Raw genomic sequence first — 144,179 nt, forward strand, 5'->3', positions numbered from 1 at the left:
ACGGTACAGCTTGTCCACCTATACTCCAATGTGGTCTGATGTCGCGAGCTCTCCCAACGGCTTCGTTGCTCTCCGCTGCTGTACAATCCTATAGTTCACAATCCACAAACGGCGCACGAGGACTGTGCAGCTTTTTGTTCACGTGTGCTCTTTATCCCACGGTCACTATATAATAAATCAGAATTGTGGTGTTCAGCATGCTGAAGTCGCACAGCGGCCTATGAAGCATGCCATGGCGGGAGTCTCCGTGGACCACAACCAACATCATAAAGATAGCAGATGCGTCATCTAAACACAGTTGCTAATCTAGCGCCGAGAACGAATATGCCAGTAGGTGCTCACCTTGACGCCTTCTTGTATGACAGACGTGACGTTTCGTATCACGCCATCCAGGAATTCATTGATCCAGTCTGCAATAAGCGAGTGGTCGCAGATTTAGGAAAGCGTGAGCATATTATGTGTTTCAGGGACAATCTGACGGAATAAACAGCGTCCTTTCTTCGACAAAACATTATTCGCGCTGAGATCATAATTATTTAGTGAAAGATCGCGCATGAATTCGTTAAGCAGTTATAACACTGAAGAATTAGCTTTCTAATTTATGGCTTTCGGACATACGGGATGTTATTTTTTTAAATCATAAAGAATTTTTTTTAATCGCCCGTGGCAGATATCGTAAATGTTGTCCCTGAGCTGGATTACTCGAAGCGGTGGACTTTCCTCGCAGGCGAAATGAAACTGCATAATTCACTAACTAACAAAAGAATGCTACCTAAACTTGAAAGACATTTCCTTACGACAGATATTGAAATTAATTACGGGTGTCAAGCCAATGAGTTTGCAAGAGACATCCACATGGAACGAATTTTAAGGATCGCACGCGTTTCGAGATATGCGCCGTAATACTTGGGGTAAAAATGCACTGTTGTTCCACTCTTCAAGCAAACCGTCGTTTTATGCATTGAAAAAAAACAACTAACGAATGCCTATATGTATTTCGTCGCACACGTTGGGAATCAATATTTGGAAGCCACTGCCATCCTCAGAATTACTTTCAAGTGGATACGCCTTGCGTACTCACCAGCTGCGCTTCGTAAATTGCAGGAGGTTGAGTAATATAATTAATTTTAAGTATTGTCCGCCTCTTTGATTTATCCAGCTCAACGAATAGAACTATTGTATCTATTGTATCTGAGACAAGCTATTTTTTTTTAAATTCTTTTTGGTCTTGAAGAAAGAAAGAGAAAACCTACCGATATATGTGTCTTATGTCAGTGGTGAAAACGGTTGTGCTTAGAAACGTATAACATAGTCGATTCGAGGGAGCTTCCAGCAGTCGTAGATTAGCCTTCCATTTGGCTTCAAAAATTAATTTCGCACACAAGTAATACCTAGACTAATAAGTACTCTTTCAAAACTCCAGTATTGTAAATTTCGAGGCAGCAGATTTATTAACAAAAGAGACATTTAAAGTCAAAGTTTAATTTTTGAACTTCACGCCGAAACATCAATGCCACACGTCAGTCTTACCCAACGTAGTCTAAAGTGCTTCTACGCATTCGAGAAGTTCTGACTCAGTAAACGCTTCTGAAGCTTATTATTAGGACCTTTAGCTCGAATAATACTCCTATGCCGTCTATTCAAGTACATGAAAAACGCACAGAAACGCTTTTATGAAACAGCTCCTGGACTAATTTGAATGAAACCTGTTCCATGTGAAAGAGAAAGTTAAATTCGAACGAGTTTCGAGGCATATTGTTCATTAGGGGCCCGAAGTTTACAGCGAAGCTGTGTACCTCTACCCACGAATGCATCTGTCGTGTCCCTGGGCAAAAATGTGGGCCACTTCCGGAGGTAATGACATACGGGGCAGATCGACCCGCGGCAGAGGGAAAGCAAGCTTCAAGCACTCCCCGCATAATAATAGTAATAATAATAATAATAATAATAATAATAATGATGATGACGATGATAATAGTAATAATAATAACAACCAAAAGAGAAGAAATAGAAAGATTGACAGTGGGACATCAACACCAATCCGTCGCGTCACCGTGGCGGTCACCCAACTGGGCTGGGTTGAAGCTGAGCCATACTCTGCCTTCTGCCAAGCACGTCTGGCCAGCGACAGCGCACTTCAATCTCGATCACTCATCAGGCCGAGGATCCACGCCATCATCCCACCGGCTAGCGGATTCAAATTCCGGCAACGGCTTTGTGGGTGCGCTACCATCACACACCCCCTACACCTAATCTAGCTTTAGAATTCAGACCCACCACCTGGCCAGAGCCGAGCAGATGTGCTTCGAATCACAAGGTCGCGGCTCTGGTTATTCTACAGCGAGTCAATAGGCTATAAGTTTATGCGGTAGCCGCGCGCTATACATGGGAATGGATGGATGGAAACAACTTTATTTTTAATCTCGTAAAGCTTAACGCGACGCTCTGCGAAAACCTGTCGCTCTCGTACAGGCGAATACCACGCATGACAACGATGGAAAGCATGACAAAGACGGACCGACGACGGAACGGTGATGACGGCATGGCAGCGAAAAGAGAGAGAAACGATGAAGGAAAGGCAAACAAGGCGGTGCGCAATTGATAATCCTACGCTCGGAGAAGGGGGAAAAGAAAGACGATGAAAGAAAAAATCACCCACGATTAGGATACCTCCTGATGCGAACTTTGAACGCAGCTCTATACATGAAGTAATTTCACGATACGTTGACTGGAGCAAACAATCTGTCTCGTGCGGCACGATCCAAACAGAGCGAAGTTGGGAGCGTATGCATGGCTAACCGAGCGATCGCGAGAGGCAGCGCGTGGCGGACGCGTGGATGCGATCCACAGGTGCCGCCGCATTTTGACTTCCGTTCATGCAGCGCTCTTTTTCCGTACAAACGGCACGCGCTACTCTGGCGCCATATCGTAGCCGCCGTTGCCGCACAGCCCGTCTTGCGCCGTCCTACGCTTCTCACGTTTTCGTTCCACCAACGACTAGAGAGGCGCTTCCGTCACGGATTAGTCGTACCACCTATGTTAGCATCGACAACGCCCAAGGGAGCGTCATGTTGAGCCCAACTCGAAGCCGCTCGCCATCGCCCCTTGTAGGAGCTGTGATATTCACCACACACGCTGGTACCCCAGAACACCTATCTCCTGACCTCAGCAGCAGACGCTGCGGACGAGCGTAGCCCTTCCAATCTCACGGCACCCTGGGTTCCCTTCGAAAGTGCAGGTGAGATCGCCCACGCGGCTGCGGATGCCGTGGCCGCCAGCAACTCTGCGCATACGCGGCCTGTCTCCCCTCCTTTCCTCCTCCGCTTGCAGTCTCATGCTTCCGTTGAACCCTCCTCTGGCACTTTCCTCATCCTCTCTTCGCTTCCGCGTTCGCGTTCATTCTTCGCGGCGCTCGTTCGCTCGATTGCGCCGACGCCGCCGACGCTCGCCACAGAAGCAGGCTATTAAGAGCTGCATCACGAATAGGAAAAGAGAAATAGTTAAGGGCCAGCCAATGCGAAAACATTCGTAAATCAATGTTCGCTGACAGTTAAAACCGGTCTTTTTAGGGACACTAGAAATACATCATCGGTTCTATAGCGGCAAAATATACAGACTTCTAAAAGACTTGCATTTATTCACAGAGGGGAAACGCTGAATATTAGCGTATAAAAAGTTTTTGGGTATTTCTTCATATTGCGCCGTAGGCCTTCTTTAGCGAGAAACAATTATCGGTTGGCGACACTGCCTCGAAATTGCGTCGCCTGATCGCTGCCACGTCACGGATATTGACAGGGTCCGCTCGAGCCTAGGTAATTTCTTTATCGGTAAGTATAAGGAAAGAACACAGCGGCAGTGAAATCCAAATAGCCCCATCGTAAGCAATAATCATACCTTATTACCCTTAGTATGCATATATAACATTGGGAGGTCTAATGCCATGAATGAATGAATATTAACCATCTTAAGTATATTTCCTTTTTGTTATCAGAATGAGTACACGGAACCCGTGTTCAGTCTGTATACACTGACTGTGCAGAATGTGAAACACACGCAATGTTGCACAAGCAGCAACATAGGTTATTTAGTGTCGGAATCGAAGCACCGGAGCCGAAACTGATCCATCGAATGTGCCGTGGAACTCGCGAATTGTAGCCGAAACAGGAACGCACAGAAGCATTGGTCAAAACTGCTCGAACAATATTCCTACACTGCTTATTGCACTACAATCCAAAACGCCCTTGAACAGCTGGCATGTAATGCGGAATGTCCAGACGGTTACAAGACCAGTGGTTTGCGATATGTATCGTTGACGCGTTTTACTGATGACGTCGCTGGTACGTAATTTCATTCTGCCGCCGTAGTACGGAGCCACTGCTGGACTCTTCACTGAAGTCGCAGCATCGGAGCACCACGAATGCCGTATTATTTCGTGAAGTTCGTAATCTTTTAGTGTTTGAAGTATTCGTGCGCAAATATGCGATGATTCACGGCTCGATATGCATGTGCATCATTTACTTCGTGATATACGTTATATTATTAACACAAGAAAATTTATGACAATCCACACCACTAGGCTTGTGGATAAACGCAGAAACCGACTGGAATCTAAGAAACAAAACAAAACGTGAACATGGAAGCGAAAGAAAAAAGTGAGGAGGCTGTGAAAACGCGATGTCTGGACTTTACAGGAAAGAAAAAGCCTTGATTTTGGTCCTGCACGCGTCACTACAGTCGACAAGAGGTGAGATGTACAATCTGGATATTTGCTACGCGGGTATATGTTACGGCTGCAGAAATAACTAGCTCCTGTCCAACCATGCAGTGGCATTCTCTGTTCCCTATGTTTCATGCCGTTGTCTTTTCGTCAAGCGCTCGTGCAGGTCGTTAGTCGTGGACGACCGGCGGGACGCACTGATCTTTGAAGGTATACTGTTTTTGGCATTCTGTAAGCATCCGTGCGCCTACACTGGACGTGTCAATTTCGTCCGCTATTGAAGTGCTGATTGGCTGATGTTGCATCTGGGTCGCAAGCCCCAAGGGTAGCGTTGGCCTGGCGGCCTGGGGCACAGCTGGAAGCATCCGAAGGTCCTGGCAAAGGATGAGTCGACTGCTAACAGAACAACTTGTTTATTATGGCATCGCAAAGGGCGGCCGGTCAGTTCGACAGAAGTGGAGAGACGGGAGAGCGCGTTATTCGACAGAAGAATTCGAAGCCTCTTTGGGCGTCCGGGTGCAGCTGCTTTTATACTCTCGGAGTCGAGGGCAAGAAGGAACGGCTCGGGAGGAGGCGCACGTGACGATGGCGCACGGACACGTTGAGACGAGAAGTGACGCATTCGCCGGGCCGGCGCCGGTGTGCTAGACCTCCTCGATTCACAGTTCGGGAGCTCCTCGCCCCTACTGCCGCGCTTTGACAAGCGTGGGCACCAACATGCACACACACACACGCACACACGAAGACACGTGGCATTGAAACATGCCTGGACGCGCTTGGCGGGAGGCGTTGCGGCAGCGCTGAACGGGCCAAAATGTAAGCCGCTTTGAACGAAGCCCCGGCGTCCATTGCATCCGCGCCGGCTATACCGCGCGTCGTAGGCGAAACGTAACAGAACGCCCAGCCGGGAGAAAGAGATAGCGATGGTCAGGGAACTGCATCCACCCTCTGGTGGGATGTCGCTGTCGCCCTTTTTTTTCTCGTTCCCAGCAAGCGTTACAACTACGCCGAAACTCAACCGCTCAGTCAGCAAGCACGGCACAACCCTCACTAAGCCATGATAGGCTCTTTCCCCTTTTATACTACTGCCTAGTTCCTTACAGTAGTCTAGTAGCACTCAGAACGCCTCCACAAATTGAAAAATTGCACTAGTAAGCACGTCATGACTTTGAAACACTAAACAAAAGCAATATGTTAAAAATCCTGCCTCAGGAAGAAAAACATCAGTAACAAATTACTTTGAGGCTGATTCCTACGTCAGGGGCCTCGACTTAAGCCATCGGCGTTACCATTGAGACTCCGCTTTTTGTAACGCACCTCAAAGGAATATTGTTGCAAAGCTAGGCTCCAGCGCAGGAGGCGGCCATTTTTGGAAGAGATGGTCTGCAGCCATTGGAGAGGGCAGTGATCCGTCTCGAAGCATGCGATGCGGAGACCGCAGCGAGCGACCGTACACCAGCTCAGCTGGCGAAAACCACGTAGCCGCATGCGGCGCGGTCCTTAATGCAAACATCACCCCAGGCAGACACAGCTCCCAGTCAGTTTGTTGTTCAAAACACAATGCTCTCAACACGCGCTTCATGACGGAGTGGAGCTTCTCAACTGAATTCGACTGTGGGTGATACACTCAGCTGTGTAACAGCTTTACCCCGCACCTATCGAGAAAAGCTGTCGTCAAAGCGCTAGTAAATATTGTGCCCTGATCTGACTGGATTTCTGCAGGAAAACCAACTCGCGCAAATATGGACAGTTGTGCATTGACTATCTTAACTGAGCTGAGTTCTCTAAGCGGCACTGCTTCAGGGAACTTTGTCGCTGGGCAGATCACAGTCAAAATGTGTCTGTACCCCGTGGTTGTTACCGGCAGAAGTCCCATTGTATCAATAACGAGCCGTCTAAAAGGCTCCGGAATGATAGGTACCAACTTCAACGGTGCCCTCGATTTGTCCCCTTGTTTGCCCACCCGCTGACAGGTGTCACATGTCCTCAAAAAGTGTTCGGCGTCACGAAAACACCCTGGCCAATAGTACTCTTGCAAGAGACGGTCCTTAGTCTTCTTAACTCCTAGGTGTCCGGACCACGAACCTCCATGCGACAAGCGCAACAGATCCTGACGGTAGCACGGAGGCACGATCAGCTGATCGAACTCCACTCCCCTGCGGTCTAGATACTTCCGGTACAGGACCCCACTTCTTTCCATAAAGCGAGGATTTTTCTTGGCGATACCTTCCTTGACAATGCAGCGCATGTTTTCTAGGCTGCCATCCTTTTTTTGCTCGGCTATCAAAGCCGACCGGCTGACTTTTAGCAACCTATTAAGTCCATCTGACGTAGGCGCGATGAGCAAATCTGCAGATAGCTCTTCTAACTTTCCCGTGTCGGGCATTTCCTCTCTAGTATCTGGCGCCTTCAACGCTACAGGCTCAATTTTATTCAGTCCGGACGTGCTCTGAATTTCAGCTTGCTGCGCCTCCGACCCTTTCTCATTGTTCGACAATGTCGGCCCCGCAACTACCGCCTTTGCAGCGAGCTCCCGAACTCTTGATCTGGTTAAGGCCTGAACGCTAGCCTCACCAAACAAAATCCTCTTCTCGCGCAGGAGGTGATCGGACCTGTTCGAAAATAGGTACGGGTACTGGGGGGGCAGCATAGATAACACTGCGGCCTCCGTCTCAAGTGCTCCGAAAGGTCCTTCAATAAGTAAGCACTTTTGCTACGGGCAGACACACGGTATGAGCTTGCACGGCTTGCTTGATGCATGCGCACTCGCCCGTGAACATATCGAGTCCTACGCAGGAGGGGTGAACTACATCCATTGTAGCTGCGGAATCACGAAGCACTCGGCACTCTTTCCCGTTCACGAGGTGGTCTCGCATGTAAGGCTCGAGAAGCTTCATGTTCACGTCAGTGCTGCATAATGACAAATACACGATTTTGTTTATGTTTCTGGACACTGCGCCGAAAAGTGACTCGGCTTCTCGCATGTATAACACACGCGCGCTTGCCTCGTCTCGAAACGCTTTCTGCGTTCGGCTTCGGCTGCCGCCATCTCCTTAAATTCAGTCGGACGGCTTTCACTCGCATCCGCACTACGTGTGTCCCCCCTTGCTCTCATAGGCGTGGACTTCGGCCTCTCAAACGTGGAGCCAAATTCACCCTTTTGACCGTCCTTAGCTCCGCGAGCCCGACGCGTCACAAACTCCTCGGCTTGCTCGGCGGCTTTAGCCACCGTACTAACGTCTGGACTCTCCAAGACCCAGTACCGCACGTTCTCGGGTAACCGACTATAAAACTGTTCCAGCCCGAAACACTGCAGAACTTTCTCGTGGTCACCAAAAGCTCTCTCTTCTTTGAGCCACTCTTGCATGTTTGACATAAGCCTGTAGCAAACTCTGTATATGACTCACTTCTGCCTTTCTCATTTTCCCGAAACTTCCGACGGAACGCCTCCGCTGACAGCCTGTACTTCTTTATCCGACTCGATTTCACTTGGTCGAAATCCTCTGCCTCCTCTCTCTTCAAGCGAGCGACTACGTCGGCCGCCTCGCCGGGTAACAAAGTGAGCAAGAGCTGTGGCCACGTTTCCCGAGAGAACCCCTGCTTCTCGCACGTTCGCTCAAAGTTAACCAGGAACAAACCAATTTACTCTCCAAGCTTAAACGGCCGCATCAGGTAAGTCAATTTGAACGATACTCGTTCTCCTGCACCGTGTGCCTGACTTCCATTACGAGCGCGTTCCATCTCTGCCTCGAGACGCTTTATTTCCAAAGCGTGTTGACGGTCACGCTCCTCTTTTTCTTTCTCTTTTTGCTCTTTACGTTCGCGCTCGTCTTTTTCTTTTCGCTCTTTACGTTCGCGCTCGTCTTTCTCTTTTTGCTCTTTACGTATGCGCTCCGTAGGTACTGGCATATCGCGTTCATCATTTTATTTTATTTACGTACTGGCATATTCGAGAACGAATATGCCAGTAGGTGCTCACTTTGACGCCTTCTTGTATGACATACGTGACGTTTCGTCTCACGCCATCCAGGAATTCATTGATCCAGTCTGCAATGAGCGAGTGGTGGCAGATTTAGGAAAGCGTGAGCATATCAGGTGTTTCAGGGACAATCTGACGGAATAAACAGCGTCCTCTCTTCGACAAAACATTATTCGCGCTGAGATCATAATTATTTAGTGAGAGATCGCGCATGAATTCGTTAAGCAGTTATAACACTGAAGAATTAGCTTTCCAATTTATGGCTTTCGGACATACGGGATGTTATTTTTTTAAATCATAAAGAATTTTTTTTAATCGCCCGTGGCAGATATCGTAAATGTTGTCCCTGAGCTGGATTACTCGAAGCGGTGGACTTCGCTCGCAGACGAAATAAAACTGCATAATTCACTAATTAACAAAAGAATGCGACCTAAATTTAAAAGACATTTCTTTACGACAGACATTGAAATTAATTACGAGTGCAAAGCCAATGAGTTTGCAAGAGACATCCACATGGAACGAATTTTAAGGAGCGCAGGCGTTGCGAGATATGCACCGTATTACTTGCGGTAAAAATGCACTGTTGTTCCACTCACTTCTCAAGCAAACTGTCGTTTTATGCATTGAAGAAAAAAAGTAACGAACGCCCATATGTATTTCGTAGCACACGATGGGAATCAATATTTCGAAGCCACTGTCATCCTCAGAATTACTTTCAAGTGCATACGCCTTGCGAACTCACCAGCTGCCCTTCGTAAATTGTACGTTTTCCTTATGAGCGTGTTGATCTTGTTCTTTTCCGCGATGTACCAGTCGTGGTAGGCGGCTACATAAGCGATGGGGCTGACAACGAATGGGTGGATCAGTCGAATGACGTTTTCTTCCTTCATGCCCGCGTCTCTATTGGTTATTCTCTTTATGAGTCTCGTGGCGCTGGTGACTTTGCCTTCGATCTTCCTCACGGTTTCCCCGTAAGCTCCGTCGGCCTCAATGATCATTCCGAGGATTTTGATCTTGCTTAATTTGGAGATTGCGTTTCCGTCTTAGGTGTACAGGCCGATTTCCTCGTACTCCCGGGGTCCTGTGTAGCTCTTTAGTTGCATGCGTCTGCGCGTGGGCAGGTAAAGGAGTAGTTCGGACTTGCTCGGGGAGCATTTGAGGCCCGTTCCTTGGAGGTACTCTTCCACTTTGTGAATGCCCGTTTGTAGTGCGTGTTCAATTTGCCCGTCACTGCCACGATCTGCCCATATCGTTATATCGTCTGCGTATATAGCGTGGTGGATTCCTTCGATTTCCCGTAGTTTGCTGGGGAAACCCAGCATGACTAAGTTGAAAAGGAGCGGAGAGATAACTGAGCCCTGGGGGGTACCTGCACTTCCCTGTGTTCGTTCTTCGGACTCGAGGTCGCCAACCGTGAGGGTGGCTTTGCGATCGTTCAGAGAGTCCCTCACGTTGTTGTAGGCCCTTTAACCCAGGTTCAGATTAGACACTTGTTTAAGGATTGACTCGTGAGCGACGTTGTCGAATGCTTTCTCCAGGTCTATTCCTAGGGTGGTTCTGGTGTTTCTTGTCTTGTCGTCAAGGATCTGGTTCTTTAGTTGTAACATGACGCCCTGCGTGGACAGGCGGGATCGGAAGCCTATCATGGTGTGGGGGTAGGCTTCCGTCTCTTCTAGATGGCAATTGATAAGATTCAGGAAGGCGTGTTCCAAGACCTTACCCCCGCACGACGTGAGAGAGATTGGGCGCAGCTTCTCCAAACTCAACGGCTTTCCGTGCTTGGGTATGAGGATAGGCTTGGACCTCTTCCACTGCTCCGGGACGCGGCCTTCTCTCCAGCACTTGTTCATATAGCCCGTGAGTTTGGTGACAGATTTGTCGTCCAGGTTTTTGAGCGTTTTGTTGTTAAACCTGTCCGGTCCTGGGGCTGACTTGCTGTTTAGTCCTTGGAGTGCCGTTCTGATTTCCGCCTGACTGAAGTCTTCCTCTAACTTGGGACTAGGACTGCCAGTGTACCGCCATTGCTCGACCGTCGGTCGTTGCGGGAGGTACTTGTCGCGAAGTGTCATGACGATTTGCTTCTCGCTCGCCGCCCATTTTTCTTTGTGCAGAAGTCTCTGCATGTCGGCGCTTTGCTTGGATTTGCATTGAGTTTCGCCCAGCAGGTGCCTCAGCAGTCGCCACGTACTTCCGTTGCGGAGTTGGCCATCCGCGGCATTGCAGACTTCGTCCCACTGTTGATTGCTCAAGGTTTTGCAGTGCTCTTCGATTTGTTTGTTTAAGTCGGCTATCGTTTTTTCTCAACTTTCGATTGAACCGCTGGCTTTGCCATCGGGTTTGCATGGATTTCTTGGCTTCCCAGAGGTGGGCGAGGCGACTGCCCATCTTCTCCGTCAGGAAATCGGGAGTGATGGTTTGCGTGGCCTCCCCGACATCCCTGGTCAAGTCCGCGATCCATCTGTCAATGTCACCGATTGGCTCGTCGTCTTGCCTCATATCCCGGTGCTTGCGGAACTTGTCCCAGTCTGTCCATTTGAAGCTTTTGACTGGCAGGGTGGTTCCCGCTCCGGGGATCGTGATTTCGAAGATCATGTGGTCGCTACGTAGGTCTTCTAGGGTGTTTCTCCAGGTAGCCCTCTCGATGTTTTTGATCATTGTTAAGTCCGGTGTGGTACCTCTTGCAACCGAATTGCCCATACGCGCTGGGGAGCTGGAATCCGTGATGAGCGTGTATTCCAAGTCTTGCGAGTCCTGCCATAACTGTTTGCCCTTGGTTGTGCTGTGGCCGTGTCCCCAGGCAGGGCACGGCGCGTTGAAGTCACCACCCACTATTAGCGGGTTCAGGCCGGCGAGCTCGGCTGCCTTTTTGAGCAGGGAGAGAAAATGCTGCCGTTTTTTGGATGGGCTACTGTATATGTTCAGTATAAAGATGCTATTCTTTTGCGTTCTGCTAGGAATAATTTCTATCATTATATGCTCGGCTTCCGGGCCTTTAATCACATGTTCTATGACTACTAGGCCCTTTCTAATTAGTGTGGCGATGCCCCTATTGCTTTGGAATTGAGAGACGAGGTCGTGGTAGCCCGGGATGTTGGCCAACGCGCCGACGGTTTCTTTTAGCATTATCACATCGGGTTTGGGTTGGATGTTTCTTACGTATTGTTGTAGGACAGGTCTTTTCCTGGCTATACCTCTGCAGTTCCACTGCCTGACCAATAGCTCTTTATCGTGTCTGGCCATCCTGGCGTCTTGAATAAGGAGCTGTTGAGAAACTGGAACGGTGCGCGGGGGGCGGTGCCACCATGGGAACGTCTGAGATTACGGGATTTATATTAGGAGTTCCCAGGTTTGGCTGTGGTGATTGCTACAGAGACGGTGCCCACATCGAACATTCTTCGAGCTTCACCACCCTGGTTGTGAGGCCGGATATGGCGGAAGACAGATTACCGATTGCACTTTGTAGTTCGGCAAGCATGGCTTTTATTTATGATCTCGCCTGTTCGGAGCGGCTGGTGTCTTGGCTTTGTACGGCTCGCTTTTTCGCGGGTGGGGTTGCTTTGTCCTGTTCCTCGCCATTGTTGCTCGGAGCAGGAGTACTGACGGGAGTGGGTCTAGGGATTTGCGCGGGAGGCGCGACCTTTCTCAGTTCGCGTACCTCTTGGGTTTGCTGTTGTACTAGGCTCCTGAGCATTGCGTTCTCACGTTTTATTTCTGCAATAATCTCATTGTCTATGTTCATTGTGACTTGCGGTTCTGAGGCAGTTACTCCGTAGACCCCGCGCCTTGGTGCACCCTTGACCACATCTGCCCAGCTCACCTTTTCTGGGAGGGCCTGGATGGATCTGGACCTGGCTCGGCTCGGTCGTGGGGTGCGACTGCGAGCTCTGCTCCTCGACCGGCTGTGCTGGCGGGAACGAGGGGTCCTGGTAGCCGACGACGATCTGGACCTGGCCCGGAATCTGGATCTAGATCTTGTCTCCGGATTCCTTAACCACCTCGAGTTCTGCTTCCGCTTCGGCTCTTTTCCTTTCCCATCTTCGTTTCTTGACTATATACGGGGTCGTGAACTTTGCTCGGCAGGATTTGTCTGGCGTAGGGTGTTTCCCACCGCATAAGCGGCAGTTTGGGGTGCACTGGTGATTGGGGTAAGGGTTCTTGGCACCGCAGCCCCTGCAGATCTTGTCCTGGGGATTTCGGCAGAAGTCCGTATGGTGCCCCAGTCTACCGCATTGGTGACAGATGTCGACCTGCTTCCTGTACAGCAAACAGCAAAGCAGAGTGCCTCCGTACCTGACGAGAGTGGGCACATTTAGGCCTTCGAAGGCGATGATGACTGTGGTCGTGTTGCTAAGACGCTTGGCTGCCAGGGCTGTCGGGTTACTGTCGTTCACGATCTTGGAGTTAATTGTCCTGGAGTCTTCTTCGAGAAGTATGCCTCGGATGACACCCTTGGTCGTATGATCGGGTGCCCTTTCATAAGCGTTGACCTCGTATTGGCGGTCGCCGATCCTGTTGACCTCGAGCTTCCTGTATTTTTCTGCGTTGGTGCTGCTGGGTGTGCTGATAACGACGATGTTTTGGTGGGTGTTGGGGCAGACGGTGTCTTCGCTGGCGTCTTGATCGGACAATCCTGCAACCCGGTATATAGCTGACGCAATCCTGACTGTGCCGATCGTTGCGGTGCTGAGGCCGCCCTTGGGTTTAACGACGACCTTGATGTCGTTCCTCGGGAGAGCCGACATTCTGCTGGCCTTGAGTATTTGTTGTTTTACGTTCCGCGGGCGTCGTGGCGGTTGTCGACCGTCTCCATCGCCGGTGCGGGAGTAGGCTTCGTTCTTAGCTCTATCCCGCGATGTGCTGGGGCCGGACCGGCTTTTGGAGCCGATCATGCACCAGCCGGCATCTTCACCGAATTCCTCGGGAGACATCTCCTCCCCTTCGACCTGGACATCCATGCTTGGCGAAAAATTGATTCGTAGGGCTTGGGTAGTGTTAGGCCTGGCGGGCGGTAGCTCCCCTAGGCTTACCTCCAGGCGTGCGCAACGTCTGAACGCGGCGTCGGCGTTGCTCGGGCGGAAGTGCTTTCTAAAGTAGCGAAAAATTGTTCCCCACCTTGAAACTTGACACCAGCACGCTCCTGGCAGCTTGCTGCATTCGAAAATTGCTGAGCTAGGAAAATAGCGTTCTGGCTCGCAGTCACATGGAACATTCCATGTGGAACGAGTCCACATGTAACCAATTTTAATGATCGCACGCGTTTCGAGATATGCGCCGTAATAATTGGGGTAAAAATGCACTGTTGTTCCACTCACTTTCCAAGCAAACCGTCGTTTTATGCATTGAAGAAAAAAAGTAACGAACATCCATATGTATTTCGTCGCACACGATGGGAATCAATATTACGAAGCAACTGTCATCCTCTGAATTACTTTCAAGTGCATATGCCTTGCGAACTCACCAGCTGCCCTTCGTAGATTGCAGGATGTTGAGTGAATTAATTAATTTTAAGTATTGTCCGCCTCTTTGATTTATCCAGATCAATGAATAGAACTATTCTATCTATTCTATCTGCGATAAGCTATATTTTTTAATTCTTTTTGTTTTTGAAGAAAGAAAGAGAAAACCAACCGATATATGTGTTTTATGTCTGTGGTGAAAACGGTTCTGCTTCGAAACGTATTCGATAATCGAGTCGAGGGAGCTTCCAGCAGCCATCGATTAGCCTTCCATTTGGCTTCAAAAATTATATTTCGCACACAGGTAATACCTAGACTATTAAGTACTCTTTCGAAACTCTAGTATTGTAAATTTCAAGGCAGCAGCTTTATTATCAAAAGGTAAATTTAAAGTCAAAGTTTCATTTTTGAACTTCACGCCGAAACATCAGTGCCACACGTCAGTGTTACGTCACGTAGTCTAAAGTGCTTCTACGCATTCGAGAAGTTCTTACTCAGTAAATGCTTCTGAACCTTATTATGAGAACCTTTAGCTCGAATAATACTCCAATGCCGTCTATTCAAATACATGTAAAACGCACAAAACGCTTTTATGAAACAGCTCCTGGACTTATTTGAATGAAATCTCTTCTGTTTGAAAGAGAAAGTTAAATTCGAACGAATTTGGAGGCAGATTGTTCATTAGGGGACCGAAGTTTACAGCGATGCTGTATACCTCTACCCACGAATGCATCTCTCGTGTCCCTGGGCAAAAATGTGGGCCAATTCCGGAGGTAGTGGAACACCGGGCAGATCGACCCGCGGCAGAGGTGAAGCAACCTTCAAGCACTCCGCGCATAATAATAATAATAATAATAATGATAACAACAACCAAGAAAGGAGAAATAGAAAGATTGACAGTGGGACATCAAAACCAATCCGTCGCGTCACCGTGGCGGTCACCCAACTGGGCTGGGTTGAAGCTGAGCCATACTCTGCATTCTGCCAAGCACGTCTGGCCAGCCACAGCGCACTTCAATCTCGGTCACTCATCAGGCCGAGGACGCACGCCATCATCCCACCGGCTAGCGCATTCAAATTCCGGACGGCTTTGTGGGTGCGCTACCATCACACACCCCCTACACCTAACCTAGCTCTGGAATTCAGACCCACCACCTGGCCAGAGCCGAGCAGATGTGCTTCGAATCACAAGGTCGCGGCTCTGGTCACTCTACAGTGAGTCATTAGGCTATAAGTTTATGCGACGGTACCCGCGCGCTATACATGGGAATGGATGGATGGAAACAACCTTATTTTAAATCTCGCAAAGCTTAACGCGACGCTCTGCGAAAACCTGTCGCTATAGGCGAATACCACGCATGACAACGATGGAAGCCATGACAAAGACGGACCGACGACGGAATGCTGACGACGGCATGGCAGCGAAAAGAGAGCGAAACTATGAAGGAAAGGCATACAAGGCGGTGCCCAATTGATTATCCTACGCTCGGAGAAGGGGGAAAAGAAAGACGATGAAAGAAAAAATAACCGACAATTAAGATACGATGAGATCGCCCACGCGGCTGCGGATGCCGTGGCTGCTGGCAACTCTGCGCATACACGGCCTGTCTCCCCTCCGTTCCTCCTCCGCTTGCAGTCTCATGCTTCCGTTGAACCCTCCTCTGGCACTTTCCTCATCCTCTCTTCGCTTCCGCGTTCGCGTTCATTCTTCGCGGCGCTCGTTCACTCGATTACGCCGACGCCGCCGACGCTCGCCGCAGAAACAGGCTATTAAGAGCTGCACCATGAAAAGGAAAAGAGATATAGTTAAGGGCCAGCCAACGCGAAGACATTCGTAAATCAATGTTCGCTGACATTTAAAACCGGTCGTTTTAGGGACACTAGAAATACTTCATCGGTTCTATAGCGGTAAAATATACAGACTTCTAAAAGACTTGCATGTATTCACAGAGGGGAAACGCTGAATATTAGTATAGAAAATGTCACCTCATTGTCCCATCACACATTCGGAAGTGCCTTCCCATGTTATATGTAATTGGGAGGGTGAGTTTCGGCATTTCGAAGTTCGCTAAGTTTTTGGGTATTTCTTCATATTTCGCCGTAGGCCTTCTTTAGCGAGAAACAATTACCGGGTGGCGACACTGCCTCGAAATTGCGTCGCCTGATCGCTGCCACGTCACGGATATTGACAGGGTCCGCTGGAGCCTAGTTAACTTCTTTATCGGTAAGCATAAGGAAGGAACATAGCGGCAGTAAAATCCAAATAGCCTCATCGCAAGCAATAATCATACCTTATTACCCTTTGTATGCATGTATAACATTGGGAGGTCTAATGCCATGAATGAATGAATCATTAACCATCTTAAACATATTTTCTTTTTATATCAGAATGAGTACACGGAACCCGTGTTCAGTCTGTATACGCTGACTGTGCAGAATGTGAAACACAGGAAATGGCGCACAGGCAGCAACATAGGTTATTTAGTGTCGGAATCGAAGCACCGGAGCCGAAACTGAAACATCGAATGTGGCGTGGAACTCGCGAATTGTAGCCGAAACAGGAACGCACAGAAGCATTGGTCAAAACTGCTCGAACAATATTCGTACACTGCTTATTGCACTACAATCCAAAACGCCCTTGAACAGCTGGCATGTTATGCGGAATGTCCAGACGGGTGCAAGACCAGTGGTGTGTGATATTTATCGTTGACGCGTTTTACTGATGACGTCGCTGGTACGTAATTTCATTCTGCCGCCGTAGTACGGGGCCACTGCTGGAGTCTTCACTGATGTCGAAGCATCGAAGCGCCACGAATGCCGTATTATTTCGTGAAGTTCGTAATCTTTTAGTGTTTGAAGTATTCGTGCGCAAATATGCGATGATACACGGCTCGATATGCATGTGCATCACTTACTTCGTAATATACGTTATTTTATTAACACAAGAAAAATTATGACAATCCACACTACTAGGCTTGTGGATAAACGCAGAAACCACCTGGAATCTAAGAAACAAAACAAAAGGTGAACATGGAAGCGAAAGAAAAAAGTGAGGAGTCTGTAAAAACACGATCTCAGGACATTACAGGAAAGAAAAAGCCTTGGTTTTGGTCCTGTACCCGTCACTACAGTCGACAAGAGGTGAGATGTACAATCTGGATATTTGCTACGCGGGTATATGTTACGGCTGCAGAAATAACTAGCTCCTGGCCAACCATGCAGTGGCATTCTCTGTTCCCTATGTTTCATGCCGTTGTCTTTTCGTCAAGCGCTCGTGCAGGTCGTTAGTCGTGGACGACCGACGCGACGCACTGATCTTTGAAGGTATACTGTTTTTGGCATTCTGTAAGCATCCGTGCGCCTACACTGGACGTGTCAATTTCGTCCGCTGTTGAAGTGCTGATTGGCTGATGTTGCATCTGGGTCGCAAGCCCCAAGGGTAGCGTTGGCCTGGCGGCCTGGGGCACAGCTGGAAGCATCCGAAGCTCCTGGCAAAGGATGAGTCGACTACTAAAAGAACAACTTGTTTATTATAACATCGCAAAAGAGCGGCCGGTCAGTCGAACGAAGTGGAGAGACGGGAGAGCGCGTTACTCGACGGAAGAATTGGAAGCATCTTTGGGCGTCCGGGGGCAGCTACTTTTATACTCTCGGAGTCGAGGGCAGGGAGGAACGGCTCGGGATGAGGCGCACGTGACGGCGCTGCACGGACACGTTGACACGAGAAGTGACGGATCCGCCGGGCCGGCTCCGGTCAGACCTCCTCGCTTCACAGTTGGGGAGCTCCTCTCCCCGGCTGCCGCGCTTTGACAAGCGTGGGCACCAACATGCACACATACACACACACACGCACACACGAACACAGGTGGCATTGAAACATGCCTGGAAGCGCTTGGCAGGACGCGTTGCGGCAGCGCTGAACGGGCCAAAATGTCCGCCGCTTTGAACGAAGCCCCGGCGTCCCTTGCATCCGCGTCGGCTATACCGCGCGTCGTAGGCGAAACGTAACAGACCGCCCAGCCGGGAGAAGGAGGTCCCGACGGTCAGGGAACTGCATCCACCGTCCGAAGGGATGTCGCTCGATTATGCTCATAAGCGAAGTCGGTCGTCCCTCGGCGTTTCTTGAGTGCAGCGCACAGAAAAGGCCTCGTTCTCACGTTCAGGTTGACACAGGACACTGCAAAGTGACTTCGGAAGAGTTGCCCTTTTTTCTCTCGTTCCCAGCAAGCGTTGGAACTACGACGAAACTCAACCGCTCAGTCAGCAAGCACGACACAACCCTCACTAAGCCATGCCAGGCTCTTTGCCCTTTTATACTACTGCCTAGTTCCTTACAGTAGTCTAGCAGCACTCAGAACGCGTCCACAAATTGGAAAATTGCACTAGAAAGCACGTCATCACTTTGAAACACTAAACAAAAGCAATATGTTAAAAATCCTGCCACAGGAAGAAAAAACATCAGTAACAAATTACTTTGATGCTGATTCCTACGTTAGGGGCCTCGACTTAAGCCATCGGCGTGACCGTTGAGGCTCCCCTTTTTGTAACGCACCTCAAAGGAATATTGTTGCAAAAGCGAGGCTCCAGCGCAGGAGGCGGCCATTTCTGCAGTCATTGGAGAGGGCAGTGATCCGTCTCGAAGCATGCGAAGCGGAGATCGCAGCGAGCGACCGTACACCAGCTCAGCTGGCGAAAACCCCGTAGGCGCATGCGGCGCGGTCCTTAATGCAAACATTGCATTATTCAAGAAAAGCAAATCTTGGCTGTACGGCGTGCCCGCGACCGGGCCGGTGCGCTAGACCTGCCTGTCCCGACGTGGGACAAGCCGGGTGCGCGACGAGTTCGCGTCCTCGCCGGGCCTGCAATAAAGTTTCTTCACTCACTCACATCACTGTGTCCGCATCTTGGCCAATGCCCCATAGTGGGTACGAGCCAATAACTGAGGGCAAACAAACGAACACGCTCCAGCCAGCTCTGACACGAGTACCACGACTTCGCAGTGTTCTGAATATATACGGTACAGCTTGTCCACCTATACTCCAATGTGGTCTGATGTCGCGAGCTCTCCCAACGGCTTCCTTGGTCTCCGCTGCTCTACAATCCTATAGTTCACAATCCACAAACGGCGCACGAGGACTGTGCAGCTTTTTGTTCACGTGTGCTCTTTATCCCACGTTCACTATATAATAAATCAAAATTGTGGTGTTCAGCATGCTGAAGTCGCACAGCGGCCTATGAAGCATGCCATGGCGGGAGTCTCCGGGGACCACAACCAACAATATAAATATAGCAGACGCGTCATCTAAACACAGTTGCTAATCTAGCGCCGAGAACGAATATGCCAGTAGGTGCTCACCTTGACGTCTTCTTGTATGACAGACGTGATGTTTCGTCTCACGCCATCCAGGAATTCATTGATCCAGTCTGCAATAAGCGAGTGGTGGCAGATTTAGGAAAGCGTGAGCATATCAGGTGTTTGAGGGACAATCTGACGGAATAAACAGCGTCCTTTCTTCGACAACACATTATTCGCGCTGAGACCATAATTATTTATTGAAAGATCGCGCATGAATTCGCTAAGCAGTTATAACACTGAAGAATTAGCTTTCTAATTTATGGCTTTCAAACTTACGGGATGTTTTCTTTTTTAGATGATAAAGAATTCTTTTTAATCGCCCGTGGCAGATAGCGTAAATGTTGTCCCTGAGCTGGATTACTCGATGCGGTGGACTTTCGTCGCAGGCGAAATGAAACTACATAATTCACTAATTAACAAAGGAATGCTACCTCAATTTGAAAGACATTTCATTACGACAGACATTGAAATGAATTACGAGTGTCAAGCCAATAACTTTGCAAGAGATATCCACATGGAACGAATTTTAAGGATCGCACGCGTTTCGATAGATGCGCCGTAATACTTGGGGTAAAAATGCACTGTTGTTCCACTCACTTTTCAAGCAAACCGTCGTTCTATGCATTGAAAAAAAAAGTAACGAATGCCCATATGTATTTCGTCGCACACGTTGGGAATCAATATTTCGAAGCCACTGTCATCCTCACAATTACTTTCAAGTGGATACGCTTTGCGTACTCACCAGCTGCCCTTCGTAAATTGCAGGAGGTTGAGTAAATTATTTATTTTAAGTATTGTCCGCCTCTTTGATTTATCCAGCTCAACGAATAGAACTATTCTATCTATTCTATCTGCGACAAGCTATTTCTTTAAATTCTTTTTGGTCTTGAAGAAAAAAAGAGAAAACCAACCGATATATGTGTCTTATGTCAGTGGTGAAAACGGTTGTGCTTAGAAACGTATTCCATAGTCGATTCGAGGGAGCTTCCAGCAGTCATAGATTAGCCTTCCATTTGGCTTCAAAAATTATTTTCGCACACAAGTAATACCTAGACTCATAAGTACTCTTTCAAAACCCCAGTATTGTAAAATTTGAAGCAGCAGATTTATTATCAAAAGAGAAAATTAAAGTCAGTTTCATTTTAGAACTACACGCCGAAACATCAGTGCCAGACGTCAGTGTTACGGCACGTAGTCTAAAGTGCTTCTACACATTCGAGAAGTTCTGACTCAGTAAATGCTTCTGCACCTTATTATTAGGACCTTTAGCTCGAATAATACTCCAATGCCGTCTATTCAAATACATGTAAAACGCACAGAAACGCTTTTATGAAACAGCTCCTGGACTAATTTAAATGAAATCTGTTCCATTTGAAAGAGAAAGTTAAATTCGAACGAATTTTGAAGGCAGATTGTTGATTAGGGGCCCGATGTTTACAGCGAAGCTGTGTACCTCTACTCACGAATGCATCTGTCGTGTCCCTTGGCAAAATTGTGGGCCACTTCCGGAGGTAATGACACACCGGGCAGATCGACCCGCGGCAGAGGGAAAGCAAGCTTCAAGCACTCCCCGCATAATAATAATAATAATAATAATAATAATAATAATTATTATTATTATTAATAATGATGATAATAGTAATAATAATAATAACAACCAAAAGAGAAGAAATAGAAAGATTGACAGTGGGACATCAACACCATTCCGTCGCGTCACCGTGGCGGTCACCCAACTGGGCCGGGTTGAAGCTGAGCCATACGCTGCATTCTGCCAAGCACGTCTGGCCAGCGACAGCGCTCTTCAATCTCGATCACTCATCAGGCCGAGGATCCACGCCATCATCCCACCGGCTAGCGGATTCAAATTCCGGCAACGGCTTTGTGGGTGCGCTACCATCACAAACCCCCTACACCTAATCTAGCTTTAGAATTCAGACCCACCACCTGGCCAGAGCCGAGCAGATGTGCTTCGAATCACAAGGTCGCGGCTCTGGTTATTCTGCAGCGAGTTATTATGCTATAAGTTTATGCGGTACCCGCGCGCTATACATGGGAATGGATGGATGGAAACAACTTTATTTTAAATCTCGCAAAGGTTAACGCGACGCTCTGCGAAAACCTGTCGCTCTCGTACAGGCAAATACCACGCATGACAACGATGAAAGGCATGACAAAGACGGACCGACGACGGAACGGTGACGACGGCATGGCAGCGAAAAGAGAGAGAAACGATGAAGTAAAGGCAAACAAGGCGGTGCCCAATTGATAATCCTACGCTCGGAGAAGGGGGAACAAAAAGACGATGAAAGAAAAAATCACAGATGATTAGGATACCCCTTGATGCGAAAGTTGAGCGGAGCTCTACACATGTTGTAATTTCACGACACGTTGACGGGAGCAAACAATCTGTCTCGTGCGGCACGATCCAAACGGAGCGAAGTTGGGAGCGTATGCATGGCTAATCGAGAGATCGTGAGAGGCAGCGCGTGGGTGATGCGTGGATGAGATCCACAGGTGCCGCCGCACATAGACTTCCGCTCATGCAGCGCTTTGTTTCCGTACAGACGGCGCGCGCTACTCTGGCGCCATATCGTCGCCGCCGTCGCCGCACAGCCCGTCTTGCGCCGTCCTACGCTTCTCACGTTTTCGTTTCACCAATGACGAGAGAGGCGCTTCCCTCACGGATTAGTCGTACCACCTATGTTAACATTGGCAACGCCCAAGGGAGCGTCATGTTGAGCCCAACTCGTAGCTGCTCGCCATCGCCCCTTGCAGGAGCTGTGATATTCACCACACACGCTGGTGTGACCTCCTGACCTGAGCAGCAGACGCTGCGGACGAGCGTAGCCCTCCCCATCTCACGGCACCGTGGCTTCCCCTCGGAATCGCAGATGAGATCGCCCACGCGGTTGCGGATGCCGTAGCCGCCGGCAACTCTGCGCATGCGCGTCCTCTCTCCTCTCCACTCCTCCTCCGCTTGCAGTCTCATGGTTCGGTTGAACCCTCCTCTGGCACTTTCCTAATCCTCTCTTCGCTTCCGCGTTCGCGTTCATTCTTCGCGGCGCTCGTTCGCTCGAGTGCGCCGACGCCGCCGACGCTCGCCACAGAAGCAGGCTATTAAGAGCTGCATCACGAATAGGAAAAGAGAAATAGTTAAGGGCCAGCCAATGCGAAGACATTCGTAAATCAATGTTCGCTGAGATCCAAGACCGGTCGTTTTAGGGACACTAGAAATACTTCATCGGTTCTATAGCGGTAAAATATACAGACTTCTAAAAGACATGCATTTACTCACAGAGGGGAAACGCTGATTATTAGTGTAGAAAATGTCACCTCATTGTCCCATCACACATTCCGAAGTGCCTTCCCATATTATATATAGGGGGGAGGGTGAGTTTCGTCCTTTCGAAGTTCGCTAAGTCTTTGGGTATTTCTTCATAATGCGCCGTAGGCCTTCTTTACCGAGAAACAATTACCGGGTGGCGACACTGCCTTGAAATTACGTCGCCTGATCGCTGCCACTTCACGGATATTGACAGGGTCCGCTCGAGCCTAGTTAATTTCTTTATCGGTAAGTATAAGGAAAGAACACAGTGGCAGTGAAATCCAAATAGCCCCATCGCAAGCATTAATCTTAATATGCATGTATAACATTGGGTGGTCTAATGCCATGAATGAATGAATCATTAAACATCTTCAACATTTTTTCTTTTTTTATCAGAATCATTACACGGAACCCGTGTTCAGTCTGTATACACTGACTGTGCAGAATGTGAAACACTCGCAATGGCGCACAAGCAGCAACATAGGTTATTTAGTTTCGAAATCGAAGCACCGGAGCCGAAACTAATCATCGAATGTGCCGTGGAACTCGCGAATTGTAGCCGAAAGAGGAACGCATAGAAGCATTGGTCAAAACTGCTTGAAGAATATTCGCACCCTGCTTATTGCACTACAATCCAAAACGCACTTGAACAGCTGGCATTTTATGCGGCATGTCCAGACGGGTGCAAGACCAGAGGTGTGTGATATTTATCGTTGACGCGTCTTACTGATGACGTCGCTGGTACGTAATTTCATTCTGCCGCCGTAGTACGGGGCCACTGCTGGAGTCTTCTGAAGTCGAAGCATCGGAGCACCACGAATGCCGTATAATTTCTTCAAGTTCGCAATCTTTTAGTGTGTGAAGTATTCGTGCGCAATTATGCGATGAGTACACGACTCGACATGCATGTGCAACATTTACTTAATAATATACGTCATTTTATTAACACAAGAAAATTTACGGCAATCCACACTACTAGGCTTGTGGATAAACGCTGTTGTGCCATTACCACCAGCCCGGATTCCGAATCTACAAGATGCAGAATTTATCCTGCGAACGCCGTTTGGACAAACCCGGGACAAAAGGCACAGCGCCCTAATTGTCCCTGTACAATTCAATATGGTGATCCGTCAAGCAGCGGTGTCCTGAGGAAAAGCATCGGAGAGCGACATGTACAAACGTGCAACAAAGTGCCAGACAGCCCGGCGCCGTATTCCCTTTTGCTTGGAAGTCACCGCGCGCGGCAACATTGAACCGGGTGGCCAGCGCGGTCGCTGGTTGACCCTCTCGGAAGACCGTCGAGTGCTGGCTCTGTATTGGGCCGTTTAAGTGACAATGGTTTCTCGGGGCATTATAAGCCCGACGCCGCCGCCTGGAAAACCGGATCCTCCGACCCACCGGGAGCTGAGTGCCGCTTTCGAGTGGAGTGAGATGTGTCACGCGTTGCAGTCTCGCCGGACATCGCCGTGCGGTAGCAGTCGTGTTTGCTGTGAACTCTCGGCCCCCGTGCCGATCCGATGTTGCACTGTATAATGACCTGTTTATAGTGTGTAAAGTCCCTTTCGTTATTCTCAGCGACGCCTGACTCGGAGTCTTCGCTACCAACGCTCTGTCACCAAACGGGTGACGAGCGCTACGGGACCACCTCAAAGTCGTAATAGTAGTGGCAGCGGTGGGATTGACCGGCATTGGCTACCTCGGCGTGGTGAGTGCCTGAAGTTTACCTCAAGCACCAGACAATCTCTGACACAGGTTATAGCAGCTTAGGGAAGGATTTCGTGCTGCCTTGTGTTAACCTTGTGTGTTTCAAGCCTAGTGAGAGTGTTTTGAAAACCAGGGGATACTGAGGGGGTAAACAGCGCATTGTGTGAAATACTTGCGGATGTCTTACTAGTAGGAATATAGTAGCGTACGGCAGGTATATTGAAAAAGGGTAAACAGCAGGAGGACAGTGTGAACGATGGAGAAGTACAAGGTCAAAGAACTTCTCCAAATTTGTGAGGAGTTGGGCATTGAGTTGGGCACAACCAAAAGAAAGAATGCGATCCTTGAGGTCAGGAGGACTGAGGACGTAACGGCTGAAGAAGCCGAAGAGGCATGGGCGGATATCAAGGAACGTCGCGAGGAGGAAAAGAGGGAGAAGGAACGTTGCGAGGGGGGAAGGAAAGAGAAGGACTGTCGTGAGCACGAGCTTAAAATGAAGGAGTTGTAGACCCGAAATAGCTCGCCGGCGCCTAGTCTCACTTCTAACGGTCCAAGAATACGCGATCAACTTCCACCCTTTGTCGTCGGAGAGGATATGGCCAAATATCTCGTGAAATTTGAGCACGTGTGCGAACGGAATAGCATTGAGCGATCCCTCTGGGCACAGAATCTGTTAGCCTTGCTTCCTGGGGAGGCATCAGACGTAATAACTTGCTTATCGGAAGAGGCGTTTGAGAGCTACAGTGATGTGAAGGAAGCGCTACTGCGGAAGTACAAATAGTCGCCCGAAGCTTTCCGGCAGAGGTTCTGGTATGCAAAAAAGGGCAGGGAGTCGAATGTTGACTTCGCGTTTCGTCTAAAAGCCGACCTGGGGTGCTATGCAGGATGCGCCGAGTTTGGCGAAACTCGGGATCTTCACGAGCTCTGGCGACACCCCAAGATCAAAGCACAAATGGTACCGAGACACAGTTTATCTTTCGACAAGCCTCCAGTTTCATTGGTTTATCTAGCTTCACTCTGGGTGGCTATCATTCCTTGGGCGTTGCCTTCTGGGCGGTCGACAAACTGGGGCTCACGTGATCATACCGTCGGTACATGGTCGCGCCTTCTTTCACTTGTTTGTCGTTCCACCGAGCGCATTACACGCACAAGCGAGTTATAAAACAAATGCATTTAATACAATATTATTAGTTAGTTTAACGTGGTTTAAAAGCATTTTACAGTTTACAAGATGTACACTGAATGTGTATTCGACTAATTTGTAATTTAGTACGCTTCGCATTATACCACGAGGGAACGCTGTGGTCGCGTCATCACATACATTCATCGGGCGAACATGGCGGCTAAACATCGAAGAGGCCCAGTGTAAACAAACTCGTACAACGAGCTTGCAGTGCGCGACGTAGTGATCATGCGCGACGATGACCACTATTTCTTGGATAGTTCTGTTCCTCTGTGAGCAATCTTTCCGTGCACCCCGAAAGACTGCGAATAGCTTAGGCGATTTTACAGATCGCAACGCGTACCTACTGTTCACGGCACAATCCTGAACAATCAACTTATCCGGTGCTGCTTCTGTGAGTGCGCTGAGTTTCTCCACTCTGCGTGACTGCGAGCGTCACGAATATTGCATAGTGTGTGCAAAAGTAAGACAGCCAATATAGCTACGATGCGACAAGGAGGTGGTGCCGACGATGGATCTCGCAACCAACACAGTGACGGAGGCATCGACAAACTGCAGATAAGTATGTTTCTACTGTTTCATATTTAGCATAATAATAGTGCACGGATTAAGTCACTTTCGTAGTAACGAACTGAATGTCCTGCAGTTTAAAAAAGGCATTGAGAGCCAATGAGTGTTCATGCTTTTACATGTACGTGGGCCCGCAAAAATATATAAAAGATAAAGATAACCTTCACTAACTTAGTGATATAACAGAAATTCATCAGTGACATTCAGCCCGCAGAATCTATGGAAGAATATCTTTATCCAGGTGAAATATCAATAGCAGGTACTGATATAAAGGAGGAAACTTATACAAAAATTTCATGGGTTGAACAGCACATGGGAGGCATTACCGAATCGTGATCGCCACGTTACCGATATCCTTGAAGAATGTTTAGAATCGTTGCATTCTACCGGTTATGCAATATGGGACATAAACCTGGAGGTTAACAAAGAAACTTGAGAAGTCGAGGACTGCGCAGAAAGTAAAGTAACAAAAATTGTTGGAGATAGCATTAGGGCAGGAAGACAGTGGCGTAGTAAACCGTGGCAACTTGTATACTAGTTGAGATTAAGAAAAAAAAATGGAGTCGGTGGGCAGGCCATGCACGTCTTCAATCACTTGTTGCCAAATCATAACAGGTGATTACATAAACGTTACAGAATGAATGTCAAGGAGAGAGAACTGCAGCCGAGGATGGTAGAAAATTACGTAATGGGACAAAAATATGATGTTTGTAGGCATAGGATGCAATGAGCTCGCATAAGACGGGATTGTAGGAAGCGGCATTGATTTTGCAGTGAACAAAAATAGGCTTGTGGTGCTGACAGTAGAGACTCGTAAAGGTTCGAGGACACCTCAGCTGTTGGCACACTAATAAACATTACAATTGGCTCTGAAAAAAACAACCCGTTATGAAAAATAAAGCAATGTCGTCACGACAAATTGTTTTATTATGCATACACTAAAGGCTTCCACAGTTAAGGGCAGTTAGTACCAATAGTGCAATGAGCATTTTTATTTGTACATAATGGTTTATATGCGGTTGATTCATTCAAACAATCCATTTTTTTTGCAGCAAAACATTCTGCTGCTGGAGGCACTCAACCGCCTGGTGGCAGTAGGCGAGCGCCAGGCACATGCTCTTGAGAGTGTTGCAAGGTCCAGAGGGCTGCTCTGCAACAGTAGGATCAGTGCACTCACTGCTTTCCAGTCGAGCCCCCAGAACACACCTTATAAAGGAGCTTTCAGTTTGTTATTTTGTTTGTTATTCAAGAGCATGAATAAAATTATTGCAGTAAACATTGTGCTGTGCATATTGGGACACTTGTAACATGCACTTGATGTCTCTTCAAAATGGGCAAACACGTAAGACAACCTGGTCCGTGTAAATGAAAAAGACACTAATGCAGCATATACGTCATTGTGCTGTTTGTTCGTTCTATGTGCAAGAATACAGTGGTTGTTGATTAGCCACAAGATGAACGGTCTGTGTATTTCACAATGAAAAGACAGGAAACAGCATGACCTTAATGATAGTATCACCTATAGACTGTGCACATGAATGCAACACTCCCCGATTTAAACATGCCATTACATGCATGTTCAATACCACATATTCTTTAACAATGTCGTATATTTGCATGTACTAATTTTCACACTGCTTAAGCCCATGCATAGCTCACTTGTGATGTATCCATTTCATAGGCCAAATAATTGTACACTTTGTCCTTTTGTGTTGTATGAAAAGCGGCATCCTCTAGTCAGATACAACTTCACAAGACAGGAGAGGCCCCGCCCAGATGACCAAAGCACAGCAGCCGATTGCCTCCACGTATAAAGAAGTAGTCCCTCTCCAATGAGCGGGAATTAGTGCGTCCAGCGGCAAGATGTAAGTGTAGAGTGTGTGCCCGTTGGTGCAGGCTTGTGTTCACCTGCCGTTGAAGTGCAGATTCTGCGGCTTCCTAAAGTTGTATCTGACTATAGAATCACGTAATGCCTTGCTCTGGTTGCATAGACTTTAGCAACTTGATAGCACACAATGATCAGGAACAGAAATCTATAAAGGCACCCAAGCAAAGCTGGCTGGCCACACTTCCATTATGAGGGGCTGTAAACAGTTCTCGCCAAATATTCCCATGACATCCTTGAAAAAGAGGTGGTGTTTGGCACTTTAGAATAAAAAACAGATTACAGTGAATGCTGTGTACCATGTTAAAAGAAACTGAGCTTGGTTATCTGCACAGCATGTAATGAAAGCTTGTGCTTCACGTAGGAAACAAAGTGCTCTGTCCAGTACAATTGTCGAATTCGCTGTGGCACCTATTATGTCATTAGTGTCAACATACAAATTTTCAAAGGCCATTCATTTCACAATTATTTTTGTAAGATGGTTCTTTCAATCAGTGCTTGTATTACATTAGCAGGTGGATTTGAAAGCAAAGCTTTCTTTGCAAACCTTCAGACTTCCATAATTGTGTGGCAAGGCACTGGCATGGTGTCGAATAGCTCACACTTCCTCGGTCCTGCACCAAAGACGCCCAATGCTCTATTTGAAGTTGGATCGCGCAACAATTCGACGGCACACAAAGAAGAGTAACAAACACAGCAGAGCGTTCTGCTGTATGTATTTCTCTTCTTTGTGTCCCATCGAATTGTGGTGCAATTCAGCTTCAAGCTTCTGTACCAATATGAGTCTTCAACCTCACCAATGATCTAGTTATTAAGCCACAATGGCGCACATCTTTGAAATGTCCCAACACGAATTAGCTCTCCAACAAATCACCGCAAGCATAAAATTTTGCTGCACAGGTGTATGCACGTGCCACATTCTGCACCACTAAACTCGCAGGAATCAAAGGTGCAAGCATTAACCAGCCATACTGCTGCCGTTACCATCATCATCATGACACCAATAGAAAGACAGTGCAGCGTTTCAGTAAAGGGGATGCCGGAGGGAAAGGCGTGACAGCGAGGCTTGAGGCTTACAATAAAAGTAGCATTTACAAGACATGCTCAATGCCAAAATATGCTGCATATCGCTCATCCTACTATGGCATTGCGGCAAGCTTTTACACGTTTGAGCATGTCATAGTTTGTGTAATCATTGCTCTAAAGCTGTACAAAAGGTCTATTCGCTCCGCAATGTTTATTTTTATCATGGCGGGTTAAAGACGAACTTTTCATTGGCATCTGCACCACATTTCTCCCGATATGTAATTTTGCCTTGGTGGTTCACGACATCGTAATGCACACTGAGTTCTGCAGAGCATTGGATCTGCATTGTTCTAGTGCTGAAGAATTAGAGCCCCATTATGAGACGAAAATATACGATGTGTCCATACAGAATAACGCTGCCCCCTCAAAAGAAAATACACTGAACCACTGGCACATGCACCAACAGTGAACACAGCAAACACTCTGAAGTATTTTCTTCATGCAAGCCAGCACACTAGGATTCTCAATGCATTTTCATTTTGCCATAAATGCATAGGCACAACCGGCTGCGCGCGACATCCGCATCTCGCACTGCAACGAATTGTGCAATGCCTTGCTGTTTCATAGTGCGGCCGATAGATGACGCATGACCAAATTCAGCATTATGCAAACTAACTTGTACTAAGTAATCTCATAAAAAAAACCAAGTTCATTATGAGATTAGCATTCACAGGGTACTTCACACAATTTGTGATATCCATTTATCTATTTATACTTTATTAACCTCTTTCCCCCAAAAAGTGAGCCATTTGGAAGGCACCCTGATAGACAAGTAGAACAATCGGTAAAAAGTCAGCAACTAGCGAAAAAGTCAGTATCATAGGCTGCCGCATGTGTGACGTCGGTAACACAAAATTTAAGTCGGCTACACAGAAGTGACAAATTTGGCAATATGGTGCGTCTACACATTGCTTCAATGCTAATCACAGTAACGCTGACATGGAAGGCACCTTAATTCCTACGTACGTTCCGTCGACATACCCGACTACGTTCGTAATGTTTCCGCGAAGTAAGAAGCGTTTTTTTTATAAATGTCCGCTCAGCCGCAGTCTTCGGGAAAGCCAGCCACCGCTTCCGCACTGCCGCATCAATAAGCGCATCAGACATCTCTGACACAGAGGCTCACAATAGTTTGATGACGTCCAATGTAACGCTCGGCGCCGACGCTTCCCTGAAATCTCCCAGTCCCGTAGAAACGGAGGGCGCAGAGGACTTGCTCTTCGACGGTGAGCGAATGAAGCCCGCCACGCTGTCTCCACAGAAGAGAGTCTTCGCCTAGCTCACAGCCAGCGCACTGATGTCTTCGACAGGCCAAAATGACGCTGAAACTCCACGGCGGTCATGTACGCGAACGGGTACAGACGGTCATACTGACGCTTGCTGCCGCTGGCTGCAATAACACAGGCTGCCGCCGCCATGTTCCCGAGATGAACTCGGAGGGGGTTTCGCGATGTACGAGTTTAGCACGAGTTCGCCTGTCAATCAATGACAGAGGTCACGCCCCGCGCGAGGCATCTAACTCTTGTGCGCGCACCCACCACGGTTGGGCCACGCCCAACTTATCTTTCGGCAACAGCGACGCGGTGCCGAGCTGAGAGGCATCAACAATATTCACCACCGACATAAAACACGCACAACACACTGTCATCGGTGATGTACTGCGCACCACTATCAAAAACAAAGCGTTGACTGTCGCTGGCTTCTCGGGCTGAGATGGCCCCACAGCACGGTTTCATTGCCTGCATTGTGGCGACGTAGCGCACAGTTAAATAATTATCGGCACGTCACTGTAGCTGCTTGCAAGGCATCGATGCGCCGAGGGTGACGACGATGCTGAGGAGTGCGTATCGCAGCAGTCGTTGGAGATGGCTGCTCTGTCGTCGGTGATGTGTCGGAGCCACAACGTCGTAAACACGATCAGCGTCCGAGAATCGCTCGCTCTTCTAGACCCAGTGCAATGGCATTTCTTCATCACAAGCACTGCGCACTCAACAGTTCCAACACCTTCCTCGGTTCCAAGTCTCATTCCATAACCGCACACAAGAGCCCTCACCTGCCAAAATGCAATTGCTGCGGTGTCGTTACGATATCCTTCTGCGATCGCTGCTGGCTCCAGCATAAGTAATCCGCAAGCACCTTGGTGCGCACAAAACACTCAAATACTGCGTACATGCGCTCAGAGGCACTTTCACTGGGCTAGCAATGACAAGCGATGAATTGTGTCGATGGGAAGCACGCCCTTCTTCGCAATGCATCGCCGAGGCTTCGCGCACAAAGAGAAACTGGTACATTTTCACTAAACTGCGTCACTACGGGCACGACGGACCGCCATTTTTAGCGACGGACGTTGCTCCCGTATTTATGACTAGTATATCGTTTCTAGTTGGTAAAGCGGGGGCCTTAAGGCGCCTGCGATGAACAGTCGTACCACGGCGCTGCGTTTCTATTCACCTAAGAGAGAAAGAGTGGTGATCACTGACATTATTGAGAATAGCACTGTAGCGCCCCTAGGCGACTTCTCACCGTATGAACTGCCTCGTGCGTGCGACCCGCTTCAATGTATCCGCTTCTAAGCTTTCGCCTCACTGTCGCCACTCGCGGCAAAAAGTGCAAAATTTAATAATTTGCTCGATCTCCGTTTGTCATCAGAAATTTCTAGCATTCAAAACGAAAAACAGACACTTACAGAAATAATAAGGTTCGTTATTTTATTTGTTGTATTTTAACGTATTCGTTTGAGCGAAAGCGTAGGTGCAAGAATGCGCCGCATGTACCCTGTTCGCATTCGATCGAGGATATAAAGATAGTTGCCGAAAGAGGAGGCATGCCCTTGACGCCATAGAGTTAGTAGAACAACTCTAGAGGAAAAGCTGGGCCGGAAAAGTGGGAACCTCTAGGGCGCCGCCCAGTTGCTACTGGTCAATGTGGCCAGCGCAATTACTATTGAAAGAGCTGAAAACAAGTACAGGTCACCGTATGCTCGGTCATCTAAAAACGCATACTTGACGTTTTATGAAGGTGGTGGGTTAATATTAAGTTTACAGAAAGCGATCACTAAGTCCGTGACTTAAGTAAATCACGAACTACGCATTCATTTAATAAAGGATGACGCGAATTTCGGTTTCTAATCTGTTTTTTGGATGCGTAGTAGTTTCGTACAGTTTAGGTTTGACATGCGATCGCGCGTCGACATCGGACGCTATGGCACACTCGTGCCTTCTGTGCCACCGAAGCCCCGAAGTGCCCAGGCATATACCTTCACATGTAAGTAAACGAATGTATCTCCTTGTTGAGAATATCACGCGAGTAGGCAGCTCTTGTGGGGCATCACAATCGTTTGAGAAGCGTCACAGTAGAGCATTTTTCTACATGCGGAGCGGCGTTTTTATTTGCATTTTTCCCTTCAGTAGGAAATTGCTGGACAGGCGGACCAGCGCACCGGAATTGTACTGGCGAAGCCACAAGCAACTCAAAGAATCTCTTTAATTGTTGCACTTTGAACAATCATGCTTCTACAAAGGCCACAGCAGAAAAACAGCCTGATGTCGAGTATTTCTGTGCCACGAAGTAATCAAGAGGCGAGTGCCTAATGCGGACGAAATCGAGTGCATCGAGACTTAGAACGACAGAAAGCTGAGCTAGTTGGTAAGGATTCATTATGCAAAACAGAGGTGAGGCATGCAGACAGGACACAAGAGTAGAGAAGTGGGCGGCGCTCGTGTTGCATGTTTGCTTGTAAATACTCTATTCTTGTGTCCTGTCTGCACGCCTCACCTCCGTTTTGCATAACGAGTGTATCAACCCACATATTAATAGCCTAGGCGTTTTATTAACTGTGCAATATTTTCAACACTTCTTTGCATGCCATTTCATGTGGAATATCTTTTTTGGTCACAAATTTGTGCAGCGAATCTATTTGCATGATCGACTTCGGGCCTGTAGGTCCGTTCACTTGCACTTGATGCTGAGTCTTTTACATGTATCCATAAACTGCAGATATGCACATCAGATCCCTGCGAGCATTTTCAAAATTCAGTTATTTTAGACAACAGGCACATATGCAATACTGACATAATCTCAAATACCACTAAGCAGCTAGGACACATTTTTGTTGACCATACTCGCAGGTAAAATAAGTAGATTATGTGGACAGCTCCAGCTCATCTTCCTTAAATCAGTGTTACAAGGGGTATGCAAAAATAATTTTTTTCTCGCGCACCGATTCTTTTGCTGTATAAGCAAGAGAACCCACCACGTTAGTGTAACGCATCTTGTACATCACACTAATAAGTGCTTTAATTTACCAAGTGAGATGAGTTACTTTTATGGATCATTCAGTCATATCACACTGCAAGCTGCATTCATCAATCTTCAATTGGATTTCGCATGAAACATGTTTTCCTTTTATGCAGATATGCAATGGCAAGCCCTTCCGTGTGTTCCAAAGGTGAAATTTAAGCTCGAAATTAAAGAAGACATTTCTAGCCAGAAACAAGCAAAAATGGTGAATGCAGAGTATCAGAAGCCCAAGGTACAGAAATTATGAGAAGTGTCGAATGATTTTAAGGAAAGAATGGTATTTGAAGATGCAAGATTCTTTAGTGGAAATCAAGCAATTCAGTATAGGTAGAATACTCTGAGAAATTATGCGAGTAATGGGATAGCACACAATGGGTCAGGAAATAATCCCCTATGTAATGCCTGTAAAGGGCCTTTAGGGTATGTGAATAAAAAAAACGAGTTTATATACAGGGTGTCCCACATAACTTGAGCCAAGAATTTAAAAATGAAAGGTGCGTCGGAATCGAACTGAACCGAACGCATACTATTCGCAATAGCCTACAGCAACTCAGATAATTTTTTTGTTTTCCTCATAACTCTCAAATTAATTCTTAATTACCCAACTTTTTAATTATTGGCTGATGACCCCAAGAATGCTAAGCAGATTTGTAGAGCACCTTCAGAAACCACCGATCGATTTGTTTTCTTTGCGATGCGTCTCACGTGGTCCTTTTTTCCGGGTTGTGAAGAAAGCCGGCGAAATGTGAAAAAATACCATGTTGCGGGTTGCTGTGATGTGTGGTACGCGACATGGTGCAGTGATCGGGACGGTCAGGAGCAGACGACAAGGACTGCGCGCGCCGGGGCAAATTCCATGCTGGAAGGAGGAAAACAACGACGCCGAAGAGCGTCCGGCACGAGAACGCGCGGCGCAAGAAAAACAACTAAAAGAAGAAAAGTAAACCAATTAGAAAAGACCACGGGGCGTCAGGCAGCCAATCCGAGAATGCCTAATCGGCCAGAGAGAAGAAAAAGCGTGGTGCGCTGGCAGAACGGGGAAGACGCAGGGGAGGCGCCAGGAGAGTTCCAGGAAGTGGCGGCAGGAGGAGGTCATCCACCGGAGCGGGCGTTGAAGACGGGCCGTCGGGTTCCGGACCCGAGCCACCAGGACTTCACCCGACCGGGGCCTCCTGCCAACCCGTTCCTGTGCGTCGCCCGTCAACCCGAGCGTGCCGGCAGCTCCTCAAGGCCGGTGAGCTTCTGTGCTCGTGGGTACGACGAGAACAGTCGGGCTTCGGGCCCGAGTTTTACGCCAGCTGCCAGGCCAGAACGCCGCCCCCGTCTGTCGTGCCTCCTGCTGCCCGAGACCGGCGTTCGAGCTTCTGTGCCCGTGGGCAGGACAAGAGCAGTCGGGCTACGGGCCCGAGCTCTACACCCAGCTGCCCGGCCAGAGCGCCGCCGCCGTCTGCTCGTGCAACAAAGCCGCCTGCTTTACCTCTCCAAGCCAGAGGTGGCCAGTTCCGGTCGCCCGGTCAACCAACTTACACCACGACCTTTGGTGAGACCGGCGCGACTCCTTTCGTCAGCTTATCGCCGCATCGCCGCGTCGACAATGTAATGTGTCCCTGCCGTCGTGGCAAGCCCGGACTCGCGCACTAGGTAGCTCCATACTAGCCCCAAGTGTGTTTCTTTCTGCGATTATGTCTATTTGAGTGCTTCTTTTATGTTTTCTATTTTCTTCTATTTATTTTAAGCTTCTTTTCGTTCCAATAAAAGTTTGCGTGTGTGTTCGAACCAACTGCTTTGTCCTGAATTGGGTTCACGGAGGCTCCGCCTAAGAGAACCGTGAAAACATTTGAGTGCACGAACCTTTCCCCCATATTAGGGTCATCACAGTTGCGAAGAAAGCCTGCGAAATGTGAAAAAAGTCATTGGGGACTTCCGCGCTGACGATGTGCCCCTCGGAGGGCGGGGCACTCCTCAGGGCGCCGTCATCTCACCCACATTGTTTAACATCGGTATGATTGGCCTTTCCGAGAGGTTGGCACGCATAGAGGGCGTCAAGCACACCACATACACCGACGACATCACCCTATGGTGCTCCGGCGGCTGCGAGGGCAGAATCGAAGAAACCATGCAGGATGCGCTCGACGTGATCGAGAAGTGTCTCCGCCCCACCGGACTTCGATGCTCCCTCGCCAAGTCGGAGCTTCTGCTTTACAGAAAAGAGAAGGGAGGCACACCCAAATATTGAAAGCCAGTCTCCGAAAGCAGCATCAGTCTTCGCCCTTGTGACGCGGGGGAGGGGGGGGGTTGTGATACCCAGGGTGGACCTTCTTCGGGTCCTGGGCATGTTTGTCGAATTCAACGGCGGGAACGGACCCGCTCTCTGCATGATTAGCGCAAAGCCGGACAACGCTTTCCACCTCGTTCACAGAATCGCAAACTGGCACCGGGAATGATGGAAAACAATCTCCTCAGGCTTATCAATGCCTTCGTACTATGTCACTTTACGTACACAATTTCTATGCACAACTGGCTCAGAGCGGAGCGAGAGAAGCTCAACGCTCTCATCCGCAAAGTGGTCAAGAGGGCACTCGGGCTACCCATCAGGACCAGTACCGAGGATCTCCACAAGCTGGGGGTGCATAACACTGCCGAGGAGATTGCCGAAGCCCAAGAACGCCTAAGCCCAAGAACGCCGAAGCCAAGAACGACAAGACCTTTGCCATCGTTGTGGTCGACTCCAGCGGCGAGATTTCCAATAGCACCTCCATTCGCACTTCAGACCACGGAGTCGCCGAGCAAGCCGCCATCGCACTCGCCCTGCTAGACGGTCGTGGGTCCGAGATATACAGCGATTCCAAAACGGCAGTTAGGGTTTTTCAGAAGGGTTGCATCGCCAAGCAAGCTGCTCGTCTTCTTAGCAGCTCCAGTCGATATGCTCTCACGCATCATTCAATCCGCTGGTTTCCCGCTCACATAGGGTCGGTTGAGGGTGCTCTCCCGAACCTCAATGAGTCTGCTCACGAGGCTGCGTGTGACCTCACCGACCGCGCTTCCTCTGCAAGAAGCACCGACTCTCCTCCTCCCTACGGCCACAGAGACGCGCCTGCTACTCACAACGATATTATTGTATTCTTCTGCATGTCTAGAAGGGTCTTTCCACCACCTCACCCCAAGTTGAATAGTGCGCAAGCCGTTTCGTTAAGACTTCTGCAGACCAGCACGTATCCGTGTCTGCCCGTTCTCCACGAGGCTTACCCGGACGTGTATGGCGACAACGACTGCCTCTCCTGCGGCAGACCTCCACTCTAGCGCACATGCTTTGGGAGTGAGGGTCGACATACCCCAAGTTCATCAAGCAGGAGTGGGACTCGCTTCTGTGTAGCCCCGCTCTAGAAAAGCAAATCCTGGCTGTACGGCGTGCCCGCGATCGGGCCGGTGGGCTAGACCTGCCTGTCCCGACGTGGGACAAGCCGGGTGCGCGACGAGTTCGCGTCCTCGCCGGGCCTGCAAAAAAGTTTCTTTACTCACTCACGTCACTGTATCCTCATCTTGGCCAATGTTCCATAGTGGGCACGAGCCAATAACTGAGGGCAAACAAACGAACACCCTCCCGCCAGCTCTGACACGAGTACCACGACTTCGCAGTGTTCTGAATATATACGGTACAGCTTGTCCACCTATACTCCGATGTGGTCTGATGTCGCGAACTCTCCCAACGGCTTCGTTGCTCTCCGCTGCTCTACAATCCTATAGTTCACAATCCACAAACGGCGCACGAGGACTGTGCAGCTTTTTGTTCACGTGTGCTCTTTATCCCACGGTCACTATATAATAAATCAAAATTGTGGTGTTCAGCATGCTGAAGTCGCACAGCGGCCTATGAAGCATGCCATGGCGGGAGTCTCCGTGGACCACAACCAACATTATAAAGATAGCAGATGCGTCATCTAAACACAGTTGCTAATCTAGCGCCGAGAACGAATATGCCAGTAGGTGCTCACCTTGACGCCTTCTTGTATGACAGACGTGACGTTTCGTATCACGCCATCCAGGAATTCATTGATCCAGTCTGCAATAAGCGAGTGGTCGCAGATTTAGGAAAGCGTGAGCATATGAGGTGTTTCAGGGACAATCTGACGGAATAAAAAGCGTCCTTTCTTCGACAATACATTATTCGCGCTGAGACCATAATTATTTAGTGAAAGATCGCGCATGGATTCGCTAAGCAGTTATAACACTGAATAATTAGCTTTCTAATTTATGGCGTTCAAACTTACGGGATGTTTTTTTTTAGTTCATAAAGAATTCTTTTTAATCGCCCGTGGCAGACAGCGTAAATGTTGTCCCTGAGCTGGATTACTCGAAGCGGTGGACTTTCCTCGCAGGCGAAATGAAACTGCATAATTCACTAATTAACAAAAGAATGCTACCTAAATTTGAAAGACATTTCCTTACGACAGATATTGAAATTAATTAAGAGTGTCAACCCAATGAGTTTGCAAGAGACATCCACATGGAACGAATTTTAAGGATCGCACGCGTTTCGAAATATGCGCCGTAATACTTGGGGTAAAAATGCACTGTTGTTCCACTCTTCAAGCAAACCGTCGTTTTATGCATTGAAAAAAAAAAGTAACGAATGCCTATATGTATTTCGTCGCACACGTTGGGAATTAATATTTCGAAGCCACTGCCATCCTCAGAATTACTTTCAAGTGGATACGCCTTGCGTACTCACCAGCTGCCCTTCGTAAATTGCAGGAGGTTGAGTAAATTAATTAATTTTAAGTATTGTCCGCCTCTTTGATTTATCCAGCTCAACGAATAGAACTATTTTGTCTATTCTATCTGCGACAAGCTATTTTTTTAAATTCTTTTTGGTCTTGAAGAAAGAAAGAGAAAACCTACCGATATATGTGTCTTATGTCAGTGGTGAAAACGGTTGTGCTTAGAAACGTATAACATAGTCGATTCGAGGGAGCTTCCAGCAGTCGTAGATTAGCCTTCCATTTGGCTTCAAAAATTAATTTTCGCACACAAGTAATACCTAGACTAATAAGTACTCTTTCAAAACTCCAGTATTGTAAATTTTGAGGCAGCATATTTATTAACAAAAGAGACATTTAAAGTCAAAGTTTAATTTTTGAACTTCACGCTGAAAATCAGTGCCACACGTCAGTCTTACCCAACGTAGTCTAAAGTGCTTCTACGCATTCGAGAAGTTCTGACTCAGTAAACGCTTCTGAACCTTATTATTAGGACTTTTAGCTCGAATAATACTCCTATGCCGTCTATTCAAGTACATGAAAAACGCACAGCAACGCTTTTATGAAACAGCTCCTGGACTAATTTGAATGAAACCTGTTCCATTTGAAAGAGAAAGTTAAATTCGAACGAATTTCGAGGCATATTGTTCATTAGGGGCCCGAAGTTTACAGCGCAGCTGTGTGCCTCTACCCACGAATGCATCTGTCGTGTCCCTGGGCAAAAATGTGGGCCACTTCCGGAAGTATTGACACACCGGGCAGATCGACCCGCGGCAGAGGGAAAGCAAGCTTCAAGCACTCCGCGCTTAATAATAATAATAATAATAATAATAATATTATTATTATTAACAACAACAACCAAAAAAGAAGAAATAGAAAGATTGACAGTGGGACATCAACACCAGCCCGTCGCGTCACCGTGGCGGTCACCCAACTGGGCTGGGTTGAAGCTGAGCCATACTCTGCATTCTGCCAAGCACGTCTGGCCAGCGACAGCGCACTTCAATCTCGATCACTCATCAGGCCGAGGATCCACGCCATCATCCCACCGGCTAGCGGATTCGAATTCCGGACAGGCTTTGTGGGCGCGCTACCATCACACACCCCCTACACCTAATCTAGCTCTAGAATTCAGACCCACCACCTGGCCAGAGCCGAGCAGATGTGCTTCGAATCACAAGGTCGCGGCTCTGGTTATTCTACAGCGAGTCATTAGGCTATAAGTTTATGCGGTACCCGCGCACTATACATGGGAATGGATGGATGGAAACAACTTTATTTTTAATCTCGCAAAGCTTAACGCGACGCTCTGCGAAAACCTGTCGCTCTCGTACAGGCGAATACCACGCATGACAACGATGAAAGGCATGACAAAGACGGACCGACGACGGAAGGGTGACGACGGCATGGCAGCGAAAAGAGAGAGAAACGATGAAGGAAAGGCAAACAAGGCGGTGCCCAATTGATAATCCTACGCTCGGAGAAGGGGGAAAAGAAAGACGATGAAAGAAAAAATCACCCACGATTAGGATACCTCCTGATGCGAACTTTGAACGCAGCTCTATACATGTTGTAATTTCACGATACGTTGACTGGAGCAAACAATCTGTCTCGTGCGGCACGATCCAAACGGAGCGAAATTGGGAGCGTATGCATGGCTAACCGAGCGATCGCGAGAGGCAGCGCGTGGCGGACGCGTGGATGCGATCCACAGGTGCCGCCGCATTTAGGCTTCCGTTCCTGCAGCGCTTTTTCTCCGTACAAACGGCGCGCGCTACTCTGGCGCCATATCGTAGCAGCCGTTGCCGCACAGCCCGTCTTGCGCGTCCTACGCTTCTCACGTTTTCGTTCCACCAACGACTAGAGAGGCGCTTCCGCCACGGATTAGTCGTACCACCTCTGTTAGCATCGACAATGCAAAAGGGAGCGTCACGTTGAGGCTAACATGTAGCCGCTCGCCATCGCCCCTTGTAGGAGCTGTGATACTCACCACACACACTGGTACCCCAGAACACCTGTCTCCTGACCTCAGCAGCAGACGCTGCGGACGAGCGTAACCCTCCCAATCTCACGGCACCCTGGCTTCCCCTCGGAAGTGCAGATGAGATCGCCCACGCGGCTGCGGATGTCGTGGACGCCGGCAACTCTGCGCATACGCGGCCTGTCTCCCCTCCACTCCTCCTCCGCTTGCAGTCTCATCGTTCTCGAAAATATACGATTCTGTGCTTTGGTGCGCGCTAATGTGTGATTTCTAATGAACTCTCATTATTCCAGATACTTCACTAACTGAACTGTTAGCTAACCTTAGGCTCTGATATATCTATAAAGAGAGAGAGCGTAAACTGTATTTTCAAATCAATAAGATTTGAGTCCGGCGTCTTTTTTGTAGGTCTGGGCACCCGCCGCGGACGCGGTTCTTTGACCTTGTCTCGGAACCGCGTCCTCGGCTTGCTGGATGGCCCAGAGTTGTGCTGTCAGGTTCGAGCTGAGCAGTGCGGTCTTCCAGCGCGAGCGGTGGGTGGCGGTGATAGAGACGGAGGAGTCGGCACTGCTCGACTTGTTTGTTAATTGTTGACATTCCCATATCATGTGATTAAGTGTGGCAACCTCGCCATACGGTGTGCATCTAGTGTACATGTCTGGATACATGGCGTGCATGAGTCTGGGGTTTATGGAAGAATCCGTTTGTAATTGTCTGAAGTGGACTGCTTGCGTCCTGTCTAACCTAGCGTGAGGGAATGGGTATACGCGTCTTTGTAAGGGGAAGTGTGTCATAATGTCGTGGAACCTGGTCGTACGATCCTCCCACGCCCAGGCGTTTGCAGTACCCCGCGGGGGCTGTTCCTCCCATGATGTTCGGTGAGTGAGGCCTGGATATCTATAAAGAAACCGATGAATATTGTACTCTGCTGTATTTTTTCAATTTTTCTGATTTATATTGAATTCCCTCGCGGTCGCCTCAGGAGGTGAACCGGAAGCGCTGCCCAAGAAACAAAAGTGTGCCTCGGTGCTCGTGCCACCAAAAACGCAGAAAGATACGCAGAAGAATGCAAGCAAGAGGCGGGGCTTTGTGTGCGCAAACATGCTTGGTAGCGGTACGTATTTCCCAAACTCCCTATTTCTGTGCGCACCAAGCGGTCAGAATCTACGGCTTCTCTTATATCGCCGGTGCCGTTTGAGCTCGCAATTCGTGTGCAATAAACAATTTTTATGACACGGACAATCGAGGAGCACAACTGAAATTGATGTCCAAGAGGCAGCATCATCACCGCCAATCTCTAGTGACATAAGCAGCCACAACATCGCCAGCTTTAGAGGGCACGGCAGGACCACGACGGACGCCACAATGGACCCGCTCCTTTTTGCTGAATAGGTGACACTGTGGACTATCAACGGTTGCGAGCCGGCTGAGAATTCATATTTAAAACAGCGCCCCCCCCCCAAAAAAAATATACACGAACAAGGGAGGATACAGGACGAGCGCTGACTGCCAACAACACCTTTACTGGAGCCTGCGCAAGTATATACAATTTGCAATGGACATAAAGAAAGTGAAAGAAGAGAAAGGCGAGTCATCGCTTTGTGGGTCATCGCTTTGTGGAGGGAAGGAGCTAGCCATAAAGGAATTGAATTTTCGGCAATTACGCCAGCCACTCACCATGGAGCCCTACAAGGGGACGCTACAGGGACTGTATGTACAGGTCCTGTAAACGCCAGCTGTACGTCATCACTATAACCAAATATGAAATAACCTAGGTTGGCTATTCGCACAAGGTTAACCGTTGCAGCCTGGGAAATTGGAAGTAAAGAGAAGCGAGGAGAAGACAGGAAAGATGGAAAGTGAGAGAAAGACGAAGGTTGGAGGGAGAGCGAGAGACAGGAAAAGGCAACTACCGATTTCCCCCGGGTGGGTCAGTCCGGGGGTGCCGTCTACGTGAAGCAGAGGCCAAAGAGATGTGTTGCCTCCGCCGGGGGGCCTTAAAGGCCTAACACCCGGCATCGGCTCAACCCCCAGGATCCCCCTTTCCCCGGACACGGCCAAGCCGCGCACGGTTACACGCGGGAGGGTCCAACCCTCATGTGCTCGGTTACGTGGTGTCGCAACACATCAAACGCCTGCTGACGCGGACGCCCCTGCGGGGATCGAGATATGCGCCGTAATACTTGCGGTAAAAATTCACTATTGTTCAACTCACTTTTCAAGCAAACCGTCGTTTTATGCATTGAAGAAAAAAAGTAACGAACGCCCATATATATTTCGTCGCACAAGTTGGGAATCAATATTTCGAAGGCACTGTCATCCTCAGAATTACTTTCAAGTGGATACGCCTTGAGAACTCACCAGCTGCCCTTCGTAAATTGCATGATGTTGAGTAAATTAATTATTCTTAAGTATTGTCCGCCTCATTGATTTATCCAGCTCTATGAATAGAACTATTCTATCCATTCTATCTGCGACAAGCGATTTCTTAAATTCTTTTTCGTCTTGAAGGAAGATAGAGAAAACCATCCGATATATGTGTTTTATGCCAGTGGTGAAAACGGTTGTGCTTCGAAACGTATTCGATAGTCGATTCGAGGGAGCTTCCATCAGTCATCGATTAGCCTTCCATTTTTCTTCAAAAATTAATTTTCGCACACAAGTAATACCTAGACTAGTAAGTACTCTTTCAAAACTCCAGTATTGTAAATTTCGAGGCAGCAGATTTATTATCAAAAGAGAAATTTAAAGTCAGTTTCATTTTAGAACTTCACGCCGAAACATCAGTGCCACACGTCAGTGTTACAGCACGTAGTCTAAAGTGCTTCTACGCATTCGAGAAGTTCTGACTCAGTAAATGCATCTGCACCTTATTATTACGACCTTTAGCTCGAATAATACTCCAATGCCGTCTATTCAAATACATGTAAAACGCACAGAAACGCTTTTATGAAACAGCTCCTGGACTAATTTAAATGAAATCTGTTCCATTTGAAAGAGAAAGTTAAATTCGAACGAATTTTGAAGGCAGATTGTTCATTAGGGGCCCGAAGTTTACAGCGAAGCTGTGTACCTCTACCCACGAATGCATCTGTCGTGTACCTGAGCAAAAATGTGGGCCACTTCCGGAGGTAATGACATACGGGGCAGATCGACACGCGGCAGAGGGAAAGCAAGCTTCAAGCACTCCCCGCATAATAATAATAATAATAATAATAATAATAATAATATTTATTGTTGCCATCTTACAATAATCGTACATCAGAAGACAGGCCCGTCAAAGCCAAGGAAGTGGCTTGCGTGACTTGGCCCGGCATGTCGGCAAACAAAGTCAAAATGGCAACATGTACAGAAATTAAAAGCTTGTGAAGTTTATCACACAACAATGAAATAGAAACTCAGCTGAAATCAGTGACAAAAGAAATACAAGAAACAAGAAAAGAGAAATGGAGTATTATACATATCTTATAGTGCCTTCAACATTTTTTTCAATATTCGTTTCGAAGTCGCAGTAAATATATAATCAGGTAGGTCATTGAATATTCTTGGGACATAAGCATACCTACTAGCTTTAACAAATCTTGTGTTGCAGTGCAGGACTATAAAACGCAATGTTTTCCGCAGTGCACGGGGAGCAATATATTCCTGTTTGAAATCAGGGTTCCAAAAATGTTTTACCACAACCGTTTGAGTGAACAAAGATTTAAATGACGGAAGACCCAGACTTATAAACAAGTTGATATTGTCGGCCGAGGAAGAGTTATAAGCAATGGACTTCAACATATTTTTTAGAATTCTGTCAATTCGACAGAGCCATCGAGACGAGCAAAACCCGAACAATGTAATGCCATAACGTAACACACTGTATGCTAAGGCGTGCATGATAGTGATTTTTACAGACATCGGAACAATGGATTTAATGTTAAAGAGCAGCGAGGAAACACTTCTGAGCCTGCCGCAAAGATATGTCATGTGATCATTCCATGAGAGGTCACTGTCAAAGAAAATACCAAGGTATTTAATGGAGTTTACATATTCTACAGGGGCACACTGACACGATTGACAAGTACGACAGTGTAGTAACAAGGGTAAATTTGTAACCGTTGCTTTAAGTGGATTTCTAAAACATAACATTTTTGTTTTTTCTTTGTTTATTGACAAACAGTTGTTAGCAAACCAGGTCACTGCATCGTACACTCTCTCTTGAAGTAACGCAATTGCTTTTGAATAACAGATATGTTTAGATAAAAGGACAGTGTCATCTGCATACTGAAATATCATACACTTCGATACAGCTGAAGAAAAATCATTTATAAATATGTTAAAAAGAAGAGGAGACAATATAAAGCCCTGAGGCACTCCAGATTTCAAAGGTAGCTTGTTATTGATGAATAACTCGTTATCTAAAGATATCACCTGCGAGCGGCCGGACAAATAGTTTTTTAGGAACTGGTAAAATGGCCCCCTGAAACCGAGCAGGAATAGTTTTTCAAGCAGGAGTTCGTGGTTCACAGTATCGAATGCTTTAGAAGTATCGAGAAACAAAGCGCATACAAACATGTTTTGTTCTAAAGCTGTGTTTAATTCGTCTGAAAATTCCTCGAGCAGAGCAATGGTGCCCCGTCCCGCGACAAAGCCGAACTCACGACTCGATATAACTGAAAACTTATCTAGAAATGACGTCATAGTTTCTAAGAGAAATGTTTCTATTATTTGTGACATGATAGGCAAGATCGAAATAGGTCGGTAACTATCCACAATACCTTCCTTTCCTCCTTTAAATAATGGAGAAACAACAGCCGTTTTTAATTCCGCTGGCATTGTAGCCGTCTCTAGAAATCCATTAAGTATGACAAGAAGAATACGCGATAGTGCGTTGAAGTTTCGTTGGAGCAAAGATACTGATATACCGTCTATACCAGCTGGCTTATGTCGCCTAAACCCAGCAACTATTCTTGCGAGTGTGTCGAATGTTATCGTCGGTAAGAACGCGGAAGCAGATATGATTTTTTCTTTTCCAGAGCGGCCAGCTGGCACCGTTGAGGTTGCTCCCGAAACGCGCGCGAAATGTTGATTGAAGATTGTGGCTGTCTGTGCAAGATCACATGGGAAAGCGTCAGCTAGCTTTGAATTGGCAGCGTCTTTCCCGCGTAGGTGGTTTATCAGTGACCACGTCTTCGCCGGGTTTCGAGCAGATAATTGAAACTGGCGTTGAAAGTAGCGTCGTTTTGCGCATCGTATAAGGGCGACGACTTTATTCCTTGCGATTCTGCAGCTAGCGCGAAGCTCAGCATTGCTTGGAGTTCGTTTAAGCCGTTTCCACAGCAAGTCTCGGTAGGCGATTGCGTTCATTATATCCACGGTAAGCCAGTTATGATTTCTTCTTTGTTTAGTTAGAACGATTCGAGTGCAGGCTTCTTGAAAGCTGCGAATTTTCGAACAAAATTGTTCATAAATAAACACTGGCATTCCGGAAACAATCAGTGAAGACCAGTCGAACCTGCCAATCATGTCATCCAATTTGCGTTGATCAACAAAAGCAACGCGCGTTCGCCTATCTGAGCTAGTTACTTTCAAACGTTGAGGTGTATTAAAAAGGCGCCTCAAGCTAAAACGACAGACAGTGAAATAGTGGTCTGCTAAGCGTTGCGTAATCACGCATGAATGCAGATCATGATTAGGCGCCCGTGCGGCGATGTGGTCTAATAATAATAATAATAATAATAATAATAATAATAATAATTATAATAATGATGATGATGATGACGATGATAATAGTAAAAATAATAATAATAATAATAATAATAATAACCAAAAGAGAAGAAATAGAAAGATTGACAGTGGGACATCAGCACCAATCCGTCGCGTCACCGTGGCGGTCACCCAACTGGGCTGGGTTGAAGCTGAGCCATACTCTGCCTTCTGCCAAGCATGTCTGGCCAGCGACAGCGCACTTCAATCTCGATCACTCATCAGGCCGAGGATCCACGCCATCATCCCACCGGCTAGCGGATTCGAATTCCGGACAGGCTTTGTGGGCGCGCTACCATCACACACCCCCTACACCTAATCTAGCTCTAGAATTCAGACCCACCACCTGGCCAGAGCCGAGTAGATGTGCTTCGAATCACAAGGCCGCGGCTCTGGTTATTCTACAGCGAGTCATTAGGCTATAAGTTTATCCGGTACCCGCGCGCTATACATGGGAATGGATGGATGGAAACAACTTTATTTTAAATCCCGCAAAGCTTAACGCGACGCTCAGCGAAAACCTGTCGCTCTCGTACAGGCAAATACCACGCATGACAACGATGGAAGGCATGACAAAGACGGACCGACGACGGAACGGTGACGACGGCATGGCAGCGAAAAGAGAGAGAAACGATGAAGGAAAGGCAAACAAGGCGGTGCCCGATTGATAATCCTACGCTCGGAGAAGGGGGAAAAGAAAGACGATGAAAGAAAAAATCACCCACGATTAGGATACCTCCTGATGCGAAGTTTGAGCGCAGCTCGATACATGTTGTAATTTCACGATACGTTGACTGGAGCAAACAATCTGTCTCGTGCGGCACGATCCAAACGGAGCGAAGTTGGGAGCGTATGCATGGCTAACCGAGAGATCGCGAGAGGCAGCGCATGGCGGACGCGTGGATGAGATCCACAGGTGCCGCCGCATATAACTTCCGCTCATGCAGCGCTTTGTTTCCGTACAGACGGCACGCCCTACGCTGGCGCCATATCGTAGCCGCCGTTGCCGCACAGCCCGTCTTGCGCCGTCCTACGCTTCTCACGTTTTCGCTCCACCAACGACTAGAGAGGCGCTTCCGTCACGGATTAGTCGTACCACCTATGTTAGCATCAACAACCCCCAAGGGAGCGTCATGTTGAGCCCAACTCGAAGCCGCTCGCCATCGCCCCTTGTAGGAGCTGTGATATTCACCACACACGCTGGTACCCCAGAACACCTATCTCCTGACCTCAGCAGCAGACGCTGCGGACGATCGTAGCCTTCCCAATCTCACGGCACCTTGGCTTCCCTTCGGAAGTGCAGATGAGATCGCCCACGCGGCTGCGGATGCCGTGGCCGTCGGCAACTCTGCGCATACGCGGCCTGTCTCCCCTCCGTTCCTCCTCCGCTTGCAGTCTCATGGTTCCGTTGAACCCTCCTCTGGCAATTTCCTCATCCTCTCTTCGCTTCCGCGTTCGCGTTCATTCTTCGCGGCGCTCGTTCACTCGATTACGCCGACGCCGCCGAAGCTCGCCGCAGAAACAGGCTATTAACAGCTGCACCATGAAAAGGAAAAGAGATATAGTTAAGGGCCAGCCAATGCGAAGACATTCGTAAATCAATGTTCGCTGACAGTAAAACCGGTCGTTTTAGGGACACTAGAAATACTTCATCGGTTCTATAGCGGTAAAATATACAGACTTCTAAAAGACTTGCATTTATTCACAGAGGGGAAACGCTGAATATTAGCGTAGAAAAAGTTTTTGGGTATTTCTTCATATTGCGCCGTAGGCCTTCTTTAGCGAGAAACAATTATCGGTTGGCGACACTGCCTCGAAATTGCGTCGCCTGATCGCTGCCACGTCACGGATATTGACAGGGTCCGCTCGAGCCTAGTTAATTTCTTTATCGGTAAGCATATGGAAAGAACACAGCGGCAGTGAAATACAAATAGCCCCATCGCAAGCAATAATCATACCTTATTACCCTTAGTATGCATATACAACATTGGGCGGTCTAATGCCATGAATGAATGAATCATTAACCATCTTAAATATATTTCCTTTTTGATATCAGAATGAGTACACAGAACCCGTGTTCAGTCTGTATACACTGACTGTGCAGAATGTGAAACACACACAATGGTGCACAAGCAGCAACATAGGTTATTTAGTGTCGGAATCGAAGCACCGGAGCCGAAACTGATCCATCGAATGTGCCGTGGAACTCGCGAATTCTAGCCGAAACAGGAACGCACAGAAGCATTGGTCAAAACTGCTCGACCAATATTCGTACACTGCTTATTGCACTGCAATCCAAAACGCCCTTGAACAGCTGGCATGTAATGCGGAATGTCCAGACGGTTACAAGACCAGTGGTTTGCGATATGTATCGTTGACGCGTTTTACTGATGACGTCGCTGGTACGTAATTTCATTCTGCCGCCGTAGTACGGACTCACTGCTGGACTCTTCACTGATGTCGAAGCATCGAAGCGCCACGAATGCCGTATTATTTCGTGAAGTTCGTAATCTTTTAGTGTTTGAAGTATTCGTGCGCAAATATGCGATGATACACGGCTCGATATGCATGTGCATCACTTACTTCGTAATATACGTTATTTTATTAACACAAGAAAAATTATGACAATCCACACTACTAGGCTTGTGGATAAACGCAGAAACCACCTGGAATCTAAGAAACAAAACAAAAGGTGAACATGGAAGCGAAAGAAAAAAGTGAGGAGTCTGTAAAAACACGATCTCAGGACATTACAGGAAAGAAAAAGCCTTGGTTTTGGTCCTGTACCCGTCACTACAGTCGACAAGAGGTGAGATGTACAATCTGGATATTTGCTACGCGGGTATATGTTACGGCTGCAGAAATAACTAGCTCCTGGCCAACCATGCAGTGGCATTCTCTGTTCCCTATGTTTCATGCCGTTGTCTTTTCGTCAAGCGCTCGTGCAGGTCGTTAGTCGTGGACGACCGACGCGACGCACTGATCTTTGAAGGTATACTGTTTTTGGCATTCTGTAAGCATCCGTGCGCCTACACTGGACGTGTCAATTTCGTCCGCTGTTGAAGTGCTGATTGGCTGATGTTGCATCTGGGTCGCAAGCCCCAAGGGTAGCGTTGGCCTGGCGGCCTGGGGCACAGCTGGAAGCATCCGAAACTCCTGGCAAAGGATGAGTCGACTACTAAAAGAACAACTTGTTTATTATAACATCGCAAAAGAGCGGCCGGTCAGGTCGAACGAAGTGGAGAGACGGGAGAGCGCGTTACTCGACGGAAGAATTGGAAGCATCTTTGGGCGTCCGGGGGCAGCTACTTTTATACTCTCGGAGTCGAGGGCAGGGAGGAACGGCTCGGGATGAGGCGCGCGTGACGGCGCTGCACGGACACGTTGACACGAGAAGTGACGGATCCGCCGGGCCGGCTCCGGTCAGACCTCCTCGCTTCACAGTTGGGGAGCTCCTCTCCCCGGCTGCCGCGCTTTGACAAGCGTGGGCACCAACATGCACACATACACACACACACGCACACACGAACACAGGTGGCATTGAAACATGCCTGGAAGCGCTTGGCAGGACGCGTTGCGGCAGCGCTGAACGGGCCAAAATGTCCGCCGCTTTGAAAGAAGCCCCGGCGTCCCTTGCATCCGCGTCGGCTATACCGCGCGTCGTAGGCGAAACGTAACAGACCGCCCAGCAGAGAGAAGGAGGTCCCGACGGTCAGGGAACTGCATCCACCGTCCGAAGGGATGTCGCTCGATTATGCTCATAAGCGAAGTCGGTCGTCCCTCGGCGTTTCTTGAGTGCAGCGCACAGAAAAGGCCTCGTTCTCACGTTCAGGTTGACACAGGACACTGCAAAGTGACTTCGGAAGAGTTGCCCTTTTTTCTCTCGTTCCCAGCAAGCGTTGGAACTACGACGAAACTCAACCGCTCAGTCAGCAAGCACGACACAACCCTCACTAAGCCATGCCAGGCTCTTTGCCCTTTTATACTACTGCCTAGTTCCTTACAGTAGTCTAGCAGCACTCAGAACGCGTCCACAAATTGGAAAATTGCACTAGAAAGCACGTCATCACTTTGAAACACTAAACAAAAGCAATATGTTAAAAATCCTGCCACAGGAAGAAAAAACATCAGTAACAAATTACTTTGATGCTGATTCCTACGTTAGGGGCCTCGACTTAAGCCATCGGCGTGACCGTTGAGGCTCCCCTTTTTGTAACGCACCTCAAAGGAATATTGTTGCAAAAGCGAGGGTCCAGCGCAGGAGGCGGCCATTTCTGCAGTCATTGGAGAGGGCAGTGATCCGTCTCGAAGCATGCGAAGCGGAGATCGCAGCGAGCGACCGTACACCAGCTCAGCTGGCGAAAACCCCGTAGGCGCATGCGGCGCGGTCCTTAATGCAAACATTGCATTATTCAAGAAAAGCAAATCTTGGCTGTACGGCGTGCCCGCGACCGGGCCGGTGCGCTAGACCTGCCTGTCCCGACGTGGGACAAGCCGGGTGCGCGACGAGTTCGCGTCCTCGCCGGGCCTGCAATAAAGTTTCTTCACTCACTCACATCACTGTGTCCGCATCATGGCCAATGCCCCATAGTGGGTACGAGCCAATAACTGAGGGCAAACAAACGAACACGCTCCAGCCAGCTCTGACACGAGTACCACGACTTCGCAGTGTTCTGAATATATACGGTACAGCTTGTCCACCTATACTCCAATGTGGTCTGATGTCGCGAGCTCTCCCAACGGCTTCCTTGGTCTCCGCTGCTCTACAATCCTATAGTTCACAATCCACAAACGGCGCACGAGGACTGTGCAGCTTTTTGTTCACGTGTGCTCTTTATCCCACGTTCACTATATAATAAATCAAAATTGTGGTGTTCAGCATGCTGAAGTCGCACAGCGGCCTATGAAGCATGCCATGGCGGGAGTCTCCGGGGACCACAACCAACAATATAAATATAGCAGACGCGTCATCCAAACACAGTTGCTAATCTAGCGCCGAGAACGAATATGCCAGTAGGTGCTCACCTTGACGTCTTCTTGTATGACAGACGTGATGTTTCGTCTCACGCCATCCAGGAATTCATTGATCCAGTCTGCAATAAGCGAGTGGTGGCAGATTTAGGAAAGCGTGAGCATATCAGGTGTTTGAGGGACAATCTGACGGAATAACAGCGTCCTTTCTTCGACAACACATTATTCGCGCTGAGACCATAATTATTTATTGAAAGATCGCGCATGAATTCGCTAAGCAGTTATAACACTGAAGAATTAGCTTTCTAATTTATGGCTTTCAAACTTACGGGATGTTTTCTTTTTTAGATGATAAAGAATTCTTTTTAATCGCCCGTGGCAGATAGCGTAAATGTTGTCCCTGAGCTGGATTACTCGAAGCGGTGGACTTTCGTCGCAGGCGAAATGAAACTACATAATTCACTAATTAACAAAGGAATGCTACCTCAATTTGAAAGACATTTCATTACGACAGACATTGAAATGAATTACGAGTGTCAAGCCAATAACTTTGCAAGAGATATCCACATGGAACGAATTTTAAGGATCGCACGCGTTTCGATATATGCGCCGTAATACTTGGGGTAAAAATGCACTGTTGTTCCACTCACTTTTCAAGCAAACCGTCGTTTTATGCATTGAAAAAAAAAGTAACGAATGCCCATATGTATTTCGTCGCACACTTTGGGAATCAATATTTCGAAGCCACTGTCATCCTCACAATTACTTTCAAGTGGATACGCTTTGCGTACTCACCAGCTGCCCTTCGTAAATTGCAGGAGGTTGAGTAAATTATTTATTTTAAGTATTGTCCGCCTCTTTGATTTATCCAGCTCAACGAATAGAACTATTCTATCTATTCTATCTGCGACAAGCTATTTCTTTAAATTCTTTTTGGTCTTGAAGAAAAAAAGCGAAAACCAACCGATATATGTGTCTTATGTCAGTGGTGAAAACGGTTGTGCTTAGAAACGTATTCCATAGTCGATTCGAGGGAGCTTCCAGCAGTCATAGATTAGCCTTCCATTTGGCTTCAAAAATTAATTTTCGCACACAAGTAATACCTAGACTCATAAGTACTCTTTCAAAACCCCAGTATTGTAAAATTTGAAGCAGCAGATTTATTATCAAAAGAGAAAATTAAAGTCAGTTTCATTTTAGAACTACACGCCGAAACATCAGTGCCAGACGTCAGTGTTACGGCACGTAGTCTAAAGTGCTTCTACACATTCGAGAAGTTCTGACTCAGTAAATGCTTCTGCACCTTATTATTAGGACCTTTAGCTCGAATAATACTCCAATGAGGTCTATTCAAATACATGTAAAACGCACAGAAACGCTTTTATGAAACAGCTCCTGGACTAATTTAAATGAAATCTGTTCCATTTGAAAGAGAAAGTTAAATTCGAACGAATTTTGAAGGCAGATTGTTGATTAGGGGCCCGATGTTTACAGCGAAGCTGTGTACCTCTACTCACGAATGCATCTGTCGTGTCCCTTGGCAAAATTGTGGGCCACTTCCGGAGGTAATGACACACCGGGCAGATCGACCCGCGGCAGAGGGAAAGCAAGCTTCAAGCACTCCCCGCATAATAATAATAATAATAATAATAATAATAATAATAATAATGATGATGATAATAGTAATAATAATAATAACAACCAAAAGAGAAGAAATAGAAAGATTGACAGTGGGACATCAACACCAATCCGTCGCGTCACCGTGGCGGTCGCCCAACTGGGCCGGGTTGAAGCTGAGCCATACGCTGCATTCTGCGAAGCACGTCTGGCCAGCGACAGCGCTCTTCAATCTCGATCACTCATCAGGCCGAGGATCCACGCCATCATCCCACCGGCTAGCGGATTCAAATTCCGGCAACGGCTTTGTGGGTGCGCTACCATCACACACCCCCTACACCTAATCTAGCTTTAGAATTCAGACCCACCACCTGGCCAGAGCCGAGCAGATGTGCTTCGAATCACAAGGTCGCGGCTCTGGTTATTCTGCAGCGAGTCATTATGCTATAAGTTTATGCGGTACCCGCGCGCTATACATGGGAATGGATGGATGGAAACAACTTTATTTTAAATCTCGCAAAGGTTAACGCGACGCTCTGCGAAAACCTGTCGCTCTCGTACAGGCGAATACCACGCATGACAACGATGAAAGGCATGACAAAGACGGACCGACGACGGAACGGTGACGACGGCATGGCAGTGAAAAGAGAGAGAAACGATGAAGTAAAGGCAAACAAGGCGCTGCCCAATTGATAATCCTACGCTCGGACAAGGGGGAACAAAAAGACGATGAAAGAAAAAATCACAGATGATTAGGATACCCCCTGATGCGAAAGTTGAGCGGAGCTCTACACATGTTGTAATTTCACGACACGTTGACGGGAGCAAACAATCTGTCTCGTGCGGCACGATCCAAACGGAGCGAAGTTGGGAGCGTATGCATGGCTAATCGAGAGATCGCGAGAGGCAGCGCGTGGGTGATGCGTGGATGAGATCCACAGGTGCCGCCGCACATAGACTTCCGCTCATGCAGCGCTTTGTTTCCGTACAGACGGCGCGCGCTACTCTGGCGCCATATCGTCGCCGCCGTCGCCGCACAGCCCGTCTTGCGCCGTCCTACGCTTCTCACGTTTTCGTTTCACCAATGACGAGAGAGGCGCTTCCCTCACGGATTAGTCGTACCACCTATGTTAACATCGGCAACGCCCAAGGGAGCGTCATGTTGAGCCCAACTCGTAGCTGCTCGCCATCGCCCCTTGCAGGAGCTGTGATATTCACCACACACGCTGGTGTGACCTCCTGACCTGAGCAGCAGACGCTGCGGACGAGCGTAGCCCTCCCCATCTCACGGCACCGTGGCTTCCCCTCGGAATCGCAGATGAGATCGCCCACGCGGTTGCGGATGCCGTAGCCGCCGGCAACTCTGCGCATGCGCGTCCTCTCTCCTCTCCACTCCTCCTCCGCTTGCAGTCTCATGGTTCGGTTGAACCCTCCTCTGGCACTTTCCTAATCCTCTCTTCGCTTCCGCGTTCGCGTTCATTCTTCGCGGCGCTCGTTCGCTCGAGTGCGCCGACGCCGCCGACGCTCGCCACAGAAGCAGGCTATTAAGAGCTGCATCACGAATAGGAAAAGAGAAATAGTTAAGGGCCAGCCAATGCGAAGACATTCGTAAATCAATGTTCGCTGAGATCCAAGACCGGTCGTTTTAGGGACACTAGAAATACTTCATCGGTTCTATAGCGGTAAAATATACAGACTTCTAAAAGACTTGCATTTATTCACAGAGGGGAAACGCTGATTATTAGTGTAGAAAATGTCACCTCATTGTCCCATCACACATTCCGAAGTGCCTTCCCATATTATATGTAGGGGGGAGGGTGAGTTTCGTCCTTTCGAAGTTCGCTAAGTCTTTGGGTATTTCTTCATAATGCGCCGTAGGCCTTCTTTACCGAGAAACAATTACCGGGTGGCGACACTGCCTTGAAATTGCGTCGCCTGATCGCTGCCACTTCACGGATATTGACAGGGTCCGCTCGAGCCTAGTTAATTTCTTTATCGGTAAGTATAAGGAAAGAACACAGCGGCAGTGAAATCCAAATAGCCCCATCGCAAGCATTAATCTTAGTATGCATGTATAACATTGGGTGGTCTAATGCCATGAATGAATGAATCATTAAACATCTTCAACATTTTTTCTTTTTTTATCAGAATCATTACACGGAACCCGTGTTCAGTCTGTATACACTGACTGTGCAGAATGTGAAACACTCGCAATGGCGCACAAGCAGCAACATAGGTTATTTAGTTTCGAAATCGAAGCACCGGAGCCGAAACTAATCATCGAATGTGCCGTGGAACTCGCGAATTGTAGCCGAAAGAGGAACGCATAGAAGCATTGGTCAAAACTGCTTGAAGAATATTCGTACCCTGCTTATTGCACTACAATCCAAAACGCACTTGAACAGCTGGCATTTTATGCGGCATGTCCAGACGGGTGCAAGACCAGAGGTGTGTGATATTTATCGTTGACGCGTCTTACTGATGACGTCGCTGGTACGTAATTTCATTCTGCCGCCGTAGTACGGGGCCACTGCTGGAGTCTTCTGAAGTCGAAGCATCGGAGCACCACGAATGCCGTATAATTTCTTCAAGTTCGCAATCTTTTAGTGTGTGAAGTATTCGTGCGCAATTATGCGATGAGTACACGACTCGACATGCATGTGCAACATTTACTTAATAATATACGTCATTTTATTAACACAAGAAAATTTACGGCAATCCACACTACTAGGCTTGTGGATAAACGCTGTTGTGCCATTACCACCAGCCCGGATTCCGAATCTACAAGATGCAGAATTTATCCTGCGAACGCCGTTTGGACAAACCCGGGACAAAAGGCACAGCGCCCTAATTCTCCCTGTACAATTCAATATGGTGATCCGTCAAGCAGCGACATGTACAAACGTGCAACAAAGTGCCAGACAGCCCGGCGCCGTATTCCCTTTTGCTTGGAAGTCACCGCGCGCGGCAACATTGAACCGGGTGGCCAGCGCGGTCGCTGGTTGACCCTCTCGGAAGACCGTCGAGTGCTGGCTCTGTATTGGGCCGTTTAAGTGACAATGGTTTCTCGGGGCATTATAAGCCCGACGCCGCCGCCTGGAAAACCGGATCCGCCGACCCACCGGGAGCTGAGTGCCGCTTTCGAGTGGAGTGAGATGTGTCACGCGTTGCAGTCTCGCCGGACATCGCCGTGCTGTAGCAGTCGTGTTTGCTGTGAACTCTCGGCCCCCGTGCCGATCCGATGTTGCACTGTATAATGACCTGTTTATAGTGTGTAAAGTCCCTTTCGTTATTCTCAGCGACGCCTGACTCGGAGTCTTCGCTACCAACGCTCTGTCACCAAACGGGTGACGAGCGCTACGGGACCACCTCAAAGTCGTAATAGTAGTGGCAGCGGTGGGATTGACCGGCATTGGCTACCTCGGCGTGGTGAGTGCCTGAAGTTTACCTCAAACACCAGACAATCTCTGACACAGGTTATAGCAGCTTAGGGAAGGATTTCGTGCTGCCTTGTGTTAACCTTGTGTGTTTCAAGCCTAGTGAGAGTGTTTTGAAAACCAGGGGATACTGAGGGGGTAAACAGCGCATTTTGTGAAATACTTGCGGATGTCTTACTAGTAGGAATATAGTAGCGTACGGCAGGTATATTGAAAAAGGGTAAACAGCAGGAGGACAGTGTGAACGATGGAGAAGTACAAGGTCAAAGAACTCCAAATTTGTGAGGAGTTGGGCATTGAGTTGGGCACAACCAAAAGAAAGAATGCGATCCTTGAGGTCAGGAGGACTGAGGACGTAACGGCTGAAGAAGCCGAAGAGGCATGGGCGGATATCAAGGAACGTCGCGAGGAGGAAAAGAGGGAGAAGGAACGTTGCGAGGGGGGAAGGAAAGAGAAGGACTGTCGTGAGCACGAGCTTAAAATGAAGGAGTTGTAGACCCGAAATAGCTCGCCGGCGCCTAGTCTCACTTCTAACGGTCCAAGAATACGCGATCAACTTCCACCCTTTGTCGTCGGAGAGGATATGGCCAAATATCTCGTGAAATTTGAGCACGTGTGGGAACGGAATAGCATTGAGCGATCCCTCTGGGCACAGAATCTGTTAGCCTTGCTTCCTGGGGAGGCATCAGACGTAATAACTTGCTTATCGGAAGAGGCGTTTGAGAGCTACAGTGATGTGAAGGAAGCGCTACTGCGGAAGTACAAATAGTCGCCCGAAGCTTTCCGGCAGAGGTTCTGGTATGCAAAAAAGGGCAGGGAGTCGAATGTTGACTTCGCGTTTTGTCTAAAAGCCGACCTGGGGTGCTATGCAGGATGCGCCGAGTTTGGCGAAACTCGGGATCTTCACGAGCTCTGGCGACACCCCAAGATGAAAGCACGAATGGTACCGAGACACAGTTTATCTTTCGACAAGCCTCCAGTTTCATTGGTTTATCTAGATTCACTCTGGCTGGCTATCATTCCTTGGGCGTTGCCTTCTGGGCGGTCGACAAACTGGGGCTCACGTGATCATATCGTCGGTGCATGGTCGTGCCTTCTTTCACTTGTTTGTCGTTCCACCGAGTGCATTACAAGCACAAGCAAGTTATAAAACAAATGCATTTAGTTCAATATTATTAGTTACTTTAACGTGGTATAGAAGCATTTTAAAGCGTACAACGTGTACACTGAATATGCATTAGACTAATTTGTAATTTAGTGTGCTTCGCATTATACCACGAGGGAACGCTGTGGTGGCGTCATCACATCCATTCACCGGGCGAGCATGGCGGCTAAACATCGAAGAGGCCCAGTGTAAACAAACTCGTGCAACGAGCTTGCAGTGCGCGACGTAGTGATCAGGCTCGACAATGACCACTATTTCTTGGATAGTTCTGTTCCTCCGTCAGCAATCTTTCCGGGCACACCGTAAGACTGCCAATAGCTTCGGCGATTTTACATATCGCAACGCGCACCTACTGTTCACGGCGCCGTGCTGAAGAAACTTGTCCGGTGCTGCTTCTTCGAGTTCATCCACTCTGCGTGACTGCGAGCGTCACGAACATTACATAGTGTGTAAAAAAGGAAGACAGCCTATATAGCTACGATGCGACAAGGAGGTGGTACCGACGATGGATCTCGCTACCAACACAGTGAAGGAGACATCGACAAACTGCAGATAAGTATATTTCTACTGTTTCATATTTAGCATAATAAGAGTGCACGGATTAAGTCACTTTCGTAGTAACGAACTGAATGTCCAGCAGCTTAAAAAAAGGCAGTGAGAACCAATGAGCGTTCGTGCTTTTACATGCAAGCGGGCCAGCGAAAATATGGAAAAGATGAAGGTAACCTTCACTAACTTCGCGAGATAACAGAAATTCATGAGTGACATCAAGCCCGCAAAATTTATGGAAGAGTATCTTTATCCAGGTGAAATATCAATAGCGGGTACTGATATAAAGCAGGAAACTTATACAAAAATTTCACGGGTTGAACAGCACATGCAAGGCATTACCGAATCGGGATCGCCACGTTACCGATATCCTTGAAAAAAGTTTAGAATCATTGCATTCTACCGGTTATGCAATATGGGACATAAACCTGGAGGTTAACAAAGAAACTTGAGATGTCAAGGACTGTGCAGAAAGCGATGTAAGAAAAATTGTTGGAGATAGCATTAAGGCAGGAAGACAGTGGCGTAGTAAACCGTGGCAACAGATATGCTAGTTGAGATTAAGAAAAAAATGGAATCGGCAGGCAGGCCATGCACGTATTCGATCACTTGTTGCCAATTCATAACAGGTGATTACATAAGAGTGACAGAATAGACGTCAAGGAGAGAGAGAACTACAGCCGAGTATGGTAGAACATTGCGTAATGGGATAAAAAATATGTTTGTAGGCATACGATGCAATCAGCTCGTATAAGACGGGATTGTAGGGTGAAGCATTCGTTTTGCAGCGAACAAAAATAGGTTTGTGGTGCTGACAGTAGAGACTCGTGAAGGTGGGGGGCACCTCAGCTGCTGGCACACTAATCAACATGACAGTTGGCTCTGAGAAAACCCCAGTTATGAAAAATAAAGCAACGTTGTCCCGTCACATTGTTTTATTATGCATACTACACTAAAGGCTTCCACAGTTAATGGCACTTGGTACTAATAGTGCAACGAGCATTTTTCTTTGTAAATAATGGTTTGTATGCGGCTGATTCATTCCAATACACTTTTTTTGCAGCAAAACATTCTGCTGCTGGAGGCACTCAACCGCCTGGTGGCAGTAGGCGAGCGCCAGGCACGTGCTCTTGAGTGTGTGGCAGAGGTCCAGAGGGCTGCTCTGCAACAGTAGTATCGGTGCCCTCACTGCTCTCCTGTCGAGCTCACAGAAGGCACCTTACAAAGGAGCTTTCAGTTTAATATTTTGTTTATTATTCAAGAAGATGAATAAAATTATTGCAGTAAACATTGTGCTGTGCATATTAGGAGACTTGTAACATGCACTTGGTGTCCCTTCAAAATAGGCAAAAACGTAAGACAACCTGTGCCACTCTTTGACCATGTAAATAAAAAATACACTAATGCAGCATACACGTCATTGTGCTGTTTGTTCTTTCTATGTGCAAGAATACAGTGCGTGTTGATTAGCCACAAGATGAACGGTGTGCATAATTCACAATGAAGACAGGAAACAGCAGCAGTTTAATCATGCTATCACCTATAGACTGTGCATATGACTGCAACACTCCCCGATTCAAATGTGCCGTTACATACATGTTCGATACCACATATTCTTTAACATTGTCTTATAATTGCATGTACTAATTTTCACACATCTTAAGCCCTTGCATAGCACACTTCTCGTGTATCTATTTCATAGGCCAAATAATTGTACACTTTGTCCTTTCGTGTAGTATGAAAAGCAGCATCCTTTAGAGTCGGATAAAGCTTCAGAAGACAGGAGAGGCCCCGCCCAAATGACCAAAGCGCAGCAGTCGATTGCCTCCATGTCTAAAGAAATAGTCCCTTTCCAACGAGCAGGTATTAGTCTGTCTGGCGGCACGATGTCAGTCTAGAGTGCGTGCCCATAGGTGCAGGCTTGTGTTCACTTGCCTTAAAGTGCAGATTCCGCAGCCTCCTAAAGTTGTATCCGACTAGAGAAACATGTAATGCCTTGCACCAGTTGCATAGACTTCTGCAACTTGATAGCACACAATGATCAGGAGCAGAAATCTATAAAGGCATCCAAGCAAAGCTGGCTGGCCACACTTCCATTATGAGGGGCTGTAAAAAGGTCTCGCCAAATATTCCCATGACATCCTTGAAAAAGAGGTGGTGTTTGGCACTTCTTTAGAATCAAAAACTGATTACAGTGAATGTTCTGTAGCACGTCAAAACAAACTGAACTTGGCTATCTGCACAGCATGTAATGGAAGGTTGTGCTTCACATAGGAAACAAACTGCTCTGTCCAGTACAATTTTGAGGCCGGTATGGCACCTATTCTGTCAACAGTGTAAATATACAAATTACACTTTTCACAGGCCATTGATTTTACCATTATTTTTGTATGATGGTTCTTTCAATCAGTGCTTGTATTACATGAGCAGGTGGATGTGAAAGCAAAGCTTTGTTTGCAAACCTTCCGACTTCCATAATTGTGTGGCAAGGCACTGGCATATTGTCGAATAGCTCACACTTCCTCGGTCCTGCACCAAAGAAGCCCAATGCTCTATTTGAACTTGCATCGCACAACAATTCAACGGCACACGAAGAGTAACACATACAGCAGAGCATTCTGCTGTCTGTATTTCTCTTTGTGTCCCGTCGAATTGTTGTGCAATTCAATTTCAAGCTTCTATACCAATACACCCAGTCTTCAACCTCACCAATGCTCTAGTTATTAGGCCACAATGTCGCACATCTTTGAAATACCCCAACACAAATTAGCTCTCCAAAAAATCACAAGTGTTAAATTTTGCAGCACAGGTGTATGTATGCACGTGCCATATTTTTTACCACTAAACTCACACGAATTAAAGGGGCAAGCATTAACCAGCCTTGCTGCTGCCGTTACCATTACCATCATGACACCAACGGAAAGACAGTGCCACGTTTCAGTAAAGGGAGTGCCGGAGGGAAAGGTGTGACAGAGAGGGCTTACAATAAAAATAACGGTTACGAGACATGTTCAATGCCAATATATGCTGCATGTCGCTCATCCTACTTTGGCATTGTGGCAAGTGTTTACTCATTTCAGGATATCACATTTTGTGTAATCATTGCTCTAAAGCTGTACAAACGGTCTATATGCTCTGCAATATTTATTTTTATCATGGTGGGTTAAAGACCCACTTTTCATTGGCATCTGCACCACATTTCTCCCGATATGTAATTTTGCCTTGGTGCTTCATGACATCTTCCCGTACAGAGAGTTCTGCAGAGCATTGGAAGTGCATTGTTCTACTGCTTAAGAATTAGAGCCCCATTATGAGACGAAAATATATGATTTATCAATCCAGAATAACGCCGCCCCCCCCCCCCCCCTCCAGAAAAAAGATGATGCATTGACCCTCTGGCACATGCATCGACAGTGAACAGAGCAAACACTCTGAAGTATTTTCTTCATGCAAGCCAACACACCAAGATTCTTAATGCATTTTCGTTTCGCCACAAATGCATAGGCACAACTGGCTTGGGGCAACATCCACATCTCGCGCTGCAACAAATTGTGCAATGCCTCGCTGTTTCATAGTGCGGCCGATAGATTACGCATGACCAAAGTTCAGCATCGTGCATTCTAAGTTACTTCACCAATGAAGAACCCCAAGTTCTTTATGAAATTAGCATTCATAGGTTACTTCACACAATTTGTGATATCCATTTATCTATTTATACTTAATTAACCTCTTTCCCAAGAAAGTGAGCCATTTGGAAGGCACCTTGACAGACAAGTAGAACAACCGGACAAAAGTCATCAACCAGCGAAAAAGTCAGTATCATAAGCAGCCGCATGTGAGATGTCGCTAACACAAAATTTCAGTCGGCTACACAGAAGTGCCAAATTTGGCAGTATGGCGCGTCTAAATATTGCTTCAATGTTAATCACAGTAACGCTGACATTGAAGGCGAATTCATTCCTACGTACGTTCCGTCGACACACCCGACTACGTTCGTAATGTTCCCACGAAGTAGGAAGCATTCTTTTATATATGCCCGCTCAGCCGCAGTATTCGGGAAAGCTAGCCACCGCTTACGCACTGCCGCATCGATAAGCGCGTCAGACACATCTCTGACACAGTGGCTAACAGTAGTTTGATGGCGTCCAATGTAACGCTCGGCGCCGCCGCTTCCCTGAAAAGTCCCAGTCCCGTAGAAACAGAGGGCACAGAGGACTTGCTCTACGACGGTGAGCGAATGAAGCCCGCCACACTGTCTCCGCAGACGAGAGCCTTCGCCTAGCACGTCACACAGCAAGCGCACTGATGTCTTCGACAGGCGAAAATGACGCTGAAACTTTCCGTCGGTCATGTAGGTGAACGGGTCCGGACGGTCATACTGACGCTTGCTGCCGCTGGATGCATCGACACAGGCTGCTGCTGCCGCCGCCATGTTCCCGAGTTGAACTCGGAGGGGGTTTCGCGATGTACGAGTTTAGCACGAGTTCGCCTGTCAATCAAAACCAGAGGTCACGCCCCACGCGAGCCATGTAACTCTTGTGCGCGCACCCACTACAGTTGGGCCACGCCCAACTTATCTTCCGGCAACAGCGACGCGGTGTCGAGCTGAGAGGCATCAACAATCTTGACCGCCGACATAAAGCACGCACAACGCACTGTCATCGGTGATGTACTGAGCACCACTATCAAAAACAAAGCGTTGACTGTCGCTGGCTTTTGCATACATCTTCTCGGGCTCAGATGGCCCCACAACACGGTTTCATTGCCAGTATTGTGGCGCGTAGCGCACAGTAAATTGTCGGCACGTCACTGTAGCTGCTTGCAAGGCGTCGATGCGCCGAGGGGGACGACGATGCTGAGGAGTGCGTATCGCAGCAGTCGTATGAGATGGCTGCTCTGTCATCGGTGATGAAACGGAGCCACAGCGTCGTAAACACGATCGGCGTCCGAGAATCGCTCGTCTTCTCGACCCAGTGCAATGGCATTTCTTCATCACAAGCACTGCGCACTCAACAGTTCCAACACCTCTCTCCGTTCGAAGTCTGATTTCATAACTGCACACAAGAGCCCTCACCTGCCAAATGCGATTGCTGCGGTGTCGTTACGATATCCATCTGCGATCGCTGCTGGCTCCAGCAGAGATAATCCGCAAGCACCTTCGACTGCACAACACACTCATATACTGCGTACATGCGCTCAGAGGCACCTTCACTGGGCAAGCGATGACAAGCGATGAATTGTGTCGCTGGGAAGCACGCACTTTTCGCAATGTATCGCAGAGGCTTCGCGCACAAAGATAAACTGATACATTTTCACTGAACTGCGTCACCACGGACTCTAAAATAACATACCGCCATTTTGCAATGACAGCCGTTGTGTCGTTTTTAGTTGCTAAAGCGGGGGCCTTAATAGCCTAGTGAAGCGCCTGCGATGAACAGCCGCACCGCGGCGCTGCGTTTCTATTCCCCTAATAGAGAAATAGTGGCCATGACCCTCCATGGATCATGACTGACTTTATTGAGAATGGTACTGCAGCGCCCCTAGGCAACTTATCACTGTATGAACGCCCTCGTGTGTGTGACCCTCTTCAGTGTATCTGCTTCTAAGCTTTCGCCTCACTGTCGCCACTCGCGGCAAGAAGTGCAAAATTTAATAATTTGCTCGATCTCCTTTTGTCATCACAAATTTCTAGCACTGAAAACAAAAAAACAGATAGTTAAAGCAATAAAAATGTTCGTTATTTTATTTGTTGTACTTTAACGTATTCGTTTGAGTGAAAGTGTAGGTGCAAGAATGCGCCGCATTTATCCTGTTCGCATTCGAAGGAGGAAAGAATGATAGTGCACGAAAGAGGAGGCACGCCCTAGACGCGCCCGGGAAAGGCGTGGCAAGCGGTTCACGGCAAGTGTGCAGATAGACAGCGGGACAGTCACGGTATTGCTAAGTTGCGATAATCCGCTGATAACAATACGCGGCGCTGGCGCGTTTCGTTGTGCAGCCTTCTGCGCTTGAAACGTGGAAGCAGCGTGCCGCGCAGGGTGCGCTCACGTTGTCATACGCGGCTTTTTCTCTACATATTTTTTTGCCTGTAGCTTTTGCGCGTTCTGCGCTATCTCCGTTCACTGACTGCCGTCGGGCAAACTCGGGTAAAACTCGGGTGAACGAGAAACTCGGCGCATCCTGCATAGCACCCCTGGGGTGCTATGCAGGATGCGCCGAGTTTGGCGAAACTCGGGATCTTCACGAGCTCTGGCGACACCCCAAGATCAAAGCACAAATGGTACCGAGACACAGTTTATCTTTCGACAAGCCTCCAGTTTCATTGGTTTATCTAGCTTCACTCTGGGTGGCTATCATTCCTTGGGCGTTGCCTTCTGGGCGGTCGACAAACTGGGGCTCACGTGATCATACCGTCGGTGCATGGTCGCGCCTTCTTTCACTTGTTTGTCGTTCCACCGAGCGCATTACACGCACAAGCGAGTTATAAAACAAATGCATTTAATACAATATTATTAGTTAGTTTAACGTGGTTTAAAAGCATTTTACAGTTTACAAGATGTACACTGAATGTGTATTCGACTAATTTGTAATTTCGTACGCTTCGCATTATACCACGAGGGAACGCTGTGGTGGCGTCATCACATACATTCATCGGGCGAACATGGCGGCTAAACATCGAAGAGGCCCAGTGTAAACAAACTTGTACAACGAGCTTGCAGTGCGCGACGTAGTGATCATGCGCGACGATGACCACTATTTCTTGGATAGTTCTGTTCCTCTGTGAGCAATCTTTCCGTGCACCCCGAAAGACTGCGAATAGCTTAGGCGATATTACAGATCGCAACGCGTACCTACTGTTCACGGCACAATCCTGAACAATCAACTTATCCGGTGCTGCTTCTGTGAGTGCGCTGAGTTTCTCCACTCTGCGTGACTGCGAGCGTCACGAATATTGCATAGTGTGTGCAAAAGTAAGACAGCCAATATAGCTACGATGCGACAAGGAGGTGGTGCCGACGATGGATCTCGCAACCAACACAGTGACGGAGGCATCGACAAACTGCAGATAAGTATGTTTCTACTGTTTCATATTTAGCATAATAATAGTGCACGGATTAAGTCACATTCGTAGTAACGAACTGAATGTCCTGCAGTTTAAAAAAGGCATTGAGAGCCAATGAGTGTTCATGCTTTTACATGTACGTGGGCCCGCAAAAATATATAAAAGATAAAGATAACCTTCACTAACTTAGTGATATAACAGAAATTCATCAGTGACATTCAGCCCGCAGAATCTATGGAAGAATATCTTTATCCAGGTGAAATATCAATAGCAGGTACTGATTTAAAGGAGGAAACTTATACAAAAATTTCATGGGTTGAACAGCACATGGGAGGCATTACCGAATCGTGATCGCCACGTTACCGATATCCTTGAAGAATGTTTAGAATCGTTGCATTCTACCGGTTATGCAATATGGGACATAAACCTGGAGGTTAACAAAGAAACTTGAGAAGTCGAGGACTGCGCAGAAAGTAAAGTAACAAAAATTGTTGGAGATAGCATTAAGGCAGGAAGACAGTGGCGTAGTAAACCGTGGCCACTTGTATACTAGTTGAGATTAAGAAAAAAAAATGGAGTCGGTGGGCAGGCCATGCACGTCTTCAATCACTTGTTGCCAAATCATAACAGGTGATTACATAAACGTTACAGAATGAATGTCAAGGAGAGAGAACTGCAGCCGAGGATGGTAGAAAATTACGTAATGGGACAAAAATATGATGTTTGTAGGCATAGGATGCAATGAGCTCGCATAAGACGGGATTGTAGGAAGCGGCATTGATTTTGCAGTGAACAAAAATAGGCTTGTGGTGCTGACAGTAGAGACTCGTAAAGGTTCGAGGACACCTCAGCTGTTGGCACACTAATAAACATTACAATTGGCTCTGAAAAAAACAACCCGTTATGAAAAATAAAGCAATGTCGTCACGACAAATTGTTTTATTATGCATACACTAAAGGCTTCCACAGTTAAGGGCAATTAGTACCAATAGTGCAATGAGCATTTTTATTTGTACATAATGGTTTATATGCGGTTGATTCATTCAAACAATCCATTTTTTTTGCAGCAAAACATTCTGCTGCTGGAGGCACTCAACCGCCTGGTGGCAGTAGGCGAGCGCCAGGCACATGCTCTTGAGAGTGTTGCAAGGTCCAGAGGGCTGCTCTGCAACAGTAGGATCAGTGCACTCACTGCTTTCCAGTCGAGCCCCCAGAACACACCTTAGAAAGGAGCTTTCAGTTTGTTATTTTGTTTGTTATTCAAGAGCATGAATAAAATTATTGCAGTAAACATTGTGCTGTGCATATTAGGACACTTGTAACATGCACTTGATGTCTCTTCAAAATGGGCAAACACGTAAGACAACCTGGACCGTGTAAATGAAAAAGACACTAATGCAGCATATACGTCATTGTGCTGTTTGTTCGTTCTATGTGCAAGAATACAGTGGGTGTTGATTAGCCACAAGATGAACGGTCTGTGTATTTCACAATGAAAAGACAGGAAACAGCATGACCTTAATAATGGTATCACCTATACACTGTGCACATGAATGCAACACTCCCCGATTTAAACATGCCATTACATGCATGTTCAATACCACATATTCTTTAACAATGTCATATATTTGCATGTACTAATTTTCACACTGCTTAAGCCCATGCATAGCTCACTTGTGATGTATCCATTTCATAGGCCAAATAATTGTACACTTTGTCCTTTTGTGTTGTATGAAAAGCGGCATCCTCTAGTCAGATACAACTTCACAAGACAGGAGAGGCCCCGCCCAGATGACCAAAGCACAGCAGCCGATTGCCTCCACGTATAAAGAAATAGTCCCTCTCCAATGAGCGGGAATTAGTGCGTCCAGCGGCAAGATGTAAGTGTAGAGTGTGTGCCCGTTGGTGCAGGCTTGTGTTCACCTGCCGTTGAAGTGCAGATTCTGCGGCTTCCTAAAGTTGTATCTGACTATAGAATCACGTAATGCCTTGCTCTGGTTGCATAGACTTTAGCAACTTGATAGCACACAATGATCAGGAACAGAAATCTATAAAGGCACCCAAGCAAAGCTGGCTGGCCACACTTCCATTATGAGGGGCTGTAAACAGTTCTCGCCAAATATTCCCATGACATCCTTGAAAAAGAGGTCGTGTTTGGCACTTTAGAATAAAAAACAGATTACAGTGAATGCTGTGTACCATGTTAAAAGAAACTGAGCTTGGTTATCTGCACAGCATGTAATGAAAGCTTGTGCTTCACGTAGGAAACAAAGTGCTCTGTCCAGTACAATTGTCGAGTTCGCTGTGGCACCTATTATGTCATTAGTGTCAACATACAAATTTTCAAAGGCCATTCATTTCACCATTATTTTTGTAAGATGGTTCTTTCAATCAGTGCTTGTATTACATTAGCAGGTGGATTTGAAAGCAAAGCTTTCTTTGCAAACCTTCAGACTTCCATAATTGTGTGGCAAGGCACTGGCATGGTGTCGAATAGCTCACACTTCCTCGGTCCTGCACCAAAGACGCCCAATGCTCTATTTGAAGTTGGATCGCGCAACAATTCGACGGCACACAAAGAAGAGTAACAAACACAGCAGAGCGTTCTGCTGTATGTATTTCTCTTCTTTGTGTCCCATCGAATTGTGGTGCAATTCAGCTTCAAGCTTCTCTACCAATATGAGTCTTCAACCTCACCAATGATCTAGTTATTAAGCCACAATGGCGCACATCTTTGAAATGTCCCAACACGAATTAGCTCTCCAACAAATCACCGCAAGCATAAAATTTTGCTGCACAGGTGTATGCACGTGCCACATTCTGCACCACTAAACTCGCAGGAATCAAAGGGGCAAGCATTAACCAGCCATACTGCTGCCGTTACCATCATCATCATGACACCAATAGAAAGACAGTGCAGCGTTTCAGTAAAGGGGATGCCGGAGGGAAAGGCGTGACAGCGAGGCTTGAGGCTTACAATAAAAGTAGCATTTACAAGACATGCTCAATGCCAAAATATGCTGCATATCGCTCATCCTACTATGGCATTGCGGCAAGCTTTTACACGTTTGAGCATGTCATAGTTTGTGTAATCATTGCTCTAAAGCTGTACAAAAGGTCTATTCACTCCGCAATGTTTATTTTTATCATGGCGGGTTAAAGACGAACTTTTCATTGGCATCCGCACCACATTTCTCCCGATATGTAATTTTGCCTTGGTGGTTCACGACATCGTAATGCACACTGAGTTCTGCAGAGCATTGGATCTGCATTGTTCTACTGCTGAAGAATTAGAGCCCCATTATGAGACGAAAATATACGATGTGTCCATACAGAATAACGCTGCCCCCTCAAAAGAAAATACACTGAACCACTGGCACATGCACCAACAGTGAACACAGCAAACACTCTGAAGTATTTTCTTCATGCAAGCCAGCACACTAGGATTCTCAATGCATTTTCATTTTGCCATAAATGCATAGGCACAACCGGCTGCGCGCGACATCCGCATCTCGCACTGCAACGAATTGTGCAATGCCTTGCTGTTTCATAGTGCGGCCGATAGATGACGCATGACCAAATTCAGCATTATGCAAACTAACTTGTACTAAGTAATCTCATAAAAAAAACCAAGTTCATTATGAGATTAGCATTCACAGGGTACTTCACACAATTTGTGATATCCATTTATCTATTTATACTTTATTAACCTCTTTCCCCAAAAAAGTTAGCCATTTGGAAGGCACCCTGATAGACAAGTAGAACAATCGGTAAAAAGTCAGCAACTAGCGAAAAAGTCAGTATCATAGGCTGCCGCATGTGTGACGTCGGTAACACAAAATTTAAGTCGGCTACACAGAAGTGACAAATTTGGCAATATGGTGCGTCTACACATTGCTTCAATGCTAATCACAGTAACGCTTACATGGAAGGCACCTTAATTCCTACGTACGTTCCGTCGACATACCCGACTACGTTCGTAATGTTTCCGCGAAGTAAGAAGCGTTTTTTTTATAAATGTCCGCTCAGCCGCAGTCTCCGGGAAAGCCAGCCACCGCGCAGTCTTCGGGAAAGCCAGCCACCGCTTCCGCACTGCCGCATCAATAAGCGCATCAGACATCTCTGACACAGAGGCTCACAATAGTTTGATGACGTCCAATGTAACGCTCGGCGCCGACGCTTCCCTGAAATCTCCCAGTCCCGTAGAAACGGAGGGCGCAGAGGACTTGCTCTTCGACGGTGAGCGAATGAAGCCCGCCACGCTGTCTCCACAGAAGAGAGTCTTCGCCTAGCTCACAGCCAGCGCACTGATGTCTTCGACAGGCCAAAATGACGCTGAAACTCCACGGCGGTCATGTACGCGAACGGGTACAGACGGTCATACTGACGCTTGCTGCCGCTGGCTGCAATAACACAGGCTGCCGCCGCCATGTTCCCGAGATGAACTCGGAGGGGGTTTCGCGATGTACGAGTTTAGCACGAGTTCGCCTGTCAATCAATGACAGAGGTCACGCCCCGCGCGAGGCATCTAACTCTTGTGCGCGCACCCACCACGGTTGGGCCACGCCCAACTTATCTTTCGGCAACAGCGACGCGGTGCCGAGCTGAGAGGCATCAACAATATTCACCACCGACATAAAACACGCACAACACACTGTCATCGGTGATGTACTGCGCACCACTATCAAAAACAAAGCGTTGACTGTCGCTGGCTTCTCGGGCTGAGATGGCCCCACAGCACGGTTTCATTGCCTGCATTGTGGCGACGTAGCGCACAGTTAAATAATTATCGGCACGTCACTGTAGCTGCTTGCAAGGCATCGATGCGCCGAGGGTGACGACGATGCTGAGGAGTGCGTATCGCAGCAGTCGTTGGAGATGGCTGCTCTGTCGTCGGTGATGTGTCGGAGCCACAACTTCGTAAACACGATCAGCGTCCGAGAATCGCTCGCTCTTCTAGACCCAGTGCAATGGCATTTCTTCATCACAAGCACTGCGCACTCAACAGTTCCAACACCTTCCTCGGTTCCAAGTCTCATTCCATAACCGCACACAAGAGCCCTCACCTGCCAAAATGCAATTGCTGCGGTGTGGTTACGATATCCTTCTGCGATCGCTGCTGGCTCCAGCATAAGTAATCGGCAAGCACCTTGGTGCGCACAAAACACTCAAATACTGCGTACATGCGCTCAGAGGCACTTTCACTGGGCTAGCAATGACAAGCGATGAATTGTGTCGATGGGAAGCACGACCTTCTTCGCAATGCATCGCCGAGGCTTCGCGCACAAAGAGAAACTGGTACATTTTCACTAAACTGCGTCACTACGGGCACGACGGACCGCCATTTTTAGCGACGGACGTTGCTCCCGTATTTATGACTAGTATATCGTTTCTAGTTGGTAAAGCGGGGGCCTTAAGGCGCCTGCGATGAACAGTCGTACCACGGCGCTGCGTTTCTATTCACCTAAGAGAGAAAGAGTGGTGATCACTGACATTATTGAGAATAGCACTGTAGCGCCCCTAGGCGACTTCTCACCGTATGAACTGCCTCGTGCGTGCGACCCGCTTCAATGTATCCGCTTCTAAGCTTTCGCCTCACTGTCGCCACTCGCGGAAAAAAGTGCAAAATTTAATAATTTGCTCGATCTCCGTTTGTCATCAGAAATTTCTAGCATTCAAAACGAAAAACAGACACTTACAGAAATAATAAGGTTCGTTATTTTATTTGTTGTATTTTAACGTATTCGTTTGAGCGAAAGCGTAGGTGCAAGAATGGGCCGCATGTACCCTGTTCGCATTCGATCGAGGATATAAAGATAGTTGCCGAAAGAGGAGGCACGCCCTTGACGCCATAGTATTAGTAGAACAACTCTAGAGGAAAAGCTGGGCCGGAAAAGTGGGAACCTCTAGGGCGCCGCCCAGTTGCTACTGGTCAATGTGGCCAGCGCAATTACTATTGAAAGAGCTGAAAACAAGTACAGGTCACCGTATGCTCGGTCATCTAAAAACGCATACTTGACGTTTTATGAAGGTGGTGGGTTAATATTAAGTTTACAGAAAGCGATCACTAAGTCCGTGACTTAAGTAAATCACGAACTACGCATTCATTTAATAAAGGATGACGCGAATTTCGGTTTCTAATCTGTTTTTTGGATGCGTAGTAGTTTCGTACAGTTTAGGTTTGACATGCGATCGCGCGTCGACATCGGACGCTATGGCACACTCGTGCCTTCTGTGCCACCGAAGCCCCGAAGTGCCCAGGCATATACCTTCACATGTAAGTAAACGAATGTATCTCCTTGTTGAGAATATCACGCGAGTAGGCAGCTCTTGTGGGGCATCACAATCGTTTGAGAAGCGTCACAGTAGAGCATTTTTCTACATGCGGAGCGGCGTTTTTATTTGCATTTTTCCCTTCAGTAGGAAATTGCTGGACAGGCGGACCAGCGCACCGGAATTGTACTGGCGAAGCCACAAGCAACTCAAAGAATCTCTTTAATTGTTGCACTTTGAACAATCATGCTTCTACAAAGGCCACAGCAGAAAAACAGCCTGATGTCGAGTATTTCTGTGCCACGAAGTAATCAAGAGGCGAGTGCCTAATGCGGACGAAATCGAGTCCATCGAGACTTAGAACGACAGAAAGCTGAGCTAGTTGGTAAGGATTCATTATGCAAAACAGAGGTGAGGCGTGCAGACAGGACACAAGAGTAGAGAAGTGGGCGGCGCTCGTGTTGCATGTTTGCTTGTAAATACTCTATTCTTGTGTCCTGTCTGCACGCCTCACCTCCGTTTTGCATAACGAGTGTATCAACCCACATATTAATAGCGTAGGCGTTTTATTAACTGTGCAATATTTTCAACACTTCTTTGCATGCCATTTCATGTGGAATATCTTTTTTGGTCACAAATTTGTGCAGCGAATCTATTTGCATGATCGACTTCGGGCCTGTAGGTCCGTTCACTTGCACTTGATGCTGAGTCTTTTACATGTATCCATAAACTGCAGATATGCACATCAGATCCCTGCGAGCATTTTCAAAATTCAGTTATTTTAGACAACAGGCACATATGCAATACTGACATAATCTCAAATACCACTAAGCAGCTGGGACACATTTTTGTTGACCATACTCGCAGGTAAAATAAGTAGATTATGTGGACAGCTCCAGCTCATCTTCCTTAAATCAGTGTTACAAGGGGTATGCAAAAATAATTTTTTTCTCGCGCACCGATTCTTTTGCTGTATAAGCAAGAGAACCCACCACGTTAGTGTAACGCATCTTGTACATCACACTAATAAATGCTTTAATTTACCAAGTGAGATGAGTTACTTTTATGGATCATTCAGTCATATCACACTGCAAGCTGCATTCATCAATCTTCAATTGGATTTCGCATGAAACATGTTTTCCTTTTATGCAGATATGCAATGGCAAGCCCTTCCGTGTGTTCCAAAGGTAAAACTTAAGCTCGAAATTAAAGAAGACATTTCTAGTCAGAAACAAGCAAAAATGGTGAATGCAGAGTATCAGAAGCCCAAGGTACAGAAATTATGAGAAGTGTCGAATGATTTTAAGGAAAGAATGGTATTTGAAGATGCAAGATTCTTTAGTGGAAATCAAGCAAGTCAGTATAGGTCGAATACTCTGAGAAATTATGCGAGTAATGGGATAGCACACAATGGGTCAGGAAATAATCCCCTATGTAATGCCTGTAAAGGGCCTTTAGGGTATGTGAATAAAAAAAACGAGTTTATATACAGGGTGTCCCACATAACCTGAGCCAAGAATTTAAAAATGAAAGGTGCGTCGGAATCGAACTGAACCGAACGCATACTATTCGCAATAGCCTACAGCAACTCAGATAATTTTTTTTGTTTTCCTCATAACCCACAAAATAATTTTTAATTACCCAACTTTTTAATTATTGGCTGATGACCCCAAGAATGATAAGCAGATTTGTAGAGCACCTTCAGAAACCACCGATCGATTTGTTTTCTTTGCGATGCGTCTCACGTGGTCCTTTTTTCCGGGTTGTGAAGAAAGCCGGCGAAATGTGAAAAAATACCATGTTGCGGGTTGCTGTGATGTGTGGTACGCGACATGGTGCAGTGATCGGGACGGTCAGGAGCAGACGACAAGGAGTGCGCGCGCCGGGGCAAATTCCATGCTGGAAGGAGGAAAACAACGGCGCCGAAGAGCGTCCGGCACGAGAACGCGCGGCGCAAAAAAAACAACTAAAAGAAGAAAAGTAAACCAATTAGAAAAGACCACGGGGCGTCAGGCAGCCAACCCGAGAATGCCTAATCGGCCAGAGAGAAGAAAAAGCGTGGTGCGCTGGCAGAACGGGGAAGACGCAGGGGAGGCGCCAGGAGAGTTCCAGGAAGTGGCGGCAGGAGGAGGTCATCCACCGGAGCGGGCGTTGAAGACGGGCCGTCGGGTTCCGGACCCGAGCCACCAGGACTTCACCCGACCGGGGCCTCCTGCCAACCCGTTCCTGTGCGTCGCCCGTCAACCCGAGCGTGCCGGCAGCTCCTCAAGGCCGGGAGCTTCTGTGCTCGTGGGTACGACGAGAACAGTCGGGCTTCGGGCCCGAGTTTTACGCCAGCTGCCAGGCCAGAACGCCGCCCCCGTCTGTCGTGCCTCCTGCTGCCCGAGACCGGCGTTCGAGCTTCTGTGCCCGTGGGCAGGACAAGAGCAGTCGGGCTACGGGCCCGAGCTCTACACCCAGCTGCCCGGCCAGAGCGCCGCCGCCGTCTGCTCGTGCAACAAAGCCGCCTGCTTTACCTCTCCAAGCCAGAGGTGGCCAGTTCCGGTCGCCCGGTCAACCAACTTACACCACGACCTTTGGTGAGACCGGCGCGACTCCTTTCGTCAGCTTGTCGCCGCATCGCCGCGTCGACAATGTAATGTGTCCCTGCCGTCGTGGCAAGCCCGGACTCGCGCACTAGGTAGCTCCATACTAGCCCCAAGTGTGTTTCTTTCTGCGATTATGTCTATTTGAGTGCTTCTTTTATGTTTTCTATTTTCTTCTATTTATTTTAAGCTTCTTTTCGTTCCAATAAAAGTTTGCGTGTGTGTTCGAACCAACTGCTTTGTCCTGAATTGGGTTCACGGAGGCTCCGCCTAAGAGAACCGTGAAAACATTTGAGTGCACGAACCTTTCCCCCATATTAGGGTCATCACAGTTGCGAAGAAAGCCTGCGAAATGTGAAAAAAGTCATTGGGGACTTCCGCGCTGACGATGTGCCCCTCGGAGGGCGGGGCACTCCTCAGGGCGCCGTCATCTCACCCACATTGTTTAACATCTGTATGATTGGCCTTTCCGAGAGGTTGGCACGCATAGAGGGCGTCAAGCACACCACATACACCGACGACATCACCCTATGGTGCTCCGGCGGCTGCGAGGGCAGAATCGAAGAAACCATGCAGGATGCGCTCGACGTGATCGAGAAGTGTCTCCGCCCCACCGGACTTCGATGCTCCCTCGCCAAGTCGGAGCTTCTGCTTTACAGAAAAGAGAAGGGAGGCACACCCAAATATTGAAAGCCAGTCACCGAAAGCAGCATCAGTCTTCGCACTTGTGACGCGGGGGAGGGGGGGGGTTGTGATACCCAGGGTGGACCTTATTCGGGTCCTGGGCATGTTTGTCGAATTCAACGGCGGGAACGGACCCGCTCTCTGCATGATTAGCGCAAAGCCGGACAACGCTTTCCACCTCGTTCACAGAATCGCAAACTGGCACCGGGAATGATGGAAAACAATCTCCTCAGGCTTATCAATGCCTTCGTACTATGTCACTTTACGTACACAATTTCTATGCACAACTGGCTCAGAGCGGAGCGAGAGAAGCTCAACGCTCTCATCCGCAAAGTGGTCATGAGGGCACTCGGGCTACCCATCAGGACCAGTACCGAGGATCTCCACAAGCTGGGGGTGCATAACACTGCCGAGGAGATTGCCGAAGCCCAAGAACGCCTAAGCCCAAGAACGCCGAAGCCAAGAACGACAAGACCTTTGCCATCGTTGTGGTCGACTCCAGCGGCGAGATTTCCAATAGCACCTCCATTCGCACTTCAGACCACGGAGTCGCCGAGCAAGCCGCCATCGCACTCGCCCTGCTAGACGGTCGTGGGTCCGAGATATACAGCGATTCCAAAACGGCAGTTAGGGTTTTTCAGAAGGGTTGCATCGCCAAGCAAGCTGCTCGTCTTCTTAGCAGCTCCAGTCGATATGCTCTCACGCATCATTCAATCCGCTGGTTTCCCGCTCACATAGGGTCGGTTGAGGGTGCTCTCCCGAACCTCAATGAGTCTGCTCACGAGGCTGCGTGTGACCTCACCGACCGCGCTTCCTCTGCAAGAAGCACCGACTCTCCTCCTCCCTACGGCCACAGAGACGCTCCTGCTACTCACAACGATATTATTGTATTCTTCTGCATGTCTAGAAGGGTCTTTCCACCACCTCACCCCAAGTTGAATAGTGCGCAAGCCGTTTCGTTAAGACTTCTGCAGACCAGCACGTATCCGTGTCTGCCCGTTCTCGACGAGGCTTACCCGGACGTGTATGGCGACAACGACTGCCTCTCCTGCGGCAGACCTCCACTCTAGCGCACATGCTTTGGGAGTGAGGGTCGACATACCCCAAGTTCATCAAGCAGGAGTGGGACTCGCTTCTGTGTAGCCCCGCTCTAGAAAAGCAAATCCTGGCTGTACGGCGTGCCCGCGATCGGGCCGGTGGGCTAGACCTGCCTGTCCCGACGTGGGACAAGCCGGGTGCGCGACGAGTTCGCGTCCTCGCCGGGCCTGCAAAAAAGTTTCTTTACTCACTCACGTCACTGTATCCTCATCTTGGCCAATGTTCCATAGTGGGCACGAGCCAATAACTGAGGGCAAACAAACGAACACCCTCCCGCCAGCTCTGACACGAGTACCACGACTTCGCAGTGTTCTGAATATATACGGTACAGCTTGTCCACCTATACTCCGATGTGGTCTGATGTCGCGAACTCTCCCAACGGCTTCGTTGCTCTCCGCTGCTCTACAATCCTATAGTTCACAATCCACAAACGGCGCACGAGGACTGTGCAGCTTTTTGTTCACGTGTGCTCTTTATCCCACGGTCACTATATAATAAATCAAAATTGTGGTGTTCAGCATGCTGAAGTCGCACAGCGGCCTATGAAGCATGCCATGGCGGGAGTCTCCGTGGACCACAACCAACATTATAAAGATAGCAGATGCGTCATCTAAACACAGTTGCTAATCTAGCGCCGAGAACGAATATGCCAGTAGGTGCTCACCTTGACGCCTTCTTGTATGACAGACGTGACGTTTCGTATCACGCCATCCAGGAATTCATTGATCCAGTCTGCAATAAGCGAGTGGTCGCAGATTTAGGAAAGCGTGAGCATATGAGGTGTTTCAGGGACAATCTGACGGAATAAAAAGCGTCCTTTCTTCGACAATACATTATTCGCGCTGAGACCATATTTATTTAGTGAAAGATCGCGCATGGATTCGCTAAGCAGTTATAACACTGAATAATTAGCTTTCTAATTTATGGCGTTCAAACTTACGGGATGTTTTTTTTAGTTCATAAAGAATTCTTTTTAATCGCCCGTGGCAGACAGCGTAAATGTTGTCCCTGAGCTGGATTACTCGAAGCGGTGGACTTTCCTCGCAGGCGAAATGAAACTGCATAATTCACTAATTAACAAAAGAATGCTACCTAAATTTGAAAGACATTTCCTTACGACAGATATTGAAATTAATTAAGAGTGTCAACCCAATGAGTTTGCAAGAGACATCCACATGGAACAAATTTTAAGGATCGCACGCGTTTCGAGATATGCGCCGTAATACTTGGGGTAAAAATGCACTGTTGTTCCACTCTTCAAGCAAACCGTCGTTTTATGCATTGAAAAAAAAAAGTAACGAATGCCTATATGTATTTCGTCGCACACGTTGGGAATCAATATTTCGAAGCCACTGCCATCCTCAGAATTACTTTCAAGTGGATACGCCTTGCGTACTCACCAGCTGCCCTTCGTAAATTGCAGGAGGTTGAGTAAATTAATTAATTTTAGGTATTGTCCGCCTCTTTGATTTATCCAGCTCAACGAATAGAACTATTCTATCTATTCTATCTGCGACAAGCTATTTTTTTAAAATTCTTTTTGGTCTTGAAGAAACAAAGAGAAAACCTACCGATATATGTGTCTTATGTCAGTGGTGAAAACGGTTGTGCTTAGAAACGTATAACATAGTCGATTCGAGGGAGCTTCCAGCAGTCGTAGATTAGCCTTCCATTTGGCTTCAAAAATTAATTTTCGCACACGAGTAATACCTAGACTAATAAGTACTCTTTCAAAACTCCAGTATTGTAAATTTTGAGGCAGCATATTTATTAACAAAAGAGACATTTAAAGTCAAAGTTTAATTTTTGAACTTCACGCTGAAAATCAGTGCCACACGTCAGTCTTACCCAACGTAGTCTAAAGTGCTTCTACGCATTCGAGAAGTTCTGACTCAGTAAACGCTTCTGAACCTTATTATTAGGACTTTTAGCTCGAATAATACTCCTATGCCGTCTATTCAAGTACATGAAAAACGCACAGAAACGCTTTTATGAAACAGCTCCTGGACTAATTTGAATGAAACCTGTTCCATTTGAAAGAGAAAGTTAAATTCGAACGAATTTCGAGGCATATTGTTCATTAGGGGCCCGAAGTTTACAGCGCAGCTGTGTGCCTCTACCCACGAATGCATCTGTCGTGTCCCTGGGCAAAAATGTGGGCCACTTCCGGAAGTATTGACACACCGGGCAGATCGACCCGCGGCAGAGGGAAAGCAAGCTTCAAGCACTCCGCGCTTAATAATAATAATAATAATAATAATAATAATAATAATATTATTATTATTAACAACAACAACCAAAAAAGAAGAAATAGAAAGATTGACAGTGGGACATCAACACCAGCCCGTCGCGTCACCGTGGCGGTCACCCAACTGGGCTGGGTTGAAGCTGAGCCATACGTTGCATTCTGCCAAGCACGTCTGGCCAGCGACAGCGCACTTCAATCTCGATCACTCATCAGGCCGAGGATCCACGCCATCATCCCACCGGCTAGCGGATTCGAATTCCGGACAGGCTTTGTGGGCGCGCTACCATCACACACCCCCTACACCTAATCTAGCTCTAGAATTCAGACCCACCACCTGGCCAGAGCCGAGCAGATGTGCTTCGAATCACAAGGTCGCGGCTCTGGTTATTCTACAGCGAGTCATTAGGCTATAAGTTTATGCGGTACCCGCGCACTATACATGGGAATGGATGGATGGAAACAACTTTATTTTTAATCTCGCAAAGCTTAACGCGACGCTCTGCGAAAACCTGTCGCTCTCGTACAGGCGAATACCACGCATGACAACGATGAAAGGCATGACAAAGACGGACCGACGACGGAAGGGTGACGACGGCATGGCAGCGAAAAGAGAGAGAAACGATGAAGGAAAGGCAAACAAGGCGGTGCCCAATTGATAATCCTACGCTCGGAGAAGGGGGAAAAGAAAGACGATGAAAGAAAAAATCACCCACGATTAGGATACCTCCTGATGTGAACTTTGAACGCAGCTCTATACATGTTGTAATTTCACGATACGTTGACTGGAGGAAACAATCTGTCTCGTGCGGCACGATCCAAACGGAGCGAAATTGGGAGCGTATGCATGGCTAACCGAGCGATCGCGAGAGGCAGCGCGTGGCGGACGCGTGGATGCGATCCACAGGTGCCGCCGCATTTAGGCTTCCGTTCCTGCAGCGCTTTTTCTCCGTACAAACGGCGCGCGCTACTCTGGCGCCATATCGTAGCAGCCGTTGCCGCACAGCCCGTCTTGCGCGTCCTACGCTTCTCACGTTTTCGTTCCACCAACGACTAGAGAGGCGCTTCCGCCACGGATTAGTCGTACCACCTATGTTAGCATCGACAATGCAAAAGGGAGCGTCACGTTGAACCTAACATGTAGCCGCTCGCCATCGCCCCTTGTAGGAGCTGTGATACTCACCACGCACACTGGTACCCCAGAACACCTGTCTCCTGACCTCAGCAGCAGACGCTGCGGACGAGCGTAACCCTCCCAATCTCACGGCACCCTGGCTTCCCCTCGGAAGTGCAGATGAGATCGCCCACGCGGCTGCGGATGTCGTGGACGCCGGCAACTCTGCGCATACGCGGCCTGTCTCCCCTCCACTCCTCCTCCGCTTGCAGTCTCATCGTTCTCGAAAATATACGATTCTGTGCTTTGGTGCGCGCTAATGTGTGATTTCTAATGAACTCTCATTATTCCAGATACTTCACTAACTGAACTGTTAGCTAACCTTAGGCTCTGATATATCTATAAAGAGAGAGAGCGTAAACTGTATTTTCAAATCAATAAGATTTGAGTCCGGCGTCTTTTTTGTAGGTCTGGGCACCCGCCGCGGACGCGGTTCTTTGACCTTGTCTCGGAACCGCGTCCTCGGCTTGCTGGACGGCCCAGAGTTGTGCTGTCAGGTTAGAGCTGAGCAGTGCGGTCTTCCAGCGCGAGCGGAGGGTGGCGGTGATAGAGACGGAGGAGTCGGCACTGCTCGACTTGTTTGTTAATTGTTGACATTCCCATATCATGTGATTAAGTGTGGCAACCTCGCCATACGGTGTGCATCTAGTGTACATGTCTGGATACATGGCGTGCATGAGTCTGGGGTTTATGGAAGAATCCGTTTGTAATTGTCTGAAGTGGACTGCTTGCGTCCTGTCTAACCTAGCGTGAGGGAATGGGTATACGCGTCTTTGTAAGGGGAAGTGTGTCATAATGTCGTGGAACCTGGTCGTACGATCCTCCCTGGCCAGGCGTTTGCAGTACCCCGCGGGGGCTGTTCCTCCCATGATGTTCGGTGAGTGAGGCCTGGATATCTATAAAGAAACCGATGAATATTGTACTCTGCTGTATTTTTTCAATTTTTCTGATTTATATTGAATTCCCTCGCGGTCGCCTCAGGAGGTGAACCAGAAGCGCTGCCCAAGAAACAAAAGTGTGCCTCGGTGCTCGTGCCACCAAAAACGCAGAAAGATACGCAGAAGAATGCAAGCAAGAGGCGGGGCTTTGTGTGCGCAAACATGCTTGGTAGCGGTACGTATTTCCCAAACTCCCTATTTCTGTGCGCACCAAGCGGTCAGAATTAACACAGAGTTTTCATCTACGGCTTCTCTTATATCGCCGGTGCCGTTTGAGCTCGCAATTCGTGTGCAATAAACAATTTTTATGACACGGACAATCGAGGAGCACAACTGAAATTGATGTCCAAGAGGCATCATCATCACCGCCAATCTCTAGTGACATAAGCAGCCACAACATCGCCAGCTTTAGAGGGCACGGCAGGACCACGACGGACGCCACAGTGGACCCGCTCCTTTTTGCTGAATAGGTGACACTGTGGACTATCAACGGTTGCGAGCCGGCTGAGAATTCATATTTAAAACAGCGCCCCCCCCCCAAAAAAAATATACACGAACAAGGGAGGATACAGGACGAGCGCTGACTGCCAACAACACCTTTACTGGAGCCTGCGCAAGTATATACAATTTGCAATGGACATAAAGAAAGTGACAGAAGAGAAAGGCGAGTCATCGCTTTGTGGGTCATCGCTTTGTGGAGGGAAGGAGCTAGCCATAAAGGAATTGAATTTTCGGCAATTACGCCAGCCACCCACCATGGAGCCCTACAAGGGGACGCTACAGGGACTGTATGTACAGGTCCTGTAAACGCCAGCTGTACGTCATCACTATAACCAAATATGAAATAACCTAGGTTGGCTATTCGCACAAGGTTAACCGTTGCAGCCTGGGAAATTGGAAGTAAAGAGAAGCGAGGAGAAGACAGGAAAGATGGAAAGTGAGAGAAAGACGAAGGTTGGAGGGAGAGCGAGAGACAGGAAAAGGCAACTACCGATTTCCCCCGGGTGGGTCAGTCCGGGGGTGCCGTCTACGTGAAGCAGAGGCCAAAGAGATGTGTTGCCTCCGCCGGGGGGCCTTAAAGGCCTAACACCCGGCATCGGCTCAACCCCCAGGATCCCCCTTTCCCCGGACACGGCCAAGCCGCGCACGGTTACACGCGGGAGGGTCCAACCCTCATGTGCTCGGTTACGTGGTGTCGCAACACACCAAACGCCTGCTGACGCGGACGCCCCTGCGGGGATCGAGATATGCGCCGTAATACTTGCGGTAAAAATTCACTATTGTTCAACTCACTTTTCAAGCAAACCGTCGTTTTATGCATTGAAGAAAAAAAGTAACGAACGCCCATATATATTTCGTCGCACAAGTTGGGAATCAATATTTCGAAGGCACTGTCATCCTCAGAATTACTTTCAAGTGGATACGCCTTGAGAACTCACCAGCTGCCCTTCGTAAATTGCATGATGTTGAGTAAATTAATTATTCTTAAGTATTGTCCGCCTCATTGATTTATCCAGCTCTATGAATAGAACTATTCTATCCATTCTATCTGCGACAAGCGATTTCTTAAATTCTTTTTCGTCTTGAAGGAAGATAGAGAAAACCATCCGATATATGTGTTTTATGCCAGTGGTGAAAACGGTTGTGCTTCGAAACGTATTCGATAGTCGATTCGAGGGAGCTTCCATCAGTCATCGATTAGCCTTCCATTTTTCTTCAAAAATTAATTTTCGCACACAAGTAATACCTAGACTAGTAAGTACTCTTTCAAAACTCCAGTATTGTAAATTTCGAGGCAGCAGATTTATTATCAAAAGAGAAATTTAAAGTCAGTTTCATTTTAGAACTTCACGCCGAAACATCAGTGCCACACGTCAGTGTTACAGCACGTAGTCTAAAGTGCTTCTACGCATTCGAGAAGTTCTGACTCAGTAAATGCATCTGCACCTTATTATTACGACCTTTAGCTCGAATAATACTCCAATGCCGTCTATTCAAATACATGTAAAACGCACAGAAACGCTTTTATGAAACAGCTCCTGGACTAATTTAAATGAAATCTGTTCCATTTGAAAGAGAAAGTTAAATTCGAACGAATTTTGAAGGCAGATTGTTCATTAGGGGCCCGAAGTTTACAGCGAAGCTGTGTACCTCTACCCACGAATGCATCTGTCGTGTACCTGAGCAAAAATATGGGCCACTTCCGGAGGTAATGACATACGGGGCAGATCGACACGCGGCAGAGGGAAAGCAAGCTTCAAGCACTCCCCGCATAATAATAATAATAATAATAATAATATTTATTGTTGCCATCTTACAATAATCGTACATCAGAAGACAGGCCCGTCAAAGCCAAGGAAGTGGCTTGCGTGACTTGGCCCGGCATGTCGGCAAACAAAGTCAAAATGGCAACATGTACAGAAATTAAAAGCTTGTGAAGTTTATCACACAACAATGAAATAGAAACTCAGCTGAAATCAGTGACAAAAGAAATACAAGAAACAAGAAAAGAGAAATGGAGTATTATACATATCTTATAGTGCCTTCAACATTTTTTTCAATATTCGTTTCGAAGTCGCAGTAAATATATAATCAGGTAGGTCATTGAATATTCTTGGGACATAAGCAAACCTACTAGCTTTAACAAATCTTGTGTTGCAGTGCAGGACTATAAAACGCAATGTTTTCCGCAGTGCACGGGGAGCAATATATTCCTGTTTGAAATCAGGGTTCCAAAAATGTTTTACCACAACCGTTTGAGTGAACAAAGATTTAAATGACGGAAGACCCAGACTTATAAACAAGTTGATATTGTCGGCCGAGGAAGAGTTATAAGCAATGGACTTCAACATATTTTTTAGAATTCTGTCAATTCGACAGAGCCATCGAGACGAGCAAAACCCGAACAATGTAATGCCATAACGTAACACACTGTATGCTAAGGCGTGCATGATAGTGATTTTTACAGACATCGGAACAATGGATTTAATGTTAAAGAGCAGCGAGGAAACACTTCTGAGCCTGCCGCAAAGATATGTCATGTGATCATTCCATGAGAGGTCACTGTCAAAGAAAATACCAAGGTATTTAATGGAGTTTACATATTCTACAGGGGCACACTGACGCGATTGACAAGTACGACAGTGTAGTAACAAGGGTAAATTTGTAACCGTTGCTTTAAGTGGATTTCTAAAACATAACATTTTTGTTTTTTCTTTGTTTATTGACAAACAGTTGTTAGCAAACCAGGTCACTGCATCGTACACACTCTCTTGAAGTAACGCAATTGCTTTTGAATAACAGATATGTTTAGATAAAAGGACAGTGTCATCTGCATACTGAAATATCATACACTTCGATACAGCTGAAGAAAAATCATTTATAAATATGTTAAAAAGAAGAGGAGACAATATAGAGCCCTGAGGCACTCCAGATTTCAAAGGTAGCTTGTTATTGATGAATAACTCGTTATCTAAAGATATCACCTGCGAGCGGCCGGACAAATAGTTTTTTAGGAACTGGTAAAATGGCGCCCTGAAACCGAGCAGGAATAGTTTTTCAAGCAGGAGTTCGTGGTTCACAGTATCGAATGCTTTAGAAGTATCGAGAAACAAAGCGCCTACAAACATGTTTTGTTCTAAAGCTGTGTTTAATTCGTCTGAAAATTCCTCGAGCAGAGCAATGGTGCCCCGTCCCGCGACAAAGCCGAACTCACGACTCGATATAACTGAAAACTTATCTAGAAATGACGTCATAGTTTCTAAGAGAAATGTTTCTATTATTTGTGACATGATAGGCAAGATCGAAATAGGTCGGTAACTATCCACAATACCTTTCTTTCCTCCTTTAAATAATGGAGAAACAACAGCCGTTTTTAATTCCGCTGGCATTGTAGCCGTCTCTAGAAATCCATTAAGTATGACAAGAAGAATACGCGATAGTGCGTTGAAGTTTCGTTGGAGCAAAGATACTGATATACCGTCTATACCAGCTGGCTTATGTCGCCTAAACCCAGCATATATTCTTGCGAGTGTGTCGAATGTTATCGTCGGTAAGAACGCGGAAGCAGATATGATTTTTTCTTTTCCAGAGCGGCCAGCTGGCACCGTTGAGGTTGCTCCCGAAACGCGCGCGAAATGTTGATTGAAGATTGTGGCTGTCTGTGCAAGATCACATGGGAAAGCGTCAGCTAGCTTTGAATTGGCAGCGTCTTTCCCGCGTAGGTGGTTTATCAGTGACCACGTCTTCGCCGGGTTTCGAGCAGATAATTGAAACTGGCGTTGAAAGTAGCGTCGTTTTGCGCATCGTATAAGGGCGACGACTTTATTCCTTGCGATTCTGCAGCTAGCGCGAAGCTCAGCATTGCTTGGAGTTCGTTTAAGCCGTTTCCACAGCAAGTCTCGGTAGGCGATTGCGTTCATTATATCCACGGTAAGCCAGTTATGATTTCTTCTTTGTTTAGTTAGAACGATTCGAGTGCAGGCTTCTTGAAAGCTGCGAATTTTCGAACAAAATTTTGTTCATAAATAAACACTGGCATTCCGGAAACAATCAGTGAAGACCAGTCGAACCTGCCAATCATGTCATCCAATTTGCGTTGATCAACAAAAGCAACGCGCGTTCGCCTATCTGAGCTAGTTACTTTCCAACGTTGAGGTGTATTAAAAAGGCGCCTCAAGCTAAAACGACAGACAGTGAAATAGTGGTCTGCTAAGCGTTGCGTAATCACGCATGAATGCAGATCATGATTAGGCGCCCGTGCGGCGATGTGGTCTAATAATAATAATAATAATAATAATAATAATAATAATTATAATAATGATGATGATGATGACGATGATAATAGTAATAATAATAATAATAATAATAATAATAACCAAAAGAGAAGAAATAGAAAGATTGACAGTGGGACATCAGCACCAATCCGTCGCGTCACCGTGGCGGTCACCCAACTGGGCTGGGTTGAAGCTGAGCCATACTCTGCCTTCTGCCAAGCATGTCTGGCCAGCGACAGCGCACTTCAATCTCGATCACTCATCAGGCCGAGGATCCACGCCATCATCCCACCGGCTAGCGGATTCGAATTCCGGACAGGCTTTGTGGGCGCGCTACCATCACACACCCCCTACACCTAATCTAGCTCTAGAATTCAGACCCACCACCTGGCCAGAGCCGAGTAGATGTGCTTCGAATCACAAGGCCGCGGCTCTGGTTATTCTACAGCGAGTCATTAGGCTATAAGTTTATCCGGTACCCGCGCGCTATACATGGGAATGGATGGATGGATACAACTTTATTTTAAATCCCGCAAAGCTTAACGCGACGCTCAGCGAAAACCTGTCGCTCTCGTACAGGCAAATACCACGCATGACAACGATGGAAGGCATGACAAAGACGGACCGACGACGGAACGGTGACGACGGCATGGCAGCGAAAAGAGAGAGAAACGATGAAGGAAAGGCAAACAAGGCGGTGCCCAATTGATAATCCTACGCTCGGAGAAGGGGGAAAAGAAAGACGATGAAAGAAAAAATCACCCACGATTAGGATACCTCCTGATGCGAAGTTTGAGCGCAGCTCGATACATGTTGTAATTTCACGATACGTTGACTGGAGCAAACAATCTGTCTCGTGCGGCACGATCCAAACGGAGCGAAGTTGGGAGCGTATGCATGGCTAACCGAGAGATCGCGAGAGGCAGCGCATGGCGGACGCGTGGATGAGATCCGCAGGTGCCGCCGCATATAACTTCCGCTCATGCAGCGCTTTGTTTCCGTACAGACGGCACGCCCTACTCTGGCGCCATATCGTAGCCGCCGTTGCCGCACAGCCCGTCTTGCGCCGTCCTACGCTTCTCACGTTTTCGCTCCACCAACGACTAGAGAGGCGCTTCCGTCACGGATTAGTCGTACCACCTATGTTAGCATCAACAACCCCCAAGGGAGCGTCATGTTGAGCCCAACTCGAAGCCGCTCGCCATCGCCCCTTGTAGGAGCTGTGATATTCACCACACACGCTGGTACCCCAGAACACCTATCTCCTGACCTCAGCAGCAGACGCTGCGGACGATCGTAGCCTTCCCAATCTCACGGCACCTTGGCTTCCCTTCGGAAGTGCAGATGAGATCGCCCACGCGGCTGCGGATGCCGTGGCCGTCGGCAACTCTGCGCATACGCGGCCTGTCTCCCCTCCGTTCCTCCTCCGCTTGCAGTCTCATGGTTCCGTTGAACCCTCCTCTGGCAATTTCCTCATCCTCTCTTCGCTTCAGCGTTCGCGTTCATTCTTCGCGGCGCTCGTTCGCTCGATTACGCCGACGCCGCCGAAGCTCGCCGCAGAAACAGGCTATTAACAGCTGCACCATGAAAAGGAAAAGAGATATAGTTAAGGGCCAGCCAATGCGAAGACATTCGTAAATCAATGTTCGCTGACAGTAAAACCGGTTGTTTTAGGGACACTAAAAATACTTCATCGGTTCTATAGCGGTAAAATATACAGACTTCTAAAAGACTTGCATTTATTCACAGAGGGGAAACGCTGAATATTAGCGTAGAAAAAGTTTTTGGGTATTTCTTCATATTGCGCCGTAGGCCTTCTTTAGCGAGAAACAATTATCGGTTGGCGACACTGCCTCGAAATTGCGTCGCCTGATCGCTGCCACGTCACGGATATTGACAGGGTCCGCTCGAGCCTAGTTAATTTCTTTATCGGTAAGCATAAGGAAAGAACACAGCGGCAGTGAAATACAAATAGCCCCATCGCAAGCAATAATCATACCTTATTACCCTTAGTATGCATATACAACATTGGGCGGTCTAATGCCATGAATGAATGAATCATTAACCATCTTAAATATATTTCCTTTTTGTTATCAGAATGAGTACACAGAACCCGTGTTCAGTCTGTATACACTGACTGTGCAGAATGTGAAACACACACAATGGTGCACAAGCAGCAACATAGGTTATTTAGTGTCGGAATCGAAGCACCGGAGCCGAAACTGATCCATCGAATGTGCCGTGGAACTCGCGAATTCTAGCCGAAACAGGAACGCACAGAAGCATTGGTCAAAACTGCTCGAACAATATTCGTACACTGCTTATTGCACTGCAATCCAAAACGCCCTTGAACAGCTGGCATGTAATGCGGAATGTCCAGACGGTTACAAGACCAGTGGTTTGCGATATGTATCGTTGACGCGTTTTACTGATGACGTCGCTGGTACGTAATTTCATTCTGCCGCCGTAGTACGGACTCACTGCTGGACTCTTCACTGAAGTCAAAGCATCGGAGCACCACGAATGCCGTATTATTTCGTGAAGTTCGTAATCTTTTAGTGTTTGAAGTATTCGTGCGCAAATATGCGATGATACACGGCTCGATATGCATGTGCATCATTTACTTCGTAATATACGTTATTTTATTAACACAAGAAAATTTATGACAATCCACACCACTAGGCTTGTGGATAAACGCAGAAACCGACTGGAATCTAAGAAACAAAACAAGACGTGAACATGCAAGCGAAAGAAAAAAGTGAGGAGGCTGTGAAAACACGATCTCTGGACTTTACAGGAAAGAAAAAGCCTTGATTTTGGTCCTGCACGCGTCACTACAGTCGACAAGAGGTGAGATGTACAGTCTGGATATTTGCTACGCGGGTATATGTTACGGCTGCAGAAATAACTAGCTCCTAGCCAACCATGCAGTGGCATTCTCTGTTCCCTATGTTTCATGCCGTTGTCTTTACGTCAAGCGCTTGTGCAGGTCGTTAGTCATGGACGACCGACGGGACGCACTGATCTTTGAAGGTATGCTGTTTTTGGCATTCTGTAAGCATCCGTGCGCCTACACTGGACGTGTCAAATTCGTCCGCTGTTGAAGCGCTGATTGGCTGATGTTGCATCTGGGTCGCAAGCCCCAAGGGTAGAGTTGGCCTGGCGGCCTGGGGCACAGCTGGAAGCATGCGAAGGTCCTGGCAAAGGATGAGTCGACTGCTAACAGAACAACTTGTTTATTATATCATCGCAAAAGAGCGGCTGGTCAGGTCGACCGAAGTGGAGAGACGGGAGAGGGCGTTATTCGACGGAAGAATTCGAAGCCTCTTTGGGCGTCCGGGTGCAGCTGCTTTTATACTCTCTGAGTCGAGGGCAAGGAGGAACGGCTCGGGATGAGGCGCACGTGACGGCGCTGCACGGACACGTTGAGACGAGAAGTGACGCATCCGCCGGGCCGGCGCCGGTGAGCTAGACCTCGTCGATTGACAGTTGGGGAGCTCCTCGCCCCTACTGCCGCGCTTTGACAAGCGTGGGCACCAACATGCACACATACACGCACACACGAAGACACGTGGCATTGAAACATGCCTGGACGCGCTTGGCGGGAGGCTTTGCGGCAGCGCTCAACGGGCCAAAATGTCCGCCGCTTTGAACGAAGCCCCGGCGTCTGTCTCATCTGCGCCGGCTATACCGCACGTCGTAGGCGAAACGTAACAGTACGCCCAGCCGGGAGAAGGAGATACCGATGGTCAGGGAACTGCATCCACCGTCCGGTGGGATGTCGCTCGATGATGCTCATAACCGAAGTCGGTCATCCCTGGGCGTTTCTTGAGCGCAGCGCACAGAGAAGGCCTCGTTCTCACGTTCAGGTTCACACAGGACACTGCAAAGTGACTTCGGAAGAGTTGCCCTTTTTTTTTTCGTTCCCAGCAAGCGTTACAACTACGCCGAAACTCAACCGCTCAGTCAGCAAGCACGGCACAACCCTCACTAAGCCATGCTAGGCTCTTTCCCCTTTTATACTACTGCATAGTTCCTTACAGTAGTCTAGTAGCACTCAGAACGCGTCCACAAATTGGGAAATTGCACTAGTAAGCACGTCATGACTTTGAAACACTAAACAAAAGCAATATGTTAAAAAGCCTGCCTCAGGAAGAAAAACATCAGTAACAAATTACTTTGAGGCTGATTCCTACGTCAGGGGCCTCGACTTAAGCCATCGGCGTTACCATTGAGACTCCACTTTTTGTAACGCACCTCAAAGGAATATTGTTGCAAAGCTAGGCTCCAGCGCAGGAGGCGGCCATTTTTGGAAGAGATGGTCTGCAGCCATTGGAGAGGGCAGTGATCCGTCTCGAAGCATGCGAAGCGGAGACCGCAGCGAGCGACCGTACACCAGCTCAGCTGGCGAAAACCACGTAGCCGCTTGCGGCGCGGTCCTTAATGCAAACATCACCCCAGGCAGACACAGCTCCCAGTCAGTTTGTTGTTCAAAACACAATGCTCTCAACACGCGCTTCATGACGGAGTGGAGCTTCTCAACTGAATTCGACTGTGGGTGATACACTCAGCTGTGTAACAGCTTTACCCCGCACCTTACGAGAAAAGCTGTCGTCAAAGCGCTAGTAAACATTGTGCCCTGATCTGACTGGATTTCTGCAGGAAAACCAACTCGCGCAAATATGGACAGCTGTGCATTGACTATCTCAACTGAGCTGAGTTCTTTAAGCGGCACTGCTTCAGGGAACTTTGTCGCTGGGCAGATCACAGTCAAAATGTGTCTGTACCCCGTGGTTGTTACCGGCAGAAGTCCCATTGTATCAATAACGAGCCGTCTAAAAGGCTCCGTAATGATAGGTACCAACTTCAACGGTGCCCTCGATTTGTCCCCTTGTTTGCCCACCCGCTGACAGGTGTCACATGTCCTCACAAAGTGTTCTGCGTCACGAAAACACCCTGGCCAATAGTACTCTTGCAAGAGACGGTCCTTAGTCTTCTTAACTCCTAGGTGTCCGGACCACGAACCTCCATGCGACAAGCGCAACAGATCCTGACGGTAGCACTGAGGCACGATCAGCTGATCGAATTCCACTCCCCTGCGGTCTAGATACTTCCGGTACAGGACCCCACTTCTTTCCACAAAGCGAGCATTTTTCCTGGCGATACCTTCCTCGACAATGCAGCGCATGTTTTCTAGGCTGCCATCCTTTTTTTGCTCGGCTATCAAAGCCGACCGGCTGACTTTTAGCAACCTATTAAGTCCATCTGACGTAGGCGCGATGAGCAAATCTGCAGATAGCTCTTCTAACTTTCCCGTGTCGGGCATTTGCTCTCCAGTATCTGGCGCCTTCAACGCTACAGGCTCAATTTTATTCAGTTCGGACGTGCTCTGAATATCAGCTTGCTGCGCCTCCGACCCTTTCTCATTGTTCGACAATGTCGGCCCCGCAACTACCGCCTTTACAGCGAGCTCCCGAACTCTCGATCTGGTTAAGGCCTGAACGCTAGCCTCACCAAACAAAATCCCCCTCTCGCGCAGGGGGTGATCGGACCTGTTCGAAAATAGATACGGGTACTTGGAGGGGGGGGCAGCATAGATGACACTGCGGCCTCCGTCTCAAGTGCTCCGAAAGGTCCTTCAATAAGTAAGCACTTTTGCTACGGGCAGACACACGCTGTGAGCTTCCACGGCTTGCTTGATCCATGCGCACTCGCCCGTGAACATATCGGGTTCTACGTAGGACGGGTGAACTACATCCATTGTAGCTGCGGAATCACGAAGCACTCGGCACTCTTTCCCGTTCCCGCGGAGGTCTGGCATGTAAGGCACGAGAAGCTTCATGTTCTCGTCACTGCTGCATAATGAAAAAACACGACTTTTGTTTTTGTTTCTAGACACGGCGCCGGAAAGTGACCCGGCTTCTGGCACGTATAACACACGCGCGCTTGCCTCGTCTCGAACCGCTTTCAGCGTTCGGCTGCCGCCGTCTCCTTACGTTCGGTCGGACGGCTTTCACTCGCATCCGCACTACGTGTGTCCCCCCTTGCTCTCATGGGCGTAAACTTCGGCCTCTCAAACTTGGAGCGAAATTCACCCTTTTGACGGTCCTTAGCTCCGCGAGCCCGACGCGTCACAAGCTCCTCGGCTAGATCGGCGGCTTTAGCCACCGTACTAACGTCTGGCCAATCCAAGACCCAGTACCGCACGTTCTCAGGTAACCGACTATAAAACTGTTCCAGCCCGAAACACTGCAGAACTTTCTCGTGGTCACCAAACCCTTTCTCTTCTTTGAGCCACTCCTGCATGTTTGACATAAGCCTGTAGGCAAACTCTGTATATAACTCACTTCTGCCTTTCTCATTTTCCCGAAACTTCCGACGAAACGCCTCCACTGACAGCCTGTACGTTTTTAGCAGACTCGATTTTACTTGGTCGAAATCCTCTGCCTCCTCTCTCTTCAAGCGACCGACTACGTCGGCCGCCTCGTCGGGTAACAAAGTGAGCAAGAGCTGTCGCCACGTTTCCCGAGAGAACCCCTGCTTCTCGCACGTTCGCTCAAAGTTAACCAGGAACAAACCAATGTCCTCTCCAAGCTTAAACGGCCGCATCAGGTCAGTCACTTTGAACGATCCTCGTTCTCCTGCACCGTGTGCCTGAGTTCCATTACGAGCGCGTTCCATCTCTACCTCGAGACGCCTTATTTCCAAAACGTGTTGACTGTCACGCTCCTCTTTTTCTTTCTCTTTTTGCTCTTTACGTTCGCGCTCGTTTTTCTCTTTTCGCTCTTTACGTTCGCGCTCGTCTTTCTCTTTTTGCTCTTTACGTTCCCGTTCCTGTCTTTTCGCCGTCTCCCTCACCTCAATGTTTTCAAGGCATTCCGACAGCTCGTCATCCTCAGCTTCTAACTCAAGAATAGCCCTTAGCAGTTCTGGTTTTCTGAGTTTGTCGGAGACATCCAGACCCAACTGTCTTGCAAGTTCCAGCAATTTCGGTTTGTGCAACGACTTCCAATCCATAGCTGCTCTGAATGCTGCTTTCTCTACTGCCTACTGTTGTCTTGCCACAAACTAACCCGGCAGCAACGACAACCACAATTACCAGCTCTGTTTCTGACACTAACAAAAGCCTGGCAAAACTTAGTAGAAAAAAGTCCCGCACTCACCAAACCTCGCCGCCAAGAATTCAGCGCAGCCGTTCCGCTGCAGGCAACCAGTCATCACACAGGGCTCGTTGCACTGCTCCCGGATGGTCGTTGTGCTGCTCAGCATACAGTCGACTGTATAACTTCGCTGCTGGCCTCCGTTGTCGCGATTTTACCGCTGAAAACCAGTTGTTGCAAATGGGTCGCAAACCCCAAGGGTAGCGTTGGCCTGGCGGCCTGGGGCACAGCTGGAAGCATCCGAAGGTCCTGGCAAAGGATGAGTCGACTGCTAACACAACAACTTGTTTATTATAGCATCGCAAAAGAGCGGCCGGTCAGGTCGACCAAACTGGAGAGACGGGAGAGCACGTTACTCGACGGAAGAATTTGAAGCCTCTTTTGGCGTCCGGGGGCAGCTGCTTTTATACTCTCGGAGTCGAGGGCAAGGAGGAACGGCTCGGGATGAGGCGCACGTGACGGCGCTGCACGGACACGTTGAGACGAGAAGTGACGGATCCGCCGGGCCGGCTCCGGTCAGACCTCCTCGCTTCACAGTTGTGGAGCTCCTCTCCCCGGCTGTCGTGCTTTGACAAGCGTGGGCACCAACATGCACACATACACATACACACACACACGAAGACACGTGGCATTGAAACAAGCCTGGACGCGCTTGGCAGGACGCGTTGCGGCAGCGCTGAACGGGCCAAAATGTCCGCCGCTTTGAACGAAGCCCCGTCGTCCATTGCATCCGCGCCGGCTATACCGCGCGTCGTAGGCGAAACGTAACAGACCGCCCAGCCGGGAGAAGGAGATCCCGATGGTCAGGGAACTGCACCCACCGTCCGAAGGGATGTCGCTCGATGATGCTCATAAGCGAAGTCGGCCGTCCCTCGGCGTTTCTTGAGTGCAGCGCACAGAAAAGGCCTCGTTTTCACGTTCAGGTTCACACAGGACACTGCAAAGTGACTTCGGAAGAGTTCCCCTTTTTTCTCTCGTTCCCAGCAAGCGTTGGAACTACGCCGAAACTCAACCGCTCAGTCAGCAAGCACGACACAACCCTCACTAAATCATGTCAGGCTCTCTGCCCTTTTATACTACTGCCTAGTTCCTTACAGTAGTCTAGCAGCACTCAGAACGCGTCCACAAATTAGAAAATTGCAGTAGAAAGCACGTCATGACTTTGAAACACTAAACAAAAGCAATATGTTAAAAATCCTGCCACAGGAAGAAAGACATCAGTAACAAATTACTTTGAGGCTGATTCCTACGTTAGGGGCCTCGACTTAAGCCATCGGCGTTACCGTTGAGGCTCCCCTTTTTGTAACGCACCTCAAAGGAATATTGTTGCAAAAGCGAGGCTCCAGCGCAGGAGGCGGCCATTTCTGCAGCCATTGGAGAGGGCAGTGATCCGTCTCGAAGCATGCGAAGCGGAGATCGCAGCGAGCGACCGTACACCAGCTCAGCTGGCGAAAACCACGTAGCCGCATGCGGCGCGGTCCTTAATGCAAACATCACCCCAGGCAGACACAGCTCCCAGTCAGTTTGTTGTTCAAAACAGAATGCTCTCAACACGCGCTTCATGACGGAGTGGAGCTTCTCAACTGAATTCGACTGTGGGTGATACACTCAGCTGTGTAACAGCTTTACCCCGCACCGTTCGAGAAAAGCTGTCGTCAAAGCGCTAGTAAACATTGTGCCCTGATCTGACTGGATTTCTGCAGGAAAACCAACTCGCGCAAATATGGACAGTTGTGCATTGACTATCTCAACTGAGCTGAGTTCTTTAAGCGGCACTGCTTCAGGGAACTTTGTCGCTGGGCAGATCACAGTCAAAATGTGTCTGTACCCCGTGGTTGTTACCGGCAGAAGTCCCATTGTATCAATAACGAGCCGTCTAAAAGGCTCCGTAATGATAGGTACCAACTTCAACGGTGCCCTCGATTTGTCCCCTTGTTTGCCCACCCGCTGACAGGTGTCACATGTCCTCACAAAGTGTTCTGCGTCACGAAAACACCCTGGCCAATAGTACTCTTGCAAGAGACGGTCCTTAGTCTTCCTAACTCCTAGGTGTCCGGACCACGAACCTCCATGCGACAAGCGCAACAGATCCTGACGGTAGCACTGAGGCACTATCAGCTGATCGAATTCCACTACCCTGCGGTCTAGATACTTCCGGTACAGTTCCCCACTTCTTTCCACAAAGCGAGCATTTTTCCTGGCGATACCTTCCTCGACAATGCAGCGCATGTTTTCTAGGCTGCCATCCTTTTTTTGCTCGGCTATCAAAGCCGACCGGCTGACTTTTAGCAACCTATTAAATCCATCTGACGTAGGCGCGATGAGCAAATCTGCAGATAGCTCTTCTAACTTTCCCGTGTCGGGCATTTGCTCTCCAGTATCTGGCGCCTTCAACGCTACAGGCTCAATTTTATTCAGTCCGGACGTGCTCTGAATTTCAGCTTGCTGCGCCTCCGACCATTTCTCATTGTTCGACAATGTCGGCCCCGCAACTACCGCATTTGCAGCGAGCTCCCGAACTCTTGATCTGGTTAAGGCCTGAACGCTAGCCTCACCAAACAAAATCCCCTTCTCACGCAGGAGGTGATCGGACCTGTTCGAAAATAGGTACGGGTACTGGGGGGCAGCATAGATAACACTGCGGCCTCCGTCTCAAGTGCTCCGAAAGGTCCTTCAATAAGTAAGCACTTTTGCTACGAGCAGACACACGGTATGAGCTGGCACGGCTTGCTTGATCCATGCGCACTCGCCCGTGAACATATCGAGTTCTACGTAGGAGGGGTGAACTACATCCATTGTAGCTGTGGAATCACGAAGCACTCGGCACTCTTTCCCGTTCACGAGGTGGTCTCGCATGTAAGGCTCGAGAAGCTTCATGTTCTCGTCAGTGCTGCATAATGACAAATACACGACTTTTGTTTATGCTTCTGGACACTGCGCCGAAAAGTGACCTGGCTTCTCGCACGTATAACACACGCGCGCTTGTCTCGTCTCGAACCGCTTTCTGCGTTCGGCTTCGGCTGCCGCCGTCTCCTTAAATTCGGTCGGACGGCTTTCACTCGCATCCGCACTACGTGTGTCCCCCCTTGCTCTCACGGGCGTGAACTTCGGCCTCTCAAACTTGGAGCCAAATTCACCCTTTTGACCGTCCTTAGCTCCGCGAGCCCGACGCGTCACAAACTCCTCGGCTAGCTCGGCGGCTTTAGCCACCGTACTAACGTCTGGCCTATCCAAGACCCAGTACCGCACGTTCTCGGGTAACCGACTATAAAACTGTTCCAGCCCGAAACACTGCAGAACTTTCTCGTGGTCACCAAAAGCTCTCTCTTCTTTGAGCCACTCTTGCATGTTTGACATAAGCCTGTAGCAAACTCTGTATATGACTCACTTCTGCCTTTCTCATTTTCCTGAAGCTTCCGACGGAACGCCTCCGCTGACAGCCTGTACTTTTTTAGCCGACTCGATTTCACTTGGTCGAAATCCTCTGCCTCCTCTCTCTTCAAGCGAGCGACTACGTCGGCCGCCTCGCCGGTTAACATAGTAAGCAAGAGCTGTGGCCACGTTTCCCGAGAGAACCCCTGCTTCTCGCACATTCGCTCAAAGTTAACCAGGAACAAACCAATTTACTCTCCCAGCTTAAACGGCCGCATCAGGTCAGTCATATTGAACGATGCTCGTTCTCCTGCACCGTGTGCCTGACTTCCATTACGAGCGCGTTCCATCTCTGCCTCGAGACGCTTTATTTCCAAAGCGTGTTGACGGTCACGCTCCTCTTTTTCTTTCTCTTTTTGCTCTTTACGTTCGCGCTCGTCTTTTTCTTTTCGCTCTTTACGTTCACGCTCGTCTTTCTCTTTTTGCTCTTTACGTATGCGCTCCGTACGTACTGGCATATCGCGTTCATCATTTTATTTTTTTTTACGTACTGGCATATTCGAGAACGAATATGCCAGTAGGTGCTCACTTTGACGCCTTCTTGTATGACATACGTGACGTTTCGTCTCACGCCATCCAGGAATTCATTGATCCAGTCTGCAATAAGCGAGTGGTGGCAGATTTAGGAAAGCGTGAACATATCAGGTGTTTCAGGGACAATCTGACGGAATAAACAGCGTCCTTTCTTCGACAAAACATTATTCGCGCTGAGATCATGATTATTTAGTGAAAGATTGCGCATGAATTTGTTAAGCAGTTAAAACACTGAAGAATTAGCTTTCTAATTTATGGCTTTCGGACATACGAGATGTTATTTTTTTAAATCATAAAGAATTTTTTTTAATAGCCCGTGGCAGATATCGTAAATGTTGTCCCTGAGCTGGATTACTCGAAGCGGTGGACTTTGCTCGCAGACGAAATAAAACTGCATAATTCACTAATTAACAAAAGAATGCTTCCTAAATTTAAAAGACATTTCTTTACGACAGACATTGAAATTAATTACGAGTGCAAAGCCAATGAGTTTGCAAGAGACATCCACATGGAACGAATTTTAAGGAGCGCAGGCGTTGCGAGATATGCAGCGTAATACTTGCGGTAAAAATGCACTGTAGTTCCACTCAATTCTCAAGCAAACTGTCGTTTTGTGCATTGAAGAAAAAAAGTAACGAACGCCCATATGTATTTCGTAGCACACGATGGGAATCAATATTTCGAAGCCACTGTCATCCTCAGAATTACTTTCAAGTGCATACGCCTTGCGAACTCACCAGCTTCCCTTCGTAAATTGTACGTTTTCCTTATGAGCGTGTTGATCTTGTTCTTTTCCGCGACGTAGCAGTTGTGGTAGCCGGCTACATAAGCGATGGGGTGACAACGAATGGGTGGATCAGTCGAATGACGTTTTCTTCCTTCATGCCCGCGTCTCTATTGGTTATTCTCTTTATGAGTCTCGTGGCGCTGGTGACTTTGCCTTCGATCTTCCTCACGGTTTCCCCGTAAGCTCCGTCGGCCTCAATGATCATTCCGAGGATTTTGATCTTGCTTAATTTGGAGATTGCGTTTCCGTCTTGGGTGTACAGGCCGATTTCCTCGTACTCCCAGGGTCCCGTGTAGCTCTTTAATTGCCTGCGTCTGCGCGTGGGCCGGTAAAGGAGTAGTTCGGACTTGCTCGGGGAGCATTTGAGGCCCGTTCCTTGGAGGTACTCTTCCACTTTGTGAATGCCCGTTTGTAGTGCGTGTTCAATTTGCCCGTCACTGCCACGATCTGCCCATATCGTTATATCGTCTGCGTATATAGCGTGGTCGATTCCTTCGATTTCCCGTAGTTTGCTGGGGAAACCCAGCATGACTAAGTTAAAAAGGAGCGGAGATATAACTGAGCCCTGGGGGTACCTGCACTTCCTTGGGTTCGTTCTTCGGACTCGAGGTCGCCAACCGTGAGGGTGGCTTTGCGATCGTTCAGAGAGTCCCTCACTTAGTTGTAGGCGCTTTAACCCAGGTTCAGATTAGACACTTGTTTAAGGATTGACTCGTGAGCGACGTTGTCGAATGCTTTCTCCAGGTCTATTCCTAGGGTGGTTCTGGTGTTTCTTGTCTTGTCGTCATAGATCTGATTCTTTAGTTGTAACATGACGCCCTGCGTGGACAGGCGGGATCGGAAGCCTATCATGGTGTGGGGGTAGGCTTCCGTCTCTTCTAGATGGCTGTTGATAAGATTCAGGAAGGCGTGTTCCAAGACCTTACCCCCGCATGACGTGAGAGAGATTGGGCGCAGGTTCTCCAAACTCAACGGCTTTCCGTGCTTGGGTATGAGGATAGCCTTGGACCTCTTCCACTGCTCCGGGATGCGGCCTTCTCTCCAGCACTTGTTCATATAGCCCGTGAGTTTGGTGATAGATTTGTCGTCCAGGTTTTTGAGCGTTTTGTTGTTAACCCTGTCCGGTCCTGGCGCTGACTTGCTGTTTAGTCCTTGGAGCGCCGTTCTGATTTCCGCCTCACTGAAGTCTTCCTCTAACTTGGGACTAGGACTGCCAGTGTACCGGCCGCGCTCGACCGTCGGTCGTTGCGGGAGGTACTTGTCGCGAAGTGTCATGACGATTTGCTTCTCGCTCGCCGCCCATTTTTCTTTGTGCAGAAGTCTCTGCATGTCGGCGCTTTGCTTGGATTTGCATTGAGCTTCGCCCAGCAGGTGCCTCAGCAGTCGCCACGTACTTCCGTTGCGGAGTTGGCCATCCGCGGCATTGCAGACTTCGTCCCACTGTTGATTGCTCAAGGTTTTGCAGTGCTCTTCGATTTGTTTGTTTAAGTCGGCTATCTTTTTTTCTCAACTTTCGATTGAACCGCTGGCCTTGCCATCGGGTTTGCATGGATTTCTTGGCTTTCCAGAGGTGGGCGAGGCGACTGTCCATCTTCTCCGTCAGGAAATTGGGAGTGATGATTTGCGTGGCCTCCCCGACATCCCTGGTCAAGTCCGCGATCCATCTGTCAATGTCACCGATTGGCTCGTCGTCTAGCCTCATATCCCGATGCTTGCGGATCTTGTCCCAGTCTGTCCATTTGAAGCTTTTGACTGGCTTGGTGGTTCCCGCTCGGGGGATCGTGATTTCGAAGATCATGTGGTCGCTACCTAGGTCTTCTAGGGTGTTTCTCCAGGTAGCCCTCTCGATGTTTTTGATCATTGTTAAGTCCGGTGTGGTATCTCTTGCAACCGAATTGCCCATACCCGCTGGGGAGCTGGAATCCGTGATGAGCGTGTATTCCAATTCTTGCGAGTCCTGCCATAACTGTTTGCCCTTGGTTGTGCTGTGGCCGTATCCCCAGGCATGGCACGACGCGTTGAAGTCACCACCCACTATTAGCGGGTTCAGGCCGGCGAGCTCGGCTGCCTTTTTGAGCAGGGAGAGAAAACGCTGCCGTCTTTTGGATGGGCTACTGTATATGTTCAGTATAAAGACGCTATTCTTTTGCGTTCTGCTAGGAATAATTTCTATCATTATATGCGCGGCTTCCGGGCCTTTAATCTCGTGTTCTATGACTACTAGGCCCTTTCTGATTAGTGTGGCGATGCCCCTATTGTTTTGGAATTGAGAGACGAGGTCGTGGTAGCCCGGGATGTTGGCCAACGCGCCGACGGTTTCTTTTAGCATTATCACATCGGGTTTGGGTTGGATGTTTCTTACGTATTGTTGTAGGACAGGTCTTTTCCCGGCTATACCTCTGCAGTTCCACTGCAAGACCAATAGCTCTTTATCGTGTCTGGCCATCCTGGAGTCTTGAATAAGGAGCTGTTGAGAAACTGGAACGGTGCGCGGGAGGCGGTGTCACCATGGGAACGTCTGAGATTAAGGGATTTATATTACGAGTTCCCAGGTTTGGCTGTGGTGATTTCGACAGAGACGGTGCCCACATCGAACATTCTTCGAGCTTCACCACCCTGGTTGTGAGGCCGGATATGGCGGAAGACAGATTACCGATTGCACTTTGTAGTTCGGCAAGCATGGCTTTTATTTATGATCTCGCCTGTTCGGCGCGGCTGGTGTCTTGGCTTTGTACGGCTCGCTTTTTCGCGGGTGGGGTTGCTTTGTCCTGTTACTCGCCATTGTTGCTCGGAGCAGGAGTACTGACGGGAGTGGGTCTAGGGATTTGCGCGGAAGGCGCGACCTTTCTCAGTTCGCGTACCCCTTGGGTTAGCTGTTGTACTAGGCTCCTGAGCATGGCGTTCTCACGTTTTATTTCTGCAATAATCTCATTGTCTATGTTCTTTGTGACTTGCGGTTCTGAGGCAGTTACTCCGTAGACCTCGCGCCTTGGTGCACCCTTGACCACGTCTGCCCAGCTCACCTTTTCTGGGAGGGCCTGGATGGATCTGGACCTGGCTCGGCCCGGTCGTGGGGTGCGACTGCGAGCTCTGCTCCTCGACCGGCTGTGCTGGCGGGAACGAGGGGTCCTGGTAGCCGACGACGATCTGGACCTGGCCCGGCCTCTGGATCTAGATCTTGGCTCCGGATTCCTTGACCACCACGAGTTCTGCTTCCGCTTCGGCTCTTTTCCTTTCCCATCTTCGTTTCTTGACTATATACGGGGTCTTGAACTTTGCTCGGCAGGATTTGTCTGGCGTAGGGTGTTTCCCTCCGCATAAGCGGCAGTTTGGGGTGCACTGGTGATTGGGGTCAGGGTTCTTGGCACCGCAGCCCCTGCAGATCTTGTCCTGGCGATTTCGGCAGAAGTCCATACGGTGCCCCAGTCTACCGCATTGGTGACAGATGTCGACCTGCTTCCTGTACAGCAAACAGCGAAGCAGAGTGCCTCCGTACCTGACGAGAGTGGGCACTTTTAGGCCTTCGAAGGCGATGATGACTGTGGTCGTGTTGCTAAGACGCTTGGCTGCCAGGGCTGTCGGGTTCCTGCCGTTCACGATCTTGGAGTTAATTGTCCTGGAGTCTTCTTCGAGAGGTATGCCTCGGATGACACCCTTGGCCGTATGATCGGGTGCCGTTTCATAAGCTTTGACCTCGTATTGGCGGTCGCCGATCCTGTTGACCTCGAGCTTCCTGTATTTTTCTGCGTTGGTGCTGCTGGGTGTGCTGATAACGACGATGTTTTGGTGGGTGTTGGGGCAGACGGCGTCTTCGCTGGCGTCTTGATCGGACACTCCTGCAGCCCGGTATATTGCTGACGCAATCCTGACTGTGCCGATCGTTGCGGTGCTGAGGCCGCCCTTGGGTCTAACGACGACCTTGATGTCGTTCCTCGGGAGAGCCGGCATTCTGCTGGCCTTGAGTATTTGTTGTTTTACGTTCCGCGGGTGTCGTGGCGGTTGTCGACCGTCTCCCTCGCCGGTGCGGGAGTAGGCTTCGTTCTTAGCTCTATCCCGCGATGCGCTGGGGCCGGACCGGCTTTTGGAGCCGATCATGCACCAGCCGGCATCTTCACCGAATTCCTCGGGAGACATCTCCTCCCCTTCGACCTGGACCTCCATGCTTGGCAAAAAATTGATTCGTAGGGCTTGGGTATTGTTAGGCCTGGCGAGCGGTAGCTCCCCTAGGCTTACCTCCAGGCGTGCGCAGCGTCTGAACGCGGCGTCGGCGTTGCTCGGGCGGAAGTGCTTGCTAAAGTAGCAAAAAAGTGTTCCCCACCTTGAAACTTGACACCAGCACGCTCCTGGCAGCTTGCTGCATTCGAAAATAGCTGAGCTAGAAAAATAGCGTTCTGGCTCGCAGTCACATGGAACGTTCCATGTGGAACGAATCCACATGTAACCAATTTTAAGGATCGCACGCGTTTCGAGATTTGCGCCGTAATACTTGGGGTAAAAATGCACTGTTGTTCTACTCACTTTTCAAGCAAACCGTCGTTTTATGCATTGAAGAAAAAGAGTAACCAACGTCCATATGTATTTCGTCGCACACGATGGGAATCAATATTACGAAGCAACTGTCATCCTCTGAATTACTTTCAAGTGCATATGCCTTGCGAACTCACCAGCTGCCCTTCGTAGATTGCAGGATGTTGAGTAAATTAATTAATTTTAAGTATTGTCCGCCTCTTTGATTAATCCAGATCAATGAGTAGAACTATTCTATCTATACTATCTGCGATAAGCTATTTTTTAAAATTCTTTTTGGTCTTGAAGAAAGAAAGAGAAAACCAACCGATATATGTGTTTTATGTCTGTGGTGAAAACGGTTGTGCTTCGAAACGTATTCGATAATCGAGTCGAGGGAGCTTCCAGCAGCCATCGATTAGCCTTCCATTTGGCTTCAAAAATTATATTTCGCACACAGGTAATACCTAGACTATTAAGTACTCTTTCAAAACTCTACTATTGTAAATTTCAAGGCAGCAGCTTTATTATCAAAAGGTAAATTTAAAGTCAAAGTTTCATTTTTGAACTTCACGCCGAAACTTCAGTGCCAGACGTCAGTGTTACGTAACGTAGTCTAAAGTGCTTCTACGCATTCGAGATGTTCTGACTCAGTAAATGCTTCTGCACCTTATTATTAGGACCTTTAGCTCGAATAATGCTCCAAAGCCGTCTATTCAAATACATGTAAAACGCACAGAAACGCTTTTATGAAACAGCTCCTGGACTAATTTAATTGAAATCTGTTCCATTTGAAAGAGAAAGGTAAATTCGAACGAATTTTGAAGGCATATTGTTCATTAGGGGCCCGAAGTTTACAGCGAAGCTGTATACCTCTACTCACGAATGCATCTGTCGTGTCCCTTGGCAAAAATGTGGGCCACTTCCGGAGGTAATGACACACCGGGCAGATCGACCCGCGGCAGAGGGAAAGGAAGCTTCAAGCACTCCCCGCATAATAATAATAATAATAATAATAATAATTCGTAATCATGATGATAATAGTAATAATAATAATAATAACAACCAAAAGAGAAGAAATAAAAAGATTGACAGTGGGACATCAACACCAATCCGTCGCGTCACCGTGGCGGTCACCCAACTGGGCTGGGTTGAAGCTGAGCCATACGCTGCATTCTGCCAAGCACGTCTGGCCAGCGACAGCGCACTTCAATCTCGATCACTCATCAGGCCGAGGATCCACGCCATCATCCCACCGGCTAGCGGATTCAAATTCCGGCAACGGCTTTGTGGGTGCGCTACCATCACACACCCCCTACACTTAATCTAGCTCTAGAATTCAGACCCACCACCTGGCCAGAGCCGAGCAGATGTGCTTCGAACCACAAGGTCCCGGCTCTGGTTATTCTACAGCGAGTCATTAGGCTATAAGTTTATGCGGTACCCGCGCGCTATACATGGGAATGGATGGATGGAAACAACTTTATTATAAATCTCGCAAAGGTTAACGCGACGCTCTGCGAAAACCTGTCGCTCTCGCACAGGCGAATACCACGCATGACAACGATGAAAGGCATGACAAAGACGGACCGACGACGGAACGGTGACGACGGCATGGCAGCGAAAAGAGAGAGAAACGATGAAGGAAAGGCAAACAAGGCGGTGCCCAATTGATAATCCTACGCTCGGAGAAGGGGGAACAGAAAGACGATGAAAGAAAAAATCACAGATGATTAGGATACCCCCTGATGCGAAATTTGAGCGGAGCTCTACACATGTTGTAATTTCACGACACGTTGACGGGAGCAAACAATCTGTCTCGTGCGGCACGATCCAAACGGAGCGAAGTTGGGAGCGTATGCGTGGCTAATCGAGAGATCGCGACAGGCAGCGCGTGGGTGATGCGTGGATGAGATCCACAGGTGCCGCCGCACATAGACTTCCGCTCATGCAGCGCTTTGTTTCCGTACAGACGGCGCGCGCTACTCGGCGCCATATCGTCGCCGCCGTCGCCGCACAGCCCGTCTTGCGCCGTCCTACGCTTCTCACGTTTTCGTTTCACCAACGAAGAGAGAGGCGCTTCCGTCACGGATTAGTCGTACCACCTATGTTAACATCGGCAACGCCCAAGGGAGCGTCATGTTGAGCCCAAATCGTAGCTGCTCGCCATCGCCCCTTGCAGGATCTGTGATATTCACCACACACGCTGGTGTGACCTCCTGACCTGAGCAGCAGACGCTGCGGACGAGCGTAGCCCTCCCATCTCACGGCACCGTGGCTTCCCCTCGGAAGCGCAGGTGAGATCGCCCACGCGTTTGCGGATGCCGTAGCCACCGGCAACTCTGCGCATGCGCGGCCTCTCTCCTCTCCACTCCTCCTCCGCTTGCAGTCTCATGGTTCGGTTGAACCCTCCTCTGGCACTTTCCTAATCCTCTCTTCGCTTCCGCGTTCGCGTTCATTCTTCGCGGCGCTCGTTCGCTCGATTGCGCCGACGCCGCCGACGCTCGCCGCAGAAAAAGGCTATTAAGAGCTGCACCATGATAAGGAAAAGAGAAATAGTTAAGGGCCAGCCAATGCGAAGACATTCGTAAATCAATGTTCGCTGAGATTCAAGACCAGTCGTTTTAGGGACACTAGAAATACTTCATCGGTTCTATAGCGGTAAAATATACAGACTTCTAAAAGACTTGCATTTATTCACAGAGGGGAAACGCTGATTATTAGTGTAGAAAATGTCACCTCATTGTCCCATCACACATTCCGAAGTGCCTTCCCATATTATATGTATGGGGGAGGGTGAGTTTCGTCCTTTCGAAGTTCGCTAAGTCTTTGGGTATTTCTTCATAATGCGCCGTAGGCCTTCTTTACCGAGAAACAATTACCGGGTGGCGACACTGCCTTGAAATTGCGTCGCCTGATCGCTGCCACGTCACGGATATCAACAGGGTCCGCTCGAGCCTGGTTAATTTCTTTATCGGTAAGTATAAGGAAAGAACACAGCGGCAGTGAAATCCAAATAGCCCCATAGCAAGCATTAATCTTAGTATGCATGTATAACATTGGGTGAATGAATGAATCATTAACCATCTTCAACATTTTTTTCTTTTTTTGTCAGAATGATTACACGGAACCCGTGTTCAGTCTGTATACACTGACTGTGCAGAATGTAAAACACTCGCAATGGCGCACAAGCAGCAACATAGGTTATTTAGTTTCGAAATCGAAGCACCGGAGCCGAAACTGATCATCGAATGTGCCGTGGAACTCGGGAATTGTAGCCGAAACAGGAACGCATAGAAGCGTTGGTCAAAACTGCTTGAACAATATTCGTACCCTGCTTATTGCACTACAATCCAAAACGCACTTGAACAGCTAGCATTTTATGCGGCATGTCCAGACGGGTGCAAGACCAGAAGTGTGTGATATTTATCGTTGACGCGTCTTACTGATGACGTCGCTGGTACGTAATTTCATTCTGCCGCCGTAGTACGGGGCCACTGCTGGAGTCTTCTGAAGTCGAAGCATCGGAGCACCACGAATGCCGTATTATTTCTTCAAGTTCGCAATCTTTTATTGTGTGAAGTATTCGTGCGCAAATATGCGATGAGTACACGACTCGACATGCATGTGCAACATTTACTTCATAATATACGTCATTTTATTAACACAAGAAAATTTACGGCAATCCACACTACTAGGCTTGTGGATAAACGCTGTTGTGCCATTACCACCAGCCCGGATTCCGAATCTACAAGATGCAGAATTTATCCTGCGAACGCCGTTTGGACAAACCCGGGACAAAAGGCACAGCGCCCTAATTCTCCCTGTACAATTCAAGATGGTGATCCGTCAAGCAGCGGTGTCCTGAGGAGAAGCATCGGAGAGCGACATGTACAAACGTGCAACAAAGTGCCAGACAGCCCGGCGCCGTATTCCCTTTTGCTTACAAGTCACCGCGCGCGGCAACATTGAACCGGGTGGCCAGCGCGGTCTCTGGTTGACCCTCTCGGACGACCGTCGAGTGCTGGCTCTGTATTGGGCCGTTTAAGTGACAATGGTTTCTCGGGGCATTATAAGCCCGACGCCGCCGCCTGGAAAACCGGATCCGCCGACCCACCGGGAGCTGAGTGCCGCTTTCGAGTGGAGTGAGATGTGTCACGCGTTGCAGTCTCGCCGGACATCACCGTGCGGTAGCAGTCGTGTTTGCTGTGAGCTCTCGGCCCCCGTGCCGATCCGATGTTGCACTGTATAATGACCTGTTTATAGTGTGTAAAGTCCCTTTCGTTATTCTCAGCGACGCCTGACTCGGAGTCTTCGCTACCAACGCTCTGTCACGAAACGGGTGACGAGCGCTACGGGACCACCTCAAAGTCGTAATAGTAGTGGCAGCGGTGGGATTGACCGGCATTGGCTACCTCGGCGTGGTGAGTGCCTGAAGTTTACCTCAAACACCAGACATTCTCTGACACAGGTTATAGCAGCTTAGGGAAGGATTTCGTGTTGTCTTGTGTTAACCTTGTGTGTTTCAAGCCTAGTGAGAGGGGATACTGAGGGGGTAAACAGCGCATTGTGTGAAATACTTGCGGATGTCTTACTAGTAGGAATATAGTAGCGTACGGCAGGTATATTCAAAAAGGGTAAACAGCAGGACAGTGTGAACGATGGAGAAGTACAAGGTCAAAGAACTTCTCCAAATTTGTGAGGAGTTGGGCAAGGAAAGAATGCGATCCTTGAGGTCAGGAGGACTGAGGACGTAACGGCTGAAGAAGCCGAAGAGGCATGGGCGGATATCAAGGAACGTCGCGAGGAGGAAAAGAGGGAGAAGGAACGCTGCGAGGGGGAAAGGAAAGAGAAGGACTGTCGTGAGCACGAGCTTAAAATGAAAGAGTTGGACACCCGAAATAGCTCGCCGGCGCCTAGTCTCACTTCTAACGGTCCAAGAATACGCGATCAACTTCCACCCTTTGTCATCGGAGAGGATATGGCCAAATATCTCGTGAAATTTGAGCACGTGTGCGAACGGAATAGCATTGAGCGATCCCTCTTGGCACAGAGTCTGTTAGCCTTGCTTCCTGGGGAGGCATCAGACGTAATAACTTGCTTATCGAAAGAGGCGTTTGAGAGCTACAGTGATGTGAAGGAAGCGCTACTGCGGAAGTACAAATAGTCGCCCGAAGCTTTCTGGCAGAGGTTCTGGTATGCAAAAAAGGGCAGGGAGTCGAATGTTGTCTTCGCGTTTCATCTAAAAACCGACCTGGGGTGCTATGCAGGATGCGCCGAGTTTGGCGAAACTCGGGATCTTCAGGAGCTCTGGCGACACCCCAAGATCAAATCACAAATGGTACCGAGACACAGTTTATCTTTCGACAAGCCTCCAGTTTCATTGGTTTATCTAGATTCACTCTGGGGGGCTATCATTCCTTGGGCATTGCCTTCTGGGCGGTCGACAAACTGGGGCTCACGTGATCATACCGTCGGTGCATGGTAGCGCCTTCTGTCACTTGTTTGTCGTTCCACCGAGTGCATTACACGCACAAGCGAGTTATAAAACAAATGCATTTAATACAATATTATTAGCTAGTTTAACGTGGTTTAAAAGCATTTTACAGTTTACAAGATGTACACTGAATGTGTATTCGACTAATTTGTAATTTCGTACGCTTCGCATTATACCACGAGGGAACGCTGTGGTGGCGTCATCACATACATTCATCGGGCGAACATGGCGGCTAAACATCGAAGAGGCCCAGTGTAAACAAACTTGTACAACGAGCTTGCAGTGCGCGACGTAGTGATCATGCGCGACGATGACCACTATTTCTTGGATAGTTCTGTTCCTCTGTGAGCAATCTTTCCGTGCACCCCGAAAGACTGCGAATAGCTTAGGCGATTTTACAGATCGCAACGCGTACCTACTGTTCACGGCACAATCCTGAACAATCAACTTATCCGGTGCTGCTTCTGTGAGTGCGCTGAGTTTCTCCACTCTGCGTGACTGCGAGCGTCACAAATATTGCATAGTGTGTGCAAAAGGAAGACAGCCGATACAGCTACGATGCGACAAGGAGGTGGTGCCGACGATGGATCTCGCAACCAACACAGTGACGGAGGCATCGACAAACTGCAGATAAGTATGTTTCTACTGTTTCATATTTAGCATAATAATAGTGCACGGATTAAGTCACTTTCGTAGTAACGAACTGAATGTCCTGCAGTTTAAAAAAAGGCATTGAGAGCCAATGAGTGTTCATGCTTTTACATGTACGTGGGCCCGCAAAAATATGGAAAAGATAAAGGTAACCTTCACTAACTTAGTGATATAACAGAAATTCATCAGTGACATTCAGCCCGCAGAATCTATGGAAGAATATCTTTATCCAGGTGAAATATCAATAGCAGGTACTGATATAAAGGAGGAAACTTATACCAAAATTTCATGGGTTGAACAGAACATGGGAGGCATTACCGAATCGTGATCGCCACGTTACCGATATCCTTGAAAAATGTTTAGAATCGTTGCATTCTACCGGTTATGCAATATGGGACATAAACCTGGAGGTTAACAAAGAAACTTGAGAAGTCGAGGACTGCGCAGAAAGTAAAGTAACAAAAATTGTTGGAGATAGCATTAAGGCAGGAAGACAGTGGCGTAGTAAACCGTGGCAACTTGTATACTAGTTGAGATTAAGAAAAAAAATGGAGTCGGTGGGCAGGCCATGCACGTCTTCAATCACTTGTTGCCAAATCCTAACAGGTGATTACATAAACGTTAGAGAATGAATGTCAAGGAGAGAGAACTGCAGCCGAGGATGGTAGAAAATTACGTAATGGGACAAAAATATGATGTTTGTAGGCATAGGATGCAATCAGCTCGCATAAGATGGGATTGTAGGAAGCGGCATTGATTTTGCAGTGAACAAAAATAGGTTTGTGGTGCTGACAGTAGAGACTCGTGAAGGTTCGAGGACACCTCAGCTGTTGGCACACTAATAAACATTACAATTGGCTCTGAAAAAAACAACCCGTTATGAAAAATAAAGCAATGTCGTCACGACAAATTGTTTTATTATGCATACACTAAAGGCTTCCACAGTTAAGGGCAGTTAGTACCAATAGTGCAATGAGCATTTTTATTTGTAAATAATGGTTTATATGCGGTTGATTCATTCCAACAATCCATTTTTTTTGCAGCAAAACATTCTGCTGCTGGAGGCACTCAACCGCCTGGTGGCAGTAGGCGAGCGCCACGCACATGCTCTTGAGAGTGTTGCAAGGTCCAGAGGGCTGCTCTGCAACAGTAGGATCAGTGCACTCACTGCTTTCCAGTCGAGCCCCCAGAACACACCTTAGAAAGGAGCTTTCAGTTTGTTATTTTGTTTGTTATTCAAGAGCATGAATAAAATTATTGCAGTAAACATTGTGCTGTGCATATTAGGACACTTGTAACATGCACTTGATGTCTCTTCAAAATGGGCAAACACGTAAGACAACCTGGACCGTGTAAATGAAAAAGACACTAATGCAGCATATACGTCATTGTGCTGTTTGTTCGTTCTATGTGCAAGAATACAGTGGGTGTTGATTAGCCACAAGATGAACGGTCTGTGTATTTCACAATGAAAAGACAGGAAACAGCATGACCTTAATAATGGTATCACCTATACACTGTGCACATGAATGCAACACTCCCCGATTTAAACATGCCATTACATGCATGTTCAATACCACATATTCTTTAACAATGTCATATATTTGCATGTACTAATTTTCACACTGCTTAAGCCCATGCATAGCTCACTTGTGATGTATCCATTTCATAGGCCAAATAATTGTACACTTTGTCCTTTTGTGTTGTATGAAAAGCGGCATCCTCTAGTCAGATACAACTTCACAAGACAGGAGAGGCCCCGCCCAGATGACCAAAGCACAGCAGCCGATTGCCTCCACGTATAAAGAAATAGTCCCTCTCCAATGAGCGGGAATTAGTGCGTCCAGCGGCAAGATGTAAGTGTAGAGTGTGTGCCCGTTGGTGCAGGCTTGTGTTCACCTGCCGTTGAAGTGCAGATTCTGCGGCTTCCTAAAGTTGTATCTGACTATAGAATCACGTAATGCCTTGCTCTGGTTGCATAGACTTTAGCAACTTGATAGCACACAATGATCAGGAACAGAAATCTATAAAGGCACCCAAGCAAAGCTGGCTGGCCACACTTCCATTATGAGGGGCTGTAAACAGTTCTCGCCAAATATTCCCATGACATCCTTGAAAAAGAGGTGGTGTTTGGCACTTTAGAATAAAAAACAGATTACAGTGAATGCTGTGTACCATGTTAAAAGAAACTGAGCTTGGTTATCTGCACAGCATGTAATGAAAGCTTGTGCTTCACGTAGGAAACAAAGTGCTCTGTCCAGTACAATTGTCGAGTTCGCTGTGGCACCTATTATGTCATTAGTGTCAACATACAAATTTTCAAAGGCCATTCATTTCACCATTATTTTTGTAAGATGGTTCTTTCAATCAGTGCTTGTATTACATTAGCAGGTGGATTTGAAAGCAAAGCTTTCTTTGCAAACCTTCAGACTTCCATAATTGTGTGGCAAGGCACTGGCATGGTGTCGAATAGCTCACACTTCCTCGGTCCTACACCAAAGACGCCCAATGCTCTATTTGAAGTTGGATCGCGCAACAATTCGACGGCACACAAAGAAGAGTAACAAACACAGCAGAGCGTTCTGCTGTATGTATTTCTCTTCTTTGTGTCCCATCGAATTGTGGTGCAATTCAGCTTCAAGCTTCTCTACCAATATGAGTCTTCAACCTCACCAATGATCTAGTTATTAAGCCACAATGGCGCACATCTTTGAAATGTCCCAACACGAATTAGCTCTCCAACAAATCACCGCAAGCATAAAATTTTGCTGCACAGGTGTATGCACGTGCCACATTCTGCACCACTAAACTCGCAGGAATCAAAGGGGCAAGCAATAACCAGCCATACTGCTGCCGTTACCATCATCATCATGACACCAATAGAAAGACAGTGCAGCGTTTCAGTAAAGGGGATGCCGGAGGGAAAGGCGTGACAGCGAGGCTTGAGGCTTACAATAAAAGTAGCATTTACAAGACATGCTCAATGCCAAAATATGCTGCATATCGTTCATCCCACTATGGCATTGCGGCAAGCTTTTACACGTTTGAGCATGTCATAGTTTGTGTAATCATTGCTCTAAAGCTGTACAAAAGGTCTATTCGCTCCGCAATGTTTATTTTTATCATGGCGGGTTAAAGACGAACTTTTCATTGGCATCCGCACCACATTTCTCCCGATATGTAATTTTGCCTTGGTGGTTCACGACATCGTAATGCACACTGAGTTCTGCAGAGCATTGGATCTGCATTGTTCTACTGCTGAAGAATTAGAGCCCCATTATGAGACGAAAATATACGATGTGTCCATACAGAATAACGCTGCCCCCTCAAAAGAAAATACACTGAACCACTGGCACATGCACCAACAGTGAACACAGCAAACACTCTGAAGTATTTTCTTCATGCAAGCCAGCACACTAGGATTCTCAATGCATTTTCATTTTGCCATAAATGCATAGGCACAACCGGCTGCGCGCGACATCCGCATCTCGCACTGCAACGAATTGTGCAATGCCTTGCTGTTTCATAGTGCGGCCGATAGATGACGCATGACCAAATTCAGCATTATGCAAACTAACTTGTACTAAGTAATCTCATAAAAAAAACCAAGTTCATTATGAGATTAGCATTCACAGGGTACTTCACACAATTTGTGATATCCATTTATCTATTTATACTTTATTAACCTCTTTCCCCAAAAAAGTGAGCCATTTGGAAGGCACCCTGATAGACAAGTAGAACAATCGGTAAAAAGTCAGCAACTAGCGAAAAAGTCAGTATCATAGGCTGCCGCATGTGTGACGTCGGTAACACAAAATTTAAGTCGGCTACACAGAAGTGACAAATTTGGCAATATGGTGCGTCTACACATTGCTTCAATGCTAATCACAGTAACGCTGACATGGAAGGCACCTTAATTCCTACGTTCGTTCCGTCGACATACCCGACTACGTTCGTAATGTTTCCGCGAAGTAAGAAGCGTTTTTTTTATAAATGTCCGCTCAGCCGCAGTCTTCGGGAAAGCCAGCCACCGCTTCCGCACAGCCGCATCAATAAGCGCATCAGACATCTCTGACACAGAGGCTCACAATAGTTTGATGACGTCCAATGTAACGCTCGGCGCCGACGCTTCCCTGAAATCTCCCAGTCCCGTAGAAACGGAGGGCGCAGAGGACTTGCTCTTCGACGGTGAGCGAATGAAGCCCGCCACGCTGTCTCCACAGAAGAGAGTCTTCGCCTAGCTCACAGCCAGCGCACTGATGTCTTCGACAGGCCAAAATGACGCTGAAACTCCACGGCGGTCATGTACGCGAACGGGTACAGACGGTCATACTGACGCTTGCTGCCGCTGGCTGCAATAACACAGGCTGCCGCCGCCATGTTCCCGAGATGAACTCGGAGGGGGTTTCGCGATGTACGAGTTTAGCACGAGTTCGCCTGTCAATCAATGACAGAGGTGACGCCCCGCGCGAGGCATCTAACTCTTGTGCGCGCACCCAACACGGTTGGGCCACGCCCAACTTATCTTTCGGCAACAGCGACGCGGTGCCGAGCTGAGAGGCATCAACAATATTCACCACCGACATAAAACACGCACAACACACTGTCATCGGTGATGTACTGCGCACTACTATCAAAAACAAAGCGTTGACTGTCGCTGGCTTCTCGGGCTGAGATGGCCCCACAGCACGGTTTCATTGCCTGCATTGTGGCGACGTAGCGCACAGTTAAATAATTATCGGCACGTCACTGTAGCTGCTTGCAAGGCATCGATGCGCCGAGGGTGACGACGATGCTGAGGAGTGCGTATCGCAGCAGTCGTTGGAGATGGCTGCTCTGTCGTCGGTGATGTGTCGGAGCCACAACGTCGTAAACACGATCAGCGTCCGAGAATCGCTCGCTCTTCTAGACCCAGTGCAATGGCATTTCTTCATCACAAGCACTGCGCACTCAACAGTTCCAACACCTTCCTCGGTTCCAAGTCTCATTCCATAACCGCACACAAGAGCCCTCACCTGCCAAAATGCAATTGCTGCGGTGTCGTTACGATATCCTTCTGCGATCGCTGCTGGCTCCAGCATAAGTAATCCGCAAGCACCTTGGTGCGCACAAAACACTCAAATACTGCGTACATGCGCTCAGAGGCACTTTCACTGGGCTAGCAATGACAAGCGATGAATTGTGTCGATGGGAAGCACGCCCTTCTTCGCAATGCATCGCCGAGGCTTCGCGCACAAAGAGAAACTGGTACATTTTCACTAAACTGCGTCACTACGGGCACGACGGACCGCCATTTTTAGCGACGGCCGTTGCTCCCGTATTTATGACTAGTATATCGTTTCTAGTTGGTAAAGCGGGGGCCTTAAGGCGCCTGCGATGAACAGTCGTACCACGGCGCTGCGTTTCTATTCACCTAAGAGAGAAAGAGTGGTGATCACTGACATTATTGAGAATAGCACTGTAGCGCCCCTAGGCGACTTCTCACCGTATGAACTGCCTCGTGCGTGCGACCCGCTTCAATGTATCCGCTTCTAAGCTTTCGCCTCACTGTCGCCACTCGCGGCAAAAAGTGCAAAATTTAATAATTTGTTCGATCTCCGTTTGTCATGAGAAATTTCTAGCATTCAAAACGAAAAACACACTTAAAGAAATAATAAGGTTCGTTATTTTATTTATTTTATTTTAATGTATTCGTTTGAGCGAAAGCGTAGGTGCAAGAATGCGCCGCATGTACCCTGTTCGCATTCGATCGAGGATATAAAGATAGTTGCCGAAAGAGGAGGCACGCCCTTGACGCCATAGAGTTAGTAGAACAACTCTAGAGGAAAAGCTGGGCCGGAAAAGTGGGAACCTCTAGGGCGCCGCCCAGTGGCTACTGGTCAATGTGGCCAGCGCAATTACTATTGAAAGAGCTGAAAACAAGTACAGGTCCCCGTATGCTCGGTCATCTAAAAACTCATACTTGAGGTTTTATGAAGGTGGTGGGTTAATATTAAGTTTACAGAAAGCGATCACTAAGTCCGTGACTTATGTAAATCACGAACTACGCATTCATTTAATACAGGATGACGCGAATTTCGGTTTCTAATCTGTTTTTTGGATGCGTAGTAGTTTCGTACAGTTTAGGTTTGACATGCGATCGCGCGTCGACATCGGACGCTATGGCACACTCGTGCCTTCTGTGCCACCGAAGCCCCGAAGTGCCCAGGCATATACCTTCACATGTAAGTAAACGAATGTATCTCCTTGTTGAGAATATCACGCGAGTAGGCAGCTCTTGTGGGGCATCACAATCGTTTGAGAAGCGTCACAGTAGAGCATTTTTCTACGTGCGGAGCGGCGTTTTTATTTGCATTTTTCCCTTCAGTAGGAAATTGCTGGACAGGCGGACCAGCGCACCGGAATTGTACTGGCGAAGCCACAAGCAACTCAAAGAATCTGTTTAATTGTTGCACTTTGAACAATCATGCTTCTACAAAGGCCACAGCAGAAAAACAGCCTGATGTCGAGTATTTCTGTGCCACGAAGTAATCAAGAGGCGAGTGCCTAATGCGGACGAAATCGAGTGCATCGAGACTTAGAACGACAGAAAGCTGAGCTAGTTGGTAAGGATTCATTATGCAAAACAGAGGTGAGGCGTGCAGACAGGACACAAGAGTAGAGAAGTGGGCGGCGCTCGTGTTGCATGTTTGCTTGTAAATACTCTATTCTTGCGTCCTGTCTGCACGCCTCACCTCCGTTTTGCATAACGAGTGTATCAACCCACATATTAATAGCGTAGGCGTTTTATTAACTGTGCAATATTTTCAACACTTCTTTGCATGCCATTTCATGTGGAATATCTTTTTTGGTCACAAATTTGTGCAGCGAATCTATTTGCATGATCGACTTCGGGCCTGTAGGTCCGTTCACTTGCACTTGATGCTGAGTCTTTTACATGTATCCATAAACTGCAGATATGCACATCAGATCCCTGCGAGCATTTTCAAAATTCAGTTATTTTAGACAACAGGCACATATGCAATACTGACATAATCTCAAATACCACTAAGCAGGTGGGACACATTTTTGTTGACCATACTCGCAGGTAAAATAAGTAGATTATGTGGACAGCTCCAGCTCATCTTCCTTAAATCAGTGTTACAAGGGGTATGCAAAAATAATTTTTTTCTCGCGCACCGATTCTTTTGCTGTATAAGCAAGAGAACCCACCACGTTAGTGTAACGCATCTTGTACATCACACTAATAAGTGCTTTAATTTACCAAGTGAGATGAGTTACTTTTATGGATCATTCAGTCATATCACACTGCAAGCTGCATTCATCAATCTTCAATTGGATTTCGCATGAAACATGTTTTCCTTTTATGCAGATATGCAATGGCAAGCCCTTCCGTGTGTTCCAAAGGTGAAATTTAAGCTCGAAATTAAAGAAGACATTTCTAGTCAGAAACAAGCAAAAATGGTGAATGCAGAGTATCAGAAGCCCAAGGTACAGAAATTATGAGAAGTGTCGAATGATTTTAAGGAAAGAATGGTATTTGAAGATGCAAGATTCTTTAGTGGAAATCAAGCAATTCAGTATAGGTAGAATACTCTGAGAAATTATGCGAGTAATGGGATAGCACACAATGGGTCAGGAAATAATCCCCTATGTAATGCCTGTAAAGGGCCTTTAGGGTATGTGAATAAAAAAAACGAGTTTATATACAGGGTGTCCCACATAACTTGAGCCAAGAATTTAAAAATGAAAGGTGCGTCGGAATCGAACTGAACCGAACGCATACTATTCGCAATAGCCTACAGCAACTCAGATAATTTTTTTGTTTTCCTCATAACTCACAAATTAATTTTTAATTACCCAACTTTTTAATTATTGGCTGATGACCCCAAGAATGATAAGCAGATTTGTAGAGCACCTTCAGAAACCACCGATCGATTTGTTTTCTTTGCGATGCGTCTCACGTGGTCCTTTTTTCCGGGTTGTGAAGAAAGCCGGCGAAATGTGAAAAAATGCCATGTTGCGGGTTGCTGTGATGTGTGGTACGCGACATGGTGCAGTGATCGGGACGGTCAGGAGCAGACGACAAGGAGTGCGCGCGCCGGGGCAAATTCCATGCTGGAAGGAGGAAAACAACGGCGCCGAAGAGCGTTCGGCACGAGAACGCGCGGCGCAAAAAAAACAACTAAAAGAAGAAAAGTAAACCAATTAGAAAAGACCACGGGGCGTCAGGCAGCCAATCCGAGAATGCCTAATCGGCCACAGAGAAGAAAAAGCGTGGTGCGCTGGCAGAATGGGGAAGACGCAGGGGAGACGCCAGGAGAGTTCCAGGAAGTGTCGGCAGGAGGAGGTCAACCACCGGAGCGGGCGTTGAAGACGGGCCGTCGGGTTCCGGACCCGAGCCACCAGGACTTCACCCGACCGGGGCCTCCTGCCAACCCGTTCCTGTGCGTCGCCCGTCAACCCGAGCGTGCCGGCAGCTCCTCAAGGCCGGTGAGCTTCTGTGCTCGTGGGTACGACGAGAACAGTCGGGCTTCGGGCCCGAGTTTTACGCCAGCTGCCAGGCCAGAACGCCGCCCCCGTCTGTCGTGCCTCCTGCTGCCCGAGACCGGCGTTCGAGCTTCTGTAGCCGTGGGCATGACAAGAGCAGTCGGGCTACGGGCCCGAGCTCTACACCCAGCTGCCCGGCCAGAGCGCCGCCGCCGTCTGCTCGTGCAACCAAGCCACCTGCTTTACGTCTCCAAGCCAGAGCTGGCCAGCTCCGGTCGCCCGGTCAACCAACTTACACCACGACCTTTGGTGAGACCGGCGCGACTCCTTTCGTCAGCTTGTCGCCGCATCGCCGCGTCGACAATGTAATGTGTCCCTGCCGTCGTGGCAAGCCCGGACTCGCGCACTAGGTAGCTCCATACTAGCCCCAAGTGTGTTTCTTTCTGCGATTATGTCTATTTGAGTGTTTCTTTTATGTTTTCTATCTTCTTCTATTTATTTTAAGCTTCTTTTCGTTCCAATAAAGGTTTGCGTGTGTGTTCGAACCAACTGCTTTGTCCTGAATTGGGTTCACGGAGGCTCCGCCTAAGAGAACCGTGAAAACATTTGAGTGCACGAACCTTTCCCCCATATTAGGGTCATCACAGTTGCGAAGAAAGCCTGCGAAATGTGAAAAAAGCCATTGGGGACTTCCGCGCTGACGATGTGCCCCTCGGAGGGCGGGGCACTCCTCAGGGCGCCGTCATCTCACCCACATTGTTTAACATCTGTATGATTGGTCTTTCCGAGAGGTTGGGACGCATAGAGGGCGTCAAGCACACCACATACACCGACGACATCACCGTATGGTGCTCCGGCGGCTGCGAGGGCAGAATCGAAGAAACCATGCAGGATGCGCTCGACGTGATCGAGAAGTGTCTCCGCCCCACCGGACTTCGATGCTCCCTCGCCAAGTCGGAGCTTCTGCTTTACAGAAAAGAGAAGGGAGGCACACCCAAAGATTGAAAGCCAGTGTCCGAAAGCAGCATCAGTCTTCGCACTTGTGACGCGGGGGAGGGGGGGGGGGGTTGTGATACCCAGGGTGGACCTTATTCGGGTCCTGGGCATGTTTGTCGAATTCAACGGCGGGAACGGACCCGCTCTCTGCATGATTAGCGCAAAGCCGGACAACGCTTTCCACCTCGTTCACAGAATCGCAAACTGGCACCGGGCATGATGGAAAACAATCTCCTCAGGCTTATCAATGCCTTCCTACTATGTCACTTTACGTACACAATTTCTATGCACAACTGGCTCAGAGCGGAGCGAGAGAAGCTCAACGCTCTCATCCGCAAAGTGGTCAAGAGGGCACTCGGGCTACCCATCAGGACCAGTACCGAGGATCTCCACAAGCTGAGGGTGCATAACACTGCCGAGGAGATTGCCGAAGCCCAAGAACGCCTAAGCCCAAGAACGCCGAAGCCAAGAACGACAAGACCTTTGCCATCGTTGTGGTCGACTCCAGCGGCGAGATTTCCAATAGCACCTCCATTCGCACTTCAGACCACGGAGTCGCCGAGCAAGCCGCCATCGCACTCGCCCTGCTAGACGGTCGTGGGTCCGAGATATACAGCGATTCCAAAACGGCAGTTAGGGTTTTTCAGAAGGGTTGCATCGCCAAGCAAGCTGCTCGTCTTCTTAGCAGCTCCAGTCGATATGCTCTCACGCATCATTCAATCCGCTGGTTTCCCGCTCACATAGGGTCGGTTGAGGGTGCTCTCCCGAACCTCAATGAGTCTGTTCACGAGGCTGCGTGTGACGTCACCGACCGCGCTTCCTCTGCAAGAAGCACCGACTCTCCTCCTCCCTACGGCCACAGAGACGCTCCTGCTACTCACAACGATATTATTGTATTCTTCTGCATGTCTAGAAGGGTCTTTCCACCACCTCACCCGAAGTTGAATAGTGCGCAAGCCGTTTCGTTAAGACTTCTGCAGACCAGCACGTATCCGTGTCTGCCCGTTCTCCACGAGGCTTACCCGGACGTGTATGGCGACAACGACTGCCTCTCCTGCGGCAGACCTCCACTCTAGCGCACATGCTTTGGGAGTGAGGGTCGACATACCCCAAGTTCATCAAGCAGGAGTGGGACTCGCTTCTGTGTAGCCCCGCTCTAGAAAAGCAAATCCTGGCTGTACGGCGTGCCCGCGATCGGGCCGGTGGGCTAGACCTGCCTGTCCCGACGTGGGACAAGCCGGGTGCGCGACGAGTTCGCGTCCTCGCCGGGCCTGCAAAAAAGTTTCTTTACTCACTCACGTCACTGTATCCTCATCTTGGCCAATGTTCCATAGTGGGCACGACCCAATAACTGAGGGCAAACAAACGAACACCCTCCCGCCAGCTCTGACACGAGTACCACGACTTCGCAGTGTTCTGAATATATACGGTACAGCTTGTCCACCTATACTCCAATGTGGTCTGATGTCGCGAGCTCTCCCAACGGCTTCGTTGCTCTCCGCTGCTCTACAATCCTATAGTTCACAATCCACAAACGGCGCACGAGGACTGTGCAGCTTTTTGTTCACGTGTGCTCTTTATCCCACGGTCACTATATAATAAATCAAAATTGTGGTGTTCAGCATGCTGAAGTCGCACAGCGACCTATGAAGCATGCCATGGCGGGAGTCTCCGTGGACCACAACCAACATTATAAAGATAGCAGATGCGTCATCTAAACACAGTTGCTAATCTAGCGCCGAGAACGAATATGCCAGTAGGTGCTCACCTTGACGCCTTCTTGTATGACAGACGTGACGTTTCGTATCACGCCATCCAGGAATTCATTGATCAAGTCTGCAATAAGCGAGTGGTCGCAGATTTAGGAAAGCGTGAGCATATTAGGTGTTTCAGGGATAATCTGACGGAATAAACAGCGTCCTTTCTTCGACAATACATTATTCGCGCTTAGACCATAATTATTTAGTGAAAGATCGCGCATGGATTCGCTAAGCAGTTATAACACTGAATAATTAGCTTTCTAATTTATGGCTTTCAAACTTACGGGATGTTTTTTTTTAGTTCATAAAGAATTCTTTTTAATCGCCCGTGGCAGACAGCGTAAATGTTGTCCCTGAGCTGGATTACTCGAAGCGGTGGACTTTCCTCGCAGGCGAAATGAAACTGCATAATTCACTAATTAACAAAGGAATTAACAAAGGAAACACTTTGGGAATCAATATTTGGAAGCCACTGCCATCCTCAGAATTACTTTCAAGTGGATACGCCTTGCGTACTCACCAGCTGCCCTTCGTAAATTGCAGGAGGTTGAGTAAATTAATTAATTTTAGGTATTGTCCGCCTCTTTGATTTATCCAGCTCAACGAATAGAACTATTCTATCTATTCTATCTGCGACAAGCTATTTTTTTAAAATTCTTTTTGGTCTTGAAGAAACAAAGAGAAAACCTACCGATATATGTGTCTTATGTCAGTGGTGAAAACGGTTGTGCTTAGAAACGTATAACATAGTCGATTCGAGGGAGCTTCCAGCAGTCGTAGATTAGCCTTCCATTTGGCTTCAAAAATTAATTTTCGCACACGAGTAATACCTAGACTAATAAGTACTCTTTCAAAACTCCAGTATTGTAAATTTTGAGGCAGCATATTTATTAACAAAAGAGACATTTAAAGTCAAAGTTTAATTTTTGAACTTCACGCTGAAAATCAGTGCCACACGTCAGTCTTACCCAACGTAGTCTAAAGTGCTTCTACGCATTCGAGAAGTTCTGACTCAGTAAACGCTTCTGAACCTTAATATTAGGATATTTAGCTCGAACAATACTCCTATGCCGTCTATTCAAGTACATGAAAAACGCACAGAAACGCTTTTATGAAACAGCTCCTGGACTAATTTGAATGAAACCTGTTCCATTTGAAAGAGAAAGTTAAATTCGAACGAATTTCGAGGCATATAGTTCATTAGGGGCCCGAAGTTTACAGCGAAGCTGTGTACCTCTACTCACGAATGCATCTGTCGTGTCCCTGGGCAAAAATGTGGGCCACTTCCGGAAGTATTGAAACACCGGGCAGATCGACCCGCGGCAGAGGGAAAGCAAGCTTCAAGCACTCCGCGCTTAATAATAATAATAATAATAATAATAATAATAATATTATTAACAACAACAACCAAAAAAGAAGAAATAGAAAGATTGACAGTGCGACATCAACACCAGCCCGTCGCGTCACCATGGCGGTCACCCAACTGGGCTGGGTTGAAGCTGAGCCATACGCTGCATTCTGCCAAGCACGTCTGGCCAGCGACAGCGCACTTCAATCTCGATCACTCATCAGGCCGAGGATCCACGCCATCATCCCACCGGCTAGCGGATTCAAATTCCGGCAACGGCTTTGTGGGTGCGCTACCATCACACACCCCCTACACCTAATCTAGCTCTAGAATTCAGACCCACCACCTGGCCAGAGCCGAGCAGATGTGCTTCGAATCACAAGGTCGCGGCTCTGGTTATTCTACAGCGAGTCATTAGGCTATAACTTTATGCGGTACCCGCGCGCTATACATGGGAATGGATGGATGGAAACAACTTTATTTTTAATCTCGCAAAGCTTAACGCGACGCTCTGCGAAAACCTGTCGCTCTCGTACACGCGAATACCACGCATGACAACGATGGAAAGCATGACAAAGACGGACCGACGACGGAACGGTGACGACGGCATGGCAGCGAAACGAGAGAGAAACGATGAAGGAAAGGCAAACAAGGCGGTGCCCAATTGATAATACTAAGCTCGGAGAAGGAGGAAAAGAAAGACGATGAAAGAAAAAATCACCCACGATTAGGATACCTCCTGATGCGAACTTTGAACGCAGCTCTATACATGTTGTAATTTCACGATACGTTGACTGGAGCAAACAATCTGTCTCGTGCGGCACGATCCAAACGGAGCGAAATTGGGAGCGTATGCATGGCTAACCGAGCGATCGCGAGAGGCAGCGCGTGGCGGACGCGTGGATGCGATCCACAGGTGCCGCCGCATTTAGACTTCCGTTCCTGCAGCGCTTTTTCTCCGTACAAACGGCGCGCGCTACTCTGGCGCCATATCGTAGCAGCCGTTGCCGCACAGCCCGTCTTGCGCGTGCTACGCTTCTCACGTTTTCGTTCCACCAACGACTAGAGAGGCGCTTCCGCCACGGATTAGTCGTACCACCTCTGTTAGCATCGACAATGCAAAAGGGAGCGTCACGTTGAGCCTAACATGTAGCCGCTCGCCATCGCCCCTTGTAGGAGCTGTGATACTCACCACACACACTGGTACCCCAGAACACCTGTCTCCTGACCTCAGCAGCAGACGCTGCGGACGAGCGTAACCCTCCCAATCTCACGGCACCCTGTCTTCCCCTCGGAAGTGCAGATGAGATCGCCCACGCGGCTGCGGATGTCGTGGACGCCGGCAACTCTGCGCATACGCGGCCTGTCTCCCCTCCACTCCTCCTCCGCTTGCAGTCTCATCGTTCTCGAAAATATACGATTCTGTGCTTTGGTGCGCGCTAATGTGTGATTTCTAATGAACTCTCATTATTCCAGATACTTCACTAACTGAACTGTTAGCTAACCTTCGGCTCTGATATATCTATAAAGAGAGAGAGCGTAAACTGTATTTTCATATCAATAAGATTTGAGTCTGGCGTCTTTTTTGTAGGTCTGAGCACCCGCCGCGGACGCGGTTCTTTGACCTTGTCTCGGAACCGCGTCCTCGGCTTGCTGGACGGCCCAGAGTTGTGCTGTCAGGTTCGAGCTGAGCAGTGCGGTCTTCCAGCGCGAGCGGAGGGTGGCGGTGGTAGAGACGGAGGAGTCGGCACTGCCCGACTTGTTCGTTAATTGTTGACATTCCCATATCATGTGATTAAGTGTGGCAACCTGGCCATACGGTGTGCATCTAGTGTACATGTCTGGATACATGGCGTGCATGAGTCTGGGGTTTATGGAAGAATCCGTTTGTAATTGTCTGAAGTGGACTGCTTGCATCCTGTCTAAACTAGCGTGAGGGAATGGGTATACGCGTCTTTGTAAGGGGAAGTGTGTCGTAATGTCGTGGAACCTGGTCGTACGATCCTCCCACGCCCAGGCGTTTGCAGTACCCCGCGGGGGCTGTTCCTCCCATGATGCTCGGTGAGTGAGGCCTGGATATCTATAAAGAAACCGATGAATATTGTACTCTGCTGTATTTTTTCAATTTTTCTGATTTATATTGAATTCCCTCGCGGTCGCCTCAGGAGGTGAACCGGAAGCGCTGCCCAAGAAACAAAAGTGTGCTTCGGTGCTCGTGCCAACAAAAACGCAGAAAGATACGCAGAAGAATGCAAGCAAGAGGCGGGGCTTTGTGTGCGCAAACATGCTTGGTAGCGGTACGTATTTCCCAAACTCCCTATTCCTGTGCGCACCAAGCGATCAGAATTAACACAGAGTTTTCATCTACGGCTTCTCTTATATCGTCGGTGCCGTTTGAGCTCGCAATTCGTGTGCAATAAACAATTTTTATGACACGGACAATCGAGGAGCACAACTGAAATTGATGTCCAAGAGGCAGCATCATCACCGCCAATCTCTAGAGACATAAGCAGCCACAACATCGCCAGCTTTAGAGGGCACGGCAGGACCACGACGGACGCCACAATGGACCCGCTCCTTTTTGCTGAATAGGTGACACTGTGGACTATCAACGGTTGCGAGCCGGCTGAGAATTCATATTTAAAACAGCGCCCCCCCCAAAAAAATATACACGAACAAGGGAGGATACAGGACGAGCGCTGACTGCCAACAACACCTTTACTGGAGCCTGCGCAAGTATATACAATTTGCAATGGACATAAAGAAAGTGAAAGAAGAGAAAGGCGCGTCATCGCTTTGTGGGTCATCGCTTTGTGGAGGGAAGGAGCTAGCCATTTAGGAATTGAATTTTCGGCAATTACGCCAGCCACCCACCATGGAGCCCTACAAGGGGACGCTACAGGGACTGTATGTACAGGTCCTGTAAACGCCAGCTGTACGTCATCACTATAACCAAATATGAAATAACCTAGGTTGGCTATTCGCACAAGGTTAACCGTTGCAGCCTGGGAAATTGGAAGTAAAGAGAAGCGAGGAGAAGACAGGAAAGATGGAAAGTGAGAGAAAGACGAAGGTTGGAGGGAGAGCGAGAGACAGGAAAAGGCAACTACCGATTTCCCCCGGGTGGGTCAGTCCGGGGGTGCCGTCTACGTGAAGCAGAGGCCAAAGAGATGTGTTGCCTCCGCCGGGGGGCCTTAAAGGCCTAACACCCGGCATCGGCTCAACCCCCAGGATCCCCCTTTCCCCGGACACGGCCAAGCCGCGCACGGTTACACGCGGGAGGGTCCAACCCTCATGTGCTCGGTTACGTGGTGTCGCAACACACCAAACGCCTGCTGACGCGGACGCCCCTGCGGGGATCGAGATATGCGCCGTAATACTTGCGGTAAAAATTCACTATTGTTCAACTCACTTTTCAAGCAAACCGTCGTTTTATGCATTGAAGAAAAAAAGTAACGAACGCCCATATATATTTCGTCGCACAAGTTGGGAATCAATATTTCGAAGGCACTGTCATCCTCAGAATTACTTTCAAGTGGATACGCCTTGAGAACTCACCAGCTGCCCTTCGTAAATTGCATGATGTTGAGTAAATTAATTATTCTTAAGTATTGTCCGCCTCATTGATTTATCCAGCTCTATGAATAGAACTATTCTATCCATTCTATCTGCGACAAGCGATTTCTTAAATTCTTTTTCGTCTTGAAGGAAGATAGAGAAAACCATCTGATATATGTGTTTTATGCCAGTGGTGAAAACGGTTGTGCTTCGAAACGTATTCGATAGTCGATTCGAGGGAGCTTCCATCAGTCATCGATTAGCCTTCCATTTTTCTTCAAAAATTAATTTTCGCACACAAGTAATACCTAGACTAGTAAGTACTCTTTCAAAACTCCAGTATTGTAAATTTCGAGGCAGCAGATTTATTATCAAAAGAGAAATTTAAAGTCAGTTTCATTTTAGAACTTCACGCCGAAACATCAGTGCCACACGTCAGTGTTACAGCACGTAGTCTAAAGTGCTTCTACGCATTCGAGAAGTTCTGACTCAGTAAATGCATCTGCACCTTATTATTACGACCTTTAGCTCGAATAATACTCCAATGCCGTCTATTCAAATACATGTAAAACGCACAGAAACGCTTTTATGAAACAGCTCCTGGACTAATTTAAATGAAATCTGTTCCATTTGAAATAGAAAGTTAAATTCGAACGAATTTTGAAGGCAGATTGTTCATTAGGGGCCCGAAGTTTACAGCGAAGCTGTGTACCTCTACCCACGAATGCATCTGTCGTGTACCTGAGCAAAAATATGGGCCACTTCCGGAGGTAATGACATACGGGGCAGATCGACACGCGGCAGAGGGAAAGCAAGCTTCAAGCACTCCCCGCATAATAATAATAATAATAATAATAATAATAATAATAATAATATTTATTGTTGCCATCTTACAATAATCGTACATCAGAAGACAGGCCCGTCAAAGCCAAGGAAGTGGCTTGCGTGACTTGGCCCGGCATGTCGGCAAACAAAGTCAAAATGGCAACATGTACAGAAATTAAAAGCTTGTGAAGTTTATCACACAACAATGAAATAGAAACTCAGCTGAAATCAGTGACAAAAGAAATACAAGAAACAAGAAAAGAGAAATGGAGTATTATACATATCTTATAGTGCCTTCAACATTTTTTTCAATATTCGTTTCGAAGTCGCAGTACATATATGATCAGGTAGGTCATTGAATATTCTTGGGACATAAGCATACCTACTAGCTTTAACAAATCTTGTGTTGCAGTGCAGGACTATAAAACGCAATGTTTTCCGCAGTGCACGGGGAGCAATATATTCCTGTTTGAAATCAGGGTTCCAAAAATGTTTTACCACAACCGTTTGAGTGAACAAAGATTTAAATGACGGAAGACCCAGACTTATAAACAAGTTGATATTGTCGGCCGAGGAAGAGTTATAAGCAATGGACTTCAACATATTTTTTAGAATTCTGTCAATTCGACAGACCCATCGAGACGAGCAAAACCCGAACAATGTAATGCCATAACGTAGCACACTGTATGCTAAGGCGTGCATGATAGTGATTTTTACAGACATCGGAACAATGGATTTAATGTTAAAGAGCAGCGAGGAAACACTTCTGAGCCTGCCGCAAAGATATGTCATGTGATCATTCCATGAGAGGTCACTGTCAAAGAAAATACCAAGGTATTTAATGGAGTTTACATATTCTACAGGGGCACACTGACACGATTGAGAAGTACGACAGTGTAGTAACAAGGGTAAATTTGTAACCGTTGCTTTAAGTGGATTTCTAAAACATAACATTTTTGTTTTTTCTTTGTTTATTGACAAACAGTTGTTAGCAAACCAGGTCACTGCATCGTACACACTCTCTTGAAGTAACGCAATTGCTTTTGAATAACAGATATGTTTAGATAAAAGAACAGTGTCATCTGCATACTGAAATATCATACACTTCGATACAGCTGAAGAAAAATCATTTATAAATATGTTAAAAAGAAGAGGAGACAATATAGAGCCCTGAGGCACTCCAGATTTCAAAGGTAGCTTGTTATTGATGAATAACTCGTTATCTAAAGATATCACCTGCGAGCGGCCGGACAAATAGTTTTTTAGGAACTGGTAAAATGGCCCCCTGAAACCGAGCAGGAATAGTTTTTCAAGCAGGAGTTCGTGGTTCACAGTATCGAATGTTTTAGAAGTATCGAGAAACAAAGCGCATACAAACATGTTTTGTTCTAAAGCTGTGTTTAATTCGTCTGAAAATTCCTCGAGCAGAGCAATGGTGCCCCGTCCCGCGACAAAGCCGAACTCACGACTCGATATAACTGAAAACTTATCTAGAAATGACGTCATAGTTTCTAAGAGAAATGTTTCTATTATTTGTGACATGATAGGCAAGATCGAAATAGGTCGGTAACTATCCACAATACCTTTCTTTCCTCCTTTAAATAATGGAGAAACAACAGCCGTTTTTAATTCCGCTGGCATTGTAGCCGTCTCTAGAAATCCATTAAGTATGACAAGAAGAATACGCGATAGTGCGTTGAAGTTTCGTTGGAGCAAAGATACTGATATACCGTCTATACCAGCTGGCTTATGTCGCCTAAACCCAGCAACTATTCTTGCGAGTGTGTCGAATGTTATCGTCGGTAAGAACGCGGAAGCAGATATGATTTTTTCTTTTCCAGAGCGGCCAGCTGGCACCGTTGAGGTTGCTCCCGAAACGCGCGCGAAATGTTGATTGAAGATTGTGGCTGTCTGTGCAAGATCACATGGGAAAGCGTCAGCTAGCTTTGAATTGGCAGCGTCTTTCCCGCGTAGGTGGTTTATCAGTGACCACGTCTTCGCCGGGTTTCAAGCAGATAATTGAAACTGGCGTTGAAAGTAGCGTCGTTTTGCGCATCGTATAAGGGCGACGACTTTATTCCTTGCGATTCTGCAGCTAGCGCGAAGCTCAGCATTGCTTGGAGTTCGTTTAGGCCGTTTCCACAGCAAGTCTTGGTAGGCGATTGCGTTCATTATATCCACGGTAAGCCAGTTATGATTTCTTCTTTGTTTAGTTAGAACGATTCGAGTGCAGGCTTCTTGAAAGCTGCGCATTTTCGAACAAAATTGTTCATAAATAAAAACTGGCATTCCGGAAACAATCAGTGAAGACCAGTCGAACCTGCCAATCATGTCATCCAATTTGCGTTGATCAATAAAAGCAACGCGCGTTCGCCTATCTGAGCTAGTTACTTTCCAACGTTGAGGTGTATTAAAAAGGCGCCTCAAGCTAAGACGACAGACAGTGAAATAGTGGTCTGCTAAGCGTTGCGTAATCACGCATGAATGCAGATCATGATTAGGCGCCCGTGCGGCGATGTGGTCTAATAATAATAATAATAATAATAATAATAATAATAATAATAATGATGATGATGATGATGATGCTGATGACGATGATAATAGTAATAATAATAATAATAATAATAATAACCAAAAGAGAAGAAATAGAAAGATTGACAGTGGGACATCAACACCAATCCGTCGCGTCACCGTGGCGGTCACCCAACTGGGCTGGGTTGAAGCTGAGCCATACTCTGCCTTCTGCCAAGCACGTCTGGCCAGCGACAGCGCACTTCAATCTCGATCACTCATCAGGCCGAGGATCCACGCCATCATCCCACCGGCTAGCGGATTCGAATTCCGGACAGGCTTTGTGGGCGCGCTACCATCACACACCCCCTACACCTAATCTAGCTCTAGAATTCAGACCCACCACCTGGCCAGAGCAGAGTAGATGTGCTTCGAATCACAAGGCCGCGGCTCTGGTTATTCTACAGCGAGTCATTAGGCTATAAGTTTATCCGGTACCCGCGCGCTATACATGGGAATGGATGGATGGAAACAACTTTATTTTAAATCCCGCAAAGCTTAACGCGACGCTCAGCGAAAACCTGTCGCTCTCGTACAGCCAAATACCACGCATGACAACGATGGAAGGCGTGACAAAGACGGACCGACGACGGAACGGTGACGACGGCATGGCAGCGAAAAGAGAGAGAAACGATGAAGGAAAGGCAAACAAGGCGGTGCCCAATTGATAATCCTACGCTCGGAGAAGGGGGAAAAGAAAGACGATGAAAGAAAAAATCACCCACGATTAGGATACCTCCTGATGCGAACTTTGAGTGCAGCTCTATACATGTTGTAATTTCACGATACGTTGACTGGAGCAAACAATCTGTCTCGTGCGGCACGATCCAAACGGAGCGAAGTTGGGAGCGTATGCATGGCTAACCGAGAGATCGCGAGAGGCAGCGCATGGCGGACGCGTGGATGAGATCCACAGGTGCCGCCGCATATAACTTCCGCTCATGCAGCGCTTTGTTTCCGTACAGACGGCACGCCCTACTCTGGCGCCATATCGTAGCCGCCGTTGCCGCACAGCCCGTCTTGCGCCGTCCTACGCTTCTCACGTTTTCGCTCCACCAACGACTAGAGAGGCGCTTCCGTCACGGATTAGTCGTACCACCTATGTTAGCATGAACAACCCCCAAGGGAGCGTCATGTTGAGCCCAACTCGAAGCCGCTCGCCATCGCCCCTTGTAGGAGCTGTGATATTCACCACACACGCTGGTACCCCAGAACACCTATCTCCTGACCTCAGCAGCAGACGCTGCGGACGATCGTAGCCTTCCCAATCTCACGGCACCTTGGCTTCCCTTCGGAAGTGCAGATGAGATCGCCCACGCGGCTGCGGATGCCGTGGCCGTCGGCAACTCTGCGCATACGCGGCCTGTCTCCCCTCCGTTCCTCCTCCGCTTGCAGTCTCATGGTTCCGTTGAACCCTCCTCTGGCAATTTCCTCATCCTCTCTTCGCTTCCGCGTTCGCGTTCATTCTTCGCGGCGCTCGTTCGCTCGATTACGCCGACGCCGCCGAAGCTCGCCGCAGAAACAGGCTATTAACAGCTGCACCATGAAAAGGAAAAGAGATATAGTTAAGGGCCAGCCAATGCGAAGACATTCGTAAATCAATGTTCGCTGACAGTAAAACCGGTCGTTTTAGGGACACTAGAAATACTTCATCGGTTCTATAGCGGTAAAATATACAGACTTCTAAAAGACTTGCATTTATTCCCAGAGGGGAAACGCTGAATATTAGCGTAGAAAAAGTTTTTGGGTATTTCTTCATATTGCGCCGTAGGCCTTCTTTAGCGAGAAACAATTATCGGTTGGCGACACTGCCTCGAAATTGCGTCGCTTGATCGCTGCCACGTCACGGATATTGACAGGGTCCGCTCGAGCCTAGTTAATTTCTTTATCGGTAAGCATAAGGAAAGAACACAGCGGCAGTGAAATACAAATAGCCCCATCGCAAGCAATAATCATACCTTATTACCCTTAGTATGCATATACAACATTGGGCGGTCTAATGCCATGAGTGAATGAATCATTAACCATCTTAAATATATTTCCTTTTTGTTATCAGAATGAGTACACAGAACCCGTGTTCAGTCTGTATACACTGACTGTGCAGAATGTGAAACACACACAATGGTGCACAAGCAGCAACATAGGTTATTTAGTGTCGGAATCGAAGCACCGGAGCCGAAACTGATCCATCGAATGTGCCGTGGAACTCGCGAATTCTAGCCGAAACAGGAACGCACAGAAGCATTGGTCAAAACTGCTCGAACAATATTCGTACACTGCTTATTGCACTGCAATCCAAAACGCCCTTGAACAGCTCGCATGTAATGCGGAATGTCCAGACGGTTACAAGACCAGTGGTTTGCGATATGTATCGTTGACGCGTTTTACTGATGACGTCGCTGGTACGTAATTTCATTCTGCCGCCGTAGTACGGACTCACTGCTGGACTCTTCACTGAAGTCAAAGCATCGGAGCACCACGAATGCCGTATTATTTCGTGAAGTTCGTAATCTTTTAGTGTTTGAAGTATTCGTGCGCAAATATGCGATGATACACGGCTCGATATGCATGTGCATCATTTACTTCGTAATATACGTTATTTTATTAACACAAGAAAATTTATGACAATCCACACCACTAGGCTTGTGGATAAACGCAGAAACCGACTGGAATCTAAGAAACAAAACAAGACGTGAACATGCAAGCGAAAGAAAAAAGTGAGGAGGCTGTGAAAACACGATCTCTGGACTTTACAGGAAAGAAAAAGCCTTGATTTTGGTCCTGCACGCGTCACTACATTCGACAAGAGGTGAGATGTACAGTCTGGATATTTGCTACGCGGGTATATGTTACGGCTGCAGAAATAACAAGCTCCTAGCCAACCATGCAGTGGCATTCTCTGTTCCCTATGTTTCATGCCGTTGTCTTTACGTCAAGCGCTTGTGCAGGTCGTTAGTCATGGACGACCGACGGGACGCACTGATCTTTGAAGGTATGCTGTTTTTGGCATTCTGTAAGCATCCGTGCGCCTACACTGGACGTGTCAATTTCGTCCGCTGTTGAAGCGCTGATTGGCTGATGTTGCATCTGGGTCGCAAGCCCCAAGGGTAGAGTTGGCCTGGCGGCCTGGGGCACAGCTGGAAGCATGCGAAGGTCCTGGCAAAGGATGAGTCGACTGCTAACAGAACAACTTGTTTATTATATCATCGCAAAAGAGCGGCTGGTCAGGTCGACCGAAGTGGAGAGACGGGAGAGGGCGTTATTCGACGGAAGAATTCGAAGCCTCTTTGGGCGTCCGGGTGCAGCTGCTTTTATACTCTCTGAGTCGAGGGCAAGGAGGAACGGCTCGGGATGAGGCGCACGTGACGGCGCTGCACGGACACGTTGAGACGAGAAGTGACGCATCCGCCGGGCCGGCGCCGGTGAGCTAGACCTCGTCGATTGACAGTTGGGGAGCTCCTCGCCCCTACTGCCGCGCTTTGACAAGCGTGGGCACCAACATGCACACATACACGCACACACGAAGACACGTGGCATTGAAACATGCCTGGACGCGCTTGGCGGGAGGCTTTGCGGCAGCGCTCAACGGGCCAAAATGTCCGCCGCTTTGAACGAAGCCCCGGCGTCTGTCTCATCTGCGCCGGCTATACCGCACGTCGTAGGCGAAACGTAACAGAACGCCCAGCCGGGAGAAGGAGATACCGATGGTCAGGGAACTGCATCCACCGTCCGGTGGGATGTCGCTCGATGATGCTCATAACCGAAGTCGGTCATCCCTGGGCGTTTCTTGAGCGCAGCGCACAGAGAAGGCCTCGTTCTCACGTTCAGGTTCACACAGGACACTGCAAAGTGATTTCGGAAGAGTTGCCCTTTTTTTTTTCGTTCCCAGCAAGCGTTACAACTACGCCGAAACTCAACCGCTCAGTCAGCAAGCACGGCACAACCCTCACTAAGCCATGCTAGGCTCTTTCCCCTTTTATACTACTGCCTAGTTCCTTACAGTAGTCTAGTAGCACTCAGAACGCGTCCACAAATTGGGAAATTGCACTAGTAAGCACGTCATGACTTTGAAACACTAAACAAAAGCAATATGTTAAAAAGCCTGCCTCAGGAAGAAAAACATCAGTAACAAATTACTTTGAGGCTGATTCCTACGTCAGGGGCCTCGACTTAAGTCATCGGCGTTACCATTGAGACTCCACTTTTTGTAACGCACCTCAAAGAAATTTGTTGCAAAGCTAGGCTCCAGCGCAGGAGGCGGCCATTTTTGGAAGAGATGGTCTGCAGCCATTGGAGAGGGCAGTGATCCGTCTCGAAGCATGCGAAGCGGAGACCGCAGCGAGCGACCGTACACCAGCTCAGCTGGCGAAAACCACGTAGCCGCATGCGGCGCGGTCCTTAATGCAAACATCACCCCAGGCAGACACAGCTCCCAGTCAGTTTGTTGTTCAAAACACAATGCTCTCAACACGCGCTTCATGACGGAGTGGAGCTTCTCAACTGAATTCGACTGTGGGTGATACACTCAGCTGTGTAACAGCTTTACCCCGCACCTTACGAGAAAAGCTGTCGTCAAAGCGCTAGTAAACATTGTGCCCTGATCTGACTGGATTTCTGCAGGAAAACCAACTCGCGCAAATATGGACAGTTGTGCATTGACTATCTCAATTGAGCTGAGTTCTTTAAGCGGCACTGCTTCAGGGAACTTTGTCGCTGGGCAGATCACAGTCCAAATGTGTCTGTACCCCGTGGTTGTTACCGGCAGAAGTCCCATTGTATCAATAACGAGCCGTCTAAAAGGCTCCGTAATGATAGGTACCAACTTCAACGGTGCCCTCGATTTGTCCCCTTGTTTGCCCACCCGCTGACAGGTGTCACATGTCCTCACAAAGTGTTCTGCGTCACGAAAACACCCTGGCCAATAGTACTCTTGCAAGAGACGGTCCTTAGTCTTCTTAACTCCTAGGTGTTCGGACCACGAACCTCCATGCGACAAGCGCAACAGATCCTGACGGTAGCACTGAGGCACGATCAGCTGATCGAATTCCACTCCCCTGCGGTCTAGATACTTCCGGTACAGGACCCCACTTCTTTCCACAAAGCGAGCATTTTTCCTGGCGATACCTTCCTCGACAATGCAGCGCATGTTTTCTAGGCTGCCATCCTTTTTTTGCTCGGCTATCAAAGCCGACCGGCTGACTTTTAGCAACCTATTAAGTCCATCTGACGTAGGCGCGATGAGCTAATCTGCAGATAGCTCTTCTAACTTTCCCGTGTCGGGCATTTGCTCTCCAGTATCTGGCGCCTTCAACGCTACAGGCTCAATTTTATTCAGTCCGGACGTGCTCTGAATTTCAGCTTGCTGCGCCTCCGACCATTTCTCATTGTTCGACAATGTCGGCCCCGCAACTACCGCATTTGCAGCGAGCTCCCGAACTCTTGATCTGGTTAAGGCCTGAACGCTAGCCTCACCAAACAAAATCCCCTTCTCACGCAGGAGGTGATCGGACCTGTTCGAAAATAGGTACGGGTACTGGGGGGCAGCATAGATAACACTGCGGCCTCCGTCTCAAGTGCTCCGAAAGGTCCTTCAATAAGTAAGCACTTTTGCTACGAGCAGACACACGGTATGAGCTTGCACGGCTTGCTTGATCCATGCGCACTCGCCCGTGAACATATCGAGTTCTACGTAGGAGGGGTGAACTACAACCATTGTAGCTGTGGAATCACGAAGCACTCGGCACTCTTTCCCGTTCACGAGGTGGTCTCGCATGTAAGGCTCGAGAAGCTTCATGTTCTCGTCAGTGCTGCATAATGACAAATACACGACTTTTGTTTATGCTTCTGGACACTGCGCCGAAAAGTGACCTGGCTTCTCGCACGTATAACACACGCGCGCTTGTCTCGTCTCGAACCGCTTTCGGTCGGACGGCTTTCACTCGCATCCGCACTACGTGTGTCCCCCCTTGCTCTCATGGGCGTGAACTTCGGCCTCTCAAACTTGGAGCCAAATTCACCCTTTTGACCGTCCTTAGCTCCGCGAGCCCGACGCGTCACAAACTCCTCGGCTAGCTCGATTGCTTTAGCCACCGTACTAACGTCTGGCCTATCCAAGACCCAGTCCCGCACGTTCTCGCGTAACCGACTATAAAACTGTTCCAGCCCGAAACACTGCAGAACTTTCTCGTGGTCACCAAAAGCTCTCTCTTCTTTGAGCCACTCTTGCATGTTTGACATAAGCCTGTAGCAAACTCTGTATATGACTCACTTCTGCCTTTCTCATTTTCCCGAAGCTTCCGACGGAACGCCTCCGCTGACAGCCTGTACTTTTTTAGCCGACTCGATTTCACTTGGTCGAAATCCTCTGCCTCCTCTCTCTTCAAGCGAGCGACTACGTCGGCCGCCTCGCCGGTTAACAAAGTGAGCAAGAGCTGTGGCCACGTTTCGCGAGAGAACCCCTGCTTCTCGCACATTCGCTCAAAGTTAACCAGGAACAAACCAATTTACTCTCCAAGCTTAAACGGCCGCATCAGGTCAGTCATATTGAACGATACTCGTTCTCCTGCACCGTGTGCCTGACTTCCATTACGAGCGCGTTCCATCTATGCCTCGAGACGCTTTATTTCCAAAGCGTGTTGACGGTCACGCTCCTCTTTTTCTTTCTCTTTTTGCTCTTTACGTTCGCGCTCGTCTTTTTCTTTTCGCTCTTTACGTTCACGCTCGTCTTTCTCTTTTTGCTCTTTACGTATGCGCTCCGTACGTACTGGCATATCGCGTTCATCATTTTATTTTTTTTACGTACTGGCATATTCGAGAACGAATATGCCAGTAGGTGCTCACTTTGACGCCTTCTTGTATGACATACGTGACGTTTCGTCTCACGCCATCCAGGAATTCATTGATCCAGTCTGCAATAAGCGAGTGGTGGCAGATTTAGGAAAGCGTGAACATATCAGGTGTTTCAGGGACAATCTGACGGGATAAACAGCGTCCTTTCTTCGACAAAACATTATTCGCGCTGAGATCATGATTATTTAGTGAAAGATCGCGCATGAATTCGTTAAGCAGTTAAAACACTGAAGAATTAGCTTTCTAATTTATGGCTTTCGGACATACGAGATGTTATTTTTTTAAATCATAAAGAATTTTTTTTAATAGCCTGTGGCAGATATCGTAAATGTTGTCCCTGAGCTGGATTACTCGAAGCGGTGGACTTTGCTCGCAGACGAAATAAAACTGCATAATTCACTAATTAACAAAAGAATGCTTCCTAAATATAAAAGACATTTCTTTACGACAGACATTGAAATTAATTACGAGTGCAAAGCCAATGAGTTTGCAAGAGACATCCACATGGAACGAATTTTAAGGAGCGCAGGCGTTGCGAGATATGCACCGTAATACTTGCGGTAAAAATGCACTGTTGTTCCACTCACTTCTCAAGCAAACTGTCGTTTTATGCATTGAAGAAAAAAAGTAACGAACGCCCATATGTATTTCGTAGCACACGATGGGAATCAATATTTCGAAACCACTGTCATCCTCAGAATTACTTTCAAGTGCATACGCCTTGCGAACTCACCAGCTGCCCTTCGTAAATTGTACGTTTTCCTTATGAGCGTGTTGATCTTGTTCTTTTCCGCGATGTACGAGTTGTGGTAGGCGGCTACATAAGCGATGGGGCTGACAACGAATGGGTGGATCAGTCGAATGACATTTTCTTCCTTCATGCCCACGTCTCTATTGGTTATTCTCTTTATGAGTCTCGTGGCGCTGGTGACTTTGCCTTCGATCTTCCTCACGGTTTCCCCGTAAGCTCCGTCGGCCTCAATGATCATTCCGAGGATTTTGATCTTGCTTAATTTGGAGATTGCGTTTCCGTCTTGGGTGTACAGGCCGATTTCCTCGTACTCCCGGGGTCCTGTGTAGCTCTTTAATTGCATGCGTCTGCGCGTGGGCCGGTAAAGGAGTAGTTCGGACTTGCTCGGGGAGCATTTGAGGCCCGTTCCTTGGAGGTACTCTTCCACTTTGTGAATGCCCGTTTGTAGTGCGTGTTCAATTTGCCCGTCACTGCCACGATCTGCCCATATCGTTATATCGTCTGCGTATATAGCGTGGTCGATTCCTTCGATTTCCCGTAGTTTGCTGGGGAAACCCAGCATGACTAAGTTAAAAAGGAGCGGAGATATAACTGAGCCCTGGGGGTACTTGCACTTCCCCTGGTTCCTTCTTCGGACTCGAGGTCGCCAACCGTGAGGGTGGCTTTGCGATCGTTCAGAGAGTCCCTCACTTAGTTGTAGGCCCTTTAACCCATGTTCAGATTAGACACTTGTTTAAGGATTGACTCGTGAGCGACGTTGTCGAATGCTTTCTCCAGGTCTATTCCTAGAATGGTTCTGGTGTTTCTTGTCTTGTCGTCAAGGATCTGATTCTTTAGTTGTAACATGACGCCCTGCGTGGACAGGCGGGATCGGAAGCCTATCATGGTGTGGGGGTAGGCTTCCATCTCTTCTAGATGGCTGTTGATAAGATTCAGGAAGGCGTGTTCCAAGACCTTACCCCCGCATGACGTGAGAGAGATTGGGCGCAGGTTCTCCAAACTCAACGGCTTTCCGTGCTTGGGTATGAGGATAGCCTTGGACCTCTTCCAGTGCTCCGGGATGCGGCCTTCTCTCCAGCACTTGTTCATATAGCCCGTGAGTTTGGTGACAGATTTGTCGTCCAGGTTTTTGAGCGTTTTGTTGTTAACCCTGTCCGGTCCTGGGGCTGACTTGCTGTTTAGTCCTTGGAGTGCCGTTCTGATTTCGCCTCACTGAAGTCTTCATCTAACTTGGGACTAGGACTGCCAGTGTACCGGCCGTGCTCGACCGTCGGTCGTTGCGGGAGGTACTTGTCGCGAAGTGTCATGACGATTTGCTTCTCGCTCGCCGCCCATTTTTCTTTGTGCAGAAGTCTCTGCATGTCGGCGCTTTGCTTGGATTTGCATTGAGTTTCGCCCAGCAGGTGCCTCAGCAGTCGCCACGTACTTCCGTTGCGGAGTTGGCCATCCGCGGCATTGCAGACTTCGTCCCACTGTTGATTGCTCAAGGTTTTGCAGTGCTCTTCGATTTGTTTGTTTCGATTGAACCGCTGGCCTTGCCATCGGGTTTGCATGGATTTCTTGGCTTTCCAGAGGTGGGCGAGGCGACTGTCCATCTTCTCCGTCAGGAAATTGGGAGTGATGGTTTGCGTGGCCTCCCCGACATCCCTGGTCAAGTGCGCGATCCATCTGTCAATGTCACCGATTGGCTCGTCGTCTTGCCTCATATCCCGGTGCTTGCGGAACTTGTCCCAGTCTGTACATTTGAAGCTTTTGACTGGCAGGGTGGTTCCCGCTCGGGGGATCGTGATTTCGAAGATCATGTGGTCGCTACCTAGGTCTTCTAGGGTGTTTCTGCAGGTAGCCCTCTCGATGTTTTTGATCATTGTTAAGTCCGGTGTGGTATCTCTTGCAACCGAATTGCCCATACGCGCTGGGGAGCTGGAATCCGTGATGAGCGTGTATTCCAATTCTTGCGAGTCCTGCCATAACTGTTTGCCCTTGGTTGTGCTGTGGCCGTATCCCCAGGCATGGCACGGCGCGTTGAAGTCACCACCCACTATTAGCGGGTTCAGGCCGGCGAGCTCGGCTGCCTTTTTGAGCAAGGAGAGAAAACGCTGCCGTCTTTTGGATGGGCTACTGTATATGTTCAGTATAAAGAAGCTATTCTTTTGCGTTCTGCTAGGAATAATTTCTATCATTATATGCTCGGCTTCCGGGCCTTTAATCTCGTGTTCTATGACTACTAGGCCCTTTCTGATTAGTGTGGCGATGCCCCTATTGTTTTGGAATTGAGAGACGAGGTCGTGGTAGCCCGGGATGTTGGCCAACGCGCCGACGGTTTCTTTTAGCATTATCACATCGGGTTTGGGTTGGATGTTTCTTACGTATTGTTGTAGGACAGGTCTTTTCCCGGCTATACCTCTGCAGTTCCACTGCAAGACCAATAGCTCTTTATCGTGTCTGGCCATCCTGGAGTCTTGAATAAGGAGCTGTTGAGAAACTGGAACGGTGCGCGGGGGGCGGTGCCACCATGCGAACGTCTGAGATTAGGGGATTTATATTAGGAGTTCCCAGGTTTGGTTGTGGTGATTGCGACAGAGACGGTGCCCACATCGAACATTCTTCAAGCTTCACCACCCTGGTTGCGAGGCCGGATATGGCGGAAGACAGATTACCGATTGCACTTTGTAGTTCGGCAAGCATGGCTTTTATTTATGATCTCGCCTGTTCGGCGCGGCTGGTGTCTTGGCTTTGTACGGCTCGCTTTTTCGCGGGTGGGGTTGCTTTGTCCTGTTCCTCGCCATTGTTGCTCGGAGCAGGAGTACTCACGGGAGTGGGTCTAGAGATTTGCGCGGAAGGCGCGACCTTTCTCAGTTCGCGTACCCCTTGGGTTAGCTGTTGTACTAGGCTCCTGAGCATGGCGTTCTCACGTTTTATTTCTGCAATAATCTCATTGTCTATGTTCTTTCTGACTTGCGGTTCTGAGGCAGTTACTCCGTAGACCTCGTGCCTTGGTGCACCCTTGACCACGTCTGCCCAGCTCACCTTTTCTGGGAGGGCCTGGATGGATCTGGACCTGGCTCGGCCCGGTCGTGGTGTGCGACTGCGAGCTCTGCTCCTCGACCGGCTGTGCTGGCGGGAACGAGGGGTCCTGGTAGCCGACGACGATCTGGACCTGGCCCGGCCTCTGGATCTAGATCTTGGCTCCGGATTCCTTGACCACCTCGAGTTCTGCTTCCGCTTCGGCTCTTTTCCTTTCCCATCTTCGTTTCTTGACTATATACGGGGTCTTGAACTTTGCTCGGCAGGATTTGTCTGGCGTAGGGTGTTTCCCTCCGCATAAGCGGCAGTTTGGGGTGCACTGGTGATTGGGGTCAGGGTTCTTGGCGCCGCAGCCCCTGCAGATCTTGTCCTGGCGATTTCGGCAGAAGTCCATACAGTGCCCCAGTCTACCGCATTGGTGACAGATGTCGACCTGCTTCCTGTACAGCAAACAGCGAAGCAGAGTGCCTCCGTACCTGACGAGAGTGGGCACTTTTAGGCCTTCGAAGGCGATGATGACTGTGGTCGTGTTGCTAAGACGCTTGGCTGCCAGGGCTGTCGGGTTCCTGCCGTTCACGATCTTGGAGTTAATTGTCCTGGAGTCTTCTTCGAGAGGTATGCCTCGGATGACACCCTTGGCCGTATGATCGGGTGCCGTTTCATAAGCGTTGACCTCGTATTGGCGGTCGCCGATCCTGTTGACCTCGAGCTTCCTGTATTTTTCTGCGTTGGTGCTGCTGGGTGTGCTGATAACGACGATGTTTTGGTGGGTGTTGGGGCAGACGGCGTCTTCGCTGGCGTCTTGATCGGACAATCCTGCAGCCCGGTATATAGCTGACGCAATCCTGACTGTGCCGATCGTTGCGGCGCTGAGGCCGCCCTTGGGTCTAACGACGACCTTGATGTCGTTCCTCGGGAGAGCCGGCATTCTGCTGGCCTTGAGTATTTGTTGTTTTACGTTCCGCGGGTGTCGTGGCGGTTGTCGACCGTCTCCCTCGCCGGTGCGGGAGTAGGCTTCGTTCTTAGCTCTATCCCGCGATGCGCTGGGGCCGGACCGGCTTTTGGAGCCGATCATGCACCAGCCGGCATCTTCACCGAATTCCTCGGGAGACATCTCCTCCCCTTCGACCTGGACCTCCATGCTTGGCAAAAAATTGATTCGTAGGGCTTGGGTATTGTTAGGCCTGGCGAGCGGTAGCTCCCCTAGGCTTACCTCCAGGCGTGCGCAGCGTCTGAACGCGGCGTCGGCGTTGCTCGGGCGGAAGTGCTTGCTAAAGTAGCAAAAAAGTGTTCCCCACCTTGAAACTTGACACCAGCACGCTCCTGGCAGCTTGCTGCATTCGAAAATAGCTGAGCTAGAAAAATAGCGTTCTGCCTCGCAGTCACATGGAACGTTCCATGTGGAACGAATCCACATGGAACGAATGTTAAGGATCGCACGCGTTTCGAGATATGCGCCGTAATACTTGGGGTAAAAATGCACTGTTGTTCCACTCACTTTTCAAGCAAACAGTCGTTTTATGCATTGAAAAAAAAGTAACGAATGCCCATATGTATTTCGTCGCACACGTTGGGAATCAATATTTCGAAGCCACTGTCATCCTCAGAATTACGTTCAAGTGGATACGCTTTGCGTACTCACCAGCTGCCCTTTGTAAATTGCAGGAGGTTGAGTAAATTATTTATGTTAAGTATTGTCTGCCTCTTTGATTTATCCAGCTCAACGAATAGAACTATTCTATCTATTCTATCTGCGACATGCCATTTTTTTTTTATTCTTTTTGGTCTTGATGAAAGAAAGAGAAAACCATCCGATTAAGTGTTTTATGCCAGTGGTGAAAACGGTTGTGCTTCGAAACCTATTCGATAGTCGATTCGAGGGAGCTTCCATCAGTCATCGATTAGCCTTCCATTTGGCTTCAAAAATTATTTTCGCACACAATACCTAGACTAATAAGTAGTCTTTAAAAACTCCAGTATCGTAAATTTCGAGGCAGCAGATTTATTATCAAAAAAGAAATTTAAAGTCAAAGTTTAATTTTTGAACTTCACGCCGAAACATCAGTGCCAGACGTCAGTGTTACAGCACGTAGTCTAAAGTGCTTCTACGCATTCGAGAAGTTCTGACTCAGTAAATGCTTCTGCACCTTATTATTAGGACCTTTAGCTCGAAACGCTATTATGAAACAGCTCCTGGACTAATTTAAATGAAATCTGTTCCATTTAAAAGAGAAAGTTAAATTCGAACGAATTTTGAAGGCAGATTGTTCATTAGGGGCCCGAAGTTTACAGCGAAGCTGTGTACCTCTACCCACGAATGCATCTGTCGTGTCCCTGGGCAAAAATGTGGGCCACTTCCGGAGGTAATGACACACCGGGCAGATCGACCCGCGGCAGAGGGAAAGCAAGCTTCAAGCACTCCCCGCATAATAATAATAATAATAATAATAATAATAATAATAATAATAATAATAATAATAATAATAATAATAATGATGATGATGATGATAATAATAATAATAATAATAACAACCAAAAGAGAAGAAATAGAAAGATTGACAGTGGGACATTAACACCACTCCGTCGTGTCACCGTGGCGGTCACCCAACTGGGCTGGGTTGAAGCTGAGCCATACTCTGCCTTCTGCCAAGCACGTCTGGCCAGCGACAGCGCACTTCAATCTCGATCACTCATCAGGCCGAGGATCCACGCCATCATCCCACCGGCTAGCGGATTCAAATTCCGGCAACGGCTTTGTGGGTGGGCTGCCATCACACACCCCCTACACCTAATCTAGCTCTAGAATTCAGACCCACCACCTGGCCAGAGCCGAGCAGATGTGCTTCGAATCACAAGGTCGCGGCTCTGGTTATTCTACAGCGAGTCATTAGGCTATAAGTTCATGCGGTACCCGCGCGCTATACATGGGAATGGATGGATGGAAACAACTTTATTTTAAATCTCGCAAAGGTTAACGCGACGCTCTGCGAAAACCTGTCGCTCTCGTACAGGCGAATACCACGCATGACAACGATGAAAGGCATGACAAAGACGGACCTACGACGGAAGGGTGACGACGGCATGGCAGCGAAAAGAGAGAGAAACGATGAAGGAAAGGCAAACAAGGCGGTGCCCAATTGATAATCCTACGCTCGGAGAAGGGGGAAAAGAAAGACGATGAAAGAAAAAATCACCCACGATTAGGATACCTCCTGATGCCAACTTTGAGCGCAGCTCTATACATGTTGTAATTTCACGATACGTTGACTGGAGCAAACAATCTGTCTCGTGCGGCACGATCCAAACGGAGCGAAGTTGGGAGCGTATGCATGGCTAACCGAGAGATCGCGAAAGGCAGCGCGTGGCGGACGCGTGGATGAGATCCACAGGTGCCGCCGCATATAGACTTCCGCTCATGCAGCGCTTTGTTTCCGTACAGACGGCACGCCCTACTCTGGCGCCATATCGTAGCCGCCGTTGCCGCACAGCCCGTCTTGCGCCGTCCTACGCTTCTCACGTTTTCGCTCCACCAACGACTAGAGAGGCGCTTCCGTCACGGATTAGTCGTACCACCTATGTTAGCATCAACAACCCCCAAGGGAGCGTCATGTTGAGCCCAACTCGAAGCCGCTCGCCATCGCCCCTTGTAGGAGCTGTGATATTCACCACACACGCTGGTACCCCAGAACACCTATCTCCTGACCTCAGCAGCAGACGCTGCGGACGAGCGTAGCCCTCCCAATCTCACGGCACCTTGGCTTCCCTTCGGAAGTGCAGATGAGATCGCCCACGCGCCTGCGGATGCCGTGGCCGCCGGCAACTCTGCGCATACGCGGCCTGTCTCCCCTCCGTTCCTCCTCCGCTTGCAGTCTCATGGTTCCGTTGAACCCTCCTCTGGAAATTTCCTCATCCTCTCTTCGCTTCCGCGTTCGCGTTCATTCTTCGCGGCGCTCGTTCCCTCGATTACGCCGACGCCGCCGACGCTCGCCGCAGAAACAGGCTATTAACAGCTGCACCATGAAAAGGAAAAGAGATATAGTTAAGGGCCAGCCAATGCGAAGACATTCGTCAATCAATGTTCGCTGACAGTAAAACCGGTCGTTTTAGGGACACTAGAAATACTTCATCGGTTCTATAGCGGTAAAATATACAGACTTCTAAAAGACTTGCATTTATTCACAGAGGGGAAACGCTGAATATTAGCGCAGAAAAAGTTTTTGGGTATTTCTTCATATTGCGCCGTAGGCCTTCTTTAGCGAGAAACAATTATCGGTTGGCGACACTGCCTCGAAATTGCGTCGCCTGATCGCTGCCACGTCACGGACATTGACAGGGTCCGCTCGAGCCTAGTTAATTTCTTTATCGGTAAGCATAAGGAAAGAACACAGCGGCAGTGAAATACAAATACCCCATCGCAAGCAATAATCATACCTTATTACCCTTAGTATGCATATACAACATTGGGCGGTCTAATGCCATGAATGAATGAATCATTAACCATCTTAAATATATTTCCTTTTTGTTATCACAATAAGTACACGGAACCCGTGTTCAGTCTGTATACACTGACTGTGCAGAATGTGAAACACACACAATGGTGCACAAGCAGCAACATAGGTTATTTAGTGTCGGAATCGAAGCACCGGAGCCGAAACTGATCCATCGAATGTGCCGTGGAACTCGCGAATTGTAGCCGAAACAGGAACGCACAGAAGCATTGGTCAAAACTGCTCGAACAATATTCGTACACTGCTTATTGCACTGCAATCCAAAACGCCCTTGAACAGCTGGCATGTAATGCGGAATGTCCAGACGGTTACAAGACCAGTGGTTTGCGATATGTATCGTTGACGCGTTTTACTGATGACGCCGCTGGTACGTAATTTCATTCTGCCGCCGTAGTACGGACTCACTGCTGGACTCTTCACTGAAGTCAAAGCATCGGAGCACCACGAATGCCGTATTATTTCGTGAAGTTCGTAATCTTTTAGTGTTTGAAGTATTCGTGCGCAAATATGCGGTGATACACGGCTCGATATGCATGTGCATCATTTACTTCGTAATATACGTTATTTTATTAACACAAGAAAATTTATGACAATCCACACCACTAGGCTTGTGGATAAACGCAGAAACCGACTGGAATCTAAGAAACAAAACAAGACGTGAACATGCAAGCGAAAGAAATAAGTGAGGAGGCTGTGAATACACGATCTCTGGACTTTACAGGAAAGAAAAAGCCTTGATTTTGGTCCTGCACGCGTCACTACAGTCGACAAGGGGTGAGATGTACAGTCTGGATATTTGCTACGCGGGTATATGTTACGGCTGCAGAAATAACTAGCTCCTGGCCAACCATGCAGTGGCATTCTCTGTTCCCTATGTTTCATGCCGTTGTCTTTTCGTCAAGCGCTTGTGCAGGTCGTTAGTCATGGACGACCGACGGGACGCACTGATCTTTGAAGGTATGCTGTTTTTGGCATTCTGTAAGCATCCGTGCGCCTACACTGGACGTGTCAATTTCGTCCGCTGTTGAAGCGCTGATTGGCTGATGTTGCATCTGGGTCGCAAGCCCCAAGGGTAGAGTTGGCCTGGCGGCCTGGGGCACAGCTGGAAGCATCCGAAGGTCCTGGCAAAGGATGAGTCGACTGCTAAGAGAACAACTTGTTTATTATATCATCGCAAAAGAGCGGCTGGTCAGGTCGACCGAAGTGGAGAGACGGGAGAGGGCGTTATTCGACGGAAGAATTCGAAGCCTCTTTGGGCGTCCGGGTGCAGCTGCTTTTATACTCTCGGAGTCGAGGGCAAGGATGAACGGCTCGGGATGAGGCGCACGTGACGGCGCTGCACGGACACGTTGAGACGAGAAGTGACGCATCCGCCGGGCCGGCGCCGGTGAGCTAGACCTCCTCGATTCACAGTTGGGGAGCTCCTCGCCCCTACTGCCGCGCTTTGACAAGCGTGGGCACCAACATGCACACACACACACGCACACACGAAGACACGTGGCATTGAAACATGCCTGGACGCGCTTGGCGGGAGGCTTTGCGGCAGCGCTCAACGGGCCAAAATGTCCGCCGCTTTGAACGAAGCCCTGGCGTCCGTTGCATCTGCGCCGGCTATACCGCACGTCGTAGGCGAAACGTAACAGAACGCCCAGCCGGGAGAAGGAGATACCGATGGTCAGGGAACTGCATCCACCGTCCGGTGGGATGTCGCTCGATGATGCTCATAACCGAAGTCGGTCATCCCTCGGCGTTTCTTGAGCGCAGCGCACAGAGAAGACCTCGTTCTCACGTTCAGGTTCACACAGGACACTGCAAAGTGACTTCGGAAGAGTTGCCCTTTTTTTTCTCGTTCCCAGCAAGCGTTACAACTACGCCGAAACTCAACCGCTCAGTCAGCAAGCACGGCACAACCCTCACTAAGCCATGCTAGGCTCTTTCCCCTTTTATACTACTGCCTAGTTCCTTACAGTAGTCTAGTAGCACTCAGAACGCGTCCACAAATTGGGAAATTGCACTAGTAAGCACGTCATGACTTTGAAACACTAAACAAAAGCAATATGTTAAAAAGCCTGCCTCAGGAAGAAAAACATCAGTAACAAATTACTTTGAGGCTGATTCCTACGTCAGGGGCCTCGACTTAAGCCATCGGCGTTACCATTGAGACTCCACTTTTTGTAACGCACCTCAAAGGAATATTGTTGCAAAAGCGAGGCTCCAGCGCAGGAGGCGGCCATTTCTGCAGCCATTGGAGAGGGCAGTGATCCGTCTCGAAGCATGCGAAGCGGAGACCGCAGCGAGCGACCGTACAC

This window comes from Dermacentor andersoni, chromosome 4 (genome assembly GCF_023375885.2).
Source record: "Dermacentor andersoni chromosome 4, qqDerAnde1_hic_scaffold, whole genome shotgun sequence".
Lineage (NCBI taxonomy): Eukaryota > Metazoa > Arthropoda > Arachnida > Ixodida > Ixodidae > Dermacentor > Dermacentor andersoni.